Here is a 144,179-nt window from a genome sequence, read left to right as displayed (position 1 = left end):
CTCCTTTGAAGAAACATCTCTCAGATCCTTTGCACATTTTTAAATTGGATTATTTGTCTATTTATTATTGAATTCTGTGAGCTCTTTATATATTTTAGATATACATCCCTTATCATATTTTTGATTTGCAAATATTTTCTCCTGTTCTGTGAATATTTTATTTTCCTGATGATGTTCTTTGAAGCACGAATATTTTTAATTTTGATGAAGTAAAATTATCTATTTTTTATTTTGCTCCTTGTGCTTTTGGTGTGGTATAAGAAGACTTTGCTTAATCCAAGATCATGAAGATTTATTCCTATATTTTCTTCTAAGAGTTTTATGGTTGTAGCTCTTACATTTAGGTCCATGATTCATTTTAAGTTAATTTTTGTGTATAGTATAAGGGTCATATATTTTTTTTTTATCAATGAATTCCCAGTGTCTACAATACTACCTAGAGCATGATAGATACTTCATAAATGCTTCCTGAATGAAAGATTCCATGATGAAAAAAATAGTCGACATAAAGAGATCTTAATAGATGTACTTGAAGGAATGCTGTATCAATATGCCCACTTTCTGAAGTATTCAAATAAAGTAATGGATAAGTAATTAAGTTACTTTAAAATGACATAGAATTTTAAAAAAAAAGGTATCTCTCTCCAGGAGTCTTGGTTGTGGGCTAAGGAGAAAGGAGACTTCACAAACTTCAATGCTGTCAGTGGAGCAGTGAGGAAAGACAAAGCTCCTGCAGGTTATGATGTATAAAACGAGTCCTGATAATTTTCGTGTAAATCAGCAAAAATAATTTTTGGTCTAGCAAGTAGATCTTTCTGACCACTTAACTTCTTTCATATTGCCTTTGTATGGAAAGTAATAATAGGTAATAATAAAACAACTTCACTTATGAAACATTTTCACATATGGCCTATAGGTAAGATTTAGAAATAGCTGATTCATTCATGCAATCACTCAGCTACTATTTTTGACCTGGTGTGATTTGAATCCTAAAAGCATATATGTACTTAAAATTGGATTTGGGTCTTAGTTTGCAATCATGAAACAAAATGACTACTTATACTTTAAGGTTTTCAAGTTAAAACAATTTCTTTTGTGAAAGTAATATATAACATTTGGAAAATACAGAGAAGTATTGAAAAATTAAAAATTACCTTTGGTTCCACCACCCATAAGTTTGCAACTGGAGGAAGTTTCAGGCCTTTTGCTGTGTATTTTTTTTTTCACATATTGCAAATCATAGGACTGGCCTTACATTGTAAATATTTATTTTTGTTTTTTTAAAAAAGATTTTATTCATTTATTCATGAGAGACAGAGAGAAAGAGAGGCAGAGACATAGGCAGAGGGAGAAGCAAGCTCCACGCAGGGAGCCTGATGGGACTTGATCCCAGGACTCTAGGATCATGCTCTGGGCCAAAGGCAGGTGCTAAATTGCTGAGCCACTCAGGCAGCCCGTAAATATTTATTTTCCAGATATTTTATTATGAAAGTCTCCAAGATACAGAAAAGTTGATGGAATTGTATAATGGTTGCCCATTTACCCTCAGGCTCAGTTCAAAGATATTTTATATGTTTTTAAAAATCTTTTTGTCTGAATATATTATTTATGTTTTTATTTTATTTTATTTTATTTTATTTTATTTTTTTTTATTTATTTATGATAGTCACACAGAGAGAGAGAGAGAGAGAGAGGCAGAGACACAGGCAGAAGGAGAAGCAGGCTCCATGCACCGGGAGCCCGACGTGGGACTCGATCCCGGGTCTCCAGGATCGCGCCCTGGGCCAAAGGCAGGCGCCAAACCGCTGCGCCACCCAGGGATCCCTATTTATGTTTTTTTTTTAACCAGGATCCAAATAAGGTTCAAGTATTACATTTGTTTATTACCTCTATTCAGCCTTCTTTAATCTAGAATGTTTCTGAGCCTTCATTTCTTTCATGACACAAGTTTTTGTAATCTTTATTAAAATATACATTATGTATAATTCAATTGATGTATACATTTTGATGAATTTTGACAAATATGTATGCTTATACAACCACTACCAGAATCAAGATATAGAACATTCCATCACCCAAAGATATTCTCTTGTGATAATTCCCAGTCAACTCCCCACCTCAACTCTCCACCCCAGGCAACCACTGATCTTCTTGCTATCTTTTCTACAACTTTCATTTAATGAAATCATCCAGCATGAACTCTTCTACGCCTGACATTTTTTCCCTTCAGCATTATGTTATTGTTATGATACCAAAAATTTGTTCCTCTCACCACCATGTATTATTCCATTGTGTAGATATATCACAGTTTCCACAATTGTGCATTTATTCACCTACTAATGGACATTTGGGTTGTTTCCTGTTTAGGGCTATGAAGAATAGAATTTCTGTGAACAATTGTGTATAACTCTTTATAAGGACACAATTTCATCTTTCCTGGGTAAAGCTTGGCCAAAAAGGGAATTTCTGGAGTTTATGGTATGTGTACATTGAAGAAATTGCCAAATTGCTTTCCCAAGTGGTTGTACGCATTATAGCAGGAATTCCCAGTTGCATTTATGAGAATTCTAGATGCTGTATCCATGCCAACAATTGTTCTCTTCAAGCTTTAAATTGTAACCATTCTAATAGTTGTGTAGTGATATTGCCTTATAATTTTATTTATATTTCCCTGATGTCTAATGCTGTTGAACGTATTTTCAGATATTTATTGTTTATTGGTATACACCTTTCTGGGAAGTTCCTTCAAATATTTTGCCTATTTTTAAGTGGATTGTTTGTCTTTTTGTTATTGATTTGTGTGGGGCCTTTATATATTCTGGATTAGTACCTGCATTAAAAATAATTTCTCCCAGTGTATGGCTTGCTTTTTTCTTAACGATGTTTTTAGAAGAGCAGGTGTCTTAAATTTTTGGTTAGTACCTGCATTAAAAATAATTTCTCCCAGTGTATGGCTTGCTTTTTTCTTAATGATGTTTTTAGAAGAGAAGTTGTCTTAAATTTTAATGACATCCATTTTTGACTTGTTTTCTTTTATTTTTAATGCTTTTTGAACTATTTTAGACATCTTTGTGATGAAGATTTTTCTGCTATGTTTTCTTCTAGAAGTTGTAGAGTTTTTGCATTTACATGTAGGGATATGATCCATTTTGCACACAATCTTTGAGGCATTTTTGCTGTGGTAGAATATATATAATATAAAATATTACATCTTCAACACTTTAAGTGTACAATTCAGTGGCATTAATTATATTTAAAATGTTGTGTAATCAACACCACTATTTCCAAAATCTTTCATCATCCCAAACAGAAACTCTGTAACCATTAAACTGAAACTCCTCATTCCCCTCCCTCACCTCCTGTAATCACCAGTCTTTCTGTTTCTGTCCTTATGACTTTGCCTATTCCAGGTATTTCAAATAAGTAGGATCATGCAATATCTGTCTTTTGTGTGGCTTATTTTACATGGCATAATATTTTCAATGTCAGACAAATTGTAGCAAGTACCAAAACTTCATTCCTTTTTATGGAGTAATATCCCTTGTATGTATGTACCACATTTTGTTGATGTATTCATTTGCTGATAAACACTTGATTTGATTCCACATTTGTACTCTTATGAATAAGTCTGCAATGAACATGGATGTACAAGTATCTGTTTTCAGTGCTTTGGGGTCCAAGTGAGATTGCCAGGTCAGGTGGTAATTCTGCTTGACTTTTTGAGGAACTACCAAACTATTTTCCGTAATGGCTGCATCATTTTCTGTTCCTGCTAGTGATGTACAATAATTACATTTTCTCCAAATTCTCACTCACACTTGTTATTTTCCACTTTTAAAGAATGATTATTATAGTAATGATAGGCATGAAGTAGTATCTCACAGTTTTTATTTGCATTTCCCTAATGACTGAAGATGCTGAGAATCTTTTCATGCACTTATTGGCCATTTGTATATGTTCTCTGGAGAAATGTCTATTCAAATCATTTGCCCATTTTAAAACTGGGTTGTTTATCTTTTTGTTGTTGAGTCGTAATATATGATTTGCAAATTTTTCCTCCCAATCTGTAGAATATTTTTGTTCTCTTGATAAAGTCCTTTAAAAAAGTTTTTAATGAAACCCAATTTATCTATTTTCTTTGATTTCCTCTGTTTTTGCTGTTATATCTAGAATCCAATCCAAAAGCACAAAGAATTGGCTTTATATTTTCCTCTAAGAGTTTTGTGGTTTTAGCCTTTATAGTTTAAGTCATTGATCCATTGTGAGTTAATTCTTTTTTAAAGATTTTATTTTTATTTATTTGACAAGGAGAGAGAGTGCACATGCAAGAATAGCAACAAGGGGAGAGGGAGAAGGAGGCTTCTCACTGAGCAGGGAACCTGATGCAGGGCTCCATCCCAGGATCCTGGGATCATGACCTGAGCTGAAGGCAGATGCTTAACCAACTGAGCCACCCAGGTAGCCCCTGAGTTAATTTTTATATATGGTGTGAGGTAAGGGTCCAGCCTCGTTCTTATTCATGTGAAAATCAAGTTGTTCCAGTGCCATTTGTTGAAAAGACTGCTCTTTCCTCATTGAATGGATTTGGCACCCTGTCAAATATTAATTGACCATAGATGTATGGGTTTACTTCTGGACTTTCCATTCTATTCCATTGGTCTATCAGTGACACATTGTTTTGATTAGTATAGATTTGATGTAAGTTTTGGAATCAAGAAGTCTAAGTCCTCTAACTTTGTTCTTCTTTAAGATTCTTTTGGTTTCTCGGGGACCATTGAAATTCCACATTAATTTGAGGTTTGGCTTTTCTCTTCCTTCTAAAAAGACTATTGAAATTTTGCTAGGGAATGAGTTGAAACTGTAGGTTCCTTTGGGTGTTATTGATATTTTAACAATAGTAAGCCTTCCTACTTATAAATGTTGGAATGTCTCTCATTTATTTAGATTTTCTTTAATTACCTTCAGCAACATTTTGGAGTTTTCAGTACACAAGTCTTTCACCTCTTATTTAAATTTATTCCTAGATATATATTCTTTTAGATACTCCCATAAGTAGAATTGTTTTCTTAATTTCCTTTTTGGATTGTTCATTGTAGGTGTATAGAAACCTAAGTCATTTTTGAGTGTTAATCTTGTACTTTGTAACTGTGCTGAATTCATTATTGCTTCTAGTAGTTTTCCTTGTGATTATTTGGGATTTTCTGTATGTAAGAGCATATTACCTGTGAATAGAGATAGTTTTCTGTCTTCCTTTCCAATTTGGGTGTTTTCTTTTTCTTGTCTAATAGCTCCAACTAGAATTTTCAGCACAATGTTGAATAGCGATGATGAGTGAAGGCATCCTTGTCTTATTTCTGATCTGAGAGGGAAAGCTTTCAGTTTTTCACCATTTGGTATGATGCTTCCTTATGATATTTCACCACAGTGCTCTTTATCATATTAAAGAAGTCTTCTTCTGTCCCTAGATTTCTGAAAGTTTTTATCAGAAAAGAGTACTATTTTTTTTTTCAAAAGTCTTGACTTTGTTAATTGAGATGATCATGTGGTTTCTTACTTTGTTATCAATGCCATATATTACATTGATTGATTTTTCCATTTTTAAGCATGATTGCATTCATAGGATAAATCCAACTTGGTCATAGTGCATAATCCTTTTAATATGCTATTTGAATTCAACTTCCTGGAATTGTGTTGAGGATTTTTGCATCATGTATTCATTCATAAGGGATATTGGTCTGTAATGCTTTCTTCTTGTGATGTCTTTATCTTGTGATGTTTTGATATTATGGTAATGCTGACCTCATAAAATGAATTGGGAAATGATCCTTCCTCTTCTATTATTTGGAAAGTTTGGAAGGATTGCTATTAGTTCTTTTTCAAATACTTGGTGGAATTCACCAGTGAAGCCATCTGGTTCTAGTTTTTTCCTTATTGGAAGGTTCTATTACTGATCAGCTCTCTTTACTTGGTATATGTTTGTTGAGATTTTCTATTTTTTCTTGAGTCAGTTTACATAATTTGGGTGAATAGGTCCCTTTCCTTCTTTTAGGTAGTTAGAATGTATTCATGTATTACATATTTCCTCTTATTATTATCATTTTTTCAAAGTCAACATTCATTTAGAATTAATTCCATTTCTCCTCAGAGTAAAATGAAGTTCTCTACATTTTCATTAAAATAATGTTTTTCCTGTAAGTAGGGTTTACCAGCTCAATTCATTTACATCCAGAATTTTTATAATGACAGGAATCTCTCTCCTTCACTGAATCATCCATTACTCTTTTACATTTTAGAATAATGAGTTTTCAGAAGGAAAATAACAACTAGTAGTTATTTACAGAGCACTGCTACAATTAATTGGCTGCTTGGCACCACTATCTTCTTCAGGACAACACGGGGATACTTGTTCTTAGTACCAGGATCCATTTTATTGTATTGACTGTGGTGATAGCTGTAAATTGAAACATGTCTCACGGTGTCTGCTCTAATTAAAAGCAACATAAAATGCTATCGAATTCCCTGATCCAAAATATTTGACTCATCAAAAGTTTTCTCACATCAGTTAATGGGTTCATTCACTAAACTCTTTAAATTAAATCCTTTATCAGCATTATATGTGAGCAAAGATACAAAATCTTCATCTGTACATCACATAAAAATTCACAGAAATGCAAAGAGAGTGATTTCCTCTAAGTATTACATAATAGAATTTCTGAAAAACTTCAACTTCCACTTAAGCTAAGGGCAGCCTAGAGAGGAGACATTGCCCACCAAATACTAGGTTCTCTTAATGCTCTCCTGTCGATGGCCTAAGTGTCTGTCAACAACCAGTAAGCCGTAAAATAATGCCAATGATACCATTTCCATTCACAGTTCCATTATTTATACAAATCCTTGTTCTGTTTAGGATATTCTAGAACAAGTTATGCAGTAAACTACTTCTCAACTTCAACTGAAAAGTTCTCAGGGTGAGGGTGGGAAGTATGTTGGGGATAGTGGGGATAGCTCAATTTGGTCCATCTCTTTTCTAAAAGTTTTAAAACAAACTGTGTGTCTGTGTGAGCACATATACATACAAAGAAACCAAAATGCATACAGTAAGTTGGATAACATTGTTAAGACTTTGACCAGTGGTACTACAAGAAAACTGTCAATCAGAATATGAATAGATAGCCAGCCACTCCTAAACCCATGCAGATTGGATGAATGTTAACCATGATGTGTGTGTGTGTGTGTGTGTACACATGTACTTGTATGTGTGTCGGATGTGAATGTGCCAACTATATGTGGCTTGCTTGAGTAATATGAGAAAGAAATGAAAGAGCAGAGGCCAAGAGGAGAGGGGAAAGAGATGGAAAAAGGTGAGAGACATAGCATTCACCCAAGTTTGGAGCTGTGCAGGTTGCAGGGTGCTGTGTACCATGCTGATTACAGTGACTTACACACTTTTAAAATATCTTTTAGTTTTTTAAAGCTCTCAGCTTTCCAAGTGCTTTATCTTATTTTATCCTCATAATCAAAAATAACAAATACTCTGACTTTATAGCTTCAGTAGAGAACTAGAAAGATGAAATTTGAAAGTTGTCTTTTAATTCTCAAGTTGGAAATGTTTCTCTTTTACATGTGGCTAGGAGAAAAATGTGTTTCCCAGACTCTGGGTTGAGACTCTTGCCCTTGAATCCTGTGAATCTGGCTTCCCAGACAGGGAATCTAAAGAGACCCTGCCACAGTAAATTTGTCTGGACAGTGGAGACTTTGCTTCTTCTGCCAGCCGTGGCGAGCTCTGTCCTTGGTTATTCCTCCCAGTCTGATTTTCCTGCTCGTCTAGATGTTGGCTCTGTTCCTGACCTTGGCGCCAGCTCAGCTTTTGCCACTCTTCCCGAGGATACAGTCTTAGTGCCTATTTCTAGCTTTATTGTTCCCGTTTCATCCAGCGGTTCAATGAGTCTTGTCTCCTTACATGACTGAAGATGAGCACATGGTTCTCACGTTTAGCATGATCATTCCTTTGTGTGTGTCTTTTGCCAGTTAAGAAAGCAAAGCTTCATGTGACCCATTTTTCTCAGATCTCTTCAGTCTGTGTAAATGCAAGATTGCATATACAGTGAGAGCCACTACTGATATTGCCTGCACTTCAAAGACCTGCCTCCATTCCCATCTTTTTCATGAGGCCTCAGAGAGTTCTCACTTAGGCTTTCACATGATGTCTGCTCATTTTTTCTCTCTTCATCTGAACTTTGCTCAGTCTCCTTTTGGCAATTTGCCTACAGCCAGTATGGTGCATCAACTATTACCAATTTCGTGAGGATGGCCATGTCTGGTCAATGGTGAGGGCACTGCCATGCATGCCAAAGGCGCTGTGCCCTTCCTCCACTTCTACTAAAGCTACCTCTTGATTCTTTCAAAGCTGTTTCAACAGTTGCCAATTCTTAAGGCCCTGATCTCTGCCTTTAGAGTGCTTCTGGATGTATCTCTCTGACGCTGCTGCTAATGTGCCAGGGCACTTGAGGTACTAGAGCTTGGCCATATTCTATAGAGGCCCCATTGAGCCAAATACTTCTGGTATTATAACAAAATCCCTTTCCTCCACTTTCACACTAACCTCTATTAAGCAACTATCTGAACCTTAGACAATGGGAATATATTAGTTCACATGTGACCAGAAAATCTACAATATGGTTTTAGAGTCTTTAGCGACTTGACAATGTTAGAATCAATCTCTCCCCATTCTCTCTCTTCCCCTTTTACCCTCTCCACTACCCCTTCCTTGGTCTTTATTTATCTTTGACCCTTTCAAAACCTTGCATCTCTCTCTCTCAGCCTCATTCCCTTGTAACTATGAAGAGATTGCCTTCAAGGGTGAGTGTGATGAGTTTGATGAGAAACTGCCTCAGAGCAACCCGTATTTTTTTTTATTGGTGTTCAATTTACTAACATACAGAATAACCCCCAGTGCCCGTCACCCATTCACTCCCACCCCCCGCCCTTCTCCCCTTCCACCACCCCTAGTTCGTTTCCCAGAGTTAGCAGTCTTTACGTTCTGTCTCCCTTTCTGATATTTCCCACACATTTCTTCTCCCTTCCCTTATTTTCCCTTTCACTATTATTTATATTCCCCACATGAATGAGAACATATAATGTTTGTCCTTCACCGACTGACTTACTTCACTCAGCATATTTGCAAATGACATATCAGATAAAGGGCTAGTTTCCAAGATCTATAAAGAACTTATTAAACTCCACACCAAAGAAACAAACAATCCAATCATGAAATGGGCAAAAGACATGAACAGAAATTTCACAGAGGAAGACATAGACATGGCCAACATGCATATGAGAAAATGCTCCGCATCACTTGCCATCAGGGAAATACAAATCAAAACCACAATGAGATACCACCTCACACCAGTGAGAATGGGGAAAATTAACAAGGCAGGAAACAACAAATGTTGGAGAGGATGCGGAGAAAAGGGAACCCTCTTACACTGTTGGTGGGAATGTGAACTGGTGCAGCCACTCTGGAAAACTGTGTGGAGGTTCCTCAAACAGTTAAAAATATACCTGCCCTACGACCCAGCAATTGCACTGCTGGGGATTTACCCCAAAGATACAGATGCAAGGAAACGCCGGGATACCTGCACCCCGATGTTTATAGCAGCAATGGCCACGATAGCCAAACTGTGGAAGGAGCCTCGGTGTCCAACGAAAGATGAATGGATAAAGAAGATGTGGTTTATGTATACAATGGAATATTACTCAGCTATTAGAAATGCTGAGTGAAGCAACCCGTATTTATACCATTCCAACTTAGCCATCTCAGAGGAGAGAAAGCACTTCTCTTGCAACCTACATACACAAAATTTTACCAAAAACAAAATTTGCCCCAGTTTGAGTCAGGTTGGATCAATCACTGCAACTGAGAGATAAGACACAGAGACTGAAAGCATCATTAAGTCATTATAAAAGATAATGTGGGGCAATTCTGCACAGAGAGAAAACATTGCTAACAGAAGAAGGGAATAAGGAACACTGGACAGGAAAAAAAAAACAGTAAATGCTTGGTTGAAAAAAAATGTCTTACAAAGTTTTGTTGAGAAAACCTTAATTTTTTAAATTTTTTTTTAAATTTTTTTTATTTATTTATGATAGTCACAGAGAGAGAGAGAGGCAGAGACACAGGCAGAGGGAGAAGCAGGCTCCATGCACCGGGAGCCTGATGTGGGATTCGATCCCCGGTCTCCAGGATCGCGCCCTGGGCCAAAGGCAGGCGCCAAACCGCTGCGCCACCCAGGGATCCCAATTTTTTAAATTTTTTAAAATGTATTCATTTGAAAGAGAGAGAGCTAGAGAATGATGCGGCGGGGAATGTAGAGGGAGAGGGAGAAGAAGAATTACCACCAAGCAGGGAGCCCAATGCGGGCTCAATCCCAGGACCTTGAGATCATGACCTGAGCCAAAGGTAGACACTTAACTGACTGAGCCACCCAGACATCCCAAGAAAAATCTTAATTTTTTTGGCCACACGTCTCTGCCTGGAAGAATTCAGAGATGGATCCATGGAGGTAGGTCAGAGCAATGGCTTATAGGCAGACATACTCCACATTCGCCCATGCCCTATCATGACCAGGGCTCTAATACTAGGCATAGCTGTGTGCCAGCATTCTTTCCCTGGATGAGTTCCTTCTTAGCAGACTCTTCAATCTTCCAAGTCATAAACTCTTGGTGGGCTGGTTTATTGACATAAACCCAATGTCAGAACTATAAGCATGCTCAGTGTGTCTAAGTCCTAAAATGAGTAATCCTTAGGACTCTGGAAGGTATGTAAAGCCTTGTCTTTTTTTTAAGATTTTATTTTATTTATTTATTCATGAGAGACACACACAGAGAGAGGCAGGACACAGGCAGAGGGAGAAGCAGGCTCCATGTAGAGAGCCTGATGTGGGATTCAATCCTGGGACCAGGATCACACCCTGAGCGGAAGGCAAAAGCTCAACCACTGAGCCACCCAGGCGTCCCTGTCCTGTTTTTTCCATAATAATAGGAGAGAATTACAACCTCTCCTTCTACCAATGTCTAGGATTCGCACAGTGATTCATTACTTGGAACTTCTGTAAAGTGTCTTAAGGTCTTTAAAATGATAATGATGCAAATAGAAAATATCTAATTAATACATGTTATATGATTTTTGGCTCAGTTACAGAAATTTATGAATGTTTCCAGTTTTTTTTGTGCAATGCTACATTTTACAGAAAGGACACGGACAGAAATTTTGATTCTCTAAATCAAGGCAGTGATATTTCTGGGCTCATTTCAAATAACCCATACCAAAAGCAAGATCACAGATTAGAGGACATTTACACATTGTTTCTACTATTATACCAAGCCCTAAACATATTTTGCTAGAAGAAAAGATTGTATCTAGATTGTTCCTTTTTTTTTCTAGATCCCACATTATCAAAATTTAAGCAAAAAGAAAAAATGATCCGAACTGACCTATGGAAATACAATTATAGTGTGTTTTTATAGCTCAGTAAAGAGAGTAATAGATGTCGAGGATCCAGCTTTTAAGGCCTGACTTTGGTTTCTTTTGTCTATAAGCACAACTCAGGCATGGCAAGTGTTGATTCTAAAATGTCTATGTCTGGCTTCAGTGTTTCTTTGATGTCTTGGTTGTACAATCCATTGTCTCCTACATCTCATCATAATAGATCTGTGGAAGAGAATCCTGAATTCTTCCCTCTCTAAATATGCCCTCTCCCCCAACCAAGTTTTCTCTGTCGGTTGTTAAGATATCTCTCAGCTTTGACCCCACCCTTCTAGCAACTATTTTATGATGCTTGGGCTGGGACTCCACCAACCCCCTTCCTGCTCTGGGAGCCTCTTTCCTTTAGGCTCTGCCAGTGAGGATGCTAAAGGGAGACTTCCACCTGCAGGGGGCTGGGGAAGGGGACCCTTCCTGCTTCTGGTCTGCCATCTCTTCTTGTCCTGGCTTCCTCTTCTTGTCGCTGTGACCCTGACAGTGCTGTTTCACTGAGCCGCTGTTCGTTCCAACTCCAGCAGTAATTCCAGCCTGAGGTTTTTCCAGATGTCATTATACCTTGATAGAAAGGCCAGCAGCACCATCCACCTGTCTCCTCCTTCTCAAAGGTCTAGCTCTTCACTCTTCAGGGCTCTTACTCTAAGCTGAGAGATGACAGCAAAATGCAGCTCCCCTTTCTATCTTACTGTTGGCTCTATGGGCCAGGCTGCTAAGCATTATCATTCCCACCACTTTTCCCAGCCCTGCGAGAGGTACCTGTTTCCCGTGGGCACAACCCCAGTGATACTTTAGTGCTCATTTTGCCTTTTCAGTTATTTAGTACCTAGGGCTTTTTAAAATACTAAAATGTTAATATTAAGTTACCTCTGTTAAAATAACCGGTACAGGGATCCCTGGGTGGCTCAGTGGTTTAGCACCTGCCTTTGGCCCAGGACATGATCCTGGAGTCCCTGGACCCGGGATCAGGTCCCGCATTGGGCTCCCTGCATGAAGCACGCTTCTCCCTCTGCCTATGTCTCTGCCTCTGTGTGTGTGTGTGTGTGTGTGTGTCTCATGAATAAATACATAAAATCTTTAAAAAAAATAACCGGTACAATTTCTTTCTTCTAAAGGGATCAAGACTGAAATATCTCCTATCTTGCTTAAAGGAATCGCACCCACATGTTGATGGGAACCAAACACTGAAGTCACTAATTTCTCTCTCCCTACATAGCACACAGCAAATCCATTAGCAAATTCTCAACGATCTATCTTCAAAACATATCCTGAATTGGACCACTTCTCCTCACCTCTGTGTCTACCACCTTTATGTAAGATGCTATCATTTTTTGCCTGAATTACTACTAGCCCCAGCCAATTATCTGAATCTGCCCCGGCCTCTGTGTATCAGCCCCTGGATGTTTTACCCCAGCCAGACTGATCTCTTGAAACCTAAAATCAGATGATGTCACTCTTCTGTTCTCAACTCTCTGATTGCCCCTGTCTGTGCTTTATTTTTTTTTTAAAAAAGGTTTTATTTATTTATTCATGAGAGACACACAGAGAGAAGCAGACACAGGCAGAGGGAGAAGGAGGCTCCCTGTGGGGAACCAGATGCGGGACTGGATCCCAGGACCCCGGGATCACGACCTGAGCCAAATGCAGACACTCAACCACTAAGCCACCCAGGTGCCCCGTTTGTGCTTTTAAAAGATCCAGACTCTTTGCCCAGGCCTTTAGGGCCTTTCAGGATCTGTCCTCGATACCCTCTCTGACTTCCTGTCCTACCACATCTCTACCTGCTCACTCTACCACAGCCTCTCGGGCCACTCTTTGAACATGACGAATTCCCCCACCTCAAGACCTGCACTCACTATTCCTTCTTCTCCAAATACTCATCTCCAGAATCTCTGTATGGTTTATTTCTTTGCAAGAGTCGGGACTTGGTGCAATGCCACTTTTTCAGAGGAACCTCCCCCTGGCCAGCCTGTCTAAATAGGAAACCTCCTCCCTATCTTCACCCACAGGACATGAAAGCAGAAATATTTCCTGACTTACTCACTGCTCCCAGCATAGAAATAGCTATCACTGATGTGCCAAGGACAGCCTGAACCACTTTTAAGTGTATTAGCTGAGTTATTTTTCATAGCAACTCAATTAAGTAGTTATGTTACCATTCCTACCTTAAGATAAGAAAGTGGAGGCAGAGAGGTGAATATCTTTCACAAGGTCACACAGCTTGAAATCAGGAGAGCCAGGATTCAAATACAGAAGCTCTGGTCCTAGAGCCCAAGTTGTTGATGTCTACAGCATTCTACTTCCTATTGCATTAGGAATTCAATAGATATTTTTTAAATTATAAATTAATAGCTAAACCTATAGGTTTTAGAGTTGCTAAGTCCTGGGCTGAATCTTGTTTCATTCACTCACTATATAAGTGAGTTCCTGAATTTTAATCCCACTTCTACCATTTACCTAGAGGTGAGCTGTTGGGTCAATTAATTTTCCTCTCTGAGCTACAATTATTTGTAAAATAGAGTAAGAGCAATACTCCTCTGACAAATGAATAAACAAACAACAAACAAAAAGTAGAAACAGACCTGGAACTACAGAGAGCAGACTGGTGGTTGCCAGTGGGGAGGAGGTGGAAGAGTGAACAAAATTGATGATGGGGAGTAGAAGGTACAGGCTTCCAGTTACAGAATGAATAAGTCATAGGAATAAAAGGTACAGCATAGGGAATATAATCAATAGTATTGTTTTTTTCTGTTTTGTTTTTAGAGAGAGAAGAGTGTGTGAGAAGGGAGAGGGGTAGAAGAAAAGGGAGAGAGAATCCTCAAGTAGACTCCCCTTGAGTGTAGAGCCAGATACAGGGCTCCATCTCACAAACCTGAGACCATGACCTGAACTGAAATCAAGAGCTGGACACCATACTGACTGAGCGACCCAAGTGCCCCATCAATATTATTGTAATAATGTTGTATGGTTAGATATGGTAGCCACACCTGTGGGGAGCATGGCATAACATATAGACTCGTCAAAGCACTATGTTGTACATCTGAAACTAATGTAACATTGTGTATCAATTGTACTTCAATTTTTTTAAAAGAATAATATTAGCCTCAGAGGGCCATTGTGCGGACATGTGTTTTGTTTTGTTTTTTAATTTTTTTTCCGGACATGTGTTATTGCAGGGAAAGTGCCTAGTGAAGAGCTTGAGATGGAAGTAAAGACTAGTTATTATTACCTATACATAAATTCCTCAGGAGAATTTTCAGAACTTTAAAGTCCTTTATAAAATAACATCAGTCTAATCTATATACATTTATAATTCTATTCTCTATATAGTTCTTTTGGTTACAAATAACCAAAACTGACTCTCGGTAGTTCAACAGGCAAAAATAGAGGTTACTGGTGTATATCACCAAATTCAGGGAAGAAGTGAAGAACTGAGCCTTGATGGGAAGAGCTACAGCAAGAGATGTTCTAGAGAGCTCTGTTTGTGGACTTTTCTTCTATAGCAGGGCTATTAGTATGACTCAGCTCCAGAGACCACAATCTGTGTGCACCTCTCATAAATTTCCAAGTTTCTAAGAGATAGAACTTGATGGACTCTGTTCAAGTAGAGCCAGAGATCCAAAGTTAACATAAGAAGGCACAAGTGCTGCCAATCCACTCATGGGTGTCAGGGACAACTTCTAATAGGGAGAATTGCTGCAAGCCAAGGAGTCATCCCAGGATTTTTCTCTTGAATTATATGTGTTGGCTACCCACTCCCCCATTTATGTTTACTCACACATATTAAAAGATGGCTTTATCTAGCATAATCTCGTTATCACACATAAAATCTCAAGTTTGCACATTACTTCCCCAACCAAAGACAACTCTAAGTCACATTCAGCTGCCTTGAGATTCAATAATGTCATTGAGATCCTGTGTTCCTAGGCTAGAATGTCAGTTTGACCTAAGTTCCTCTGCTAGTTCACTGTGATTTTGTCTCAGATCACAATAACCCTGGAAACCATGGGTACATTTAAACACTACCACAAAATGGTAAAGAATAGCTACAGGCTTCCAGTTACAGAATGAATAAGTCATGGGAATAAAAGGTATAGTGTAGGGAATATAGTAAATAATAATTTGTTTAATAAAATGGTGGTAGTAATTATTCATTCCTCAGATACTTCACTAGCAAGCAAAAGTATAGTGGCGGAGGCCATTAGTGTTCATTTCTTGAGTTGGGCAAGAGGTCATAGCAGGTGTTGATGATTTCCTCCTCTTCCATTCAGTTCATGTTGCCATTATGCCTTACCCAGAACCAAGAACAATAACCAAGACAAGGTTCACAGTTGCTTTCCCTTGGACTTACTTCCACTGCAAAGCAAGGATATACATGAAATAAGCAATAGAATAAAAATTTGAGGCTCTCCTTTACCTCTACAGTAATCTCACGGAGGCATACCTGAAATTTGGCAATCTAGATTTTGAATGTAGAGAGTCAGCCATGTTACATGATAAACCTAGTTTTATACTCAGAATTATATATCAGCAACCGGAAATGATTTTTAGTTTAATATTAAATGATAAACATGAAATATTAATATGATATAGGTGCACAACACTAGAACTATCTTCCTTTATCTGGTCGGAGGACAAGCCTGGGGGTTTTCCACTAATGTCCATGGCAGGGCTTTCTGTAAATAGTTCTAGCCTTAGGCTGTTTTGACCTTGGTCAACACCTCACTAGTTCACTTTCTTTGAGCATTAGGTTAACCTAAACCTTCAGTTCTGAAAGACCTGAGACTTTGATGATGCAGCCTGAGTGTCAAGTGGTTTTCCATGACCTGCCATGTAAATACAAGAATTTCTTCCAGTTTCAATCACCCTTGCCCAGCATGGTAGTAACATCACCAATACTAACTATAGTGACTAATGATCAAAGGAAGCAGGCAGAGTCTGGAGAGACCAGAGCTCACCCACCCCCATACTATTTTTTTCTAGTTTCCTTCGTCATATTAGTCACTTTTAATGATGTGGTAGCAGTCTTAACTTTCCATTCATCAAAACCTTGAGTATGAGTATTCCTTCTTTAGTACTAATATCCCCAGATCAAGAGAATTCAGTCACATGGGAATTCAGAACAAAAATTTTGAGTGAGTCATTAGGCAAAATGGTGAGAGGCTTCACTTCCATTTCGGTGTTTTGTTCTGAGATCTGTATTCTCTGGCAGTTAATAAGATGGCAGCATGTATTTCCGGCTGGTTAGAGCCCAGAGTGCATCTTGCAAGCAGTGCCAAAACATACTGTGGCACTGTTGGTCAATTTGCATTGGCTCTTGAACAACACAGAGGTGAGGGGTGCCAAACCCTCATGCAGTCAAAAAAACTTCTGACTTCTCAAAACTACTTACTAATAGCTTACTCTCGACCAGAGCCTTACTGATAACAAAGAGCCTATTAACACATATTTTGTATGTCCTATGTATTCTATACCATATTCTTACAATAAAGAGAGTTAGAGAAAATGTTATTAAGAATATCATAAGGAAGATAAAATGCACTTACAGTATTGTACATTATTTGTTGGGAAAAATCCATGCATATGTAAGTGGACCTGTGCAGTTCAAACCCATGTAATTCAGAGGTCAACTGTGTATAGAGTCATATGATCACCACTGTGATCCAAATATAGAACATTTTTATCACCTCTAAAAATTCCTTTATTCCCTTGCTTTCCTCTGTTTTTGAAGGCAAGATAACAGATTCAACATTAATCTTGGCCCTCTCGATGATGGAAGGTTTCCAGCATAATTATTTTTCTTGCCACCAGAAAACTGCCTGGTCCCTGGAGCCATGTCAGGAATTCAGGGCAGGTTATTATTGGCAAAGCAGACAAATTAGAAAAAGCAATGGCTACTGACTTGTTAATGGTAGGTCCTCTTTCTGAGGCCAAGCAGGTCTTCTCTTTTAACTACCATTACCTTTTTATCCAGGAGACCATTGCTCAAGTTTGGGGCTGGCTGGGGAAGTGATGCTGATGGCCATACGATGGGTCACTTAGTTCATCTATGTATCAGTAGCAGTCTCTTCGTGGAAGGCCTTCTGCTGAATATTTAAAAGGAACAGGACAGCCTGGGTGGCTCAGCGGTTTGGAGCTGCCTTCGGCCCAGGGCATGCTCCTGGAGAACCAGGATCGAGTCCCAAGTCGGGCTCCTTGCATGGGGCCTGCTTCTCTCTCTGCCTGTGTCTCTTGCCTCTGTGTGTGTGTGTGTGTGTGTGTGTGTGCGTGTGTCTCATGAATAAATAAATTTAAAAATAAATAAATAAATAAATGGAACACAAGTAAGTGTTAATGAAATAATGAGAAGACATGTTATTGGGCAAATAGTCTTTGGGAAGCCCTTGATATTGGACTATCTTAAAATTTATCATTTAAAGGGAAAGCTGTTATTCTTTTCCACTCCCAAAAACATACTCTTAATATATAAAACATTTTTTGATGTTTTCTTAATAACCTGAGACCTCTATGGTGTGTCTCTGGGATAATAATGTAGAACACTTTGCAAGTATTATTTCCACTTGTAACTATCGTGTGTGTTTCTACTGCTTAAAAATATTTAAGGGTACTTCTGAATCATGAATTCATAATGTATTGGATTTTAAATTGTATATTAAATCATCCATTGTATATAGGAGGCCATATGCATTGTGGGCAAATTCTTAATATTCTTAACTCAGGATTAAGCCAAAAATCATGATTTTCTTTGGCATGATTCTTGTTTTAAAACCACTCAAATGAAATATGAGTAACATAAAAAAAAAGCTATACATCCAATGTATATAATTTGATGAGTTTGATTCATTTAATTTTTTTGTGTCCTTCCTGAATTTATAGTCCTGTGGTTCTTAGAAAAGTTTTTTTTTTCACTTGTGTTCTTATGGCAGTTCCCAACATTGTTTTATTGTTGTGGATTGGAGATTATGAGATTTTTTTCCCCCTCTAATGTACTGGAAGGAGTAGTAGAGTTAGAAAGTTTGTAACCATTAAGATATTGACAGATTTGGGAAAGAATCCTCCATAAATGTTAAAAGTGTTAAAAATAAAATAAAATAAAATAAAATAAAATAAAATAAAATAAAATAAAATTTACCATTTAAGGACAGAGTCAATGTCCCACATGAAGCAGCTGACCTAGGCACCAGCCTGGAACCTGGATAGGCAAAGTAAGAATGGAAATTGGCAGACCTAAAACTATCAGCCACTATGTAAAGCTTTTCCTGGTGCACACTCATTAATCATTCCATGTCTTATCTTGTACGCAGGTAGATAACTTGGCATGGTCATCTTATTATGCAAGTGTATCCCAAATTTGAGTGAGGCCTTTTCTCTTGAGTGTGGGGCACATCTTCCTGACTCTTTACACAGGGAGTAATTTTGAATTGTATCCTTGATGTCCTAGAGGTCCTGAGTTCCATTCTACTCCCCCAGTGACTGTTGTTATTTGAATAGGCAATTAATTTGGTGGGACTTGAAGCCTGAAGCTAAGTCCAGTGTACTCTCAGTTCTGTTCTTTTGTCTCCAGTTGAGGGACTTTAAGCCTGCCCTTTGAATAGGTCTTCAGAGGTCAACCAGAGACTTAAGCAAATTGTATGTATTTCTGCCCTTTCTGCCCCTTGCTTTCCAGAATTGTCTCCTTACATCCAGTAAATAAGATGTCAGCCTAAAAACCATAGGACATGGGAAGCTAACTGCCATTTTTTCCTTCAAGGAGCAGGCTTCCCTCTAGACTATCCCTACTCTCCCTGCTCTTGTGTGCTCCCCAGAGCATTTGGATAGTCATTCTATGTTCTACTTAGTGCTGATAATGTTCATCGCTGGGAGTAAGAGGTGAGTTGGCCATACAGTCAGTGCAACTGACTACTTCGGTTTTAATCTCATCTTGTCACTTATTACTTGTGTGAACTGGGGCAAGTTTTTTAAATGTATTTCGTCTTAGTTTCTTTGTCTATAAAATGGAAAATAATATTATCCATGTTAATACTTTGAGATCCTGAAAGGATAAATGTGTATAATATATCTAGAGTGTTTGGGAATCTTGCTATTATTGTTTTATATCTGGGAGTATTATTTTTGTGCCATTTTGAGATTTCTCCCAACACTTTTAGTCATTTCCTCAATGAATAATTATTGTGATTCATTTGAAATTTCCAGGCAACTTGTCATCTAGGATAGCAGTAGGTGAAATTCACTGATAAATTTTCATAAATGTAGTAAATCCCCAAGTCACAAATCACCATTCTCATTTCAGATGATGTTTCTCCAGTCACTCAAGCACTATATTACATTGTATCTTATTTCCAATGTCCCAAATACTGTGATTAATAACTACTTCATGAACAGTTAGAATTGAATTTATAGTTTTTCGCAAGTTGCTCTCAAACATTTATTACAATTCCCTATCATTAAGTTAAAAAATAATGTTAGAGTTGGCCTTTTTACTCTTTATAGTCCTTTGTTGGAGAAATATTTACTGACTGCCTGTTATTTCCAAGAACAAAAATTAAAAGATGGAATTGTCTACAAAAAGCCTTGTGATATTTTTGTTGGTGTTCAAAGCATTTATTTTATAAATTTATCTTATTTAGATCAGAAAAACAAATGCCTATAATAATGTGTAAATGTGATTGTATAACAGTTCATTAGCATTCCCTACAGCATTTAGCAAAAATCTTTGAGGCCAGAAAAATAAATCATGTATTCCCGAAGGTGTCTATAAAAGAATAACCCTTTGTTTCTGTTAGGATTTGGAGCCAAGAAATAAAGAACCTGACAACAAGGGCTTAAACAATTTAGGCATATTTTTCTCATGCAATGACAACCCAGATGTAGGGTAGTGTGGGACAGGTGCAGCTTCCCAGGCTTGTCAACATAGACCTAGGTTCCTTAGTGAATGGATTCCCCCATTCTGATTTTTATTCTGCTGTTTGTAAGACAGATGCTGCTACACTTCCTGAGGTGGTGTTTGCATTCCAAGAAAAGAAAGGACAGCAAATGAAAGTACAGGGGTTGTGCCAGCTGAATTGATCCCATTTTATCAGAAAAACAAGGGCTCACAGGACAGCCACCCTCCTGGGCAACTCAACTTAGATTTCATTGGCAAGAAGTGGGTCATAATGCAAGGCAGTCTGGCACAGTGAGTACTGGGGCTGCGTACAGGACCACCCTGAACAGAACTGGGATTCTGTTAGTGACAATGAAGAGAAAGACGGATGGATATTGAGAAGGTCAGAACTTTCCAGCCAAGGGCAGGTGAAATTGTGGGAGCATACGAAGGCTTTCTAAGGAAGCCATAGAGATCATTTTCCAGTTTTTCAACCTCCATTTATACAGTCTGTTCTAAAAGTGAGCTGCCTATACAAGCATCTGAAGTTAAGACATCATACCAGTCATCTCTAACCACCACTGCTTTTATTTTTTTAAGATTTTATTTATTTATGAGAGAGAGAGAGAGAGGGAGAGAGAGAGAGAGGCAGAGACACAGGCAGAGGGAGAAGCAGGCTCCATGCAGGGAGCCCGATGTGGGACTCAGTCCCAGGACTCCAGGATCACGCCCTGAGCCCAAGGCAGGCACTAAACTGCTGAGCCACCCAGCCACCCACTACTGCTGAGCCACCCAGCCACCCACTACTGCTTTTAAAACTGAACTCTTCCAGGGCATCTGGGTGGCTCAGTCAGTTGAGCATCCAATTCTTGATTTTGGCTTAGGTCATGATCTTAAGGATCATGAAATCAAGCCCCGAATGGGGCTCCACACTGAGCATGGAGCCTGCTTGGGGATTCTCTCTCTCCCTCTCCCTTTGCCCTCCCCTCCTCCCCTCTTCATACTCTCTCACTCTCTCAAATAAATGAATAAATAAATTAAACTCACCTCTTCCTACTTTGTAAAAGACTAAATAGATTGATCACTTTGCTACTTTTGGCATTCAAACTCAGAAAAGGAATATTTTTTCTAAGTAGTGATACTGTTTAACAAACTATTTCCATCTTCTTATATACGTGTTTTTTAGTATTTACACATAAAACATGAAAGATAGGAATAAAACTATGGTGAACACTGTCTCACACTAGTAATATATAATATTTACCCATGAAACATGAACAAATTGAAAGAAAAGCCCTATCCAGCTCATTAAAAAGACATTGCTCTTTTATTTTATTTTTTTTTTTTTTTGACATTGCTCTTTTAAAAATATTTTATTTGTTTATTTATTTGAGAGAGAGTGCATGCATGAGTGAAGGGAGGGGCAGAGAGAAAGGGAGAGAGAATCTCAGGCCAACTCCATGCTGAGCACAGAGCCAAATGGGGGGCTCCATTTTACAACCCTGAGATCATGACCTGAGCTGAAAACAAGAGTAGGATGCTTAACTGACTGAGCCACCAGGTGCCCTTAAAATTTTTTCTAACAAAAATTTATATTTTCCACTTAGTAATTATCAAAATACATAAATAATTGTTTTATTTTGGTTGTTATTATCCTACTAATATTTATAAATATAATTGAATACAGAAGAAAGTATTTTTAACAGTTGGATCCTGGGGTCAGCAACTTTAAAAAAATACATATATATATTTATGTGTGTTGTAGGATATCAAATTGCTCTGGCATTTAGAATTCAATGGATATATGGTATTTATATTCCATTGGGTATAATGAAAATAATCATCTTATGCTATTATTTTTTTCTCTAAATCCCATATAACACCATATAAATATATCATGACAAGTTTATTATTTATATAAAATATTTTCAAAATATATTTAAAACTCTAACATACTTTACAATTCAAATTTAATTTGAAAAATTTTTATGTCGTTCTGTTTTTTCCCCCACGAGCATTTAACATACACATTTTTACAAATGGACATTGTAAATACGATAGAAGATACATTTAAATTAACAATTTACACCAGCTAGAGTATTATGGGTGGCTGTGATTAGAATAGTCCTTTAGGATTCAACCTGAGTCTTAAATTGAATTAGCTGTATGATGTAAACCTCTGAGGAAGAAATTTCTTCCAAGGGTAGAGGAGTCATGGCCTAAAGGCAAATGGCTGCAAGGAAACGCTAGCACCACCTGCTGATCCCTCATAAAGATGAACGTGGGAGACAGAGCAGCTCCACTAGAGATTTCCAGATTGCTTGGAAATCCTGTATTTTACACATTTAGGCAGGTGAAGACTTTTATTTACATGCTTTATTCTAGCCCATACACAGTAATGTGTCAGACACTGTGTAAATAGTAGGGGAAATGCAGAGATAGGTAAATTTCTATTATGGTAGAAATATCCTTTTTTTTTTTTTAAATAAAGGTCTACATAACCCTTACATTTAATTAATTAATTTATTTTTAAGATTTTATTTATTTATTTGACAGAGAGAGCATGTGCAAGCAAGGGGAGGGGAAGAGGGAGAGGGAGAAGCAGGCTCCCTGCTGAGCAGTGAGCCCTTGAGGGTCCTGGGATCCATGACCTGAGCAGAAGGTAGACATTTAACCAACTGACTGTGCCACCCAGGCACCCCACAGTAGAAATACTTTACTGATTTTTGCCATGATGTGCAAAGATGAGGTGTGTCTAATAATCTTTAAACTATGGCTACCTTATATATTCTGTGTATGAAAAAAGTGATGGCTTGACCAGAGCAAAGAAAAATCCTGCAATACCCAATGGGAGAGACAATAGCTTCCATGAAGTGCTGCTCATGGGGTCAAGTGCAGCAGAACTTTTAGCCATATTGTATCATACTCTGTGCTAAAGACATATTTTAGGAAAGAGAACAAAGCAGCTCTGATAGTTAGTAGCTGGTAGCTGGCCTCGGAGCTGAGCCATAAACTCATAAACAATTTCACAGACCACGAACATCAGATGAGGTCACTATGTCCAAGACTCCTCCATAATCATGCCTGAGGAAAGACGAAAACAAGACACAATGCAAGCCACTAAAATGACCAAACTGCTGTCTTTGGGTTCACAGGAGTGACTGTAGCTTCTTTCTCAATTACAGCTTTAGCCTTGGTCCTCCGCCTTCTGGATAAAAAAAATTCAAGCTACCCAGTGATGGAATCATTCCTGCTTTCTGACAGCAACCAGTCCAGAGCAACTGTCCACTTTCTTAGATTTTCTCCAAAACCACTCAGCATGAACTTAAATCCTTAAAAAAAAAAAAAAAAAAAAAAAAAAAAAAGCCCCTCCTGAGATGTTACCACCCTCTTCCTGGGATGTCGTGTGGTGTCTCAGAGTTCCCCATGGCATGTATCTCTCCTTAGTTATTATTTATTGCCTCCATTATTACCACTGAGGCAAATAATAAACCCAGTTCTGGCTACAGATGTGCACCATGTGGTCTTTGGCTGGGGGGGTGGGGGTGGGGGCGGGAATGAACAATATATAAATTCATTAAATTTTCCCGATGACCCCTTGAGGAGATTACTGCTTTCATCCCCGTTTCACAGATGGTAAAACAGAAAGGTGAAGTATATTGGCCAAAGTGACCCAACCTGAGAATGGCTCAGCTAGAATTTTAATCTTGGTAGTCTGGAGCCTGCGTCTATACCCTTTATTGTTGCTAGGTTGCCCCTCAGTGAGAAGGAAAAGGTGGAATTCATAACATGTCAACTGCAGAATGAACAATCTGCAAAAGGAATTGGAGAAGAAAAAGTCGATGGAATTTTTCTAAGGAGAGAAAGCCAAGAAAAGCTACTGTTTTTTTCTTTTCTTTCTTTTTTTTTTTTTTTGTTGTTGTTTATGTTGTTGTTGTTTAAGAAAGTCAATCTCTGAATGGGCATTGAGGGTTGCTTTTGGAGCTGGTCCTTCCAGGCTAGTTTTAAGACAGGAGTCAGGAAGACTATGACTCCAACTACAGATCCCTACCTCCCTAGACTGGTATGCCAAGAGAAGGAGAAAAAAATAATAATGCCTTGTTTATGTATAATCCACCTAGTAGGGATATACCTGAGACAAGAATGATAATGGAGAGAAATTTCTACATAGCGACTTTTGATGACTGCGTGGTAGAGACCTCCTGCTCTACTTCTATTTGGGGTTTTTAGGACTACTGTGGCACCACATGAGATGCTGGTATGTATCTGTTGGGGAGAGGACATGATTTACATCCTTCTCCTCTCCCCTTCCTCAAACCCCAAATTGATTTTACCAACTCTAGAGATCTCAGTGCAATTTTATGAATACCTGTTCCCCATCTGCTCCCACCAGTTAGAGTAAAGGTAGGCTCCATTTATGTTACAATCTTTTGGGTGGATTGAACATTTTGGCATGCCATTATATCAATAAATTTTAATGGAGTCATCATTGTGGGAAAGTTCTAGAAAGAGGATAGTTGAAAATAAGTTTCTGTTGGAGCACCTAGGTGGCTTACCAGGTTAAGTGTCTGCCTTTGGCTCAGGTCATGATCCCAGGGTCCTGGGATGGAGCCCCGCATCAGGCTCCCTGATCACCAGGGAGTCTGCTTCTCCCTCTCTATTTGCCCCTCCCCCCACTCTGGCTCTCTCAAATATAAAAATAAAATCTTTTTTAAAAATAAGGTTCTGCATAAAGACTGCTAACTCTGGGAAACAAACTAGGGGTGGTAGAAGGGGAGGAGGGCGGGGGGTGGGAGTGAATGGGTGTCGGGCACTGGGTGTTATTCTGTATGTTAGTAAATTGAACACCAATAAAAAAAAAAATCTTAAAAAAAAAAAAAAAAAAAAAAAAAAAACAAATACAAAGCAAAAAAAAAAAATAAATAAAAAAAAAATAAAAATAAGGTTCTGTTTCCAAGATGGCATAGACAAACCTTTCCATATTACTTCCAATAATTACAATGAAAAATTCTGGATATTATATAGAAAAAAGCAGAAGCAGACTTTGAAAGGTGGAGAGAGGCAGACTGGCTAAAAGACTTTGGGGCATGAAGACAACACAGTGATGAGTTCCCTGGGTTTCCTTTGTTTCAAATTTAAGTCTGGGTGCTGAAGAAGCCAACAACATAGAAACATCAACAGGCATAGAGTTTTTTAAAACAGGAGAAGAAAAGAAAAAAGTCCTTTAAAATGCCTGGTCTCTCTGGCCAAAGAGAAAACTCTCAGAAATAACCACTCTACTGCAACGTGCCCCACCATCCTCGACCACACACACCTGTACATAAATCCATGGCTTCATCCCACATATGCCAGCAAAAGCTGAGTGAGGTGTCTAGACTTCCACCCTCCCAAGAATATAACAAATCACTACAAACTCCCATGGAGCTGTGTCAGGGAAGGCAGAGATTTTCGTCCCCACCAAGCAGGAAGAAAGCTGCTCTCCCCACAGAATTAGTAAAAACCATATGAGCAATCTGGACTTCTACTAGTGTACTTACCTGGACCCAACAGAAACAAGGAGCTTCTTTTCTTCACCCTCTCAAGTATCAGTAGAATGGAAGATTGGGAATCTGGACTTCTACTGCAATTTCAAAGGGATGAGGCTACATATACCCCAGCCCCTACCTTTGCCACAGTGGTGTGACAGGAAGCCAGCTAAGCCAGAAGGTATGAATAAGATGCAGTCTTCTAATATCCCAAATGTCTATGTTTCAGCTGAAAAATCACCTGTCATACCAGAAGCCAAAAAGATCTTAAGCTGAGTTAAAGAGATAACCAATAGATACCAATTCCTAGATGACAGAGTTGCTAAAATTATCTGACAGATTTTAAAGCATCCATCATAAGAATATTTCACAAGCCATTTCAGACATGCTTTTATTTAAAGTATTTTATTTATTTATTTGATAAGGAGAGAGAGAGAGAGAGAGCCAGCGCATGAGCAGGGGGAGGAGCAGAGGGAGAGGGCAAAGCAAGCTCTCCACTGAGCAGGGAACCCAATGCAGGACTCGATCCCAGGACCCTGGTATCATGAACTGAGCTGAAGGCAGACACTCAACCCACCAAGGTGCCCCCAGGCATGCTTCAGAAAAAATGAAAAAATAGAAAATTTCAGCAAAGAAACAGGATATGAAGAGCCAAATGGAAACTTTAGAACTAAAAAAATACAATAAATAGAATAAAAACTCAGTGAATGGACTTCACTCAAAAGCCATCGAATGAAGGAAAGATCACCTTTTCAAGAAACAATTGTGCAAGAATTGCATATCTACAGGCAAAAAGGAAAACAAAGAAAAACATTGTCTCATATCTTTTACAAAAATGAATTAAGGACTTAAATGTAAAACCCAAACTATGAAACTTTTAGGGGGAAAAAAAGAAGAATATTTTCAAGACCTAGAGCGGGCAGAGTTCAGGCACAGAACTGACACCAAAAACAAGATCCATAAAAGGAGAAACTGGTACATTTGACCTCATCAAAATTTAAATTTTACTCTGAAAACATTTCTTTTATGACAACAAAAATATTTCATTGCAAGTAATTCTTTGGTTCAGTACAAATAAGAAATATCTGTAAAATGGAATTTTGGAGCAAAGAGTCATTAGAATTTTCTTTCACATCTATGCAAAGATGTGGTGGTCATGGAGTTCTAACCCCTGTATACATGAAGACCTTCCACCCATCAGGGGTCCAGGGTGTTGTGTTTATTTTTGCACTTACAAATCACTTCAAAGTCCTTGTGATAACGTTTGGAAGAGAAAGTCCTTGGGATGACAATTGGTCCCTGATGAGGGAAAACGGGTTGTCAAGAGACATGGTAATTTATTCTCAGGGCCAAGAAGATCAATTCTCAGCCTGCTAGATTCCCCCATTGATGTTTTCCACATTACTAGGCTAATAACTAATAAAATGTAAATAGAAATATAGAGAATGTGATTCACAGTTCTCAGTGTGTAGTTCTGCTATATGAAATCCAAAGATCATATTAAATATTTAATATAATTTCCTTAAAAACTACAAAAAAGGAACCCAATTTAAAGTTCTTGATCAGTCAATTAAAATTAATTTTCTATGTATCATTGTCATAAATGTAAAAGCTTGAATAATAAAACTTCTATCAGGGGATGCCTGGATGGCTCAGAAGTTGAGCACCTGCTTTCAGCCCAGGGCTTGTTCCTGGAGTCCCAGGATCGAGTCCCGCACCAGGCTCCCTGCGAGGAGCCTGGTTCTCCCTCTGCCTATGTCTCTGCCTCCCTCTCTGTGTGTGTCTCTCATGAATAAATAAATCAATATTTTTAAAAAATAAAATAAAGCTTCTATCAGGAAGCATAGAAAAAGATCTTTGCACACCTACTTTAGGCAAGGATTTCTTATAAAATAAGAAGCCCTAGTCATAAAAAACGTTATAAATTGGATTATACAAAATTAAAAAGATATAATTAAGACAATAAAAAGGCAAAACACAAACTCTGAAAATATTCCTAATGCGTATACCTAATAAAACACTTTTATTCAAAACATACTTTTTAAATCGCTCTAAACCAGTAATTAAAGGAACAAAGAGCTCAATTCTTAAAATAGCAGACAAAATCTCTAAAAGACCCTACAGAAAAGAAGCTATATCAATGGCCAATAAATACAAGAAAAAAAGTGCTTAAAAACTATTGGAGGGGAATTTAAATTAAATTATAATGAACTACCATTTGCATACACCAGGATGGCTAAAATAGAAACAGACTGGTAATACTAAATGTTGGCAAAGTTGTGGAACACGTGAACTCTTATACACTGTTGGAGGGGTGTAAATATTATTGCCCAGCCACCCCAGAGAACTGTTTAGCATAGATAAAGTTAAATATACATCTACTCTATGACAGAGAAATTCCATGCTTAGGTGTTTGCCTCAAATAAGTGAAAACATATACCCACAAAACAGCTTTATACAGAACAGCTCCAAACTGGAAATAACCCAGTGTCTGTCAATAAGAAAACAGCTAAAGATATTGTAATATATTCATACTCAGAAATAAAAAATCTCCTACTAATATATGCAACAATATATTTCAAAAATATCATATTGAATGAGAGCAGGCAAATGAAAAGGAGAGGAAGAGGATGTCATAATACTTGATGGATATGACATTCAAGGCAGGTGAGAGTAAGTGATGCTAACATAGTTCTGAAGGTGGGGAAACTTAGCAGAGAGAGGCATAGGAAACATTCCGGGGGGGATCCCTGGGTGGCGCAGCGGTTTAGCGCCTGCCTTTGGCCCAGGGCGTGATCCTGGAGACCGGGGATCGAATCCCATGTCGGGCTCCTGGTGCATGGAGCCTGCTTCTCCCTCTGCCTATGTCTCTGCCTCTCTCTCTCTGTGTGATTATCATAAATAAAAAAATTTAAAAAAATTTTTTTAAAAAATAAAAAAGAGAAACATTCCGGGGTTGATAGACTCATTATCTGGTTTACACAGTGGTTACAAGGTTATACACAAGTGACAGACCTCACCAATCTGCATATCTGTGTGTTTTACTCTATGTAAACTATCCCATGAGTCATAAACTGAGGAAATTAACAAATATGTTGTGAAGAGCAAAGTGCACACAGGTAGTCATGGCCTCTATCTATATGCCAAGCATTGTTGCGTGACTTGAAAGCTAAGGGTTCCTCCAGGAAATCCTCATAGCAGTCCTCGGATTTAAATATGGTTACCAGATTACAAATGGCAAAATGCAAATTTATTATGTTGATACCAGTTAACATTTTTAAAAAATAGGAGTCCTAAGACTCAAAACATTTCTCAACTTATCCAAGGTAGTACAAATGACAAATAGTGACATTGGTATTTAAATCTGAGACTTAAGACATCGAAATGGCCAACAGACACACGAAAAAATGCTCAATATCACTCATCACCAGGGAAAACAAATCAAAACCACAATGAGATACCACCTCACACCAGTCATAATGGCTAAAATTAATAAGTCAGGAAATGTTAGATGTTGGTGAGGGTTTAGAGAAAGGGGAAACCTCTTACACTGTTGGTGGGAATGCAAGCTGCAGCAGCCATTCTGGGAAAGAGTATGGAGGTTCCCCAAAAAGTTGAAAATAGGCTACCCTCTGACCCAGCAATGCACTACTGTGTATTTACCCTAAAGATACAAATGTAGTGATCCAGCGGGGCAGCTGCACCCCAATGTTTAGAGCAGCAAAGTCCACGATAGCCAAACTATGGAAAGAGCTCATCTGTCCATTGACAGATGAATGGATAAAGAAGATATGGTATATATAGACAATGGACTAGTACTCTACCATCAAAAAGAATGAAATCTTGCCATTTGCAATGACATGCATAGAATTAGAGTGTATTATGCTAAGTGAAATAAATCAGAGAAAGACAATTATCATATGATCTCACTCATATGTGGAATTTAAGACACAAAACAGAGGATCATAGGGGAAAAGAGGAAAAAATAAAACAAGATAAAATCAGAGAGGGAGACAAACCATAAGAGACTCTTAATTATAGGAAACAAACTGAGGGTTGCTGGGGGAAGGGGTAACTGGGTGATGAATATTAAGGAGGGCATGCAATGTAATGAACACTGGATGTTACATAAGACTGATGAATCACTGGCCTCTACCTCTGAAACCAATAATACATTATATGTTAATTAATTGAATTTAAATAAAATCTTTAAATGTTAAATTGTATAAAATAAAAAGATTAAATTAAAAAAATAAAGTTTTCTGTTCCTCTAAGGGTGTAACTGAAAAAAAATCAATCAATCTGAGATTTATGTCTATAAAACAGAGTAGTTCTTTCTCTTCCACTCCCATGTCTAGCCATCTCTCAACTTCATTACCACAGTTTGGCCCAGCCAAAATGTTTTCTACACTGCAAATATTTCTACCAGCTCTCAGTTGTCTCTGTCTTCTGTGATATTTTATTTCCTTTTGAATTTGTATTATTAATACTTTGAGAGAGTGGGGGATGGGGGAGGGCAGGGGAAGAGGGAGGAGAATCCTAAAACAGACTCCCGGTTGAGCGCTGAGTCCAACAGGAGCTCCATCTCTTAACTCTGAGATCATGACCTGAGCCAAAATTATGAGTCAGACAGTGAACTGAGTCACCCAGGTGCCCCAAATTTTTATTATTAAAAGATAGTTGGCATACAATGTTGTATTAGTTTCAGGTGTATAGTGTATTGATTCAACAATTCTATACATTACTCAGTGTTTACCACATTAAGTGTAGTCGCCATCTATCACCATAAAACTTATTACAATATTACTGGCTATAAACCCTAATGCTATACACTTCACCTCTGTGACTTATTTTATGACTGAAAGTTCGTACCCTTTTTAATCCCCCTCACCTATTTTGCCCATCCTCCCATCCACCTCCCCTCTGGTGACCAACAGTTTGTTCTCTGTGCTACAATATCATTAACTGTATTCCCTATGTTGTACCCTCCATCCCCATGACTTATTCACTCCATAACTGGAAACCTGTGCGTCCCACTCTTCTTCATCCATTTTGTCCATATCCCCACCCCTTTCCCCCTCTGGCAACTAGTTTGTTCTCTGTATTTATGAGTCCATTTGAGCTTTTGGGGTTTTTGTTTGTTTCTTTGCTTTGTTTTGTTTTTTAAGATTTTATTTATTTATTCATGAGAGACACAGAAAGAGAGAGAGAGGCAGAGACACAGGCAGAGGGAGAAGCAGGCTCCATGCAGGGAGCCTGATGTGGGACTTGATCCCAGGTCTCCAGGATCAGGCCCTGGGCTGAAGGCAGCGCTAAACCGCTGAGCCACCTGGGCTGCCCCTATTTGTTTGGTTTTTTAGATTCCACATATAAGTGAAATTATGTGGTATTTGTCTTTCTCTGTCTGACTTATTTCACTTAGTATAATACCCTCCAGGTCCATCTATGTTGTTGCAAATGGCATTCTGTGTGTGGTGTGTGTGTGTGTGTGTGTGTGTGTGTGTGTGTATCATATCTTCTTTATCCATTCATTCATCGGTGGGCACTTAGATTTTTTTCTGTGATATTTTACAAGATATACTTTGCACCCTCCATTCTTAAAATTCGATAATCAGTTCTCTTATAAGCTCAGCCTCTTGCCCTGGGTTAGGAGCATCATTCCATATGCTGGGTTCTTCTACAGATGAACAGGGCAGGTTCTTTGTTGAAATCCACATTTTTTTAAAAATTTATTTTTAAGTAACCTATACACCCAAGATGGGCTTGAATGTACTACCCTGGGATCAAGAGTTTGCATGCTCTCCTGACTGAGCCAGCCAGGATTCCCCGAAATCTGCATCTTAAACACCAAAAGGATTGCTACTGTTTCATCTCATTCTCTTTGGTGTTTCACCTTTGATGACAAGGCCAGGTTGGATGTTAAAGCTTTTTGGAAGAAGGAAATGTTGCCTTACTGAATATAAAGCAAAGTGAATGCCATAAAGAGGACCCCCTGATGGGAATGGCCAGCTGGACTCCAACTATTCACCCAAGACTCATTCTCTAAGTCATATTGCTGACACTGCATTCAAGCAATGACAGCACCTTTAACATTGCCCCCATCACTATGCTGAAACCATGATGCCAGGAGAGACCTTTTGTTCCTGTATAATTCCACTCACTGACCTGAGTGTCTGTTCTTGTTCCAGAACCACGTCTTTATTACTGTCACTTTCTAATGCTTTCATACCTGATGAGAAAGCTGCTGACGCTTGAGTGGATTATATTCTGCATGACTGCCTGATCTTTCTACCCGTTGTTAATGAAAAAACATGACCCTTTTCAATTCTTTAATTCAATTAATGCCCTCTATTTTCATGCCACAAAATCAGGTCAGTTAATCAGTTGCCAGCTTGCTGTGCTTAAAAGTTCAGGAATACAGAAAATAGACAATATAGTTCAAAGAGATGAATGATCTATTGTTTTATATGGCACCCAGATGGGTATGACAGAGGCAAATGCACAGAAAAAAACATCACATTAGTACAAAATCTGACCAGCACTTTTATAATACTAAGCACAAGGTATGAAGTGAGGGGTGGAGATGGCTAGAGAACTGGAAAAGTGGTTTTTTGAAAGACAGCCACTGCCCTGGCCCTCAAACTTCAGAATATCCTGTGCTGGTCCCCCTTGGGTCATCTTTTATCCCATGTGGAGGAAGTCTGCAGGACCAAGGACACATGCCCACCTGAAACCCATTGTCTTTCCTTCTGTACCAAGATCTGTATACCTAGAACCACAGAATTCCTTGCCCAATGGCCCTGAGTCTACTTCCATGGCTTGGATGGCTTCTTCCCTGGATCCATGTCCAAGGTCAGACCATCCCAGCAGCATGTATTTGTGGGCATGATAGGTAACCTAGGGATGGCTATTGGCAGAGGATTTCGGTGGAGTTAGAAGTTGGGATTAACATGGTCCCTCATGGTATAAGAGACAAGCAAAACTAAAGGGAGAAGAGGATAAGAAACAGGACAGGGACTTGGGCCTGGGTACCAGCTCTCTGCATACAGACATGTTCTGGCCCAAACATCCAAGCATTCTCAGTTGAAATCTGGATTTCTAAAGCAGAAGAATATAACATATTCTGTTTACCTGTTTGATAAGTTGATTTATGACATCTACACATGGTTTATGTGAGCCTTTGGTATCATTCTTGGCTCTGCTATTTAGAGACAAGCCTACAGAAGAGGGCTCTGTATGGAGCATGGCCCCTGCCATCCATAGGCCCCATAGATGCCTATGGACAGTGGGCATCTTTGGAGGCATTTATCTAGGACATAAGTATAGAAAGACGCCCTTCTAACACATGGAGCTTGGTTGTAAGTGAGCAAGCTGAAAGCAGGCTGAACTGAATAGCCCAATTCAAGGGCTATTGAAAGAGTTTAAGGAAAAGATGACACAAGCTTAAAGTAAGATGGTGACAGGGAATAGAGAAGAAGAAACACAGTAAAGCAGTATTTCTGAGCTTGCAGGAGACAGTCTTGGGGAGCTGATGTGTGGTCCTTCACAGAACAGCATTTCAGGCACAGTGGTTCCTGTGTAGAACCATTTGCTCCAACATCCCACCTGGAGTCATCTGCTGTTGCTGCTGTAACAAATTACCACAAATTTAAAGCCTCAAAACAATACAAATGTATTATCCTACAGTTCTGAAGGTTAGAGGTCTGACATGGGTCTCACTAGGCAAAAATCAAGCTGTTGGCAAAACTACATTCCTTTTTGGATGCCATTTAGGAAGATCCATTTATTTGCCTTTTCCAGCTGCTGGAAGTTACCCACATCTGGTGGCCAAAAATCCCTTCCTCCATTGTCAAAGCCAATGATGTGATGGCAGGCTGTGTCAGTTTCATGGCACATCACTTGGATCTCTCTGCCTCCTTCTTCCAGTTTTAAGGACCCTTGTGATTATGTAGGCCCCACCTGGGTAACCTAAGATCCATAGGCCTAATTTAAAGCCAGCTGTTTAGCAAACTTAACTCTCCCTTGTCCTGTAAGATAACAAACTCCAAGATTCTGGGGACTGGGACGTGGACATCCGTGGCTTTGGTTTTCTACCTGCCATATCATCTTAGCGCTTGCTTCTCACCATTGTGGGTCCTGTGGCTGGGATCACTCATCAGGAGCGAATTGGTGAAACTTGCCTAACACAAGACATTTTACCACTTCCTAAAATTGAAAACAAAACACATTTAATTGTGTTTTAGAACTCAGTATGGTATTACCTATGACCCTCAAGTGTTCCAAGTAATCTGGAGCTGTGGAACCCCCAGGCCTCGTCTGCCTATGGCTGGGTAGATGACACTCTTTGTAGGTTTCAAAGGTGCCTCTTTTCTCTAAATCCTTTTTCCTAACAGACCATAGTTACAAGGTCCTTTCTGTGGGCTAGAATCCTGCTACTCCAGAGATAACCTGTTAAAATCTAGTCCTCTGTACTTGGTTAACAGATTATCTTACATGCAGTGCAAAGAATGTGGCCCTTACAGACACTGTCTTTTGACATAAGGGGGACAAGTAAAGAGGAATGTCTACGGTGTGTGGTGGGGTGCTCTGAGGGTTGTGGTGGATGATTCTAGGGTGCACATGGATATATGAACATAGGAAGAGAGGACAAAGAATGGGAAGCCCTACAGGCAAAACTGGGTGACAGAGTTCTGGAACTGGCCTTACTGGGAACCAAAGTCTCCTGCTCCCATGTCATTTTTCCTACAGGCTCTTTTTGCCTATCCCCTAGGCATAGGAATGAGGTGCATTGTTTTCATAGTTTTTCTGCTTTCCCTACTTGGGAATTTAGCTCTGGAACTAAGGTAGAATCCTGTGGAGCTGCGGACTGCATGCTCAGAGAAGCAGACATGCACAATGGGAGTGCCCAAAACACAGCCAGCCTTCACACTGTTCTCAGATGCAGCCCCCCAGCCTGACGGCAGAGCTGGGAGTGCTTCACAGGATCCTATGTAATAGTTCACATGGAAGCTTTTCAGACAGACCAGTAACGGGGTACGATGGAGAGAGAGTCTTGGATTTTTCCAATGCTTTCTGTGCATGAATATTTTCAGAGATTGCTTTGTTTCTGGCTCTGTAATGAGGAGGCTGTAGAACATCTGAGATTTACTGAGGAGTTATTAGTATTTATGATACAGTTTATATCAATTCCCTCTTCCACAACTTTCTCCCAAAACTGAGAAATACAATTTTGAAAAATATATTGAATGTGTTAAGGGGATTGCAAATTGAAACTTGCTAGGAACACAGAGAATAAAGGAAACCTCACATGGCTTCTTTTTATGATGAAAATCACTCACCCAAATTGTGCATGCAAAGTACAATACTTCAGATTACAAGGTAAATAGCTAAATATCAAATTTATTATCTCATATAACAGTGGCGAGAACTATAACAAAAGAAACTTTACTTTTTCATTATATGCTAATTTCACTTAACATTTTAAAATTCCAAATGGATCAGCTGGACTTTTTGGCTAAATAACCTATTTTTGTTGAATAACAGTAATTTCGAGGACTATTCTTTCACCTAATATCTCAATTAGTTTTCCATATTAACCTCCAAAGACACAGCTCACAATGGTTGTGATGTCATAGTTGCCATTGGCCTAGTTACCAGAGTGGAGCTGGGGCTGTGGGAAGGGCATCGCTATGATCAATGCTGCTACAGAAGTGAGGCAAATCTTTGCCTTGATTGCAGAAAGGAACACCAAAGAGCTCAGTGTCTATTTCATGTCCTCCAGATTTTATCTTATTCCTTTCACCCTTTTTTCCCCTTTGCTTTATTTCATTGCTATTACAAATACACACTATTTGACTTTATTCATATAAAGTTCTAGAACAAGTGAAACTAAACTATGTTGAAACTAATCATGTTAGTAGTTGCCTCTGTGTGTGTGTGCTGATGACTGTGAAGGGTGATGGGAAGATCTTATACCTTGTTTCCATGGTGGTTGCATTTGTCAAAGTTATCAAAATGGACACTTACATATGTATTTAGTTGTGCATAAATCTGTCTAAACACTGGGTTAATGTAGTGCTTTCTGATAAACGAAATGTAGTGATGGAGCCTACTAACCACATTCTTCCCTTTTCTCCTCCTCTTACCTTCTTCATCTGAACTGAATAGTCTACCATCTCTTGACAACTTTGGCATACCAAATAGAGGGCAATTTCCAGCAGATACCATAAGTTGCCTAATAAGAATAATGAAGAGGAGTTTGGGATTTGTAGTTGGTCATTGGCTTAAGATTTCTGAAGCAAGAGGAAGGACCCAGGCAATTGTGGCTCTTTGCTGCATTGTCTTGGGTGAGAATCTCACCCTAATGCATGCTCACCCTAATGGTCGGAAGAGTTCGATTCTGTCAAGATTAACTGACTAAGGGACACTCCTTTTGGAGTGTGAGACTATGTATTCCCAGGGCCTATCTCACATGTTCTTAAAGAGAAGACACAACAATCACACCTTAGCAGAAGTCGAACCACAGCCAAGATTCTATGAGTCGCTCATTTTATTTTGCCAGGTGGAAGTACTATTTGGGGTCCCAGGCATTTAACTGAATGGTAATCAGGATCAAAGGCTGTTTCCCTAGTGTGGCAATTATTACCCTTCTAAGTTCCTGGGGAGGACACAGTAATAATCATATATCTTATCCTCGCCAGAACCAACAAAGAGATCTGACCCAATATCAGGTCATGTTTGCCAAGCGTGTCGGCATTGGTGAATGTGGCTTAGATCTGCAGGGAAGTTGACTTCCTAATACTTAGCTGCAGAACTGAATATTAACTTTCCATCCAGTGCTGGCCACCACTGCCCTCCACCACAGAGGCAAGGCTTCTGTAGCCTAGCTTCCCTCAGGATTGACAGAAAGTAGGAGAGTTCTCTAAAGTCAGGTTCTCATCCAAGGGGGAAAGAAGAGGAGGATGAAAATAATGCTCAGTTTTCTCAAAGTCCCAGTGGATAAGCCCCTTCTTTTCCCTGGGTGAGGATAGGAGTGTTATGTTAAGGGAGATATATGTATATTGATTGGGCCTTTGATTTTCTGTAGTTCTGATGCTTTGACACCTGGGCCTTGCTAACACTGGACAGACCAGTCCTCCCAGAGTTAGACAATTCTCACAGGTAGCAAACTAGCCCCCCGCCCCAGCTCACCTTTAAAATCCAACCAACCAACTCCTCGAGCCCATCCCTCCACTTCCTCTATGGGACTCTCATTCTGGACTATGTCTCCCTGCCCTAATCACCCGGGGCCAGGTATCTGACAACTGGGGACAGCCTCTCTGCCTCAGAGCCTTGAAATTATTCAAACTAGCCAATCCTGAGCCTGCTTTTATCCTGCCTCTTCTGTTCCTTCCCAAAGAGACCATATTCAAGGCTCTTGCTCACAGTGTCCCTCTCCCTCTGCTTTGTGACTAACCCTGAGGCTTCCCCCTGGCCCCCATGGTCTGGTGTGCCCCCAACTCTTGGGAACTGTAACAAAGTATCATTTTAATGGCAATGTCTCCCAAACTGCTGGAATGACCTCCCAAACTGCTGGACTGACTTACCTCAATAATAATAAGACCTGTATTTGAAAATAAGTTCTGTCCACATGAAGGTAGGGAGGAAGCACCCCTCAGAGTAACATCACTATGGGCCCCTGATTGTCCATGCTAGGATTCGTTTCACTGCTGGAAGCTGTTCCTGTCTTCCTGCTCCAAATTCTGTTCCAGTTAATAAACCTGGTTCCATCGCCTTGGTGGAAGTGGGAAGCAGAGTCATGGGACGTTTGAGGCTCTGGCATCAGAGTAGACCTGGGTCTCATCCCAGCACACCCTATCACTGTGCACTGGGGTGACTAACTCACCTCCACTCTTCCTGCTCTCTGGGTGATGGGAGTACTTCCTCCATGGGGTTGTTCTGGCACAGAAACGCTCAGTGAGTTTGGTCCTCCCAAAATAAGTTCGTCCCATGTAAGGAAAACAGTATCCGACAGAATTAGTTGGACCCTTCTAGCAACTGCTTCCTTGTTTCTGCTTCTTTCTGTCCCCATCCCCTCATAACTCCTTGGTCACTTTGGCTTCCCTGTGTGTTTGTCTTTCTGGGGACGGTGGCTTTGAGCACCTCACCTCTGGTCTTGGCATCACCCAGCAGCAGTCTGTGCCTGGCTGTTGGACCACAGACTCAGACCTGGCTGCTGCTTGTTTATTTTCAGGACAGACCTTGTATGCCTGCGGGTCTTATTTCTGTTCTTGTCTGCTCAGCAAACTATTAGTCCATTTCTAAGGAAGAGGTGCTGCTGACATCAGAGGCTCTGTGTCGTGAGGGCATGGGGGATTAGTGAGTCTTCAGGGCCTTGTTGGGTCCCCATAGTCAAAGATCCGTGAACATGGTAAGAATTTGTGGCTGTCATTAAGCTCATATATATAGCATTTGTTGTATCTAAGTCATCCACTTAGATTAAACTTTTAAAATAAGGAGTAATTTTGGAGAGAATTGTTTAAGAAGGGATAAAAAGGGGAGTTAGTCATTTCTTGTAATGGATCATGATATTATCATGTGGCTGTGATGTTAATAGGTGCCTAATGCTGTGTAATCCAGTGCATTCTTGTGCCTGGGAGGCTGAAATCTGTACTCGCTTTGTAATTTTAGGCAAATGAGGTAATGGCATTTATTGATCTATTGATCTGTTCCCTCCAAATATGAAGCAATAAGAAGAAAGCGAAAATGGAATATATTGTCCTAGAGAACAAATAAGAGAAAGATGGGCTGTCTTATTTTTCTCACTTAAGTTGAAAATGATGCCATATTTTTCTAATCCAGCTCATATGTGAATCAATATTGCTGACAATGAATCACCAGAAAATCACCCATGGTTCTTAGTGATAATCACACATCACACTTGGGTTTAGGAACTGCAGACTGTACATATTTCCTACATGACATAGAGCAGTAAGGATTTCGGTTTTATACAACTGTTTATTTTCTCTTTATCCCCACTCCTTACCCAGGGACACCCAGGGACCTGGGGGCTGATGTAAGCACAGTGGACATTTCCTGTAGATTTTCTGCTTCACAGCCAGTCCTCCTGAGAAATCTTCCCTGTAAAAGACTTCAGAAATGCTGAATTGTATATACCGTGTTCACTGCATTTTGTTGTTTGATTGATATGGGCAATCATCCACATGAGTGAAGTTTTGTTCTTTTTTTGTGGATTGTTGATTTAAGCTTTTAAAAACAAGATTAAAACTGAATGCGATCACATTGTTTAACAAAGAAGTCAAGTAACCATAGAGAGCATGGCAAGTGGAAAGGTCCGTCTGTATTTGACTTGGCCAGCTCCCACTCCTGTCCAGTTTGAGGTGCTGCAGAGTGTGATTTGAGAACGTAGTGGATGGTCCCCCCACCCACTCCCAAATATCTTCCCCTGGCCTTGCCATACTGAACAGAACTATTTGCTGAGCTAGAAAGGTAGCACACAAAGAGGCGATAATTTATTAACAACATGGCATAAAATGTTTCATCCATGTACCTTTTGCTTCAGTCTGTTTCTCCAGTCTAGAATGACTTCCCCATCTTATTTATCTATCCTTCAAATTTTAATTCAAACCTTTCCAGACACCCCCTCTTCCCACCATGAAGATTAATCCTGTCTGCTTCCTTGAATGATGTCTGATATCTTAGTGAGCATGAACTGTGTCTCTGTTGCCCCTACTGTGCCCATTATGGCACAGTCTTTCAAACACACTACAAGCTCAGCCACGTTCTTGAACTGGATTTATTTTATTTTATTTTATTTTATTTTATTTTATTTTATTTTGTTTTATTTATTTTTTTAATTTATTTTTTATTGGTGTTCAATTTACTAACATACAGAATAACCCCCAGTGCCCATCACCCATTCACTCCCACCCCCCGCCCTTCTCCCCTTCTACCACCCCTAGTTCGTTTCCCAGAGTTAGCAGTCTTTACGTTCTGTCTCCCTTTCTGATATTTCCCACACATTTCTTCCCCCTTCCCTTATATTCCCTTTCACTATTATTTATATTCCCCAAATGAACTGGATTTAATTAAGACAAAGACAAAGACAGCACCCTCTAGGGTGCTGGCTACCAGGACAGAGTACTCCTGCAATGCAGCAATTAGCAAAGTCAACAATAAATTGCCTATAGAGAAATCATTGAGAAATAAAGGTTATATTATGCAGAATAAACTCAGAAGGAAACAAAGATAAAATACAATGTGTTGGGGGCTAGTGCATTGTTTGCTACGTGAAGTGCTCATGTTGGGTTATTTAGAGATGCATTTTCTATACCAGCTGCCACCCAAATGGCTCCCACCTCCTTCAGGTTAGCTTGGCCTCTAAGGAGAAAACAATGACAAAATCTTAATTTCCAGCCTCTCCACTTTCTGCATCCACACAGAAGCTGATCATCTCCTACACTCCCAATTCTCTTTTCCAGGCAACTGTGGAACCAACAAAACAAGATCTTTCTTCAAAGAAATCACAGTGTGATTGGTGATTAGCTTATAGCTTTTTTCTCTGTTGACAACAACCAAAGAGCTAATTAACTGTCCATTACTTCAGAATTTTTAAAAGATTTTCATTCTATTTCTCTCATGGGCAAGAGCAGGGGGAGGGGCAGAGGGAAATACTAACTTCACATGACATAACTGTGCCATTTTGAGTACTGATCATTTATAATGGAGAAAGATAAGCCCACAGTCCCCTCTGCTACTCAGATCTATAACTGTATCCCATTGCAGCCTATAGCTACTTTTCCCTCCTCCATCCTGTGAACTTCCCATTTGCTTCCCTTTCTCATGCTGTAAGTAGAATTAGCTCTGGGAGGATAGGCAGGTGGAAGAGAAAGTAGGAAAAGAAGGAGGACTGTGAGTAGTCCCACCAAAGCCCTCCTTCTCACGAGTAGAAAACATGTCCTGCAGATTGCTTGCCTTCCTACACTTTTTCTTTTTCTATCCATACTCATGACTAATTCTCCACACAAGCTCCCCATTAATTCATGTGTTAAGTCACGGAGCAGACACCAAAGTGCATTTTTGATTGATGGCATTTTGTTGAGTCAGATTGTCACATGCTATAATTACTATGAAGATCTTTGTGTGATTTACAGCTGCCTGTGGAAGAAAAAAATCTCAATAGCATTGTTTTCCCATTCATCATTGCTCTGATGCTGGCAAATCAATTCAAGTACAATCTGCTATCAAAATGAGAAAAAATTTAAAAAATAAGAAAAATCTCTTCGGACATGTAAGTTTCATATTAATCATGTTAGAACTGGACATTTTTCCTTGCTACATAAGGGTTTACTAAGGGCTTTAACTCAAAAGATTTCTAATTTCCTCTAAATTTATTTAGAGTCTACATGTGTGGGATTTTATTCTTCGTTAATGGATACAGAAAGACAAAGTGAAGAAGAAAACAATCTAAGTGATTGTTTTTCCAGTAAAAGCCATCCCCTCAAGTCAGAAGGAAACCTCTTTAAAATTGAGTGGGAATACTTCTGAGGCTTCTGCTTGCAGATGCTTTCTCCCTCACTACTGTCTACTGTAGGAATGTCTTATAGGCAGGCTTCCCCTAGGTGCTGCTGCTGTTGTCACAGACAACTTTACCATGTATTATGTGTTGAATTGTGCCCCCGCCCCAGTTCATATGTTGAAGTCCTAACTGCCAACACCAGAATATGACATTATTGGACTTAGGGTTTTTCTCTTATTTGGAGATCAGTAATCACTTTCAAGTGTGGTCATTAGCGTGGGCTCTCATTCAAGGCTGCTTTGGGGAAATATGGACACAGAGCCTCATGGGAGAAACCCCTTGTGAATGTGAAGATTTACAAGCCAAGAAGAGAAGCCTGGAACAGATCCTATCCTCACAACCCTCAGAAGAAAACAGCCTTGCCAATACCTTGATTTTTGACTTCTGGCCTTCAGATGCAACACAATAAATGTCTATTGTTGAAGCCCCCATTTTGTGGGACTTTGTTATGGCACCTGAGCAACAAATACACTGTGTACTTTAATACCATATCGCTGTGAGTAATTAACAATGACCGAACTGAAGCTCAGATAATGGGATGAACAGATTCACAGAGTAAGTACCATTCCTCCATTCATAATGTTAATGTCAAAAAGAGTCCTTACTGGTCTAACAGCACCTTCTGCAGAAGAAAAGAAATAGCCTCATATTAAGCATATTTATCACCAATGAGATCATTATAATTGTATTAACTAGCATTTCTTCAAGTATGTATGGGTATCAGGCATTGTTCTAAACTCTATGCGTATTACCTAATTTAATCCTTACCATAATCCTATGAGGGAATTATATGATCACCTCCATTTTATAGCTGAGAAAATTGAAGCACAAAAAGGCAGAGAATTTGCCCAATTTCACACAAATATGACAGAGCCAAGTTTGTCCATGTGCTTATAAAGAAGTTAGAGGAGGCAAAGAAATGACACACATTGGGGAGTTGTTGTCTGAGCTGAGCTGAAAGCCTATGTCTTCTGCTTGGATGTCACTTTATTTCCGCATCATCACATCAGATAACCATAATCCTCACAGATACAATCTTCACAATGAAGAAGTTAAATATGTGTCTGATAATTGGTAATAGATTTGGGGTTTGGGGAGTGTGATATTACATATACTTTACACCATATACCAAAGTGAATTCTTAATGACTTAGAGTGTTTAACCTAAAAACTTAAAACCATAAAGGACAAAGGAAAAATGAAGGACATGTATTTGTTCTCAGGATAGGAAGGATTTTATGAGAGTAAAAGCATAGAAAGGGACCATAAGAAAAAAAAAGATTGGTAGATCCAAATATAGCACATCTGCCCATCAATAAACACATAAAACACAAAGAAATAAACACAATGCAAAATCCGTTTGGAATATATATCATGACTGTTGGGGGGGGGGGAATTAAAATAAAATTTCTGGTCCATCCTGAGAAATACTCTCCACACACGTACAAAATAAAGATAACAGTTTTATTACTGAATTCACATCAGAACAGACTGCCACACACATCCCAGAGAATATGCTAATGGGATTATGAAGACAGAAAGAACACCATCTTGTCTATAAGCTAGCAGGAAACCCTTTATTCACAGGTTCTCAGGATTTATGGTCATGGGTTCTCTTTGAAGGAAGACCTTACGACACCATTTGTTAAATATTCACCTGGTAATTGGAGTAGACAGCTGTTCCTTTATCTGAAGGAAAAGGAAACTTCTCCTTGTATTCCTCTGACAAGCAGGTTTAGAGGCCAGTAGCCAGGTTAACTTCCCCAAGTGATGAAGTTAGAGGCACACTCTTCCTTGATGTTTACATTTCAAAAAGAGGGCTCTAAGCCCTTAAGAGAAACATTCCTGAGTGGTGAGGCTGGCAAGAGGTTTATTTAGCCTCTAAAAAGATTTGCATACATAGCAAAAGAACAGGGGGAGGAAGTTGTTTCAGTTTTTGTTTTTTACCTTTACATAAACCAATGATAGCATCCATATATAGAGAGCTCTTAAAATCAACCAGAAAAAGATAAGCATACCAATAGAAAAATAGGCAGATGATTCATGAAAGAATAAATTTATTTTTAAAAAGATTTCTTTATTTATTTATGAGAGACACAGGCAGAGGGAGAAGCAGGCTCCTCGCGGGGACCTGCTGATGTAGGACTCCATTCCAGGATCTTGACCAGAGCCAAAGGCAGATGTTCAACCGCTGAGCCACCCAGGTGTCCCGAAAGAGGAAATTTTTTTTAAAGATTTTATTTATTTATTCATGAGAGACACAGAGAGAGGGAGGCAGAGACACAGGCAGAAGGAGAAGCAGGCTCCATGCAGGGAGCCTGACGTGGGACTGGATCCAGGGTCTCCAGGGGGTCTCCAGGATCGCGCCCTGGACTGAAGGTGGCACTAAACCGCTGAGCCACCAGGGCTGCCCCTGAAAGAAGAAATTTAAATGGCCTTTAAGTATCTGAAGATGGATTCCTGTTATTAATTACCAAAGAAATGCAAATTATAATGAGATTTCATATTTGACAAAAATCTGGCAATTTGACAAAAATTAGGGGAAAATAGATAATACTTGTGACCTAAGTGTAAGGAAATAAGGTGCCTTTATAGTCCTCCTGGAAGGGGCATACATCAGCACAACTGTTCTGGGATACAGTTTAGCGGTGGGTGTCAAATGCCTTACAAATGTCCAGAATCTGTTTTCAGGCTCATCCAATAAAAAAGAAAAAAAAAAGAATTAGAGATGGACATAAAGATTTATATATGAATGTATTGAAAAATAAGAGAAATTTTAATAACAGAATTAGTACACTTTCAGTATAGCACATAATACTGTGTATCTATGAAAATCTAATTTTCATAAAACATTTAATGACAGGAAAACATTCATGATGCAAGGTTGGTTGAAAAGAGCGTGAAGAGGAGAAAAATACTTGAATCTATTAATAAGGGCTATCTCAAAGTAATGGGAGTGATTGTCCTATTATTTTCTTCCTCTTATGTTTTCTTCTGATAAATATGTATTTCTAATTGGAAAATAACCCACATTTTTAGAAAGGATTGTTTATACAGTTACAGTAATACAAAAGGATTGCGCTAGCGAACATCCACTGTTCACTCTGAGCTTCTGTAAAATGCAGGATCAGATAGATGTCTTGGCAACACTTTTATGCCATGACCTCCCCACCGAGCTGGGAAGGACAATGCCAGACTGCGGTGACCTCTCTTCTTTTATATTCTTGGAGTATTGCTGTGCAAACTATCCACCTTGTCCCAATACTACCTAGTGGTAAAATAAAAATCATGGCTGAAGAGAATTTAAAGATGATTTGGCTCAGTCCCAGAATGCCACAGCTGGGAAAAGTGAGCCCGGAGAGATTGATGAAGTCAGCATTCATTCCTCTATTCGGCTTTTTTTAGGATGCTAGGGAACAGTGAGGCACTTAGGTTATTTCAAGGTAGCAATCCATGGGGCAGCTCAAGGGAAGGATGATGGCAAGTAAGAAACACAGTGGACACATGATATACTTAGGTCACTTACAAGGCAATTTGGTGACCAGCTTATCTTGAAGTGTCTTCAATGGCCAACAGCCTCCACTCAGAACTTTACTACTTAATATCCCAGTGACTCAGCCAATCTACCATTTCTAGTCCTTTTTCTCTACTGTTCCTCATGATTTCTACTTATCTTTTCTGTTGCTCTTTGCTTTCCCTTATCTTTCTAGGTATCATTCAGAATCTGTCCACATTATTAATGGTATGTTCTTTATTTTTTATTTTATTTTTTAAAATGTTTTTATTTATTTATTTATTTATTTATTTATTTATTTATTTATTTATTTTTTACAGAAGGTGCAAGAGTGGGGTTGGGGCAGAGAGAAACAGTGAGACCGAATCCGCAATCAGACTCTGCATTGAGCACCGAGCCCACTGTAGGGCTGGATCTCACGACACAGATCATGACCTGACCTGAAACCAAGAGTCAGATGCTAACTGACTGACTCACCCAGGAGGCCCCAGGTTATGTTCTTTCTACAGAACATTCGACTCTTCACCCACTTTAAAAAAGATCTGATTGATTCAGGAAGTTACCAGACCTGGCAAAACCACTTTTTCAGGACAGTCAGGCATTTGGTATACTGAATGTTAACCAACGCACCGGAAATTCCTCAGAAAGGAGCTGAGGCCCACAAGCACTGAAGTTCTCCAAAGAGGGCAATACAAGGTGTAGATCCCTTGTTTGACTTTTCCAATACTAGATCCAACCTTTTTCCAGTGTACATTCCCAGGGGTGCTCCAAACAAGCCATTGTCCCATTCAATCGTATTCCTTTTCTCTCCCATTACGTTGTTTCAGGAATGCAAAGCTGAGAGGGGTGAACACATCTTCTCATTCACCTATAAGAGCAACATATTTGCAAAGTTTGATGACTCAAGTATTACTGGAGTGGTGGTGAATTGGCTTGGCTGGGCTAAGGTACACAGATAATTTGGTTTATATGTTGCCTTGAAGATATTTTTTTTTTCAGATAAGATTAACATTTAAATCAGTAGACTCTTTACCATAGTATGGGTAAAGCCTCAGCCAATCAGTTGGACGACTTCAGAGAGACAGACTGAGGTCCTTCAAAGGATTCTGATGGCAGATTCCTTGGGACTCTAGTTGCAGCAGCTACTCTTCCCTGAGTAGATGCCATCCCTCCTTCCAGGATGTGACCTGCCAGTCCGCATAATCATGTAAGCCAATTCCTATGAGCCAATTCCCTACAATGAGTCTCTCTCTCTCTCTCTAAATATATATATTTATACATATAATTAATGTATAATATATAATATACAAGTATATATTTGCATAATATGCATTTATATATAATTCATATATATACATATAACATGTATATCTGCATTAATTATATATATTCTATGTTTCTGGAGAACCTTCACTACAATTGATAACAAATTAGGTGGGACTCAGTCAAAAATAACTTTTTGACCCCATGATTATGAATCAAAGAATAGCTTTCCCCGAAGTTATCTAACTTGTTATGGTAGTATCAGAACCAGATCTCCTGGGGATCCCTGGGTGGCGCAGCGGTTTAGCGCCTGCCTTTGGCCCAGGGCGCGAACCTGGAGACCCAGGATCGAATCCCACGTCGGGCTCCTGGTGCATGGAGCCTGCTTCTCCCTCTGCCTCTCTCTCTCTCTCTCTCTCTCTCTGTGATATGACTATCATAAATAAATAAAAATTAAAAAAAAAACAGATCTCCTGATCCCCAGCTCAGAGTTCTTTCTCATGCATCATAATCAACTCAATCAGTAATTCCATTTATAGACCAGCTCTGTGCCATCCATTATTGAACTGTGAGCTAAGATTATCATCTGAGCAGGTCACTATCTTTAGGGTCTTAAAAATCTGGAGTAAAAAAAAAATCTGGAGTGACAAGGCAGACACAAGTGAAATAATTAGAGAAGGATAAAATCAAATTCTGGAAGCAAGAGCTATGCTTTCCAACTCAGGATATATTAATCATACGTGGCTATTAAATTCATTAAAATTACATAAAATTAAAAGTTCTGTTCCTTAGTTTCGTTAATCACATTTTAAGTGCTCAATAGTCACATGTGGCTAGGGACGACCATATTGGGCAGCACAGATAAAGAATATTTTCATTACCTCAGGTAGCTCTGTTGGACTGCCTTTGGCTGGAAGCTGGGAATCCAATGTGAATTCAGAGACAAAGGAAACCAAACCATATTAAAAGTGTCTGAGGCAGGGATGTCTGGGTGGCTCACCTGCCTTCAGCTGAAGTCATGATCCCAGGGTCCTGGGATTGAGCCCTGCTTTGAGTTCCCTGCTCATCAGGGAGTCTGCTTCTCCCTCTCCCTTTGCCTACTGTTCCCCCGCTTGTGTGTACTCTCTCTGTCAAGTAAATAAAATGTTTTTAAAAATAAAATAAAATAGAAGTGTCTGAGGCATAAGCCTCCATGCTCCTTAAATTTCTACGGAAGCTCTACATCATTTTCTGAATTTAGTGTAAAACCCTCATCAAGGTAAAAGAATCCCTTAAAAATCTCATCCCCTGCCAAGGAGACTCCACAGCCATACCACCTTCTCCTGGATAGACCACTCTCAGGGCTAAAGTATACTTTCTTCATAAAGGCACAGAGAGATAGTTAAATGTGATGGGTTGAAAATAAATATTTGTCTCCTATCTTTCCCCAACTCCTGCTAAGTTGACAGCAAAGGAGTTTTTAAAACATAAATGACTGAATGAATAAATTAAAGGCATACATAGATAATAGGAAAAGGTTAGTTAGCTGAAACCTCAACCTATAGAGGTAGCATATGGAAGTCAACAGGAAGCAAGCTGGTGGCAGATCTAGAACCTTGGAAAAGTCCAGCACAGGAGCACTAGGTAGGCACAGAGGCATGAGTGCCTGCTGGCTGTGAGAACTGGGAGATATGACTTATGCCTTTGGAAGGAACATTCCCCAGATGCCTATCTCCCATCTGAAGAATAATATCTCCCTCATATCATATAGTTTACGAACAAACCAAGACATTTTTAGAAGAGGTGTGACTGTTCATCATTAATGCAGAAACAACAGCACGGTCCCCTGACAATGTCCTGAACATTGTGTTGGCACCAGAGTCATAAAAGAAATATAAAATGCAGTTCTCCCTCTCAAAGAACTTTCAACCAAGAACAACTAACATGTAATGACACAGCATTCAACCAATTATACCAATCATTTATGAACTCCATCCATTGGGGATGCAAACCCTGTGAATTTTGGAGGCATTCAGAAACAAACACAAAACCCTGGAACTGAAGTACCTGGGAAAGTTTGGGGAAAAAAGTGTGATCAAACTTTGAAGACGGTAAGATTTGGACAAAACAGTCACTTCTATTAATTATTTCTAAGAAATCAGAATTCTTTCTTTTTTTAAAAGATTTTATTTATTTATTTATTTATTTATTTATTCATTCATTCATTCATTCATTCATTCATTCGAGACACACAGAGAGAGGCAGAGACACAGGCAGAGGGAGAAGCAGGCTCCATGCAGGGAGCCTGATATTGGACTCTATCCTGGGACTCTGGGATCACGCTCTGAGCCAAAGGCAGATGCTTAACCGCTGAACCACCCAGGTGTCCCCAAATCAGAATTCTTTAGCAAAGCTCAACAGGTGTTTACTTGCTTGTTCAAGTGGTCAAAATGAGCAGCCTATGTTCTGTGACACTCCACGAGGACTGAATTTTTTAAAGATTAAAAGCCTGCTTCAAATCTGGCACTCCATTTGGAGAATTTTACAAATCAATACAATCTTAACATTTTGTGACGTTTTCTTTATTGCTAATAATTATTTTGCTTTGAATGTAGTCATTTCCTCTTTTCTAAGCAATCCACATAGTTAGCTATGTGGTAGCTCAGCCAGGGCAAGATGAGGAACAGAAATGGAACTATTTGCACTCAAAGGGGCACCAAGAGGTGCGTCAGCACAGAAAACGAAAACAACTTCTAACCGCTTAAGACCAATTACCTTACCTGTGAATTCAATTTCAGGAAAAATACTCTAATACCAAATAATCTTATGTCATGGCAAAATACATCTGAAGATTTTTCTTTATAATTTTTTGTCTGTTTGGGGCTGTTTTTTTATTGTTACTTTTAATTGTAGTAAAAAAATTACTGTATTTACCAATTTAGCATCTTAACCATTTCTAGGTGTCAGTAGTGCTAAGTATATTCACAGTGTAATACAACAGATTGCCGATACCTTTTCATTTTGCAAAACTGAAACTCTATACCCAATAAAACAATAGCTTCCCATTCCTCCCTTCCCCAACTTCTCCAGCAACCCACCACTGTACTTTCAGTTTCTATGAATTTGATTACTCTAGATGCCTCATAGAAATGGAATCATCAAGTATTTGTAGGAGTGTAAGGTGATAATCTCATGGTGGTTTCCATTTGCATCTTTAAAGAGTAATGGTGTTGAGCATCTTTTCATATGTTTATTGGCCATCTGCTTATCAACTTTGGAGAAAGGACTAAGGTCCTTTGTCCATTTTAAAAATTGGGACATTGTTTTTTGTTGTTATTGAATTATAGCTCTTTATATATTGTGGATGTTAATTCCCTTATTAGGTACATGATTTGCAAATATTTTCTCCAATTCCAAGGATTGCCTTTTCACTTTGTTAACTGTATCCTTTAAGGTATAGAAGCTTTTCAATTTGATATACTCACATTTACGTATCTTTGCTTCTTTTGCTTGTGTTTTGGGTGTCAAGTCCCAGAAATTCAGGTCAAATCTAATGTCATGAAAATTTCCCCTATGTTTTCTTTTAGGACTTCTAGATTTTATGTCTTATGGTTAAGTTTCTAATCTAGTTTGAGTTAATTTATATCTGGTGTAAGGATCCAGCTTTATTCTTTTGCCTGTGGATTTCCAATTTTCCCAGCACCATTTGTAGAAGAAACTATCTTTTCCTTATGGAGTGGTCTTGGCACCTTTGTTTAAGTTCATTTGACCCTGAACATGAGAATCTGTTTTTTTTCATGTGCCTAACCTGCTGAAAATTATTTTTTGAGATTGCCTAATGCCTAGGTACTTAGAATTTTTTTTTAATTATTCAAAGTGGTTCAATGGATGCCATTTTCTTTGGCAGTTTTCTTTCTTTTCTTTAAGCTTGTAGAAATATAAAAGATATATCAGGATGATTTACGCCATTTAAAAGTTCATTGAGATAGAAATGTAATTCTCTTTAATCAGACTCAATACAAATTTAAATTTCCATAGATGGCAAATCATGAGTGATCATTTGTCTTACTGAATGAATTACATAAATTCCTTTTATTTTATTTTTTTTTAAAGATTTTATTTATTTATTCATAGAGATGCAGAGAGAGAGAGAGAGAGAGAGAGAGAGAGAGAGAGGCAGAGACACAGGCAGAGGGAGAAGCAGGCTCCATGCAGGGAGCCTGACGTGGGACTCGATCCAGGGTCTCCAGGATCATGCCCTGGGCTGCAGGCGGCGCTAAACCGCTGCACCACCGAGGCTGCCCATAAATTCCTTTTAAATACCAAAGGTATAGCCATGAAGAAAACATTGTTGAAGTTACACTACATTCTAAGGACATTTAATCTTACTTCAATGTAAAGCAGTGACAACATGTCTTTTTTCTTCAAATAGTGAGGGCATATTTGGCTTATGTTTCTGCAAACAAAGAACCTGTCATTTAAAAATGTTTCAAACTAATAAGCATTTGAAACAAAGAAAATGGCAGAACCTCAAATGATCAGTGATCCTACATTGGTTAGGATTATATTTGACTACACAAGATAGTACAAAGTAATTGTGGCTTAAACAAGATGAAGTTTACTTTTCCTTTACATAAAAGAGGTCCAGAAATAGGTATTCTAGAGGAGGGCCTGGGTGGCTTAGTCAGTTAAGCATCCGACTTTGGCTCTGGGGAGTCTGCTTGTGCCTCTCCCTCTGCCCTTCTGCTACTAGTGCTCTCTCTGCCTCTCTCAAAAAAAAAAAAAAAATCTTAAAAAAAAAGAAAAAGAAGTAGATATCCCAGACGTGACATTGTACCTGCACAGGGGTGGGAATGCAGACTTCTTTTGGTGTTTGCTATATACCTTCCAGCAAGCAGCAAAGAAAGGGAAAGACAACCCCTTCCCCCCACTGTTGTTCCTTACATCCTTTTGTCCAGAGTTTAGTCACCTGACCCTGTGTAGTTAAACAGTGGTGCATGTCAGTAGTTAGAAAAGGTTTCAACAAAATGATAAATACTTCATATTTTACTACACAAATGCTGACTAGTCTAGGTAAATTATTAAAATCTCTTCCAAACAGTCTTTTTTGAAGTTGGGTCACTTTTCCCTTCACTGCTAGTACAAGGAATTCTATCCTCTTATACCTGCTGAGTACAGGAACTTCTTTTCCTGCTGATCACAAGGCAATTCTTAGACTAATTCTTAAATTGAACTTGTATACTTAATGGACTTTGAAAAGTTTATTTTATTTGTTTATCTTTTAAAGATTTTATTTATTTATTCATGACAGACACAGAGAGAGAGGCAGAGACGCAGGCAGAGGGAGAAGCAGGCTCCACACAAGGAGCCGGATGCAGGACTCAGTCCCAGGACTGGGTTCATGACCGAAGGCTAACGAAGGCAGACACTCAACTGCTGAGCCACCCAAGCGTCCCAAAAAATTTATTTTAAAATCTATGTAAGGAAATTAAGGAAGAAAGGGAAGACAAACATTAGAGGATAATCAATCATCTCTTTTAAACCCCTTAACTAGCCTGTCTCTTGCTAAAGTTAAAACAAGGACACTAATAATAAAGTCCCTTCTTGTGATGCATCTAATGCACATCCTCAATGATACAACAAAGGATTTTCAAAATGACACAAATCTCAGCATGTTCTCCTACTTAAAACTTGTCAATGACTCCCCAACACTCTCTGGGATAAAGGATTGTGTTATATGACAGCCAAGGCCACCTTCTCTACATCGCCCACCCTTTCTACTGCCCTGACCTCATGTCCACTGTTGATCCTGCCCTGTGCTCACATTCATCCTTAGTCTACTCCTGGCCTTCCATCTGTCCTTTGTCCAGACCTGTCCGTACACCCATCCTTTCCTCCAGTGCCGTAGAACTATCTATTTGCAGTGACTCTGTGGATCAAAAATACTCTGTGGGTTTTTTGGTTTTGGTTTTTTAGATTTTATTACTTTTTGGGGGGGGAGAGGGAGAGAATAAGCAAGTGGCAGCACAATTGCAGAGAGAGGGAGAAGCAGGCTCTTCACTGAGCATGGAGCCTGATGTGGGACTCTATCTCAGGATCATGGGACTATGACCTAGGATCATGAAGTGAGCCACCCAGCTGCCCCAAAACACCATGCTTTTACCCCTGGACCTTGACATATGTTGGCGCCTCTGCCCTATCCATTAGCCAATGAGTAACCACTACCTCATTTTGTTATTGAGCTCACTGGGATGCTTGAGGAAATCACACCTCTTACTTGTATGGGAGGGAAATGGTACCTCCCCCCAAATGCTGACCCAGAAGAACTAAATCTCAAATAGGATTTCCTGGATCTGGCAAAAGATACTGTGGCCTCTTTGCCATTCTGGTAAATTCCCCAGGTCAAGCAGGCATAAGACCAAAGACTGTGCTTTAGAATATTATGAACCATTACCTGAGCAGGGGCAGGATGGAGTGAGGGAGGTGGGAAATGAGGATCATATGAAAGGTGAGGAGTGGCTGAGTGCTTTATAATACTTCACTTGCAATTCCAAAGTCAAAAAATGATCTGAAAACAAAGTTTTTCACAATTCATTTGGCAACAAAATCTAACTCAAAATAGCATGAGGCTACTTTAAACTTCATTCCATTTAATGCAAATATTCATGCATGGTATGGAAGAAATGTTAATGTATTTGATTTCTGGGTTCTGCCTCAGGCCTTGTTGGGATATTATACAATATAAAACCCAAAAAATAGTAAGCTAATTTATAGCCTCAAGGACTTTAGCTAAGGGATTGTGGGACTCTGTTACATTTCTCCACAGTTAATACCATCCTAGCCCCCAGTATCGTGTCTATATTTGAGACAAGTACATGTATGCCTTTCAAAGGAAGCAGAAGGAAGGGAACTGACCCAGAGGGAATATAAAATAAGAAACTTGACAGGAGAATTCATATCCAACCCTATGTGATCTGATGTCAGTGTCCCCCTGGGTATACCTTTGTCCTTCTCCCTCAGAGTGGGTTTACTACCCAGAGCAACTTGTTGAGAGGTGAATCTTATTTCCTGGGTGTTTCAGTCCCTAGGGATCAGTCATCAGCTCCAACTCAATCATCAGCTCCAGCTCATTAAGCCTTTGGCTTACAGCAGAATGTGCTCAGGAATAAGCAGGTCGACATGTGGGTTTGCAACTCCTATAAAGCTTTGCTTGTCTTCTGAGACATGGTCCATATCTTCAAGAAGAAAAAATCCAACAACGCACACTTCTAGATATTTACTTGGCTAGAGACTTAATTCAGGTAATGCATGTTCCATTAATAGTGCTCCATTAGGGGATCCCTGGGTGGCTCAGGGATCCCTGGGTGGCCCAGCGGTTTGGCGCCTGCCTTTGGCCGGGGGCATGATCTGGAGACCCAGGATCGAGTCCCACGTTGGGCTCCCTGCATGGAGCCTGCTTCTCTGCCGGTGTCTGCCTCTGTGTGTGTGTGTGTGTGTGTGTGTGTGTGTGTGTCTCTTATGAATAAATAAATAAAATTAAAAAAATAGTGCTCCATTAAATTCATGGAATAAATTGATTGATAACTGTATCACAGGTAACATTTGTGCATTTAAAAAATCAATATGATTTCTGTACAGGAGCTAAAGGCAAAAAAATAATTTTTTATAGGTTTAACCATGTTCGCAGAAGCGTAGTGTATATTTTCTTGAACCTGGCAACACCTGACCAAGGCAAAGCTGATTAACACATTATTAAGCTATCATAGAAGAACAATTATGAGATTAAATTGGAGTTGTAATTCTATTTCTTCTGGTTTCTATGACTTCCAGATTTAATAATAACTGTTCCAAAGAAAATGAGATATTTCAGATAATAAATAAATGATGATCACAGTCAAAAATTTGCTGATATTTGACAATACTTACTCCAATTTATTAAGAGTGTTACTTAAAAAGCCAGAGAACACTTTCAATTTTGTATAGTACTAGCATAGTGCCTGAAAAATGAGATGTTTGCTCCGAGGTAGCCTTGATCTTTTGGAGAAATGAGTTCGTTCCTTCAATACACTTTGCTGAATCTTTAGTATGTGTCAGGCACAGTGTTAGGCATTGGAAATATAAAGATAAATGAGACAATGGCACCTCCAAGGTGGTGAGGCTGGATGGATTTGAGAATGCTGAAAACAAGACTAGAACAAGAAACGTCTCAAACTGTTTTTGTTTCCTGTCACAGGTAAAGATTGTCTTACTTCTGTTCTCTTAGTATCCAGCAGAATAGAGTTGGGCTCATTAACTGAAATGGAAAACTGCAAAGAAATTAATAAATCCATCATTAAGTGAACTAGAAGGTAAGTCCCTAAGGACAGGGAGCCTTTCTCTTTTTATCCTTTCTAACTCATTACCTCACTTCTGATCTTTACCCTCACCCCAGGGAGCTCTCAAAAAAGTACTGAGTGAGTGAGTGGAATGAGTTTGAGTTGTTCTGTTATTCTTCCTGGAGCTAGGTCACTGAAGCCTGTTTAGCATGACCTTTTGCAGGTTGCTGGGTTCCCATGGTGACTACAACCAATCACTCCCTTCCAGTTATGTATTTTTCTTCTAGTTGCACTATAACTGCTTTGGTGTTCCATTTGTGGGAGAAGAGCTGGGAATATGACAGTTGACAGGTCACCCCTCAAACCCAGTACCGTTTCAAAACCAAAAAATAACATCCTAAATGGAATCTTCATGTCTTTATAATGAGTCTTACACAGTAATTTTCATTGCCAATGCTGCATCTATAGCTGCAAGTATACAGCAATATACTGAAGTCCAAGGGTGCCTGGGTGGCTCAGTCAGTTGAGAGCCCAACTCTGGATTTTGGCTCAGGTCATGATCTCAGGGTTGTGACATCAAGCCCCATGACAGGCTCCATGCTGGGCATGGAGTTGGCTTGGGAATCTCTCTCCCTCCCTCTCCGTCTGTTCCCCACCCTGCTCATGCTCCCTCTCTCAAAAAGGAAAGAAAGAAAGAAAAAGAAAAAAAAGAAAGAAAGAGGGAAACTGAAGTCTAGAAAGTAATACAAAGTATACTATTGACATACGAAGAAAATCTCCCCTATGGCACCTCTGATCATTAGATTGATTTCAAAAACCCAGAAGGAGAGCAACTTGGGATGATAGTATGAGAGGAACAGAATTTGATCATAAAAGAGAGCCAGCACAGTATGCGTTCTGTTTGAATTGCAGCCTGTAGAAAATCTGGATGGGATGATGAACTTTAATATAAGTGCATCCAAATCTGCAAATCTCAGAATGAAAAGCAATTTCCTCTGTAGTCAAATGTGGCCATGTTTAAAGCAGATTGCTCATTTTCCACAGTTAAGAATCAGGAAAAATAATTTCAAGGCAGAATAACAATTTCAAAGTTTAATTTCCTGGTTATAACATCAGGCTAAATGTGCTTTTAATATTACCTTTTTGAGGGGCTCCCAATTTCCCAGCTTCACTATAGAAAGCAATTTCTCACAGATTTCAGAGATAATAATCAAAGAAATGTAAAAGGATGGAAGAAAACAGTAAGGGGAAGGGGGGCAAGGGGACATGGAGGTAAGGTCAGGAGAAGGAATAAAAGAATGAGGGATGAAAACATGTGTAGGTTACATCTCTCAGTTTAATGCTTTCCATGAATAGTGTACTTGGATTATATTTGCTGTTCTGCTCTTTCAACCCAACCAGGAATCAACTTAAGTTATAAGATGTAAATAGCCTGCCAGACCTTCCCGTGGCCCCTCTGCCTTGCCCAGGAGCATAAAGCTACATGGTAAATAGTTCAGTTCCTTGGGGCACAGATTTCCAAATTGTTCCATTACGTGTTAACAGATTCCAGAAATGATCATAAATAATAGCTAAAAACTTATATAACTCCTATTGTGTACAGATGCTTCCCTAAGTGCTTTACCTTGTGTCAGTTAATCTCCAAAACAACCCTAAGAGATAGTTATACCATTATTGCCCCCATAAGAAAAAGAAGGCACAGAGCAAGTAAGCTGAAAAGTTGGTAAGTAGACCTGGAGTCTTGCTCTGGTATCCTGGCTGTGAACCACTATGCTGTGCTGCCCCTCAAGAAGGCTTGTCCCTGGACATCCCCTAGGTTCCAGAATGTAAATATAATGAAGAAACATAAAAGAAATCATTAAGTTCTAAAAATTACAATAGGTAGTGGGAAATGTGGTTTATAATCATTTAAAATTTCCCATAGTGAGTTGCCTTTGTGCAGTTTTTTTGCTCTGACCCCAGGTCTCTCCTTGACTGTGAAGGAAGTGTGGGGGCTGTGCCAGAACATAAATATTTGGGGAGCAAGGCGGTAGAAAACATTCTGAGATCTAATCAAAATTATGTTCTCTGAAGGATCCTATTTTCTTCAGGATCCCCAGAGTATTTATATCTTGACTATTCTAAGTAAATACAGCTAAATATAACTTGTAGTATTCACAGAACATAACAGTTTTCAAAGCAGAGAAACACAATCTTCAGCAATTTGGTGAAGGAGCTCATTGGGATGCTAAACATCTAGAGTTGATAATGAGTAAAGCTTAGGCCTGGGTTTTATTATTCATGACCAAATAACCAGAGTATCAGGGACTTACTACATGTAAAGCACTACTAGAAACTAGAGAGCACAAAGATCAGACCTCAAGGACTTCATATCCAAATATACAGGGAGAGTAAAATATTTTCTCAAATTTTGTACACGTTGTGAACATATATTCCTTTTTTGAAAAATTAAACTCAGACTTTGGTTTTATGTTAATATTTGGCAAGTTGATTGGAATTTAGTAGGGATTGGTGAGTCAGCCACTACTACAACTGAGATTTCTGCATGTCCCTTGGATTCCCACAAATATACAAAACTCATTATAGTAGGTGAACTGATTCCAACCATCCTCTTTGATCTTTCTCTCCAAGGTTCTACAGATTTATTGTTTACATCCTGCAGTGTAGCACTCAACTAGGTGTCATATTGTATAACTTGTTTGTTCATTTTTCTCCCACAAAATAAATGTTACATATCTTGATTTGATTGCAGAGACTATTTATTCTACTTCTGCAATGTTCATAAAAACATGGCTGCTGGGTTTCAGTCTCAGAAGGTGGAAAGGTCCACACATCAAAGAGTATTTTCTTTTTTTTTTTAAGCTTTTATTTACTTATCATGAGAGACACAGAGACAGAGGCAGAGACAGAGGCAGAGGGAGAAGCAGGTTCCCTGCGGGGAGCCTGATGGCAACTCGATCCCAGGACCCCAGGATCATACCCTGAACCAAATGCAGATGCTCAACCACTGAGACACCCAGGTGCTCTCCAAAAAAGTATTTTCAAACTGCTTGAGTCTTTTACCTCTTTTGATTAAATGTGATGAAAGAAACAGTTTCTTAACACTTTCTCTTCTCTTTCCCTGCTCACATCCACAGCCATCCCGCATTGCTGTTGCTTCAGTCTCTTATGTAAAAACAAAAACACCCCAAAAATGCTCATTGCTAACAATTCTCTTACATCTATCAAAAAACTCTCCTTGTCTTCCTTTTTTCCCCTTTCTCTTTGAATTGAAGTATAATACACATCCCATGAAATTCACGCTTTAAAAAAAGAGCACAATTCAGGTACTAAAAAGTACATTCACAGAATTGTACAGCTACCACCATTTCCTCTTTCCAGAATGTTTTCATCACTCCAAAAAGCAATCCTGTACCTATTAGCAGCCACTCCCATTCCCCCTCCTCCAGCCCCTGGCAACCACTAGTCTACTTTCTGCTTCCATGACTTTGCCTGTTCAGGACATTTCATGTAAATGGAACTGTACAGTAGGGAGTCTTTTACATCTCGTTTCTTTCATTCAGCGCATTTTCAACATTGGGCTATAGTGCAGCATACACACTGTCTCATTCCTTTGTATGACAGAATAATATTCCCTCATACAGGTATACCACATCTGTTTACTCATTCACCAACTGATGGGCATTTGGTTTGTTCCTGCATTTTTTAAAATAAATTTATTTTAAAAATAAAATTATTAAATGATGATATCAGTTATCTGTTGCTGCATGGTAAATTGCCCTCAAATTTAAGCATCCTAAAATAACAAATATTCATTATTTCACAGAGTTTCTGAGGTTCAGACATTTGGGAGCAGCTTGGTGATGCGGTTCTGGTTCAGGGTCTCTCATGAGGGTTTAGTCAGGTCTTGGCCAGAGTGATGTCATCTGAGGAGTTCATCATTAATAGCCACTGCCAAGCCCACTCATGCGGTTGGCAAGACTCAGTTCCTTGCTGGCAGTTGGACAGAAACTTCAGTTCCATACCACAGAGGCCTACCACAGTCCACATCTGATCCTTAAAGATGCACACCTGTCCCATATGCCAAATATGTTCACCCCATACCATCATCCCCCAACATAGCAGCCCATTCAAGCAGTAACCTAAAGCCCAAAGTCTTATCTACATTATCTAAATTAGACACAGGTGAGATTCTGGTTATGATCCATTCTGGGCAAACTTCCTCTCCATTTTTTAGATCTGTGAAACTAGAAAGTGTTCTGTTTTCCCCAAAGGTAAGATGGCATAGGCCTGGATACCATGGATAATAGTTATTGACATTCCTGTTAAACTAGGGCGAAGGTAAGGGGAGGAAGGAAAAATGGGATCCTCAGTCCCAAGCAATTTCAAAATCCAGCTGGGAAAACATTAGGTTTCAGTCCTGGCAATAATACTTTGTGGTTCACAGCTCTGCCCTCTGGGCTCAGGTTTTACTCTCTGGGCTTTCAGCCCTGCCCTCTGAGTTTTGTTTTTGTTTTTAAATAAAGGTAGCATGTGTTAGAATCTGGGTAGTTTTACCAGCCTGTTTCCTGTCTGTAGAATTTTAAGAGTCCAATAGCCTTCTTTCATTTCACTTCGTATCCCTTTCGGTCCAAGGCAGCAGTGTTTCTGGTGGTATAAAAATTTCAAAAACCTGTGGGTCTCCCGCATAGGTCACAGAGAGCCACTCCATTAGACAAGAGACTCATCCATCCATCTTTTCTAGATGATACCACTTCTATATTTGGCTTCTGCTGAGAAGGCTGAGGAGATCCTTGAGTCACATACCCAATCCCTTCAAAGAATTCTCTGTGTGACTGATTACTGAGACCTTTTGTTCCTTCCAGGCACTAGCAAAATGTTGTCCTCCGACTCCCTTGGCTTCCATTCCAGAGCATGATTTCCTCCAAGTCTCCAAATTCTAGCATTTTTTGCAATCTGGAACAACTTTGAATTTCCCAAATCATCAGGTGTTAGAAGGTGGAGGAAGAACAGTAAAGTATCCTCCAGACTGAGAAGATGGCAAAACCGTGCAAGCCACTCTGTATCATTTAGAGTGCTTTATTCAGGGTCACTTACTGATGGGGGTGCGCAGGTAAGATCAGGTGAACAGTGATCCAGGCAATAGGCAGCTCTTCTCTGCTCCCATCTGGACCTTCATCCACAGGTTTTATGGAGCGAGGGGCACTGTGGTGAGGTCAAAATGGAGCTACCCATGTTTCAGTCATTTCTACTAGTTATCTAAAGTGGCACCACCTGTATGTCAGGTTAGGGAGGCTCAGAACAAGCCTTTCTGAATTCCATTCAGGGCATACATTAACCTCCAAAAGGCCTGGAACATGAAGCCCCAAGGAAGGTCATTGTGTGTGAACAAGATAGCGGTTCGAAGATGGAGTCAGTGTAGTCAGCACGCCTGTAGTCAGGCACTGATTTAGTTTTGCTTAATAGTTCGTCCCTCTCTTTTCCTGTGAGAAGCAAGCAGAGACCAGGCTGCGCCTTCCATACTTTCCTTGGAAAGTTGCTCCGTTAATATCCAAGCTCATCACTTACAAGTTCTCCTTCCACATAACTTTAGGTCACACTTCAGCTTAGCATTCTACCACTGTCTGGCAAGGTTCCCTCTTCTTCCCATCTCTAAAAATATGTTCTTCATTTATTTCTGCCCTCAGCAGCAGCACCATTAACATCCATATGTCTACCAGCAGTCTATTTATGATGATTTACATACTCTATAAGATATTCTAGGATTTCTCTGTGATGCTCCTTCCTTCTTTCTGCGTGCCCACCAGCAGAGTCATTTACATCCATATTTCTACTAACAATCTATTCAGGGCAGTCTAGGCGTTTTCTGCCACAGTCCTCAATTCTTCCAGGCTCCACCCACTGCCCCATGCCCCAGCCCCTTCCATATTCTTAGGTGTTTTTTTACAGCAGCACTCCAATAATGGTAACATTATATTGCATTTGTTTCCTATTGCTGCTCTAACAAATTATCATAAATATAATAGCTTATTTGCTTATAACAACAGAGTATCTTACAGTTCCCAGCGTCAGAAGTCCAAAATGGGTCTTACAGAGTTAAAATCAAGGTGTCAGCAGAGACACGTGCTTTCTGGAGGTTCAAGGAGGCAATTCATTCAGGTGCCTTCTCTGGAATCCAGAATGTGTTGGCTCATGGCCTCCTCCTCCTCCATCTTCAAAGCCAGCAACGTAGCTTCTCTCTGATCCTGCTTCCATCCTCATATCTCTTTCTCTAACCACAGCCAGGAAACCTTCTCTAATTTTAAGGACCCATGTGATTATATTGAACTCACCTGGATAATCCAGCATACCCTCTCCACCTCAAAGTCCTTCATCACCTCTACAAAGTCCCGTCAGCCATATAAGGTACTATAGTCATAGGTTCCAGGGATTAGGACATAGACATCATTACAGGGGTATTATTCTGCCTATCGTAACATGTTTCATTAAATTTATTGCTAGGCATTTAGTGGCTTTTGATACTACTGGAAATGTTTTTATAATTTCAGTCTTCAAATGTTTCTAGTAAGTAGAAATTCAGTTGATGTTTGCATATTAACCTTGTATATAATGACCTTCCTGAGTTCATTTACTACTTAATGTGAACCATGGGTTCTTTTGTATAATCTGTATACATAATGACATTATCTATGAATAATAATACTTTTAAAGTTCATGTTGTTTACAGTTTAGTATACATTTTTTTTCTCTTAATGCACTAACTAGGAACTTTAGCATGATGTTAAATAGCAGTGATTAATGGTGGATACCCATGTTTCTCAACTCATGGGAAAAGCATTCAATGCTTGCTATTACTTATGTTGTTAGTGATGGGTATTTTTTTTAAAGATTTTATTTATTTATTCATGAGACACACACACACACAGAGAGAGAGAGAGAGAGAGAGGCACAGACACAGGCAGAGGGAGAAGCAGGCTCCGTGCAGGGAGCCCAACATGGGACTCAATCCCAAGTCTCCAGGATCACACCCTGGGCTGAAGGTGGCGCTAAACCGCTGAGCCACCAGGGCTGCCCAGTGATGGGTATTTTTTTTAAAAAAAGATTTTATCTATTTGACAGAGAGAGAGAGAGTGAGAGAGCACAAGCAGGGGAAAAGGCAGAAGGAGAGGGAGAAGCAGGCTCCTCACTGAGCACGGAGCCCCACATAGGGCTCAATCTCAGGACTCTAAGATCATGACCTGAGTCAAAGGCAGACACTTAACCAACAGAGCCACCCAGGTACCCCAGTGATGGGTGTTTTGTGGATAAGCTCCCCTGGAACACCTTTCTGGCTATTTCCTGCTATTCCTAATTGCTCTGAGATTTCATCATAAGATGGTATTGGATTTTATGAAATAGCTTTCTGCATTTATTGAAATGAGCATATGAATTTTTCCTTTATCTTATTAATATGCTCAACACACCGATTGATTTCCTATATTATAAATTCATAGAATAAACCTATCTCAGTCATGAGAAATTATTCTTTTTATGCAATGCTGGATTTGATTTGTTGTCATTTTGCATCTGTGTTCCTGAGGAACACTGGCATAATAATTTTTCTTTATTGTAATATCCTTATCTGGTTTTGTGTCAGAGTTATATTGACCATATAACGGGAGTTGGAAAGTGTTCCTTTGTTCTCAATTCCCACCTAGGGAGGCTGAGAATACCACGTCATTATAATCACAGCCTGGCAGGCTCAGGGCTGGCCTCCAGGCTTGATGAAGCTTAGCCCATATCAGGTTCACTCCATCCACTTGCGATAAAATGCAAAAAGAGAGAGATAAATTGAGGAAAGAACTATTTAACAAAAAAGGAAGAAGGACCAGGAGACTTTTCAAAATTCTTGGCCTCTCCAGATGGCACCAGATGCTATGGCGGCTGCCAAAAGCGTGTCACAGTGAAAAGGTTGAGTGTGTGACTAACAGAACAACTTCTGCTAAACCATGGGAAGGTCAAGAAAGGCCCTTTCAAGGCACAAAAGGCCCTTTCAAGAGATCAAGGGTGTGCCTCACAGATCCTCTCAAAGCAGAGGTCCTCTAGGAAGCTTGCGGGGCTCTCAGCCATCTGAGCAGAAGCTAAAGACAGAGAGGAGCTTATCTTAACAACATCTGTGGGCGTGGATTTTGTCAATTGGAGTAAATCTCCATGAAATCAATGCAAAGTCGAAGGGGAGGAGGGCGGGGGGTGGGAGTGAATGGGTGACGGGCACTGGGTGTTATTCTGTATGTTAGTAAATTGAACACCAATAAAAAAATAAATTAAAAAAATAAAAAAAAATGCAAAGTCTACAAAGTTTTTGACAGAAATTGTTTCAGCAAAAATAGTATCAAAAATTTTGTTTTTTGGTGCAAAAAGGGACAGAGAATATAATGAAAGAAAGGATGTTGGACCCCCAAAAATCCTACTGGTAGGAAATAGGCTGATAATATTATTCAACAATACATAGCAACTTACTACATTTCATGAGTAAGGATGACTCAGAGGGAGGGGCCATGAACCCAGAAGGAAGAGCCAAAAGCCCAGAGGGTGGAGCCATGAGGCCAGGGGGTGGGGCCAAGAGCCTAGCCGGTCAAGCCAAAGTGCTGCAAAGGATCATTCCTGGGCCTGGAGACCTAATCAAGAAAAACTCAACTTTTGCCCTTCTCTATTTCAGAGCTCAATGGTGTAGGGCCTCCATATTACCTTCCATTCTCTTACCACTTGGGCTGAAATGTCTATACCCATTATCCTATGCTGGTCCCACATATGCTTCTTAGCTTTTCAGTGTATTGGGGTCACTTGCCTCTAGTTCCCACAGGCCCACAGATGGATTGCACCAGGGATCTCATCCACCCTGAATTAGATGATTTGAATGAATTTTTGGGGTTTGAGCAAGTGCTTTAGCAGGATAAGACCCTAGGGAATCTTGGGAGACCATGGATGTATTTTGCATGTGGGAGGGACTTGAATCACAGTGTGAGCAGGGATTTGAGAAGGGACATCCAAGAAAGTGGTAATGGTTCTAATTGTTAAGTTTGGGTGCTGAATGTATCAGTTTCCATTCTACTGTTTTGCCTTATACCTTACACATAATATAAACATTTTCTCATGCAAAGTTTAATAAAACAACTTACTTTTAAAATTGGAAAAATTTAAGACTTTCAGCTTAGCAACAGTCTCTAGACAGTGGAGGCTTCCAGGTAGCTACAAAAATACAGTCTTTTCTTTCTCCATAGTAGACTGATAGCTGGGCCTGTGGAAATCTCCATCCCCTGTGCCTCTGGGAGTGCATTTATTACTATGAGTTCTCCAATGACAAAAGAGTAGAAGTGAAGAGTGCCACTTTCAGGTCTGGACCTGAAAACATTGCATATGCACTTTTCTCACTCCCTCCACTTTTTCTTGTGCTGGGATACAGGAAAGAGAGTTTTATTTCAAAGAATTGGGGAGGCTGGCAACTCCAAAATCTATAAGGCAGGTGACAGGCTGGAGACCCTGGAAAGAGTTTATGTAGCACTTTGAGTCTGAAGTCTCTCTGCTGGTAGATTTCCAATTTCTCCAGGGTTCTCCAGGGTTCTCCAGTCTTCTATCTTGTAAGACTTCAGCTGATAGGATGAGGCCCACCATATTATGAAGGTGAAGAATAATCTACTTTACACAGTCTACTGATTTATTTTTTTTAAGATTTATTTGAGAGAGAGAGAGAGAGAGTGAGCACACAAGTGGGAAGGAGGTAGAGGGGGAGAGAATCTTCAAGGAGACTTCAAACTGAGTGTGGAACCCAATGTGGGGCTCAGTTCCACAACCCATGAGACCATGATCTAAGCTAAAACGAGGAATTGGATGTTTAACCATCTAACCAGGCGAAACCCCTCAAGTCTACTGATTTAAATGTTAATATTATCTTAAAAATATATTCACAAAAAATAAAATAAAATAAAATAAATAAAAATATATTCACAGAAGCATTTAGACTACTGCTTAACCAAATAATCTGGGTAAAATGGCCTACTCAAGTAAAATTAAACATTTCTCCAAAGTAATTAAGAGATTCTCCTGTTTTCCTTTATAAGCTTTATGATTATGGTTTTTATATTTAGACATAAGGTTTATCTCAATTCAATGTTTGTGTATGGTGAGAGATCAGTTGAGGTTCATTTTTTAAAAAATGGACATCTAGATATTTCAGTGTCATTTATTAAAGATATTTATCCTTTTCCATTGTATTATTTTGGCTCCTTTGTTATAAAGCTATTGACTATACAAGTCAGTCTTTATCAGTTCTCTGGCAATTCTTTATCAGTTCTTTGAACTAGTTGAAATATCATGTGTTTTGTTTTTAATATTTTATTTATTTATTTGAGAGAGAAAGGGAGTGTGTACATGAGCAGGGGAGAGTAGCAGAGGGAGAGGGAGAAGCAGACTCCCCACTGAGCATGGAGCCTGATGTAGGACCCGAACCTGTGTCCTGGGACCCGAGATCATGACCTGAGCTGAAGGCAGATGCTTCACTGACTGAGCTACCCAGGCACCTTGAAATATTTTTATACTTAATGTGTTCTGTGCCTTTGTGTGTGTGTATGTGTGTGTGTGTGTGCATGTGTATCTTGAAGTATAGCTGACACATAATATTACATTAGTTTCAGGTATACAGAGTAGTGATTCACAACTCTATACTTTATGCCATGTTCACCACAAGTGCGGCTACCATGTCTCACTACTATGACAATATCATTGATTATATTCCCTATGTTATACCTTTCATCCAGTGACTTATTCACTCCATAACTGAAAACCTGTATCTCCTACTCCCTTCACCCATTTTACCTGTCCCCCACTCTCCCTCCCCTCCGGCAACCATCAGTTTGTTGTCTGTATCGATGGGTCTATTTGTGCTTTTTGTTTATTTAGTCATTGGTTTGTTTTTTTAGATTCCATGTATAAGTGAAGTCATATGATATTTGTCTTTGTCTGATTTATTTTGCTTAGCATAATACCCTCTAGATCCATCCATGTTGCCACACGTGGCAAGATCTCATCCTTTTATGGCTAAGTAATATTCCATTCTTTATCCATTTATCTATAAATGGACACTTAGGTTGCTTCCATATCTTGGCTGTGCAGGAGCTTTTTATTTCAGTGTTGTCTGAATTTTTTATTTCTGCTTTTTTAATTTTCCTTCCCTGAGGAATCAAATCTGGAAAAATTTCACTTAGTGCTGATGTCTGAGCGATTACTGCCTGTTTTCTTTTAGAACTTTTATGGTTTCAGATTTCACATTTAGGTCTTTAGTCCATTTTGAGTTTATTTTTGTGTATGCTGTAAATATGCTTTATGGTTCAGATGCTCGTTCTACAAGGAACTGCAGGGAAGGGGGACAGAATCTAGGCTGAAAGTGGAAATTGAACAGATATTAACATGCTTCTTAGCTATGACTATCTTTTTAATGTAAATGTATATAGTATTCAAAAAACATTTAATTGAATTGAAAAGGACAGCAAGAGGACAGTAAGAAAAAATGGACTAAGTTCAATAAAGTGCCTGGTTGAAATCCAATCAGTTTGGTAATGATCTAATGATCATTTCATGCTTATTCACAGTTTATATATTGGATTTCCATAGCAGAACTTTTTAATACAATGCTCACGGGTTGTCTAAACCCAATTCCTAAATGACATTCGTTTCAAAATCTCTGTCCACTTGACAAATTCAGACAGGAATTTATAGATAATAGTGGTATAATTATTATTGCAGAATTAATTAAAATTTTATTTAGGCCAGATGCACTTTAGTGAAGTAGGTTTCAGTTGGTTGGAACAGAATATTTAGGAAAAGCAATAATCTCTCTGTCAGTATAATTGAAGGACACACACACATACACATATATATGTAAGTGTACACGTAATATCCTATACAATTTATATAGAAAGACTTCTTACCCCTCTATAGATAATAACTAACTTACTAAACAAATAAATAAAATGTATAACCTTGCATAAAAGGACTATAAGTTCTTTTAGCCATATTTCTGTTCTTTGTAAATATTTCTAATGCATGTGGGAAAAATGATGTCACTCTTACAATGCATTCTATTTCAATTTCTCATGACAGATGTAATCTCTGCCAATTGGTTGGTTTGAAAGCATGTCTCAGTTGAATGTCTGTATTAGATCAGATTTTGCTTCAGATCTCCCATCCTTATTTCCCTACCTTACCAGTGAACCTCTTCTAGAGAAAATCCCTAATCCATTGTTAATGCCAAAATCTGCTAGAAATCTTGAATGTTAATTATTCAGAGATGAAGGAGAATGGATAAATATAACAAACACTATATAAACTACAGACATGCACTGAGGTGATGATGATTGGCCAAATATTCATATTTTTGTATAAATTATCTCTGTAAACTTTGTAGAGAAATGTAGATGTGAGGATGATTGCCATTATCTATTTAGCAATTAAAAATAATATGCTGAACTTGTTATACTGAACTAAAAGCAAAATGTTTTCCAGGATTCACTGCTTTTAACTTATTTTCCTGGAAAATCTCTTGTAAGTAAAGCCAATACACTCAACAACATGAATTTTAAGTATTTTCAATGGTGCTTTGATTAGAAAATGCCCAGTTTGGTAGAGCTGGCATAAAAAAAAGAGGCAAAAAAAAAAAAAAAAAGAGGCAAATCTCACTCACAGTTTAGAATAAAATTCAATGCAGTTGATTAGTAAAATGGGAAAGTAATTCCTTGCTTCTGATGAAGGGTACCAACTTCCTACACAAAATGTTTTGCAACTGTAATTTCACAAATGAGAAATTTACACTTAAAAACTAAGTATCAAGGTCCCTGGATGCCTCAGTAGGTTAAGTGTGTGCCTTTGGCTCAGGTCATGATCCTGGGGTCCTGGGATGAAGCCCTGCGTCAGGCTCCCTGCTCAGCTGGGAGCCTACTTCTCCTCTGCCCCTCCCCCCTGCTCATGCTGGCTCTCTCTCAAATAAATAAATAAAATCTTTAAAACAAACAAGCAAAACCCCAAATCAAAGTTTCCATGGCAATATTTCCTTAGTCTCCTGGGGCATACACATGTGAAATCACTTTTAATGACATAGTCTAGCTGACCATGGGTCATATTTTTTTTTAAATTTTTATTTATTTATGATAGTCACAGAGAGAGAGAGAGGCAGAGACATAGGCAGAGGGAGAAGCAGGCTCCATGCACCTGGAGCCCGACGTGGGATTCGATCCAGGGTCTCCAGGATCGCGCCCTGGGCCAAAGGCAGGCGCTAAACCGCTGCGCCACCCAGGGATCCCCATATTTTTATATATTTTGAAATGCTATGACCTATTTCCCAAACTGAGTATAATATACACCTGGGGGGGAAAAGATTACTTTATTCTTATTCACTTTTGACTCTAAAAAAAGCAATGAAAGGAGAGGACATAACTTAATGTTTATTTACCACTTAAATCAATGGGTGCTTAATTCATAAAGAGTAATAATGTATTAATTAATTATAGCTGGATTAAGAATTTCTTGGGGAGGGACTTTAGGGGCCTTAGGTCTTTTGTGGCAGGTTCCAGTCTCTTCCCTCTTGGAAATGACTCGAAGAACAAGATTTGGGCCTGAAGGATCAAGAGTGGAAGTGCAGATTTGGTTCGAGTTACCTGTTTCAAGGAAAGAAGAAAAGACTGACCAAGAAGATAAATAGAAGCTTTTGTTTTTTAAGCTCCCACAGAGAAGTGTGTGTGTCAAGCACAGGGTCGATTCTAATTATCTTGTATTTTAGGTAAATATTTTTTTGAGCCATATGAAATTTCTTGTATTTGACCATCATTTTACTGACAAACAGCAATGTCATATGATTCAACTGAATTTTTTAAAAGATTTATTTATTTGGGCAGCCCCAGTGGCTCAGTGGTTTAGAACCTACCTTGGCCCAGGGTGTGATCCTGGAGACCCGTGATCGAGTCCCACATCGGGCTCCCTGCATGGAGCCTGCTTCTCCTTCTGCCTGCATCTCTACCTCTCTCTCTTTCTGTGTGTGTGTCTCTCATGAATAAATAAATATAATCTTTAAAACAAAAAATTTATTTATTTATCTATCTATTTATTTGAGAGAGAGAGAGAGAGAGAGAGAGGGAGACAGAGAGAGGGAGATGAGGGGAAGGGGTTCAAAGGGAGAGAATCTCAAACAGACCTCCCACTGAGTGTGGAGCCTGACACAGGGCTCGATCTCATGAGCCTGAGACCATGACTGGACCCAAAAGCAAGAGTCAGAAGCTCAAGCAACTGAAAGCCATCCAGGTGCCCCTCTACTGAATCTTTTAAAGTATATAAAAAAATACTTACTAGAAAGCCCAAGTAAAAATGTGGGGTCATTACAAGTCTATAATAATTTATAGGCCAAATCCCTAACCTTTATCTGTTTCACTTAAAGGGATGGACACTTTGGACATTTTTTACTTCTTATTCTGACCAAATCTATTTTGATAAGATTGAAAACCACTACAAACACCTCCCATTCCCTAATCTCCAAACACACAAGTGCACATTCAGGGAGGTTTCTGCCATTTTAAAATCTGGATTGAAAAGGCAGTCTTTTAAAACTATGAAAATCTTAAGGCCACAGACTTAGGTCTATCAACTTATTTTTGAGTGCCTACTCTACTGTTGTCTTAAATAAACACCAAACATGCTCCTTGTTTCAGATGCAGCCACCTCTATGAATCATTCTCATTAGTGATTATCTGTCACTTGCATCTGCATTTATGTGGTTTTCAGCAAAGAATAAATATATTTCTCAGCGATTTAAAAGTCCTTGAAAGATGACAAAGTAATAGTGACAGGAAGCTATTATTACCAAGCTCTTAGGTTTCATTTTTAAATAGATCACCAAGTACATCATAATTATTTTGTAGGCATGTTTCAGAGCTGCCTTATAAGTATGCTCTGTGACTTTGCATTCAAAGGACAGACCCCTTAAAAACACTGAAGAAGCATTGAACTTTAAAGATGCCCTTTAAAAAGGAGTTTACAAATTCTTAATTTACTCATCTGGAGAAAGTGGATAGTAATGGCTTGCCTGCTTCCATAGTTACTGTAAGGAAGTTACTCCAATGAATGATTTCTGTGGAAATGATCTACAAAATTTAAAACACCAGTAAAAGTTGGGGGGGGGGAGCAATTTGGAAAAAAAAGTAAAGAGTATTTAAAAGAAAAAACAGTGCTCTGAAATAGGTTAATAGCCATTCTAGAATGAAAACCTCTAGCACGCAACCTACATTCAGGGATCAGTAACAAAGGTGGGGGAAGGCTGGTGTTTGATTTACCGTGACAATATTTCTTAGGTTGAAGGTGACCACGCTCTTGCATCCAGGGAGCAGTGGGGAGGTGAGCAGAAGCAGAAGGCATTGCCCAGTGGCCAGGTTGACTGCAAGCCAGGGTGATACAGTTTTGAGCTTCAGCTGCACCTGCACCTGCACCTGCTCTGGACTATAGTGTGCTTTGAAACCTTGAGACCAGTTAATTCTGCTCCACTGCATTTCTCCATCTTTTTTGGCCACCTTGCAAAATGTAGGCTCTTTTGTATAGTCCATCCTCTTGTGCTCTCATCTGCACTTTGTTCTGCACTTCTCCTCTACCTGTCATTTCCACAGTTCTTTTCTGTGCAAAGTTTCTCATTTACCATTTATGACCTTTACCAAAGCCATGTCACCTACTTCTTTATTCCAATCACAGAATACCTTCTGCCTTCTTAAAGTCTGGTCGTCCGTATATACCCGGCAGCCGTATATACCCGGCAGCCCTTGGTGGATGCCATTCATTCTACCACATGTCGGGGCTGGAGAAGCAGTCAGCATGCTTCTCAAGTTCCTAAATCAATTTCCAATCCATCTCTCTCCTCAGTAAAAGGATCCTCAATTGGGAGTCAGCACTAAAAGCAGTACTTCTTCCTTTGACCACCATCTTTGTTAGCCACCAACTTTTTTTAAAAAAAGATTTTAATTATTTATTAAGGAGAGACAGAGAGAGAGAGAGAGAGAGAGAGAGGCAGAGACATAGGCAGAGGGAGAAGAAGGCTCCGTGCAGGGAGGCTGATGCAGGACTCGATCTCCAGACCCAGGGATCACACCCCGAGCCGAAGGCAAACACTCAACTGCTGAGCCACCCAGGTGTCCCAGCCACTAACTTTCCATGCATTCTTAAAACCCTGGAGATTTCTGCTCTTGGCATGTAGTTTCTTTCTCTACCCTGGTCCTGGCACTGTCTTGCATGTCTTCAATGTCAAAATACATAATCCTCAACTCATAGCTCATCCAGTGACTTTCTTCCCTCCACTTTGGCAATGGCTAAATCCTAGAAATTGTCATCACCCAGAACTCACTCCATACTTCTGAAATAAATCTCTATTGTGTCTACAACTTGCTCTGTTTTTATTCCTTCACTGCCATATTCTAACCATTCCTGGTCTCCCACCTCATGGAGACCACTAGTTGCTTAATACTTTGTTTTCCTTCTGAGTTCTTAGCTTCTAACTCCTTTCCTTCTCTATGCTATTGTGTAGATACCACCACCCATCATTGTAACTCATCTCCTTGTAAGGAAACCCTGTCCTCTTGTTCCCTCACCCTTCCAGACCCCTAGCAAACTCTAGTCTATTTTATGCCAAAAACCTGAAGACTGCTCCAGAAAATCCAAACTGAACAGATTACAGCCATTACAAGCCTACAGTCTCCAGCCTCAATGGTATTCTCAGTATGTCTCAATGTGCTCCTCTGCTCCTTCTATCCATTTGCTCTCCTATTTTTCTTTCCTCAGATCCCATGCACATCATTCTTTTAATCACACTTAGCAGATTATCTCACCCCTACTTCCCAGATAAAATAGAAGTCACATAAACTCATTCCACTTCTCACCTGCTTTCTGTAGAAGACAGCACGTGTTTTGTTGCCTGAAATTCCTTCTTATCCTTCTCATGAAAGTGTCTTGTCAGAGATCTTCAGCTAAGGGGAAGGGACCAAGAGGTGAAATGGTACCTTACAAGGCAACAATCACAATACCAAATGAATGATTTCCCATGGTGCTAGAGGAGTTCAGGTCAGAAATTTCAGTCCCTTCAGGAAGCCTTTTTGTAGGGGATAGGCCTTAAACTGGGGGATTACAGAGACAACAATCATTTCAGGCAGAGAGATGGATCTGCACCAAAAGAGAAGGAGTAGAAATGTACATGATGTTTCTGAAGATAAAGAAATTATCTCTAAGAAGAGCTGGGCCAGGGGAAGAAAGATGCCCCAAAGGGGAAGACAAAGCAAGCCAACAGACCCCCTGAGAAATCCTTCCACACCCTGAGCCCCATTTCTCCCTTCCCTATCCTTGGCTCCCTCCTGGTTCCTCCATTTATTCATCTCACAAATATTTCTTTCACATCTACTCCATGACAGGCACCATAAAAGATTCTACAGCCTCCACATGAGCAAAACAGATGCAATGCCTGCCCCGTGGAATTTTACAATAAGTGGAAAGATTTATAGAGCACTTATTCTGTGTCCCACGCTGTGGGTGAAAGCATTTTACATGCAATGTCTTGCTTATCTTCCCAGCCCTGAGTGGTTGGTACATTTATTAATCTAATTTTTACATTAAAATAAGAAACCAAAGCTTAGATAGGTTCTATTACTCTACAAAGTTTGCATTAGCAGTAAGGGGTAGAAATGATATTTGAATCTAGGTCACCTGACAGAAGTCCAAACTCTTGTTCCTCACACCAGTGTGTTGTGATCTCTGATCACCCTACAATCTATACGTTTGTTGAGGACAACATTTTTAAGGACCCAGAATATTGCCTTATTTCTGAAACAGAGTATATATTTAATACATCTTTTTCCTTTCACTTTTAAAAACATTACCATGGTATAATTTATATATAATAACATCCATACATTTAAGCACACAGGTGATAACTTTTGCAAGCATATACACCCGTCTAATCACCATTCCAGGCAACATTACAAATATTTTCCTCTCCCCAGAAAGTTCCTCTTGCCCCTTTGCAGTCAATATCTCCCCCACTGCAGGCAACCACCAATCTGATCGCTTTCCACCCTAGATTGCTTTCATATTTACAAAACCATATAGTACATATTATTTCATGCCTGACTTCTTCACACAACATACTGTCTTTAGATTCATGCATGTTGTCATTTTATCAGGAGTTCATTCCTTCATTACTGGGGACAACTCCATTGTATAAATTCATATAATTTAGACAAATTGTATTATAAATAAAGCTACTACAAATGTTTGAAAACAAGCCTTTTGGTGACTTTTTCTTTCTTTGTTTTTAAGAGCTCTTCCTCATTTATTTATTTAGTTAGTTTTGTTGAGGTATAATTGACAAATAAAATTGTAAGATTTAAAGTGCACAGAGTGATGATTTGATAAATGTATACATTGTAAAAGTTAATGAAAACATCCCCCATCTGACAGATTTAGTTTTGTTGTTTCTGGTTTTTTTTTGTTGTTGTTGTTGTTGTTGTTGTTGGGAATACCAAGGTCTCCTCTGTTAGCCAATTTCAATTATACAATACAGTGTTTTCAACTATGGACAATGACTGTGTTCATCTTTCTGGAATAGAACTGCTGGGTCACAGGATAATTTGCATGATTTACTTTATGAGAAAGTACTAAAATGTTTCCCAAACTAATTGCAGCATTTCCTACTCCCACCAAAAATGCTATGGGACTCCTAGTTATTCTACATATTTGATAACACTTGATATTGCTAGTCTTTTTCTCTTTTCACTTTGCATTTTGAAGTAATTTTAGGCTTACATAAAAAGTGCAAAATAGTACAAAGAGTCCCTCTATGTTCCTCACTCTACTTACCCTAATGTTACTAGCTTGTATAGCCACATTATTAAAAATAGAGAAGTAAACATTGGTACAATACCATTAGCTAAATTATAGACTCTGTGAGAGGAGCTTGGGAAGATGGTGAAATAGGAAAACCCTGAGCTCAGCCCATCCTACATTTCAACTGGATAACATCCACATCCAAGTCAATAAACCCGAGAGTGATCCAAGGACTGGAAGAACAAATGCTACAACTCAATATAGAGGTGGAGAGAGGCCGGTGCAAATTTGGCTAAAATTGCCACCTTGCTCCCAAGTTCCCCAACAGGCACACTCTCCTCTCCCAAAGCTGTCTTGCCTGGCTCACACTAATGCCAGAGAGCAAGCACAGCCCACAGCAGGTAAAAAGTCTGTGCAGATGGCATCACTGAAAGGAAAAGTGACTCAGACACAACAGCAGGGTATGAGAAACACACACAGGATACTCTCCTGAAGTGCCAGGTTCTGGGAGCAAGGGACATGGCACTGCAGGGCACTTCAGGACTGCTTCTTCATAAAATCACTACTTTAAAGAGAAGACACAGGTGGCTTTCTTAATGCAGACAAACAGACAGAGAGGCAGAAAACATGATGAGACAGAGAAATTTATCCCAAATGAAAGAACAAGCCAAGGTCATAGCCAGAGGTCTACATGAAACAGATAGAAGGAATAAGCCTGATAGAGAATCTAAAAGCAGTGATCATAAAGATATTCACTGGACTTGAGAAAAAAGGTGAGAGATATGAATGAGACCCTTAACACAAAAATAAGGAATAACAGCAGAGATAAAGGGCTCAATAAATGAAATGAGAAGCACATTGATAGAATGAACAATAAACACACTTGATGGAATGAAGGAAGAAGCAAAGGGATGAATTAGTGACCTAGAAGAAAGAGTAATGGAAAGTAATGAAGCTGAACAAAAGACAGAGGGAAAAAATTATGCAAAACAAAAATAGATTTAGGGAACTCAGTGACTCCATCAAACATAATAATATTCATATTATAGGGATCCCGGAAGAAGAAGAAAGAGGGGCAGAAAATTTATTTCAAGAAATAATAACTGAAAACTTCTGTAATCTGGGGAAGGAAATGAAGACCAGGTCCAAGAGGCACAGAAAAACCCCCAAAAGAATCAACAAAAGCAGACCAACACCAAGACACATTGTAATTAAGTTTGCAAAATATTGTGATAAAGAAAAACTTTTAAAGTCAGCGAGATAAAAGATGTCATTAACTTATAAGAAAAAAACATAAGGCTAGCAGGAGATTTTTCAATAAAACTTTATAAGCCAGAAGGGAGTAGCAGGATATATTCAAAATACTAAATGGGAAAAATCTCCAGCCAAGGATACTCTATCCTGCAAGGCTATCGTTCAGAATAGAAAGAGAGATAGTTTCCCAGACAAACAAAAACTAAAAGAGTTCATGACCACTAAACCAGTCCTGCAAGAAATATTGAAAGTGAGTCTTTGAGTGGAAAGGAGAGACCAAAAGTGACAGTATAGAGGTAGGAAACACAAAAGTAGTAAAAATGAATTTTTCTGTAAAAAAAATCAGTAAAGGAGGGGTGCCAAAGTGGCTTAGTCAGTTAAGCATCTGCCTTCAGCTCAGGTCATGATCTTGGGGTCTTGGAATCCAGCCCTGCATAGACTCCCTGTTCAGCAGGAAGTCTACTTCTCCCTCTCCTCCTGCCCCTCCCCCCACTCATTCTCCTCTCTCTCTCTCTCTCAAATGAATAAATAAAATCTTTAAAAGCAAATAACTAAAGATTGAAAGTAAAAGGATAGAGAAACATCTATCATGAACCTGGATGTCAAAAGAAAGCTGGAGTAGCAATACTTATATTGGACAAAATAGACTAAAACAAAGACTGTAGGGTGCCTGGATGGCACAGTTGGTTAAACATCCAGCTCTTGATTCCAGCACAGGTCATGATCTCAGAGTCATGGATTGAGCCCCACATTAGCCTCCACACTTAGCACAGAGTTTGCTTAAAAATTCTCTCTCTCTCTCCCTCTGCCTCTTTCTGCTTCTCTCTCTCAAATAAAGACATATAATAATCTTTATTATAAAGATTATAATAAAAGACAAAAAAGGACACTATGTAATAATAAAGGAGACAATCCAACAGGGAGGTCTAACAATTATTTTTATGCACCCAGCACAGGTACACCCAAATACATTAAACAGTTAATAACATGGGCAGCCCAGGTGGTTCAGCAGTTTAGCACCGCCTCAGTCCAGGGCGTGATCCTGGAGACCTGGGATCGAGGCCCATGTCGGGCTCCCTGCATGGAGCCTGCTTCTCCCTCGGCCTGTGTCTCTGTCTCTGTCTCTCTCTCTCTCTCTCTCTGTGTCTCTCATGGGTAAATAAATAAAATCTTTAAAAAAAACACAGTTAATAACAAACATAAAATCAATAATAATAATACGATAATCATAGGGGACCATAACACCCTATTTACATCAATAAACAGATCACCTAAACAGAAAACAAGGAAGCAATGGCTTTCAATGACACACTGAATCAGATGGATTTAACAAAGATGATCAGAATATTCCATCCTAAAACAGCAGAATGCACATTCTTTTCAAGTGCACATGGAATATCCTCCAGAATAGATTACATATTAGCACAGAAAACAAACCTCCACAAATTCAAGAAGATTGAAGTCATAACATGCATCTTTTCTGACCACAACGCTATACAACTAGAAGTCAGTCATAAGAAAAAAATCTGGAAAGAGCACAAACATCGGTGTTTTAAAAACTTGCTACTAACTAAACAATAAATGGGTCAACCAAGAAATCAAAAAAGAAATAAAAAATTATGTAGAAACAAATGAAAATGAAAACACAGTGCTCCAAAGCCTCTGGGATGCTGCAAAAGCAGTTCTGAAAGGGAAGTTTGTCACATACAGGCTGACCTCAAGAAGCAAGAAAAATCTCAAATTAATGACCTAACTTTATACCTAAAGGAGCTAGAAAAAAGAACAAATTAAACCTAAAACCACAGAAGGAAGGAAACAATAAAGATTAAAGCAGGAATAAATTATATAGAAACTAAAAAAACAATAGTATAGATCAATGAAACCAGGAGCTGGTTCTTTAAAAAGATCAACGTGATTGATTAACCTCTAGCCAGACTTATCAAGAAAAAAAGAGAAAGGACTCAAACAAAATCACAAATGAGAGAAATAATAACACCACAGAAATACAAAAAGTCATAAAAGAATACTATGAAAAAATACATGCCAACAAGTTGGATGACCTAGAAGAGATGGATAAATTCCTAGAAACATTTAAACTACCAAAACGGAAACAGGAAGAAATAGAAAATTTGAACAGACTGATAACCAGCAAAGAATTTGAGTCAGAAATCAAAATATTCCCAACAAACAAAAATTGAGAATCACATGGCTTCAAAGGTGAATTCTACCAAACATTTAAAGAAGCATTAATGCCTAATCTTCTCAAACTATCCCAAAATATAGAAAGGGAAGGAAAACTTGCAAATTAATTCTATAAGGCCAGCCTTACCCTGATACCAAAACCAGATAAAGACACCACTAAAAAAGAGACCTATAGGCCAATATTCCTGCTGAACATAGATACAAAAATTCTTAACAAGATACTAGCAAACCAAATTCAACAACACATTAAAAATATCATTCACCATGATCAAATGGGATTCATTCATGGGTTGCAAATGTGGCTCAGTATTCACATATCAATCAATGTGACAGCATCACCTCAAGACGTGAAAGAATAAGAACCATATGATCATTTCAATAGGTGCATAAAAAGCATTTGACAAAGGACAAAATTCATTCATGATAAAAACCCTCAATGAAATAGCTTTAGAGGGAACACAACTCAATATAATAAAGGTCATCTATGAAAAACCTATAGCTAACATCATGCTTAATGGAGAAAAACTAAGAGCTTTTCCTGTAACATCAGGAACAAGACAAGGATGTCCACTCTCACCACTTTTATTCAACACAGTACTGGAAATCCTAGCCATAGCAGTCAGACAACAACAACAACAACAAAAAGGAATCCAAATCCATAAGGAAGAATTAAAACATTCACTATTTGCAGATGACATGTTATAGGTAGAAAACCCAAAAAACCTCACCCCAAACCTGTTAGAATTGATAAAATAATTCAGTAATGCTGCAGGATACAAAATCAATGTACAGAAATCCATTGTATTTGTATACACCAATAATGAAGAAGCAGAAAGGGAAATTAAGAAAGTAATTCCATTTATAATTGCACCTAAAATAACAAGATATCACTAGCCAAAGAGGTAAAAGAGGTATATTCCGAAAACCTATAAAACACTGATGAAGGCAGCCCGGGTGGCTCAGTGGTTTAGAGCCGCCTTCGGCCCAGGTCGTGATCCTAGAGACCCAGGATTGAGTCCCACATCGGGCTCCCTGCATGGAGCCTGCTTCTCCTTCTGCCTATGCCTCTTTCTCTCTCTCTCTCTCTCTCTCTCTCTCATTAATAAATAAATAAAAATCTTTTTAAAAAAATAAAACACTGGGGATCCCTGGGTGGCGCAGTGGTTTGGCGCCTGCCTTTGGCCCAGGGTGCGATCCTGGAGACCCGGGATCGAGTCCCATATCGGGCTCCCAGTGCATGGAACCTGCTTCTCCCTCTGCCTGTGTCTCTGCCTCTTTCTCTCTCTCTCTGTGACTATCATAAATAAATAAAACTTAAAAAAATTAAAAAAAATAAAACACTGATGAAAGAAATTGAAGATGACACAAAGAAATGGAAGGACACTCCATGCTCATGGATTGGAAGAATAAATACTGTTAAAATGTCTATACTACCCAAAGCAATCTACACATTGAATGCAATCGCTATCAAAATGCCAGCAGCATTGTTCACAGAAAGAGAACAAATAATCCTAAAATTTGTATGGAACTGCTAATAGCCACAGCAACCTTGAAAAAGAAAAACAAAGCTGTTGGTACCACAATTCTGGACTGCAAGTTACATTACAGAGCTGTAGTAATCAAAACTGTATGGTTACTGGCACAAAAATAGACACACAGTCAACAGAACAGAATAGAAAATCCAGAAGTAAACCCACAATTATATGGTCAATTAACCTTCGACAAAGCAGGAACGAATATCCAATGGGAAAAAGACAGTTTCTTCAACAAATGGTGCTTCAACAAATGGTGCTTCAACTGGACTGCAATATGCAGAAGAATGAAATTGGACCACTTTCTTGCACCATGCACAAAAATAAATTCAAAATGGAAGATCTAATGTGAGACCTGAAACCATACAAACTGTAGAAGAGAACATGGGTAACTTTTTTGACATCAGCCTTAGCAGCTTCTTTCTAGACGTCTCCTGAGGCAAGAGAAACAAAAGCAAAAATAAACTATTGGGACTATAGCAAAATAAGAAGCTTCTGCACAGCAAAGGAAACAAGCAACAAAACTAAAAGGCAACCTAAAGAATGGAAGAAGATAATATGACAAACTAATGACAAACTAATGACATAACTAATAAAAGGCTGGCATCCAAAATATATAAAGAACTTATAAAACTCAACACTCAAAAACCAAATAATCCAATTTAAAATTGGGTAGAAAAAAGAAAAAATAAATAAAATTGGGTAGAATCCATGAACTGGTGTGTCTCCAAAGAAGACATCCAGATGGCCAACAGACATGTGAAAAGATGCTCAACATCACTGATCATCCGGGAAATGCAGATCACAACCACAATGAGATATCCCATAATACCTGTCAGAATGTATAAAATCAACAACTCAAGAAGCAACAAGTGTGGTGAAGATGTGCAGCAAAGGAACACTCATGAATTATTGGTGGGAGTGCAAACTGTTGCAGCCACTCTGGAAAATAGTATGAAGGTTCCTCAAAATATTAAAAATAGTATTACCTTATGATCCAGCAACTACACTACTAGGTATTTGCCCAAATAACAGAAGAACACTAGCTGAAAGATTTTATTTATTTTAGAGAGAGGAGAGAGAGAGAGATCATAAGTGGGGAAAGCAGTGGAGGGGGAGGGGAAGGGAAAGGAAGAGAATCTCAAGCAGACTCCACGCTGAGTGTAGAGCACGATGTGGGGCTCAATCTTATGATGCTGAGATCATGACCTGAGCCAGAATCAAGAGTCAGATAGGAACACTAAGGGATGCATGCACCCTTATGCTTATAGCGTCATTATTTACGATGGAAGAAGTCCAAGTGTCCACTGATGAATGGATAAAGAAGAGGTGGTGTATATACACAATGGAATATTAGCCATAAAAAGGATAAGATCTTGCCATTTGTGACATCATGGATGGCCCTAGAACATATTATGCTGACAGAAAAAGACAAATACCATAACATTTTACTTATGTGTGGAGTTTCGAAAACAAAACAAATGAATAAACAAATCCATAAATACAGGGAACAAGCTGAGGGGAGGGCAGAGAGAGAGGGAGGAGGGCGGAGAGAGAGGAGAGACGATGGATAAAATGGGTGAAGGAGAGTGGGAGACACAGGCTTCCAGTAAGGAGTGAATAAGTCACCAGGATGAAAGATACGACAAGGAATATAGTGAATGATATTGTAATAGCATTGTATGTTGATAAATATATATATACACAGACACACACGTATAATATAGAGTTGTTGCATCACTATGTTGCACACTTGAAACTAATGTAACATGGTGTGTAGGGATGCCTGGGTGGCTCAGTGGCTGAGCATCCACCTTTGGCTCAGGTCATGATCCCAGGGTCCTGGGATCCCTGTGGGGAGCCTGCTTCTTCCTCTGCTTCTCTCTGTCTCTCACGAATAAATAAATATATATATTTTTAAAGCATGGTGTGTCAACTATACTTCAGTTTAAAAAAAGGGATAATAGGGCAGCCCGGGTGGTTCAGCGGTTTAGTGCCGCCTTCAGCCCAGGGCCTGATCCTGGAGTCCCAGGATTGAGTCCCACATAGGGCTCCAAGCGTGGAGCCTGCTTCTCCCTCTGCCTGTGTCTCTGACTCTCTTTCTCTCTGACTCTCGTGAATAAATAAATAAAATATTTTTTTTAAAAAAAAGGGATAATAGAATAATAAAGAATAAAAGAGAGGGGCACCTGGGTGGCTCAGTCAGTTGAGCATCTGACTCTGGATCTCAGCTTGGGCCTTGGTCTTGGGGTTGTGGTTCAGGACCTGTGTTGGTTAAAAAAGAAAAAGAATAAAAGAGAAAGATCAGGTAGGAAAAAGAGAAGAAAGAAAAAATATTGAAAAAGAATTAAATAGGATATGTGAATGAAAGAAACAATAAGAAAAAAATCCATGTATACAGCCACACAGGCTGTACACATAATTTTAAAATGAGGTTTTGTGAATGTACACCTTATGTATATGTATGCATAATATATTGTGTATATATAATAGGCTGTATACATATATATAAAATTATGTTGTGTTATACATATGAATTAGAAGTAACAAGAAATAAAAACCTACAAAGTCACCAACTTACAGAAATATAAATATTTTATATCATAACATTTCTGGTAAAGACTTGAATCTGTTACATTTTGCAAGTAGAGGCATTTTTACAGATTTCTGCAATTATAGATACAAGGATGGGATAAAATGACAGAAAAGGGAAAGCCACTGTGTTCAGCAAACTTGTCTTATTCACAGTTGTTTCAGGTAGGAGTTGTTTGACCTCAAGCAAGTTACTTAATTTCCCTAAACCTCAGTTTCGTCAACCTTATGGGGATGACTGCTCCTTCTTACGGACTTGTTGGAGCGCAAACGAAATAAAATAAAAATCATTTAGATTCCACATAAGCTTTCAAGTCTTGGTTTCTGCTCAGGTCGTGATCTCAGGGTGGTGAGATAGAGCCTGCACTGGGCTTCACACTCAGCGAGGAGTCGGCCTGAGGCTTTCCCCTCCTTTCTCTCTGCCCCTATTCTCCATGATCTCTCTTTCTTTCTTGCGCTCTCAAATAAATAAATAAATCTTAAAAAAAAAAGAAATCATTTAGTCCAATGCCTATCTCTATATACATAATAGGTATCATTATCATTACAATTTGTTTATCTTAATCCTGCTATTTTCTTGCTGGGCAGTGAAGCAGGGATAGGGTCTCAGCCAGGAGGCCCTAGATTCCCTTCCGACTTGATAGAATGTACCATATATTAAAGTTTATGAGTTCTGGGTAAGTCTAAAAGAAATTACACTTCTTATTTCCTGGGGATTTATATCTGCGGTGAGCTGAATACATCTGGGTACCATTCAGATCTACATGCCCTGAAAAGTCTCTGTGTTAAAAAGGTTTGCAGAGGCAGGGAAGATAAGATATAAAGGACTTCTCGGCTCCTCAACAGTGAAATAATGACAGAGGAGTGAGGTAGCAAACTTGTCCTTAGTAATAACCAGCACCTCAAACCACTTCTTGGTTTACAAAATACTTTCAAGTTACCTTAGGTAAGCCTTGCAGACCAATACCATCCCCTTCACACGTAAGATTCCCAACCCCAGGAGCTCACATTAACACTGTCTGTTTTCATCTGAGGGAACAGACTCACAGGGTCACACACTTCTTCTTCTTCTTCTTCTTCTTTTTTTTTTTTATTCATGAGAGACATAAGGAGAGATAGAGGCAGAGACACAGGCAGAGGGAGAAGCAGGCTCCATGCAGGGAGCCCAACGCGGGACTGGATCCCTGGTCTCCAGCATCACCTCCCGGGCTGAAGGCGGCGCTAGACCGCTGAGCCACCAGGGCTGCCGGGTCACACAACTTAAGTACGTGTGGAGCTGCTTGGGACCTGGGTCAGCCTTCTCTGCCTGGTCTCACGGGGCCCCATCGAGGTGTCAGCAGGACTGTATCCCTTGCTGGAGGCTCTTGGGAAGAATGTGGGCAGAACCCAGTTCCTGGTTGACTGACATACCCATTTCCTGACTGGCTGTCAGGTGGGAGTTGCTCTCAGCTTCTAGAAGCATCCACAGTTCCTAACTGGTGAATCTCTCCCATGCTTCAAATCCCCCTCACCTCTCCTTTGCCTCGTCAACCTCTCTCTAACAAAGTCTCTGACCTTCCTCTTCTGATTTTCAGGGCTCCAGTGATTCCACTGGGCCCTGCTCAATATTCCAGGTTAATTTCCTTGTTTTAAGGTCACCTGATTAGTAACCTTAATTCCATCTGCCTTTGCAGCAGTACCTAGATTAGTGTTTGATTGAATAGCCTGGGGAACCAAAACTCACAGGGGCTGTCTCTTAGAGTCCCGATGCAGCACTGTAGGTGGCAACAGGTCAGTAAGAGGGTAGCCTCCAAGACAGCAGGTTTGCTTGAAAAGCAAGGACAGGGCAAGCATACAACATACTAGAGCAAAACTCCAAAGTCTTATAAGGACAAGAATGTACCACAGCAGTCCTACTAATTTCACATTCTGTGAAAACAGCCCAGTCACCACACGGAAGAAACACAAAGCCCTTTTATTTGGGGTGTCTTAGTGGATTCGAGTCTCAAGAGAGAGTCAACTATGGGCTATGGTTTCACCAAAGACCAATGAGGCCGACCAGGAGGTGAGCTTTGGCCAAGGGGCTGGTCTGGGCACTGCATAGCTCTGATGATAGCTCTTGATATGATCTATCTGCTGAGCCTTCAACACACACACATGTGCTAGAAACTCTCTTCCTATTACTTTGACATCTGATGATTCCATTTATGTCCTCTCTTCCCAAATAAAATAGATGCTGATGGCACTTTATATTGAAAAGAGTAGACAAAAATTTTGTATTCTATGGAGAACAAAACCACGTTTGATCATTCCAAAAAAAAAAAAAAAAAAGCAGTGGCAGATCCATATACCTTTTATTTCTACTCTGTTTATTTGCCTTCAAGTAAATGCTTATTGTAGGGTCAATCTGTGGCTTGCTAATTCTTGTCTCAAATATTTTCTTTTTTTCTTTTTTAAATATACGTGTTTATCTAACACGTGGTATTTGAAGTCCTAGTTCAAGAATGACTTTTCTCAGGAAGACACTTTCGGTAGCTCAACACAGTTCACAATGTGTCTTTCATCTTCTGAATACGTGGGGCTCTTAGCACACAGCTCAGCTGTGAAAAGTCATTGCGACCATGCCTTACTTTTCCATAGTGCCCAATCATATATTATAGGATAATTATTTTCCTTGATTCTCATTGTAGGTATAGATAGGTGATGAGTTATTATCAGTCCTCTTTGTTCTTTTTTTGTTTGTTTGTTAAGCCCATGAAGAAAAAGAAGCCAAGGGACGATAAATGACTTATTCAAGATGCATAGCTAGTTGGAGGTAGAAGCAGAGTCTCCTAAAACCTAGGCTAACACCCTTCCTGTACATCTTTGTAGCACTTGGGGACAATTTCTCAGCCTGTTCCTCTTGTTTTATCTCTCCCTCCACAGGTCTCTAAGGACTGTGGCTTTTGGCTTATGCTATGTCTTACATCTATTCCTGCCATCTTCCTGGGAAATATTTGACATCTGTGTGGGTGTCCCATCCAGCAACCAATATCTGTATGTTTTTGACTTTCTTTATGCCAATAATCTACCTCTACTAAACTTCAGTCACTCTCTTCCATTGTAAAGCCAAAACTGTCACTCTCTAGAATGTTCCATAGATGAATGTTAATTTGGATAACCCACCATTCTGACTTCCATCTCCCCCAGAATTTGCCAAGATCTAAACTTGTATAGACAACTGCCTAGTGGGACATGTTCCCTTGCATACCTGAGGAGTAACTTGGACTCAACTTGTCCTAAACTGAAATCATGAACTTCTCTTGCAAACCTTATCCTTCTCTCAACTTCAGTTAATGGTGCCACCACCATTTCTTCCCACAAGCCAGAAACCTGATGCCCTTGTTCCACCTACACCCATGTATCCACTCAGTCCAACCCCAAATCCTGGAGACTTCTCAAGTCTTTATGCCCATCTGCTCACATTCATTCATTCATTCATTTTCATTTCCATGAACTTCCACTATGTGCCAGATTCTGTTCTAGATGCTGAGGCTACAGAACAGGCAGTGATCCCTGCCCTTACTGCATTTACCCATGGAGGTAAATTGCCATCATTCATTTTCTGGAACATTCCTTCCCAATCCAGTGGTTCCATGGAATCTACTCCTGCTATACTCTGGACCATTCTTTACATTGCAAAGTGGATATTTTGAAATGCAAATTCTTATGCTGAAAACCCTTCCTTGGAGTCCATGAAAAAGACCTATATTCCTAATCTGCCCTGCAAGGTCCTGTGTAATCTGGGCCCACCACCTTTATAGCCTCTTTTCCCCCTAGTTCCAAACTCTCCCTCAGTCCCACTTCTTTCTTTTAGTTAATCCCAATCATCTTTCAGTTCAGCCTAAATAGCAGGGTTCAGGGAAGCCTTTCTGATTCCCATATTCAGACAGACTTCCCTGTTACTTGCCTCATATTCCCTGCATGTATATCTGCCATATAGTTCCTCTCTCTTCATATTTAGTTAATGTTTGGCTCTCTCATTTGAATATTTCTTTAAGACAAGAAACATTTTGTTCACTATTACATTCTCTGAGCCTAGCACAAGTCTTGTTTTTCAATCTCTATTTGTTAAATGAAGCAATAAATAAGTGAATGAACCATCCAACACTTGCTTTTCTCTCTTTCTTTGTCAACTTCTATGCTATGGATCACAGTCATACCTACTTCCTCTGGGACCATTCTTTTTTTTTATAATAAATTTATATTTATTGGTGTTCAATTTGCCAACATACAGAATAACACCCAGTGCTCATCCCATCAAGTGCCCCCCTCAGTGCCCGTCACCCATTCACCCCCACCCCCTGCCCTCCTACTCTTCCACCACTCCTAGTTCATTTCCCAGAGTTAGGAGTCTTCATGTTCTGTCTCCCTTTCTGATATTTCCCTCACATTTCTTCTCCCTTCCCTTATATTCCCTTTCACTATTATTTATATTCCCCAAATGAATGAGAACATACACTTTTTGTCCTTCTCCGATTGACTTACTTCACTCAGCATAATACCCTCCAGTTCCAACCACATTGAAGCAAATGGTGGGTATTTGTCGTTTCTAATGGCTGAGTAATATTCCATTGTATACATAAACCACATCTTCTTTATCCATTCATCTTTCGATGGACACTGAGGCTCCTTCCACAGTTTGGCTATTGTGGACATTGCTGCTATAAACATCGGGGTGCAGGTGTCCTGGCGTTTCATTGCATCTGTATCTTTGGGGTAAATCCCCAGCAGTGCAATTGCTGGGTCATAGGGCAGGTATATTTTTAACTCTTTGAGGAACCTCCACACAGTTTTCCAGAGTGGCTGCACCGGTTCACATTTCTGGGACCATTCTTTATCAAGTGTCTTCTTTCTTCTCCTGCTTTATACCCCACTTTTCTACTGGCTCCTTCCCGGCAGTACACAATCATGCTCAAGTCTCTGTTGTCTTAAGCACACAACATGTCCACACAACAACCGTCCCCAGCCCCATCCCATATCCCCATTAATCACTCCCTTTCCATCCCTCAGTCTAGCTGGAGCTAATGTTCTGGGCTTATGGTCTTCACTTCTCACCTCACTCTTCTTAACAGCAGCTAGTATCTGCCAGGCCCTCTAGAACTTCACTGGATGGGGTTTCCCACAGCTCCTTGATGGTCACATTTCACCCTTCACCTGTGTATCCCCTTGCAGCCTCCAACCTCTAGAGTATTTTCCTGGTTAATTTCTCTCCTCCTTGGCTTACAGATTACCACTCCCCCCTGGTTTTCTTCCTGCTCTACTCCCCACATCCTTTCTTGATTGTTTCCGATGTCTTTTGGTCAAAGTTTCTCTCGTCTTAAAATAATAGATAACATTCTATATGTTTCTCTAACTCTGTTCTTTCTCGTCCCTTTACATCGTCAAACATTTTGGGGGCACTGTCTTATCTGGCTACTTTTGCTTGCACATTCTCTACTTATTGCTCAATTTACACAATCTCCCTCTGCCTCTCTCTTTTCACTGAAGTCTTGCTCTTCTGTCTTCTCCTTTCTTATTTTTCACACAGGCAGTTTTCTTCTCTTGTACCTGATCCCTTTAGCCCCAGCACCCACTGCTGCCTGAGAAACCCTACCGGGTTCTCAGATAATTGCAATGAATCTGGTTGGTAGACAGACAATCATTGGTTTGACCAGCTTTGGTTCAAGCTCTATGCTTAGTCCAATCAGTCATGTTAGGGGTAGGGTCATGGCCATAGTCCTGCTCCTAGGATCTGTAAGTGTGTTGTGTTGTGTCGTATTTCAAAGGTGATGTGCAGGGCAAATATTCAAAGATGAACTAGTGGGACATGTTTTTTATTCAGTGAATTGAATTGAAGTTCAATTCAATGTATATGGAAAACCCTAGAATCCAATAGAACAAAATTATCCCCCAAATAAATCACTTCCCTGTCTGGGGCCCCTCAAGCAGTTCCTTGTGCTAAGAATAGCTTCCTCGCATTGAAAGCAATGACAAATACTTAGTACATAAGCACAGGGTGGTTGACCATGGTTCTAAAAACATTTCTCACTAAACAAATTTTTCATGCCTGGGAAAAATGTAATCATTGTGATTATTTATTAATCAAACAATCAAAAGTATTTATGGTACATTCATCATATGAAAAAATTGTACCAAGTACTATCAAGGTTACAAAGAACTAAGAGATGCAGGGATTTTTCCTGAGAGTCTACACTGTCATAGGGAGACAAAGCATCTATGGTTGATACTTGAACAATGCTGGGGTTGGGGGCACCAATCTCCCATGCAGCTGCAAATCTGCAAATAACTTCTGACTCTCCCAAAATTTAACCACCAATAGCTGACTACTGACCAGAAGTCTTACTGATAACATAGTCAGTTAACATACATTTTATATGTCCTATGTGTCATACACTGTATTCTTATAATAAAGCTACAGAAAATATTAAGAAAATCATAAGGAAAATATATTTACAGTACTGCATTGTATAGAAAAAAAACATACATAAGTTGACCTAGGAAGTTCAAACCCATGTTGTTCAAGGGTCAACTGCACTCATAAAAATAATGACACTGGAAGGGGTATGTTAGGGACCTGGACACGCAAACAGATAATGTATGTAGATGAATTCAGAGGGAAGAGAGATAGGGTTTTGTGCATTTAGTTTTTTTTTAAAGATTTATTTATTTGAGAGAGAGAAAGAGAGAGGGAGAGGGAGAGGGAGAGGGAGAGAGAGAGAGAGAGAGAGAGAGAGAGAGAATGAGCAGGGGGGAGGAGCAGACAGAGAGGGAAAGAAAATCCCAAGCCAACTCTGCACTGAGCTGATGATGCTCTGCTCCACCTCATGACCTGAGCTGCAACCATGAGTCAGACACTTAAGGAACTACACTACCGGGCACCCCTAGTTTGGTAGTTTAAAAAGGTGGCCTAAATGGTAGCTCTGGATGAGGTCTTGCAATACAGGAAGGTTTAAGTGGAAGTGGCATGTGATACGGGAGGAATTAAACTATACTAGGATGGAGAGGAGGTACTACTAAAGCAAACTCAGAAGTTTACAGACTTCATTTGGAGTCCTGGACCTAAAGTTTGGGGGGGTTTGGTGGGGGAATCTCAGTCTTTTTCTGTCTGAGTAGGTAGGTTCTTGAAAAGGTAAACCACTGACCTCAAGAATAAAGCCACTCTGCTGGAAAGCTTCCCGGAAGACACTTGGTGCCCCAGGTGCAAACACAATAGCTTATGAAGTGCATTGTGCCAAGCCATCAAAGAGCTTGCTGGCCAGGGGCTGTCACTTAGGGGGAGCACTGATGAGAGCCAACATCCAGGCTGGACCACTCCAGGAGGGAAAAAAAAATTGCCCAACACTTCTTTCTCTCTCTTTTCCAGTATTAGGGCCATAATCTCCCACACCATAACCATCTGAAATCATGGAATAACAAAGACTGGGGGAGCCCATTTCAGATTGCTGAGACACATGACCTGGTTTTGGAGAGCGTAATCGCTGAGTTAACTGTGAGGTGACCACAGCTCAGATCAGCAGGAGCTCAGAGGCAGGGGACAGTGGGGGAGGTAAGTGTGCTGCTGGGGGTCCTTTCCAACATGCATGGCAGGGTAGAGCAGTGGATGTCATCAGAATACTCTCTACAGTGGCTCTTCTTTTAACTAAAAAAAATTTTTTTTTTTTAAGTTTCAGCGTCTCCCCCTTCTATTCAATCTCTTGCTTCCATCTTTCTCCCCTTTCCTTCCTTATTTCTGGCACCCATAAATAAAAAGTGAGCAGGGATCGATTATGCTTTAGCACTCACAGGTAACGTGTGATCGGAGGCCTGCTTAAGAGACAGAGCTGAGAGCAGGGAAATTAGGAACATTGTTCAGGCCAGGGTGGACAGTGTGTCACAGGTGTGCGTAGGCAGGAGGACCTGAAGGGGAGTCATCTGCTGCTTGCTACTCCACCACCAGACCCACCCACGGGCTGAACCTGATCTGCGTTTCTCACATGGTGGACACCTCCCACCACAGTAAGTGGACGTGGCAACACCCTTTGTCAAAGACAACAGAGAAGCCAGGGGGCTGGGCACCGCCAGGAGTTAGCGGCTCAAGGCTGGAGCAGGTTGGGATTCCTGGCTAGGAATCCACAATTTTCGGAGGCACCTCAGGGTAATTTTGTGTTTTACTTGTTCCACACCTGTCCTCCCCATACACCTGACCTTGTAGACGCTACAACTGCAAGATCTCAGATTTGTTAAGAACCTTAATAGGCTAAGTGCCCTCCATTGTATCTTTCTAATTTGCGATTGTTTGCCTTCTGCTTGAACCTCATGGCTGGAGCTCATTGTTTCTAGAGGCAGCTCATTCCGTTGGCAGTCCAGTCATAATTAGAACGTTCTCTCTTACAGGAATTTCTAAATCCTATACCTTGTATCTTTCACCCGTTAGTCCTAGCTTTGCCCTTGGAAGACACGCAAAATAAATTTGCCTATTTTTTCTCTGCATGTAGCCATCACATCATCCTAAATTTTCTTTCTTCAAGGCAAATGCCTGGAATACCCCTGCCATTTCTCTAAGCTGAGTTTCCAGACCCATCATCAGCCAGGTATATCTCATGGGGGTATGGGCCATGTCACTGAGATTCCTTGTACTGAGCACCCTCACCCCACAGACTGTCCAACACTCTCCAGAAGTTAAAGATGTCAACTTCAAAGACCCACATTAGGGATACAGTTTGTTGGCTGGTGGGATAGCTTCAGCTCACTCTTAAGGACTGCATTCCTACTGCCAACCCAAATGCCAACATTTTAAAAAATTATGATAAAATATACATAACACAAAATTTACTATCATGGCTATTTTTAAGTTTGCGTTCAGTTGCACCAAAAGCACATTCATATTATTTTGTACAACCACCACCATCCATCTCCAGTATTTTTTATCTTGCAAAATTGAAACTCTGTCCATCCCTATTAGACACTAACTCCCCACTTCCCTTTCTTCTCAGCCCCTGGCAACCACAATTCATTCAAACTTGAGTTTGACTACTCTAAATATCTTATGTAAGTGGAATCATACAGGTTTTACCCTTTGCAATTGGCTTATTTTGCTTAAGACAATATCCTCAAGTTCATAGTATAGCATGCGTCAGAATTGCATTATTTTTTAAGGCTGAAAAATACTCCATTGTATTTTTGTAAGGTGTAAGATTTTTGTAAGATGCAAACTTCCATCATTGTAAGTTTATACTACATTTTGCTTACCCATTCAGCTATTGGTGGACACTTGGGTGCTTCCTCCCCTTGACTATTGTCAATAATGCTGTGAACATGGGTGCACAAATGCCTCTTAGAGTTCCTGCTTTCAACTCTTTGGGGGTATAAAGCCAGAAAAGGAATTACAAACGCTAATATTTTGTCCTTGCTGCTGATTGGCTGGGTTTCCCTAACACTGTGTTTGTGAATTTCACTTTTAGAAAGTGAACGACTTTCCTATAGAGCTACAATCTCTACAAATTGTTCTCATCATCTCAACCTGTTGAGAGAATTAAGCCTAGTCACATAAACTGCGTGTCATTGATGTCTTATTATCATACAGCACAATAGTGATCATTTACATCATTATCTCTCTGTCTGATTAACTTGCAAGGCTCTGTGCCAGTGCAAGATTTGTTTTTCACAAAGCTTGATCACTTGTCTCCAAATTATGTCAATTAACGTGAACACCAATGCAGAAAACAGCCCCACTGCCTCTCACACCCACTGCATCCCCTCCCATCCCACCCTTGCTCCCTTCTTGTGAATCTCCACCCTTTCCTCTGAGTTTTCTTCCATATTCCTTTTTTTTTCCTGAGTTTTCTTCCATATTCCTCCACCCTTTCCTCTGAGTTTTTCTTCCATATTCCCTCCCATCCCACCCTTGCTCCCTTCTTGTGAATCTCCACCCTTTCCTCTGAGTTTTCTTCCATATTCCTTTTTTTTTTTTTTTCTGAGAAATACATGGGATGATCTCTGTCATGCTGAGGCAGGTATAGGGTGGCAGAGATGTCAGTTCCAGTTTGCATGGTCACAAGAGGGAAGTAGCCAGCCCACAGAAGTCCTAGACCTGACATTGCTGAGATTGCTAACTTCCCTGAAGACAGGTGAGCGACATGTCCAGAGCAGTGGGCTGAGAAGAGGAAGGGAGGCAGCCAACCTCTATTCTCAAGATTCAGGTCAACTATGAGAGCCAAAACCACAGAAATACTTGTGTTCTTTAGCCCACCCACCTCCAGGCTCCACTCAACAGATCTCACCTTGCTGGGCAACACCTACGTCTGGTCCCTACCAGACCACTCCTATCATATTTCCAATTTCTACCATAGTCTGATGGTAACATATGATTTAAAAGTATTTGGGAGAAGAAACCATACCTATTCTCCTAAAGCTGTTTGGAAAGATAGAAAGAGATGGAGTACTTCCAAATTCGTTCTATGAGGCCAGCATCACCTTAATTCCAAAACCAGACAAAGACCCCACCAAAAAGGAGAATTACAGACCAATATCCCTGATGAACATGGATGCAAAAATTCTCAACAAGATACTGGCCAATAGGATCCAACAGTACATTAAAAAAATTATTCACCATGACCAAGTAGGATTTATCCCTGGGACACAAGGCTTGTTCAACACCTGTAAAACAATCAATGTGATTCATCATATCAGCAAGAGAAAAACCAAGAACCATATGATCCTCTCATTGGATGCAGAGAAAGCATTTGACAAAATACAGCATCCATTCCTGATCAAAACTCTTCAGAGTGTAGGGATAGAGGGAACATTCCTCGACATCTTAAAAGCCATCTATGAAAAGCCCACAGCAAATATCATTCTCAATGGGGAAGCACTGGGAGCCTTTCCCCTAAGATCAGGAACAAGACAGGGATGTCCACTCTCACCACTGCTGTTCAACATAGTACTGGAAGTCCTAGCCTCAGCAATCAGACAACAAAAAGACATTAAAGGCATTCAAATTGGCAAAGAAGTCAAACTCTCCCTCTTCGCCGATGACATGATACTCTACATAGAAAACCCAAAAGTCTCCACCCCAAGATTGCTAGAACTCATACAGCAATTTGGTAGCGTGTCAGGATACAAAATCAATGCCCAGAAGTCAGTGGCATTTCTATACACTAACAATGAGACTGAAGAAAGAGAAATTAAGGAGTCAATCCCATTTACAATTGCACCCAAAAGCATAAGATACCTAGGAATAAACCTAACCAAAGATGTAAAGGATCTATACCCTCAAAACTATAGAACACTTCTGAAAGAAATTGAGGAAGACACAAAGAGATGGAAAAATATTCCATGCTCATGGATTGGCAGAATTAATATTGTGAAAATGTCAATGTTACCCAGGGCAATATACACGTTTAATGCAATCCCTATCAAAATACCATGGACTTTCTTCAGAGAGTTAGAACAAATTATTTTAAGATTTGTGTGGAATCAGAAAAGACCCCGAATAGCCAGGGGAATTTTAAAAAAGAAAACCATATCTGGGGGCATCTCAATGCCAGATTTCAGGTTGTACTACAAAGCTGTGGTCATCAAGACAGTGTGGTACTGGCACAAAAACAGACACATAGATCAGTGGAACAGAATAGAGAATCCAGAAGTGGACCCTCAACTTTATGGGCAACTAATATTCGATAAAGGAGGAAAGACTATCCATTGGAAGAAAGACAGTCTCTTCAATAAATGGTGCTGGGAAAATTGGACATCCACATGCAGAAGAATGAAACTAGACCACTCTCTTTCACCAGACACAAAGATAAACTCAAAATGGATGAAAGATCTAAATGTGAGACAAGATTCCATCAAAATCCTAGAGAAGAACACAGGCAACACCCTTTTTGAACTCGGCCATAGTAACTTCTTGCAAGATACATCCACGAAGGCAAAAGAAACAAAAGCAAAAATGAACTATTGGGACTTCATCAAGATAAGAAGCTTTTGCACAGCAAAGGATACAGTCAACAAAACTCAAAGACAACCTACAGAATGGGAGAAGGTATTTGCAAATGACATATCAGATAAAGGGCTAGTTTCCAAGATCTATAAAGAACTTATTAAACTCAACACCAAAGAAACAAACAATCCAATCATGAAATGGGCAAAAGACATGAAGAGAAATCTCACAGAGGAAGACATAGACACGGCCAACATGCACATGAGAAAATGCTCTGCATCACTGGCCATCAGGGAAATACAAATCAAAACCACAATGAGATACCACCTCACAGCAGTGAGAATGGGGAAAATTAACAAGGCAGGAAACAACAAATGTTGGAGAGGATGTGGAGAAAAGGGAACCCTCTTACACTATTGGTGGGAATGTGAACTGGTGCAGCCACTCTGGAAAACTGTGTGGAGGTTCTTCAAACAGTTAAAAATAGACCTGCCCTACGACCCAGCAATTGCACTGTTGGGGATTTACCCCAAAGATACAGATGCAATGAAACGCCAGGACACCTGCACCCCGATGTTTATAGCAGCAATGGCCACGATAGCCAAACTGTGGAAGGAGCCTCGGTGTCCATCGAAAGATGAATGGATAAAGAAGATGTGGTTTATGTATACAATGGAATATTACTCAGCTATTAGAAATGACAAATACCCACCATTTGCTTCAACGTGGATGGAACTGGAGGGGATTATGCTGAGTGAAGTAAGCCAGTCGGAGAAGGACAAACATTATATGTTCTCATTCATGTGGGGAATATAAATAATAGTGAAAGGGAATATAAGGGAAGGGGGAAGAAATGTGTGGGAAATATCAGAAAGGGAGACAGAACGTAAAGACTGCTAACTCTGGGAAACGAACTAGGAGTGTTGGAAGGGGAGGAGGGCGGGGGGTGGGAGTGAATGGGTGACAGGCACTGGGGGTTATTCTGTATGTTAGTAAATTGAACACCAATAAAAAATAAAAAAATAAAAAAAAAGTATTTGGGATCCCTGGCCTAGTTGTAATATGGACCTAGGGCAGAGGTCTAAGTCAGAGAAGTGAAATTCGGGAGACAATGACAAATTCATCTGAAGAAACCTTGTAATGATGATTTGTAAAGTTCAGCATAATCTAGATGCATGCTGCTCTGGGTATCTGTCAGTGTACAAACAGCTATCTGAAAACCTGATGGTTGAAAATAGCAACTGTGTTATTATATCTCACGAGTCAGGTCAGGCTCAGCTGGGAGAATCTCAAATATGTAAAATATTTGTATTTTGTATTGTAAAATAGAACTGTATCTGCCTAATCTACTGCATAGGAAAAAAACATTTCTGCAGAAAATTTTAAAATTATAAAAATGTACTAGAAATAAAAGTCACCTATGTACTCCACTATCACTCAAAGACAACTGTTGGGAGCCAGTTTATGTATTTGAGATTCTAGACGTAAGACTGTGTATCTTCAATAAGTAAGATCAAGTATGCTTCAGCAGGCTTCAAATACATCTTTAATAGCTACATGATATCCACGCTGTAGAGATAACATAATTTATCAAACCATTCCCCTACTTGGAGCATTTTGATTGTTCCTGACTCTTATCTTCATAATACGTGCACACATATGTGTCGCCTGTATATAATATACGTGTACTATTTATGAATAGCCTTGTCTATAAATCTTTGCCTGATGATTTTTTCTTAGGACACATCATGGAGTCAGAGTACAGAAACACCTCAAGGTTCTGGAAATGTATTGCCAAATTGCCTTTCCAAAAGGGTGCACTGGTTTTACTCTCACCCACAGTCAAGTGGTGACACTGACGCTGTCACCTTAAAAAGAACACTCGGGAAAGCTCAGTTTCTCCTGTTAACTTTGCTTCCCTCTTCATTTTAAAAAGCGAGAGTTCAGAAATGTGACTTTTCTCAAACTCTCCTTTGCTCTCAGATTCTTGAGTGGGAGGAGGCTTCTATGCCCCAACCCCGAGGTTTTGATATTTTCACCATCATCATTGGCACCAGATGGCTCGAGCCTTGGCCAACAAGGCAGACGAAGGAAAGCATCCTAGCGCTCGCTATTTTGCCATACAGGCTGTGGAGGTTAAGAAGAAATAGGTGGGACCTAGGTGGGCAGCAGGTGTAGCGGGCACCGGGCGGAGGCTTGGACAGGCAGCGCACCGCCCCCCGGGCCGGGCCGTCACACCCCGCCCGCGGCCCGCCGGGCCGGGCTGCAGCTCCCGGGAGGGCAGCGCGTGTCTGCGGCGGCGGGCGGGGGTCCGGGCACCCGCGCGCCGCGCCCACCCCGCGGGCCCCGCGCCCAGCCCCGGCGCTCGGGCCAAGTTTGCCACGCGGTCTCGGCCGACTCCCGGGTTACCTGAGCCGCCGACCACGTCAGCGCCACATCACCGGGGCCGTTTCTATTGCGGGGAAACAGGAAAAGAAGGAAGGAAAACCTCCTCCGGGCGAGCCAATCGCAGGCAGACGGCGCCGCCGGGGAGCGTCGAGGGCGCGCGTGGGGGCGGGGGCGGGGCCGGGGCGGGGCCGAGGGCCGGAGGGGCGGGGCCGGGGCGGGGCCGGGGCGGGGCCGAGGGCCGGCGGGCCGGGGCGGGGCCGGGCCGTGGGCGGGGCCGGGGCGGGGCCGAGGGCCGGCGGGGCGGGGCCGGGGCGGGGCCGAGGGCCGGCGGGGCGGCGGGCCGCGCTCGGGCCGGTCTGCGGCGTGGGCCTGGGCTGTGGCGGCGGCGGCGGCGGCGGCGGCGGGGGAAGATGCTGCAGTCCCTGGCCGGCAGCTCGTGCGTGCGCCTGGTGGAGCGGCACCGCTCGGCCTGGTGCTTCGGCTTCCTGGTGCTCGGCTACCTGCTCTACCTGGTGTTCGGCGCCGTAGTCTTCTCGTCGGTGGAGCTGCCCTACGAGGACCTGCTGCGCCAGGAGCTGCGCAAGCTGAAGCGGCGCTTCCTGGAGGAGCACGAGTGCCTGTCGGAGCAGCAGCTCGAGCAGTTCTTGGGCCGCGTGCTGGAGGCCAGCAACTACGGCGTGTCGGTGCTCAGCAACGCCTCGGGCAACTGGAACTGGGACTTCACCTCCGCGCTCTTCTTCGCCAGCACCGTGCTGTCCACCACAGGTAGAGGCCCGCCGCCGAGGGCCACCCCGGCCGCTCTGCCCCGGCCCCGCCCCCGGCCCCGGCCCCCCCCGCTCCGGCCGCCCGGGCCCCTCGGCCCCCCCAGCCTCCCCAGCCCCCCCAACCCCCCCCCCCTGCGGCGCGCACAGCCCGCGGAGCCGGAAGCCGGCGGGGTGGCCACGGAGCGCGCCTTGGGTGTTGCGGCCGGTAACTCCCGGGAAGTGGTCCCTAAAGGCTCCGGCCTGGGTGGCCGCTCGGGCTCCACGGGCTGCGTCCCCGTTTCGCGGTACCCAGCGCCGACTGTCCGGTCGGCATCTGGGGCATCCCGGCCGCCCCGCGGTTGCTTCGGGTGCGCCCACCTTCCTCCCTGACCCCGTCCCGCAGGGCCGAGGCTGCGCCGAAGGGTCACCTTCCCGAGGGTGCCCTCCCTTTTGGTGATGCATAGATTTCTCGGCTCTTTGCTGTTTTGGGGGCGGTGGTAGGGGCAGCCGAGTGACATCACTGTGCTCTTGGCAGGTGACCTCTGTCCGAGCAGACCGGCGGATCTGGTTTCTTTTCAGAATTGGAGGAAGGCTGAGGGAAGGGAGCATCCGATTGCCTCTGATCTGGCAAAATGGGGGCACCCTGATTCAGCAGTTTTTTCAACTTCAGGTGTGCAAGGCCACCCTTAAACTTCGCAGGGACACTTCACCGCACTACTTAGCCCGCAGGAAGCTCACGAATAGGAGGAGCGTCCTCGGGTGAAAGCGCAGGCCGGCGAGTGCCCCAGGGCGCCCTTCCTTTGCCGGATTAGATGAATGAAGGCTGAATTTCCCCAGCGGCTAAGTGGGGCACTCACACTTGGTTGGAGATAGTTATAAGTTGATACTTGAACCCTGGAAAGTATCTCAAAGAACCTTCAGCGAAGTCCCCTTTTTATCCAGAAGATCAAATCTTTGAACAATCCATCTTGGCTTGAACAAGGTCACACACTTACTAGTTACCAGGGTAGTCCTGGAATTTGGGCCGCTGTGATCCCTGCCAGGAAGACTGTACCCGCCCCACCCCCACCTCCGTAGCAGGTGAATCAACTTTGTGTGACAACAGTTCTTTCTTCACTCCACCCCCTCTGCACCTCCCAGGGTTGTTTGCACTCCCTTTGGGCTAAACCCAGTGGATTGTTTTGGTTATAAGTGGTACTGAGTAATAGTCCACTTTCAGTATAGATCCTGTGAAAACAATGATTTAGAAGTCTGGGGTGCGGTACTAAATTGGAGTAAACAGAATATGAGCTTGCGTTATGATATTGTAGAAACTATGTTAAACTTGGCGCTAAACAAACAGGACTTGCTGGCTTTTCAATTCTGCCGACATCAGTCTTTAAGTTTTATTTTGACAAGTGCTACTTCCATGGTCTTTAGGGAGCTGGGATCCGGGGATCATTTAGAAGTCACCATGCTTTTCCTTTGAAGTACATTTGTCCTAAATTGAGAATCATTCATCCTCTGCGGAACTGAGTGTTTTCACCCAGCTACAGAAGCTCCACAATTGGGTCACAATGTTGAGGAAACCTTGTGAAGAGTAATTATCACTTTAGTGTTTTCATAGTGGTATTTTAAAGGCAACAGGATAAGAATATTGTGAGGAAAAGAATGTGTTTGCTTTTGCTGGGTGGGATTTTCCATGACTGACACTGCTCTGCCGAATCTTGTGATATGCAGCCAATTAAACCTCAAAAATATGAGTTTATATCATGACTAAAGAGTTACTTCCCAGGTTCTCTCTCCTACCTTTTTTTTAAGGTAGGAAAACTGCAGTTCCGGTTAAAAAAGAAAGAAGTGGGATTAGATGTCTTATTATTGGTATTCAGATTACATTTAGTTCCTAAGAAAGTCTGTATTCATGTAAAACAAGAGTTCATTTAGGAAATCGGTACAAGGGGCACTTAAGGATAAACTAGATAAAAAAAAATGTGCCGCTTGGTTTGTACAGTTAGCAAATCAATGAATTCTTGTCATGGATAGAATTGACTTTATCAGTTCAATTAGAGTTCCAGTAAGCTTCAGAATTCTCTAGATCAAAGATGCTCTTCTACTGGTTTTGTGTGGACCCACGATCTAATACATTGGGATGTTCCCTGTGGTATCAACGCACTGGTGTTGTGGCAGGGGGTCAGACAATTTGTCAATGAAGCTAGTCTGCTTCAGTACTAGAAACATAGTTTCTGGGAAAATATCAGACAACTTGAAGTGGAATTGTGGTTCATGCTTCTCTTTCAGGGAGATGTAAGACATGCTGTGGTTTGGTTGAATTCTTCTAGCACTGTGGATGGCAAATCACTGATCTAGTTGTTACCCTGGCTTGTCCAGAGTGGTAACGGTGGGTGTTAAAGAGTTGCTGTTCTTGGTAGAAATCATGGTAATACAGTGAATGTGCTCATGGACGAATCTTCTCATCTCGGAAAGGACAAGTTCCCATTTCTGTGAGGAGCCAGGCAAAGTCTTCATGATCTCTTTGGAAGGAGACTTAGGTCAGTGATTCAGGGATGTTGTCTTCAATCTCTGCTCTGCCAAGGACTCTGAATTATTTCGAACAACCGACCATCTCTTTACTTCTCTTGGATTAAAAAAAAAAAAAAAAGGTACAGGAACACCTACCTGGGGACTGTATGGGAGTGGAAGGGAAGAGTGTAGTACACTTTTACCTTTTCAGAGGGAAGGGCTGTATAAAGATAAAAGGCATTATAGACTGAGGTATTTCCCACATAACTTTTATACTGTGATTTTTTTTCAAAGATTAAGGAATGTCTAGGTGAGACTAAGGAAGTAAGAAATAATTAAAAACAATTTGTCATGTCTGTTTACTGTAAGTTTGCTTCTTTATTCAACCCCCTAACACACTAATGTTTGGTAAAAATACAGTTTCGTGGGCGGTTGACTATAAGGCTGCCATTTCCTTTTGCTGCATTGTAAATGCGGGTCCGAAAAATGGCTTGAGTCCGGTTGCTGTCAGCTGCAAGCCTGTTGCCTTGCATCAGGACACCGCCTGATCCCTTTTTACGCAGAGAGATTTTAAACCTTATTTGAAATGCTCAGAGGGGCACTTGGGTGGCTTCATTGGTTCAGTGTCCAACTGTTGATCTCAGCTCAGGTCTGGATCTCAAGGTCGTGAGTTCAAGCCCCACATTGGACTCTACTCTGGGTGTAGAACCAAATCAGTGAATGAATGAATGAATGAATGCTCAGAAAAGGAACTTGATTTGGTTTGTTTTACAGTGGCCTTTGATCTAGTCAGGCAGGGAGCTGCTACAGCATTGGCTGTTTACAGGAAGACAAGGTGGGAGAAGGCAATGGGGGTGCCAGGTTGAACTTTAGTTTTCAAACTGTAGGAGAAATGGGTTATTGTTAACAACAAATCCATATTGAGCTTTTGCAAGCTAAGAACGGTGGGCAAATGATGGCTTCTGGGCCAAATCTAACTCACCACCTGTTTTTGTGCAGCCCAAGCTAAGAACAGTATTCCTATTTTCAGATGGCTGAAAAGAAATCAAAAGAAAAGTAATATTTGTGGACACATGAGAGTTTCACAAAAACCAAATTTTAGTGTCCATAGAAAGTTTGTGTTGGTGGACACAGCCATTTGATCTTGTGTCACGTATGGCTACTTCCCCACTACCATGGCAAAGTTGAGTATTTGTGATAGAACCCATGCATGTCCACAAAACCTAAACGTTTAATGCTTGGCCTTTTGCAGAAAATAATTTGCCAAACCCTGCTCTAGAATGAGACTTAGAAGGAACTCTAAGTTTCTCTGAGGAGGGCTAAGGGCTGTGCTTCCTTTTGGAAAACTTTCTAGAAGTCCCATCAGCATCTGAGACTATCTGGTGCTGTTTTTTCAGTGGTATGCAGTATTTAAATTAGTTGCTACCACCCCAGCCACTTCCAAAGCAAATGATTGTTTATCAAAGAATGTCACTAGTTTCTGGTCAAATTTGTGACACTGCCTCTTTTTTTTTTTTTTTTAATGCTGACAAAGCCACACCTCACATTAGAATTACCCCATCTCACATGTGTGGTAAATGCTGTATTATACCTGAAACAGAAATGCCAACGAGGAAAGAAATTCCTCCAGAAACAGACAAGCAGACTATCAGCTGGAAGAGATCTGAAATCCCACTGCGTGCTGAAGGTTACACTCTTTATTCACAGGAGAGCCTTTGGTCTTGACTTTGAGCCTTTATGTTTGGTTCTAACAAATTCAATAATCTGGGTTAGAAGCCTCTAGCAAATTGAAGAAGGAAAGGCACAGCTATGGGCAAGCCTAAGTGAAAGGTCATGAAAAGAGAAATAGTTTAAAAATCAGAAAAATAAAGTGGTATTTTTACAGGGAAACTTTTATTGAACTCGCTATGTATACCATCTCAAGTGTCATTATCCTCACTCTAGAGGCTAAAACTAAAATTTTGGTTGAGTGACCTTACCTAGGTCACAAAACTAGAAGTGTGGCCTTGATTTGAATCCAGACATGTCTGGGTTAAGAGCTTAAAATCTGCATAGGGTTGAGGCAGGGGAAGTGGTTATGGGCTGAATGTGGCTCCAGAGTTCATGTGATGAAGTCCTAACCCCTATACTTTTAAATGGGACTATTTATTTGGAGACAGGACCTTTAAAGAAGTGATAAAGTTTTAAATGAGGACACAATGAGAAGGTACCATGTGCAAGTCAAGGAAAGAGGCCTCAGAAGACAGCAGCCCTGCCAACACCTTGATCCTGAACTTCCAGCCTCCAGCTGTTATTCGAGTCACCCAGTCTGTGCTACTTTTTTTATGCAGCCCTAGCGAACTAACACAGAAGTACTGTTTTGTGTGGTTTGTGTGTGTGTGTGTTTTAGTTGCACTGACAGAACAAACAAAAAACAAACATAGGAGCACAAGAAACAGGACTTTTACATGTTGGCCATTGCAACCTACAACTCCATATGCATGAATAAGACGTCATTATTTTAGAGCACAGTAGAGTAATAGATATCCTAAAGAATCAAGAATAATACTTTCAATATGCCTCCATTTAAGAAGATGGAGAAATGTGTAATGGATCCTAGAAACATTTCCACCCAGTAATGGAAAAGGAGTATGTACTTGTGCTCACTGTGCAAACCCATCCCTGTCTATAAAACATCCGTTCTTTAGCATTTTGAAGGGTTTTTTTTTCAGATCTATAAATTTGCTGTTATCTATGCCTATTTTATGACCCTTGGAACATACTGTTGAGATTATAAATGACAATAACGTGAAAGAAATTACGTGTTTGCTTTTATGACTTAACTGTAAATCTTGTCAAGAATATCATTTTCTGTTGTACCAGTAACCTAGTGGAAAGTCTGGTGCCTTTCAGGACAAGTTGTTTTATGGCACCACTCCTTGGACTGCTGTTGGCGGGGAGAGCATCTGCCGTCTGTAGCACAGAAGAGGACTCTAAGCTTAGAGCGTGTGAAATTGCTGGTGCTTGATTGTTTTGACCCATACAGCGATTTCATGTGGTTCAACTTACTATGAGTCCATTTCAGGGACAGAGAGACTGTCTATATCATACCCCCCCTTTGGCATGGAATTGCACTGTGCTAGATTTCATTCTCAAGAGACATCATTTGATCCCAACTGTAGCCAAATCCATGGACTACTGAAGTGTTTAACTTCTCTGCTGACTCTGCCATGATCACCGGATCTGTTACCAGTGGGAGATAAGGGTTGTCTCTATCAAAAAGCAGGCAACTGTGGGGGTGTCCTCTAGACTTCCATGATGCTTCTGTCTCCCACACCCAGTTTGTGCTCTGACTTCTTTATTCATTCATTCTAGGTGGACTCCTTGTCCTCAGAGGTGGTGGCAGTTCTCTGTGGGTACAGGACTATGCCCCTGACCCAAGATCAAAGTGAAGGACAAGATGAAGGGGGATTTAGAGCCAGAGGAGGTACAGCTGAAAGGACTGTGATCCTGTCCCTGGGCATGAATCAGACCAGCAGTCTTGCATTTTGTGGTTGTATCCATGTTTCTATTCCTTAATCTGTAAAACAGAATCAGTTCTTATATCAGAGAGATTAATTGGGCTGTGTTTGACATCAGCAGTGTTTCCTCACTGGCTATCCATTGGGTCCCCTGGCTAAGGTTGACTTGCTTTGTGAAGTGAAAGCCAGCATTCTGAATCCTGCTTAGATTCACATATCGGTACCTGGTGATGAGCTTTAGGCAGAAAGCTCCTCAGTAACTCAGTGACCCAGGTAATGCGAAGTCAACATGAGCATGGTTGGTGGGTGCAGAGCAGAGCCAGCAAAAACATGCAATAAAAACTAGTTCTTATTTCTCTGCTGGTGGTCAGTGGATTGCATGTCAGAAATAAGAAGTGAAGCTTAGACTTGTCAAATTGGTGTGTTTTACACCTGAAAGTCATGTAATGTATTTCAACTAGAAGGAAGGAAGGAAGGAAGGTAGGTTGGTTGAAGCCTATTATGATGTTTGTCCCTTGTTACTGCTGCAGTGGTACAGGGACCCAAGTTAAGCTGTTTACTCAAAGTGACACCTTAGCCCCCTCTCCACTCAGCATTATGGAAGCCTCTTGTTGTTTATTCAGGCTCTGGTCAGAGTCTGCAACACAGTCTGAAGGAGACCTTCCATCCACGGTGCAGGGAGGATGTGAGGAGGGGAGGTTGGAGAGGTGCCCATATCCTGGGGAAAGAGCGCTGCCTTGGCCAGATGACCTGGGTACCTATGGGCCTGGGCCTCTGCTCCTGTCTTCCCACACCCATGTGCCCTTTGTTCCTGCCCTTTCTCCTCTGCCTGCTGGTTCCCAGGACATGTTGTGTACCACTTTCTATTGGAATATTCCATTCTTCTGTTGCAGCACTTACCACCTTGGGCGGAAATGATGTGTTTTCATGTGTGTTTCCCCAAAAACGTGGTCTGGAGAATGAGCACTGTCTCAGCCTCATGTTGCATTCCTGGCGCTCAGTAGGTCCTCCCTGAGTGCAAAGGAAGGCACGTTTCTTCCCATGTCTGAGTCTATCTCCTCCTCTGTAAAAGGAGGAGATTTCTAAAGATGTTACCCATTTTCAAGAGGCCTAAGATATCATTTCATTGTCTTAAGGAAATAGACCCATGTTACTTAAATGAGTTCTGTAGTCATTTACTTACAGACAATTCTGAGCGTCTCACATACACTCAGTATACTGTGGAAGGCCCTAAGTGACCCAAAGAGAGGAGAGAGGCTTGCATTCTCGAGCAAGTATTTATTGAGCACTTAGGCTCACCAGGTACTGTTCCAGGCACTTAGGGATCTTGCCTTCCTGGATGTCTACCTGATAGGAGGAAGGAGATACTGTGAAATAAGATGATTAAGTGGGAGATAACCCAAAATACACATGGGTCTCTGTCTGGTGGTTCCTGGCACAGAGCTCCTAAAACCTTTCTAAGTTCCTGAGTCTTGTTCTACCAGCAACTCTGCCTGTGGTCCGGGATGGTGGCTAGTCACCAGATGAGAAGCCTGGAACTTTGACCCCTACCCTCATCATCCAGAGAGGGGACAGGGGCTGGAAAGGCAGTTAACTGTCTGTTACATCATCATGAGGAAGCCTCCGTAGATATCCCAATAGCACAGGATCCCAATGGCACGGGGTTCAGGGAGCTTCTAGGTTGGTGAACACATCCATACCCCAACTCCACAGGGACAGAAGCTTGTGCTCTGAGGACCCTCCCAGCCTCACCATCTATTACATCCTTTCCTGATGAACAGTGAGCTAGCAGACAGACTGTTTTCCTGAGCTCTGTGAGCTGCTGTAGCAAATTAGTTGATCCTGAGGCAGGGATCTTGGGAACTCGGATTTATGGCTGCGAAGTTAGAAGTACAGCTGATGGCCTGGCCTGGTGTCTGCAGCAGGGGAGTCTTGTGGGATTGAGCCCTTCCCCTGCGGGATCTGACGCCATCTCCAAGTAGGTAGTGTCAGAACGGGGTTGCATTGCAGGACACCAGCTGCTGTTGCAGAAAAGTGCTCGTTTGAGGAGAAAAACCTCTGCATGTTTGGGGACTGGAAGTGTCAGAAGTGTTGTGTTTTGTGTGAGGAGTGAAAGAGACCCAGGAAGAGCACAGGAGGTACACAGAGCTGAGGAAAAGGCACAGCACTTGGGGCAGGATGGATGGCTAAGGAGACCTGCCATCTGCAGCAGGGGGAGCCATGGAAGTGAGAGTGTGTGTCAGTGTGGACTTGGGCATGGGGTGGGGGCTAGGACTGTGGTCTTTGCTAAGCAAGTCACAAAAGGCCTTACTGACAAAATGGCATTGGCGTCCGGCTCCCGAGGAGGTGGGAGTGCATCATCCAGCTATCGGGGAGGGCGGGGGGAGCTGTTCTAGAATCAAGTCCCCACATTGGAGATGCTGCTAGAAGGCCACTGGCTGGTGCTGAGTAAGACAGCACATGATGAGGGCAAGGAGGAGGGAAGGGGGCAGGTGGGGTGGGATGTCTGAGGCCACTGCAAAGCTTTGGGCTTTTCTCTGCATGAAGTAGAGAGCCCTGGGAGAGTTTGAGCAGAAAGGTAGTGTGATCCGGCTGACTGGTCTACCAGGTTCACTCAGGCTGCTGTTGCAGGGCAAGGGTGGAAGCCCACGGCCCAAATTGGGACGTTTTCGAGAACCGGATGAGGCCGTGGGTAGCTTCTAGAGCAGGTGGTGGAAGTAGGTGGTGAGAGGTGGTTAGATTTCTGATACAAATGGATGGTGGACCCAACAGAAGTTGCTGATGGATTGGATATGAGGTGTTGGAAAAACATAATCAAGAATGACTCCAGCTTTTTTGATCTGAGCCCCACCTGGAGGCAGAGAAGGCAGGGGAAGTGTCGGGTTTTGGGTGGAGCGTCTGGAGCTTAGTGATGGGCCTGTCAGACTTGAGGTTCTACTGAGTGTTTGAGGTCCACAGGAGGCTGCACTGCATTCACCCCGTGTGGCATTACCAGGGCCCGTCTTGCCCTGTAACAGCGTGCTGTGATTTCAAGTTACATCCCATGCATCATTATACGACTGCAGAGATGAAGAAAGCTTTTGAGGGGTGATATCTGAACTTGGCCTTGAAAGAGAAATAGTGTGGCCATAGGTAGAGAAGGAAAAGGTGTTCCAGGGGGAGCGTATGAATCCTCTGGGCTAAGTTACCATTTGATAAATACATTTAACAGTAGTATTTTACTTCAACTTCTAGGCTAAGAAAGAGTATCTAAACTGTAATATTGTTTTCTAAATTAATACTATGTGAGTCTGTATAGAAAACTGGGGGGTGAGGAAGAAGGATTTGCTTTTTTTTTTTTAATTTAACAGTAGGGGGGCACCTGGGTGGCTCAGTCGGCTAAACACCTGCCTTCAGCTCAGGTCATGATCTCGGGGTCCTGGGACCGAGCCCCAAGTCGGGCTCCCTGCTTGGCTAAGAGTCTGCTTCTCCCTCTGCCCCTAACCCTGCTCCTGCTCTCTCTCCCTCTGTCTCTCAAATAAAAATAAATAAAATCTTTGAAAAAAATTTGACAACAAGATATTTAGTATTTGACATAAATGGTCAATTTAGAAGTTATGTTGCATGTATAGTCCAAAGAACAATAATAGATAAACATCTTCAGTGCATTTTTTAGAAGCAGCTAACATTAAATAATTTGCCAAGGAATCAACGTGGGTCTTTTCTGTTTTTAGGAAGTAAATAAGAAAAATAAATTCTTTCTCTCCCATGAGGGATCCATCTAACCACTTTAAAAGGTTGATAGATCAGCTTCAAATAAATGCATTTACAGGTTGTAACATATGGTGAAATTATCATGTGACTCTCCAAACCACCGGAGTAATTTTCATTTCTCCTGCTTGTTTTTAAGTTACTGTTTGAAATGGTAATAAGAATTACTATTTGAAATGATCCCATTTGAATAACATGGCTCCCAGCTAATCATTGATGATCTGAGGTGTGCCTTTTTGTTTCCAAATACCGTATTTTTGATGTCTCCCGAGCTTGTGATCAACAGGAGGGAAAGCCGAATGTTTGAAACCAGAACTGAAAGGTTAAAACACTCTTGTAGCTAAAATTCTTTAAATGTTTGAACACTGGTTACCAAGGCATTCAATTATTTAAACACTGTGGTTAGGGGGATTAAGTTAATTCAAGGCTCTGGGGAGGCTGCCCTGCCTCTGCCTCCCTGTCACAGGGCCTCACCTAGTTCTCAGCTGGGCAAGGAGAGACCCATGTCAGGACCTACCTGCCACCCAGGCCCTGGGACATGAGCCCCGCCCACGGGCAGCCTGCACAGATGCACCGCTCGGCAGGAGGGTGCGGATTCGACCCACGCTTTCACACCCCAAACAGCAGGGAGGAGCGCTGCTGTGTGGACAAGCAATCTGTCATCTGCTAGGTTGGGCCCATCATGTGCTTCCCCGCCTCTGCAACCCTGCAATGCATCTTAGGTTTAAAAATTGAACCAACAAAGGTGGAAAGAAAGAGAGCAAAACTAAAATTACCAAAACAACCACGATGACAACAACAACAACAACAAAAACTCTGCTATTGGTAGTTTCTGGACCGGGAGCTAAATCCACATTTATTCTTCGAGCATCTCTGGCTGAACACCTGTTATTTGTGAAGGTAATCAGAAGGAGGCTGAAAAGACACATTTGTACCTGAACCTGCTCATCCAGGTTGCCTCCTTCATGTCACTCCTGGCTTCATCTTGTGTGTTGATGTGTGCTGGTCATCATCTCTTGCCTGGCGAGGCTGTGTCCCCTTACCCAGGGTTAGCGGGGCAGTATATGTATGGGAAGTTGCTTCTGCCCACTGGCTTCCCCTCCTCAGTGTCCCAGCACCCCCACCCCCCACCCATAACTGGGCACAGGGATGGATTTTCCCTCAGGAGCCAGGGAGTGCAGTTGTCAAGTACAACTGCCATGATATCAGACTGAATTAATGATTAGTATTCAAAAGTACAGCCTGATTGAGGGAAAAGTGAGAAAAACCGTGAATTCTTTTTGGGAGGAACGTTTACTTTCCGATATACTGAGCAACCCTACATAGATCACTGAGAAATGTTTGTCAGGGAACTTTAAGAAATTAGGCCTAAGGGGTGAGTGAAGGGTGGTGGACATAAGAGGCTCAATAGCATTGATCTATAGACTTCAGTGGGGGGTTCTGGGTTCTCTTCTGGCAAGTCATTAGCAACAAAAATTCACTGATAAGGTCGCCAGAGCGACCTTGAGTTGTTGCATCTCAATTCGATGAAAGGACTAAGAAAGATTCTCCTCCAGCTCTGAGCTTCTATGGCCCTAGTCTCTGGAAGGTTGACTGAGTGAGTACTTGTCTATCCTGTCCCCAAAGTGTGGGGACATATAAGAAATGCTTAAGCCCTGACCTTGAGAAGTCTGTGGTCCAGCGGGAGAGACTGAAGTATAAAACTGTGGAGAGGGCAGCCCGGGTAGTTCGGTGGTTTAGTGCCTGCCTTTGGTCCAGGGCCTGATCCTGGAGACCCGGGATCAAGTCCCACATCGGGTTCCCGGTGCATGGAGCCTGCTTCTCCTTCTGCCTGTGTCTCTGCCTCTCTCTCTCTCTGTGTGTCTCTCATGAATAAATAAATAAAAAAAAAATCTTTAAAAAAAAATAAAACTGTGGAGAGCTGCCTGCTGAATTGAGTGGGGCCCTGAATCCAGCCGTAGGATTTTGAGGGGGTGACCAGGATGGGCTGACATGTGGAGGTGACTAGAGGTGAACAAACAGCATGGGCGCACAGTTTGGGTGGCGAGAAGGAAGGAGGACAGTTGAGGCAAGGGACATAATGCTCAGCATGGACAGAGTGAGAGTCTAGCCTGACCACAGAGTGTGAGGATCCCAGCCTCACCAGGTCCAGAACTGCTTGGCCAGGGGCAGACAAGAGGCTTAGAGGTGGGGGCTGACGGTGGTGTCAACTGTGGGAAGCAGAGTTTGCACTTAACTCTGTGGGCAGTAGGGAGCCATGGATGTTCCTGAAGGGCACCATGACACATGGTCTGGCTTGTAGCCTGACTAAAAACAGGAAAAGCTGGAGTCTGGCAACATGGCTCTGAGGCTTTGGCTGTCACTCAGACACAAGGTGCCTTGTGCCAAACTCCCAAAAGGGCCACTAGCATGAGAAGACAGAGTTGCAGGGATGAGGTGGGGAGAGCCATGGGAAGACCTCACACGGCGTGCCTAGATGGACATAAGTGGGACCTCCTCAGCCCTGGGGCACCGTGGGATAAGGGAGGTTATCCTGGGTCCTCGAGGATACCAAGAGTTTCCCAGCCTGTACGCCAAACCCCACCCCAAGGCCTTGCTGAGAAGCCAAGTTGGTGCCGTAAACAGGAATGTGAGGTCTTTCCGGATGTGTATGTGGCAGGGAGCAAGCTACAGTTCTGTGCTCCTTCACCTGCTCACACACGCAGTTAGCCAGACCCAGACTTCAAGTGTGCTTCTAGGGGACATGGGGAGCTGGGCCCCCCACCCCAGATTCTCACAGATTCAGCCATAAGATGATGAAGAAGCTCTTGAGACTGTGGCTGTAAATGGTTTTTGTAATTAGGATCTCAGTTACAAATGGGCATTTTTAAATAGTTTGAGAAAGTTCTAAGTAGAATAGCCATTCCCTATATCATGTTATTTTTCTTTTTGTAAAAATTTTATTTATTCATGAGGGACACACACACAGAGAGGCAGACTCCCTGTAGGGATCTCAACGCAGGACTAGATCTCAGGACCCCAGGATCACAACCTGAGCCAAAGGCAGACGCTAAACTGCTGAGCTCAGGCGTCCCTGGGTCAGACATGCCCCCAGTCCCCCAGTGCTCCTCGGTCATGTGCACCCTCAGAGCAATTAAGAGCCCCATAGAAGACTGATATGTAGCCGCTTGCAGCAAGTGCGCTTTGGTATTTCCAAAAGACTTACTTGAAACAGAGCAGATTGACTATTATCCCTATAGTAATGTTACCTTTACTTCCATTCTAACATGCTTTCTTGAAAAGTAAGAGACCTGGCCCTGAGAATCATGTATCCACAGTCTGATTAGTAATCAGTGATTCTAATAAGCATGATGGTTATTGATTATCAGACTGCTTCCCATTGCCACCAAATGGTGGGGTTCTGACAACATTGGGGCATACCCACGAGAGTGAGCCCCTCACCAGATAGCTAGGGTTTGTGTAGCTGTTGTGGGGAGGGGGGGAGGCTGAGAACCAGGGCTCTCGGGCACACAGTTCAATTAGATCTGCCTGATTTTATTTCCTCTTAATGATAGGACTTCAAGCTCCATAGTTATCAGCTTAGAAGCTAAAATAAAATAAGTCTGGCTGTGCCCTACACCTTGAGAAGGTACTTGAGCTCAGCATTGAATTTAATTGATTGATTGTTTGCAGGGTGGTTTTGAAAGCCGTTCTGTACGAGTATGATAAAGTCACCCACCATCATCTGGCTGCTCTGTGTGTTTTAAGAGGTGGCACGTATTGGGGTATATGTGAGACTATTTATTTGTTTTCAGGTGTTTCCAGCCCCTATCATTTCCTTATCTGTGAAATGAGGCTGGGCTAGAATCTGTGTGTTCCTAAAGAAACATCCTTGATGTTCTTATACATTGGGCTTATTCCTGTGCTCGTTCTCATTAGGTGCCTGGAGGGTCCACCTTCTCCCCAGCAGGTTGTCCCCAATTTCCCATTAAATGTAGAGGTAGAGAGAGTTGTGCATTCCAGAAACTTTGGCAACTGAAACTGTCTTCTGGTTTGGCCCCCTTTTCTTTGGCTGGAGGAACGGTGGCTCTGGTCCCTGGTCCTAAAAGCCAACGGTGACTTCCAGCAGCACCAACCAGGCAGTGTCTGCCCAAGACGCCGTGACAGAAAGTAGTCCCCCTCGGACTCTGCGTCTGCGTGTATGCTGTGGGTTTGTTCCAGAAGGAAAACACTGCTTTGTGTTCTGCACAGTGCGAAAATGGTATTTGGCTGAAGAGCTTCTTGTCATGGTGTTGCTTTGTGCTCTGCCCTCTCAGTTCAGGGAGTGTCCTCTTTATTCCCCCAAAGCTGCTGCCCAAGGGAATGATTCCTTCCATGACATGTTCCGTACAGACTCACTTCTACATGGACAGGGTTGCCCTGTTTTCTCTCTTTTTTCTCCCTAAAAATATCTTTAATATGAAGCTAATACATTTGGACATGCAGACAACCATTGCCTTGTGATCTCACAGAGAATGTTTCATTAGTCATTTTGACCAGGTAGGATGGTAAGGCCAGTGAATAGACAAGACCCCTCAAGGATGCATTTTTTTTTTTTTCATAATCTTACCAGTACTAAATTTTTATCCTTTTTTTTTTTTTTTTTTTTTTTTTAGATCAGTGCAGATGCTCTGCTGGCTCTCCTGGCAGTGGGGCTGTTCCCTGCTTGCTGCTGGGGCTTCACAAGAGGTCTGGCCCGTGATTCCAGTAATTGCTACCGCTAGCTGACCGTGTGCTGTGGGCCAACCGCCACACATGCTTCTTTGTCCACTTAATTGGGGTCCTCTGTTGTCCATGTACTGATCTCAAGGTCACAGTCCCTCTTTTCTGATCACCCTAGGTCTATGCCCCTTCCCAGAAGGGTCCCCAGGTGCACTTCCTGGCCCACATCTCTGCCTGATTTGCCTCCAGCTTTTCTTCCTCCTCAGGTTCCCTTGCAATTCAGCTCTCAGAACGTAGTTTGGGGGAGCTTCTCATCTCTAAAACAGCCCTTTCCTCTAAAGACTGGAGCCAGGAGACTGTACTTTCTATTCTCAGAAATGTTAAGAAACCTGGCTTCCCAGGATCTAGCATCCACCTGCCCTGCAGCAGAGTTTCCTTATTGGCTCCTGCAGGGGCAAGGGTAGCCATAGTTAACTTTGGTTTGATTCCATGTGTCATTTCAGTGAAAATTATACTGATTACTAATGAGTAAATTGTTGTATTTTTTAAAATTTATTTATTTATTTGAGAGAGACAGAGAACACAAGGGGGGAGTGGGAGAGGGAGAAGTAGACTCCCTGCTGAGCAGGGAGCCCAACATAGGGCTCAGTCCAAGGATCCTGAGATCATGGCCCTCATTGAAGGGAGACACCTGAGCCACCCAGGCTCCCTAATGAGTGATTGGTATGACAATAGCAGCGCGATCTGCTTGAGAAACAGGGCTGGAGAGGACAATGGACAATATTGGCTCATTTTGTAACCCTTAGAAATCTACCCTATATTAGACGGACTTATCACTTGCATTGTTCTGGCAAGTGTGAAAACAGTGAAAGTATATTAAAAAGAAAATTGACTTCTTAAGAAGAAAACTTCATTAGTGTATGTATTTTAGGACTGTTCCCCAGGGTATTTCCCTATAGGTCAGTACGTTTAAAAAGCCAGATTAACATAATTATACTTGGAAAACATTGCTAGCCCATTTATGTTTGCTTTTCTGAGGAATTCAGGAAATATTCTTGAATCTAAATATTTGTCTTTACCGTGTTCCTTAAACTGCCAGTTTTGTAAGACATATTTGGAGTCCTATTTGGTCTTCCTTAAGAGAAGAATAAAATGTGGTGTCAATTTGTCCAAAATCTTCAATAATACCCTGTAAAATAGTAAATTTACTTAGTGTTTGGAGACCATCTGAAAAGGAGATGAGTTTTGATAGTTTCAGTGTCTAAAATTCCATTTTTTTTTAAAGGGAATTTTTTGTTGGTGAAGTTTGGGGCAATGCTTAGAAAGGAGGGGAATAAAAAGCACATGATTTAATCGTTAGTGGTAGGCGCCAAGGGAAAACCATCGTGGCTTCTAGGAGGGGTTGGTAGGGTGGGGTGTTAGAATACTCATTTGTCCACAGCAAAACAGTAGTTCCATTTATTCACTTACGGAGTATTTTCTGGGTAAAAGAAATTGTGACAACAGATGTTTGGCAGTGACAATGAATAATACAAGGAGGAGACAAGAAGAAATACACACTCCATAAGAATATTTACATTTTGATACCACTTTTAAATTTTTCTCTTTTTTTCCTCATTGGGTCTCTCTCTCTTTTTTTTTTTTTTTACATTTTTAAAAAATTTAAATTCAATTTGCCAACATATAGTATAACACTCAGTGCTCATCTCATCAAGTATCCTCCTCAGTGCCTGTCACCCAGTTACCCCAACCCCCTACCCACCTCCCCTTCTGCAACCCTTTGTTCGTTTCCCAGAGTTAGGAGTCTCTCATGGTTTGTCTCCCTCTCTAATTTTTCCCACTCAGTTCCCCTCCTTTCCCTTATAATCCCTTTCACTATTTTTTATATTCCCCGTATGAGTGAAACCATATGATGATTGTCCTTCTCCAATTGAATTACTTCACTCAGCATAATATCCTCCAGTTTCATCCAAGTCAAAGCAAATGGTGGGTATTTGTCCTTTCTGATGGCTGAGGAATATTCCATTGTATACATAGACCACATCTTCTTTATCCATTCATCTGTCGGACATTGAGGCTCCTTCCTCAGTTTGACTCTTGTGGACATTGCTGCTGTGCACATCAGGGTGCAGGTGTCCCGGCGTTTCACTGCATCTGTATCTTTGGGGTAAATCCCCAGCAGTGCAATTGCTGGGTCATAGGGTAGCTCTATTTTTAACTCTGAGGAACCTCCACACTGTTTTCCAGAGTGGCTGCACCAGTTCACATTCCCACCAACAGTGCAAGAGGGTTCCTCTTTCTCCACATCCTTTGCAACATCTGTTGTTTCCTGTCTTGTTAATTTTCACCATTCTCACTGGTGTGAGGTGGTATTTCATTGTGGTTTTGATTTGTATTTCCCTGATGGCCAGTGATGTGGAGCATTTTCTCTTGTGCTTTTTGGCCATGTGTATGTCTTCTTTGGAGAAATTTCTGTTCATGTCTTCTGCCCATTTCATGATGGGATTTTTTGTTTCTTGAGTGTTGAGTTTGATAAGTTCTTTACAGATCTTGGATACTAGCCCTTTATCTGATATGTCATTTGCAAATATCTTCTCCCACTCTGTAGGTTGTCTTTTAGTTTTGTTGACTGTTTCTTTTGCTGTGCAGAAGCCACTTTTAAATTTTTCAAACTGCCCTCACTAACATTACTTTCTTTGGCTATTGGAATATTCACATATGGATAGCAGAGCAGACCTTAATCAACTCAGTTTTACAGATGTGAAATTGAGGCCAGAGAATTTAGGTGTCTTGTTTAACCAGAAGCAGTTAGGAAGTAGCAGTATGGGGACTCAAGTCCAAATGCTCTGACAATCCTGGGAGGACTTTGAGAGACTCTGACGGATTTTGAGAGTTGATGAGTTTGGTGGCAGGGTATTAAGTAGAAGCAGAGCTCATGGCGTTGTTATATCCACTGCTGCCTGACATATGGTGACCTGCACTCTGAAATGTCTTGAGTTCCCCTTTGGCAAAAGGATCACCAGAAATCTCTACTGGGGCTGATGATCCTGTACTTATACTTCCTTCAAATAATTAATCAAAAGCTGAAGGAAAATCATGATCATCATCTGGGAGTAGACAGATGCGTAATTATGTTTTTTAGTGTGCCAGTGTGTCCCACTCAGGCATCTGAATATGAAGTGGTTATTTCATCCAGATGGGACCCGTTAAATTGGAAGAAACAATTATTTCCTTCCAATGTTAAGTTGATATTATTATTACCCTCATTGCTACTCAAGGCTTCTACCCCTTAGCCCAACTCCAAAAGAAGAAGGTTTAAGTGTAGGTAATCCTCTGGTCTAACCTGTCCGTTGTATAGGCCAATGCTTTAAGATTGAATTATCTTAAAAAAAGAAAGGTAGAATTATCTTGAGGTGGGGGGAGGGATAAATAGGCAAAACAAAGAGAATTTTTAGGACAGGGAAGTTTCTCTGTATGTAATGATGGATGCATGCAATTGTACATTTGCCCAGACCATAGATGGTACAGCACCAAGAGTGAGCCCTAATAGAAACTATAGACTCTGTGTGACAATGATACATCACAGTAGGTCCATCAGTTATAACAGATGGACCAGAGTGGAGGGGGATGTTGATGAAGGGGGAGGCTATGGATGGGGGGGGGGTGTATATGGGAACTCTCTGTACCTTCTGCGCAGTTTTGCTGTGAACCTAAAACTGCTCTAAAAAATAAAATCTTTTTCAAAACTGTAATTCTCATAGTAGCTGACAGGTAAATACCCATTTTTTTTTCTTCTTTTGCAGGAACCATTTTAATATTGTTGATGGCAATTGCTAGCCTTTGAATGGAAAAAAAAATATTTTCCATAGAAATGTTTTACATGTATACCCGCAGAGTTCCCCTGCGTACCCCTGAGAGTATGTTCACCCTAGTATACTCAATAACTAATGACATCTAACCAAAACAAAAGCCACATTTAGTGTTCATTCAAGCCACAAATATCTTTTGAGTTCTCACTGTGAGCTGCCCTCTGCTAAGCTTGAAATATGGGAATAAACAGAGCAAATATACTCCTTGCCCAAAGGGAACCTGGCTTCAAGACCATCACATTTTTGTTGCTTTTCATACTTGTAAATGGTTGAATAAAGTGGAGAGTTTAAGCCAGTAGTACATTGCAGCTATGTATATTTTATTTGAAATTTTGATACTTCTTTCCATGCGATCTATTTAATAATATGTTAATGAGGCACCAAACCCAGTAATTTGGGTTTTTGTTAAAGATTAAACTATGGATTTGATTCTGCCAAGTGGAATTCATTTACTCTCTCATTCACTCATGCATTCTTTAATACTTGCATAAAAAGCCTTTTGGGCACTGATTTTGTGCCAGGCATATTTTTAGGTGCTTAAGGAATGTCAGGGGTACAGTGTAGATCAGACTTCCCGCTGTGGAATATATGTTCTAAAAGGGAAGAATGACAATATTACCAATATAAGTAAATAAAATACATGCTTAGGAAAAATAAAATAAAGAAGGGAAGGGTGAAATAGGTTTGAATTGAGGGGATCATTGATATTTTACATAAGGAGGTTTATGCAGGCTTCTGTGAGTTAGACAGCTTTTGAATAAAGACCTAAAGTCAGTGAGTAAGCCAGCAAAATGGATAGTTGAGGAAAGACCATCCCAGGCAGCGGGGACAGCATATGCAAAGGCCCGGAGTCAGTAGCATGTCTGTCATGGAGCTTGGAGGCCAGTATGACTGGAGCTGGGTAAACAGCAAGGTAGAGTAGCAAACGAAATTCAAGGGATGTGTTGTGGGGTCATATCATGTAAGACCATAACGGCCATAATGAAGACTTTGAGTCTCATTGTGAGGGAGAGACTGAGCACCACTGGAGGATTTGAAGTGGAAGAGTAATACAACCTGACTTGTTTCCTAGGGTCATTGTGCTGCTCTTTGGACAACAGAGTATAGGAGGCTGGACAGATCAGGGAGACCCGTTGGTAGGCCACTAGAGTGGTCATCAGAGAGATTTTCATGGGTTAGACCATAAGAGTAGAGTGGGGGGTGGTAAGAATTGGTCAGATTCTAGACATTCTTCAATGGTGGAGCCAATAGCATTTGCTGAGGGATTAGACATAGGTGAAAGTGATGGAACAAGAAGAGAGAGCATCACCATAGGGTTTTTGGTATGAGCCACAGCAAGACAAAAGTGCCATAGACTGAGAGGAGACAAACCCAGAGAAGCAGGTTGGAGGTGGTGGGGGAGACCCAGGAGCTCAACTGGGGACATGGTAAGATTAGATGCCTGGGGGTGCCCAGCCAAGTGGAGAACTGAGGACATTGTTGGATGTGTGGGTCTAGGCCATGCAACCTCACAGATCAGAAAGAGGAGGGATCAAATAAGAAGCCAGAGAGGTATCGATCGGTGATGTCATGGGAAAGCCAGGTGACTGCCATGGCCTGGAGGCTGATCAACCAATGATGGAGACATTGTTAGTAGGCATGAGTGGTGGTATCAGATGCTACTGGTGGGTCAGTAGGTAAAGGTGGAGATCGCCATGGGATTTAGCAATGGCAAGGTCCTGGATTGGTGGGGGTAAAAGCTCAATCTGAGTTAGACTCAAAAGAAAATGAAAGTGTCCTTAGGTGGGTGAGTAAATAAGCTGTGGTCTAATGAATGGAGTATTATTCATTGCTAAAAAGAAATGTGCTATGAAGCCATGAAAAGACTTGGAGAAATCTTAAATGCATATTGCTAAGTGAAAGAAGGCAAGGTGAAAAAGCAGCGTACTGTATGTTTCCAACTATAACATCCTGGAAAAAGCAAAACTGATGGGGACAGTACAAAGATCTGCAGTCGCCAGGGGTTGGGGCGGGGGTGCTGTGAATGAGCCTCAGAGGAGTTTTAGGGCAGTAAAACTGGTCCTTATGACACTCTGTGGGTGTATAGCATGTCATTATACATTTGTCTAAATCCATAGAATGCACCAGGAATAGACTGTGGACATTCTGGGAGATAATAATGTGTCAGCGTGGGTTCGTCCATTGTCACAAATGTACTCCTCTGGTGGGGAGTGCTCCTGACGGGGGAGGCTGTGCGTGAGTGGGCAAGAAGTGTACGGAAACTCTCTGTACCTTCTGCTCAATTCTGCTGTGAAACTAAAACTGCTCTAAAAAGTAGTCTATTAAAAAAAACAGGGAGAGAGACAGAGGTGATGAACTGGAGGCGGAGGTTGATCCTGGTTTCTAAGAGTCCTGCTGTGCAGAGGAACAGAAAGATGGGTGTTAGCTGGCGGGGAAGTGGTGGATCAGAGAAGGATCAGTGTGTTTCTGTAAGATAGAGTTAACAACGTTTATGGAAAGCTTGCCGACTCGCTGGCCCGTGTCCTGGGGTGAGTGAGTGGGTCCGGGACCTCATGCTGGGGTGGGGGGCAGAGCTGGCTTCCTAAACCCAAGAGAAAGGCAAGGGGGGCGATCATTGTCACGGGTGCAGAGATGGGCCAGTGCATTCTTACGCGAGCTCTATTTTGTTGGCTTCTGTTTTCTCAGTAAGAGCAAAGTGTTAGGAGAAGTGGAAACAAAAGGACTTTGAAAAATTCACCCATCCACTTCACCGATTTCTCTGCCCATCTCTCGATTTTTCACCATAATTCCTCTCAAGCTAGCCTCTAAGCTCTTTCAAATCAAAATTTCCATTTGGCGGTGGGTGTTCATCTTTTCTTAGACACAGAATTACCACGCTTCCAGTAGGATCTTCCTGACTGTGGCGTGTTTCCCAGGGCCTGGCCAGTGATGAGGTTTTCGTCCGTATGAAACCTCTACCACAGGAATTCTGTTTTTTGGTACACCGGAATGGTTAGAATGTAGTGTCCTTTTGGGAGCCTCTGGATTAAAAATAAATTCAGTTCAGATGTTTGAGGTGCAAGAAATTCATTTTACATTTTAAGTGGTTCTATTTATTGGGCTGATTAGACTCAACATTTAAGGCCTCTAAGAGCAGAGATTCTTAGCAGCTATGGGGGAGACGAGAGATATGTAGTGTGAATACTGAGGATTATATTTTATATTTACTGTGCAAATTACAGAAATTAATGCTTGATGGAATGTTCAGGGCTGTGGAGAAACAAAACACATAAAGCGTTATCCGCCCTCCCCTGCTGGACAAGCCAGACTCTCTCCCATGATGGGTTTACTTTTCTTTGTGTTGTTTAGCCGAAGGGAGCATTGATTTTAAAAGTTAGTAAAATACCAGTTTGGCTATCCACCGTGTTAGCTTACATGGTGTCAGTAAAACAAAGCCTTTGGAGTGTCGGATTGAAATGGTTTAAAGTGAGGGAGACCCCACGTGCCTCCACTTCCCCTGCCTGCAGTGTGCCTGCCCTGAACAGGGAGCTCACGACAGCTGTTTCCTGATGTCACACAAAGCTGTGGGTTAGGAAGAGAAGAAAAAGTGATTCTTTTCTCTCTCTGGGGTGTGTGTGTGTATGTGTGTGTTTCATGATCAATTTAAAAAAAAAAAAAAGGAAAGAAAGAAAAGAAGTGACCAGCTCTAGGAATGATGGCTTAGCACGCATAAGAGTGTTTCCCTTTCCTTAGATGGGACCAAAGCACTGCAGAATAAACTGTCTTGTGCAGCAACTTCGTGAAGATTCTGGAGGCTGCCAGCCTTTGAGGAGGGTCTTCTGACGGCCTTTCTGGCTGGGCTGCCCGATGGCACAGGTGCGGGGCTGTGGGGACCCAGCTGGTGCAGCGCGGGAAGTGATGCATATACCAGCTCTGCAGCCATGGGCGCGATGACTAAGTTGAACCAGGCTCAGTCGCGTTTTATGCCAGAAAGTAATATTTTTAGAAGGAGAGGAATTCACGTGACTCCTCCAAGCAACTTGTGCTTCCTACGTTTGGCTCGAAGGGGGGAGTGGGTGTGTCCACAGAAGTGACAGATTAGGTTTTTCCTGCTACCCCAGGGTAATTGGCCATAACAAATGAGACCACTCACTGTTTAGGAGGGTAAACCATAAGCCCGATGACAATTAGTTGCCTCTGATCAAGTCTTCAGAAGTCCTGTCCCCACAGCTTTGCACCTACATGTGTATTTGTGCATGGCTCTTGGCTCCACAATGGGGCTCAGATCCTGATGTACCAAGAGAAGAAATGAATATATAGGATTTGGGTTTTTCATTCATGTGGCCCTGAATCTGGACCAGATCAAAAACAGGGCTAGCACTGGCCTCATATTGTACATATCGGCCTCTTTTTTTCTTATGTAGAACGTTTTTTACCACAAAGTTAACCCCCAATAATACACTGTTTTGTATTTTTTAAGATGCTCTCTTTCTGTTTCCATATCTTTATTTTTCATTAAGATAAGAGGAGCGTGGCTACGCTCCTGTGTCTGTGAAGACAGCATCTAAATCATCTAAAAACCTTTCATGCATTATGGGTTTGTCCTAGAGACCTGAACATCACAAACTATTCCTGTTTTTTGGGCTTAGACCGAGAGGGATTAATCTTCCAACTTTATTGCCTAGTGACATCTCTCCACAGGAGATACCCTCCTTTTCACCACCAAACTTCTGCTCACTTATCTGCCAAGAATCTTTAAAGTTAGAAGAATCTAACGTCTGGCAAAGCATTGAACATTCTCTGTGTGTTTGGGTCAAATACGATCCTCCCCTCAAGCCATCCATTTTTTAAAAAGCAACAGGCTGTCAATCATCCCATGAATTTGACATTGTGGTTTGTTCACGTTTGCTTGGTTTTAGTTTTGGTTTTCATTTTGTACTCCTGAATTTTATCCTGAAAACTCCTTTCTGCAATGCAATCCTGAATGCTGATTCCTTTCTACACAAGTGCCAGATTGGAACTCACCTGATAGAGATCCTTAGTGGGGCTCTTCCTGCCTCATTCTTGCTTTATGCTCTTGCTAACCTCACGTTTTGGGGATAAATGGAAAAGAGAGTTTACAAATTAAGCATTTGTTGAGGGGTACGGCCATTACTTCAGTAATGAAAGTTCCAGTTTGTAGTGGCTTAAATTAATGGGGAGGAGGTGCAGTTTTTCTCTGGTGATAAGGTCTGGCAGTGAGCAGTTGCTGGCGTTGGTCTAGCTGCTCCACCTGCCTGGTCCCTTCCCCCCACATGGCTTGGACCCTCAGGCCAGAGTCACAGGATGGGTACTCCGCTCCAGACATGCTGTCTGGAATAAAGGCAGGAAGCAGCGAAGCTTTCCCCGATCCAGCTCCCATTCATATCTGCTTAGGCAGAGCTGGGTCAGGCAGCCAGCTCTTGGCTTCTAGGGTGGCAGGGACAGGAAATGTGTGGCTCTGCCGGCCTCCGGGTCCTGCATGTCAATTGCTGGGGGAGCCCATGCAGGGACCAATGCCTGAGGGACTTGGGGACAGGTCAGAGAGAGGTGAGGGACAGCAGGTGCAAAATTGTGTAAGTGTTGGGGGCGTCCTGAGAATGTCTCTGGATTCACTCTGATCCAGAATGAGGCTGGACACGTGGGTATGAAGCATTACACCTGAGGGATCTGAATGCCTTTTGTGGTGAGAATTGGCAGTGTGGGGGAGGGGCAGAGTAGGAGAAAAGCAAGCAGAGGTTCTACGTACAGGGGACTGATGATCACGGCCTCATCTAAGACATCACAGAATAAATTAGGGATGTTTTTTTCCAAAATCAGTGGCCCTTGGTGTCCAATCGAATGCTAGGGGTGAGGCCGTGAGAGCTGGGGATTGCTCCAAGGCTGGTGGGTGGACAGTGGAGTTGCTCTCTAACCTGGAGAATGCAGTTGGGGGCGGGGAGAGCCAGTCTGTCTGTATGCTGGCTTAAAGGTAGCTGTGGTCCATGGCTAGGTGGGTGGGAATGGAGGGCTGGGTTTGAGGAGAGAGGTGCAGACTCGGAATATGTATGGATTAGGGACTTTGGAGGGGGGGCAGGGGTACATGTAAGTATTAGTTGAAATTAAATGGCTTGGATGGGAGTTCTGGGTGAGAGAATGGACCACTCTGCACACTCATTGGAATTCGTGTCTTTTTATTTTTTTAAGATTTTTAAAAAATTTATTCATGAGAGACACAGAGGCAGAGACATAGGCAGAGGGAGAAGCAGACTCCCTGTGGGGAGCCCAACGTGGGCCTCGATCACAGGACCCCAGGATCATGACCCGAGCAAACGCTCAACCACTGGCATCCCTGGAATTCGTGTCTATATGAAGTCAGTTTACTTTTCCTTCCATCGGGCACCATTTCCTCTGCTGAGCTCCTATTTTTAGTACCGCACTTTTCCCAGAGTAAGTTCCCTTTAAACACTGTACTTTCCTCCCTTGTTCTGCTTTGCTTTCCTTGTCTTCTCCTCAGACAGTGATGCCATTTGAGGGGTAAATGGAGACGTGGATTTCTTAAATGGGTGTGGGCTGCCCACTGGCCTCAGATCTGGCGGGTGGGCAGGAGTAGCTAAAGTCACCTCACCCCTGCACCCCCTTTGCATGGGTATGAGGTGGCTGAGTCTATATATGGGCACTGCTTCTAGCATCATCTCCAGACAGGGCATTGTTTAAAATCACCTGACACCTCCCCCACCCCCACCACCAATTATGCTCAGTGTAGAATATTTAGAGTGTGCAGGGAAAGTACAAGGCAAAATCACGTGTGATGCCACAGAACTAAAAGAGCATGTTGCATTTTACTTTTCTTTACAATAAAACTGTCACCCATCTCAGGGGGCTCTATTGTGCTCCTCAAGCAGGTACCCTCCTGATTCACAGTCAACAAATATGTAGGACGTGCACCTTACTGGCAAAGCAGCTCTTCCAGGCACTTAGGCATACAGCAGTAAACGAGACGAACAAGACCCTGGTCTCCATCGTGGTTGGGGAGGCAGTCAGCACATACCCGAGTAAGATGATGTTTGGTGCCACAGGAAACTGCAACAGGATAATGGGTTTCAGTGACCGAGGAATGGAGTTACTTTAGAGAGGGTGACCTGGGAGCCTTCTCTTGACTTAGTGATGCTGAGTCTGAGACCAGAATGAAGAGGAGGTACCAGCCCTGGAAGACCAAGGGAACAGCACGTGCAAAGGCTCTAGGGTTAGGACTCGGACTTTATGAAGAATAGACACAAGGCTGGTGTATGCATAGGGTGGTTGGTGTGTGAGGGAAATAGCAGTGGGAAAATTTGGTCACAGAATTAGTCAGGATCCCAGCTGCTTCACTGGCAAACATAAATGGTCTTGTCAAAGCCCTTGCCTGGGTGCAGTTTCAACATTGGTTGAAATTTAGGGCTAAAACGACCCTATAGCAGACAAAGCTGCTTGGTGGAGGGCCAGGTGAGCGTCGTGAGGCCCCTTGGGAGGAGGGTGTCCGTGCCCAGGTGGATGGGAGAGTTTCTGCCCTGCACAGCACCCCCCATCCTCCCTACTTCGCCCCCCCCCCCCAGTGATCCCATTCAGGGCCGATAAACACAAGTGCCCCGATGCCAAATGGGGAGGGCCCCTTTGCCTTTTCGGTGTTGGTTATCGGTTCTCCATTTCGCTCTGGCACCATGCTCTCAAGGAATCCTTGTGCACCGTGGTAGCTTCATAGGATGATGAAAGTCCAGCTCAGCATATGTGTGGGGAGCTGTGTTGTTGCTGATTGCAGTTCCTACAGCCTTTAGAAAATAGCATTTTCTGGATCACTGCATATCGATGGCAGGTTGCTAAGCCCAGGAGGTGCTTCCTGGGCTGCACCCCTCCAGCCTGGCAGGTGGACCTGGGCTCCTTTAGGAATTCTGTCCCACATACAGGAGCAGGTGGCTCATTTGCTTTAAACCCCTGGAAAAGCTGTGAGGAAACCCGAGACTGTCTCCAGTGCTTGTGGGTACAGTACAAGGCCCATGGCTCAGGAGTGTGTGCCGTTAAAGAACAACCTGAGGTTTCAGCTCCTCTAGCTAAGGAGATTATAGGATTGTTATGGGTTTGAATGGCATTAAATTAAGAAATCAGATTTGGCTGTGCCAGACCTAAGTGCCACACCTTCTTTCTATTTCTAGTACTGTCTGTAAGTAAGAATTAGGATTTTAAGGAGTAAAGAAAGTCCTGAACTTCCTCAGAGGTTGTCTAGATGAAAAGTTGCTCTTACATCCACATTTCAAAGCCTCAACTTTTTTTTTTATTATAGGTGATTACGAAATATATACAAAATTAGAGAACTATATAATGAGTACTCCACATACCCACAGGCCAGCTGTCCACACCCAGTTTTGCCATCCTGTATCATCCGTCCCACATACCTCCCCCTCCTTCTTTTTATTTTTTCCTGGTGTATTGGGAAATTTCTGCAAGATGGTGCTGGGGTGACATGGCCCCCAGGTCTCAGCGGCTTACAGTAACAAGGGTCCGTGTCCTTGGTGGGTACAGGCGGCCCTGCCCCCCACATTCCTTACTCTGGGGCCAAGGCAGAAAGGTGAGGCTCTACCTGTGGAAATCTGTGAAGAGAAAATGGGGATTTTGAGTTGCTGCCCGGGCATTTGATAGTAGGACCACCCTGCTTGTACCCAGAGTCTGGACATTTAAGTAAGAACCTGAGCTGAGAACTCCTACCCCATGTTCCCACTTTGCTTTTCCTGGGGCACCTTTTAAAGTAACCACTTAGAGGAACACCTGGGTGGCTCTTGATTTCAACTCAGGTCATGATGTCAGAGTTGTGAGATCAAGCCCCGCATCAGTCTCTATGCTGGGCATGGAGCCTGCTTGAGAGTCTCTCTCCCTCTGCCCCACCCCTCGCTCCCCAAATAAATACATAAACACATAAATAAAAAGATAAAGTAACCAGTTTGAGTCAAGCCCATGAACAAAATGAAAAGTTAGGGACCTCTTCCCCAACCACTTTATAAGTAATAGGTGTTTGCTACCCTGCTCTCTATCACTTGCTCCCTCAAGAGCTAGGATGAAGGACTGTCCTTCCTCTGGCTTAGTCCCCCTGTCTGTTTCTGGGATCTATAAGTAATAAATCTGTGACTTTTCTGTAAATGTATGAAAACTGCTCCTTTCAATCAAAACCACCCTGTGGTTTTTCACTTTCCCAAGTAGGAGCTTGGATGCTGGGGGAGCCACCTGCTGACCCTGAATGGGTGGCTTGTGCCACCTCAGCCAGCAAATCATAATCTGTATATTCTTTTTTTTTTAAAGATTTTATTTATTTATTCATGAGAGACACCCAGAGAGAGGCAGAGACATGGAGAAGCAGGCTCCATGCAGGGAGCCTGATTCGGGACTCGATCCCGGAATCGGGATCACACCCTGAGCCAAAGGCAGATGCTCAACCGCTGAGCCACCCAGGCATCCCTAATCTGTATATTATTTATTTAACACACCAACTACAGGCCTCCAAGCACAAAGACCCCACTCATGGTTGTTTCTGAAGGAGATCCTTACCCCTTGGGGTAAGGGTTGGGCCATTACCCAGAGCAGCAAGATCCCCTAGAAGGAAAGGTCTGTCACTTGTCAGACACTTAGAATGAAGAAAGTGTTGTTTTTTAGCACCTAGAGAATACAATTAGCACTCTTGTTGATGAATCTGTACTGCAGGGACAGGGGGTAGCAGGTGAAGTTCCTAATTAGGAATAGTGGAGCAAAAGTTATCATTTGAAAGTAATTAGACATCTCCGTTCCCAAGTCTGTCTCAGCAAGTACCTAAATAGCTAGACCGGGGAGTCCATTAATTAGCATAAAGAATACTAGGGGTGTTTTTCATGGGTAAGATTGGTGGTGAAGTTATGTAGATTGACTAGAGATGTTGTTCATCTACTCTTACATGAAGTGAGTATAAAATCTTTGTGCACCCAGCCAACAGGGATCCCTCATAATGGTATTTAAGGCGTAGGACTCTGTCCTGTTCTGTGCTCTGCCACTCAAGGAAGGACCTGAGGATTTTGTCACCTGATTTGATCAGAAGGTAGTTGAATCTAGCTTCAAGAATAGTGTTGTTCAAGAAAAGTGACTCTGGCAAACCACTTGTTCAAGGACCTAAGAGAGTTCAAAGTGCCCTGAGTTTACAACTATTTCGTGCCTCTTTTTGTTGTAATGTGGCACACCTGGTAGAGGAGTTTTGTAGAAGGGACCTGAAGTTTCCACTACCTTTGGTCATTGGAATCTACTGGTATCTCCTCATGAAAAGGTGACTGTGGTGAATGGTCACCATATTGGGTCAGTTTACAATGGAGGGAATGAGAACCTGAGGTGGAGTCTTTGGATGTTTCTGGGGGGGGGGGGTTATTACTAGCCTCCCAAATTGCAGAGCAGCCACAAAGTTCCTATGCCAGATTGTTTCCTGAGTGGCGGTGGTAGGTCTTCAGTCATTATCAGGGACTGCTTCAAGCATCAGTGTGGAAGAAGAGGTTTTGAAGGATGTTAGGAGAATTTTTTTTAAAAGAATTTATTTACTTATTTATGAGAGACACAGAGAGAGGCAGAGACATAGACAGAGGGAGAAGCAGGCTCTATGCAGGGAACCTAATATGGGACTCGATCCCAGGACTCTGGGATCACACCCTGAGCCAAAGGCAGACTGATGCTCAACCACTGAGCCACCCAGGTGTCCCTGTTAGGAGAATTCAAATGTGTACAGAGAACAGAGATGAGAGTACAGACAACTTCTAACTAGTGTGCCTAGGAACATTATGGCCCCATCTGAAAAAGCATACATATTGTCGAGATGATTCCATTAGTTATTTATTTTCAGCATCAAAAGAGGAGTTTACCTTCGTTGGACTTTGTACATGCAGGCACCTGTGCTAATTGCTTTATGTGGATAATTTTATGTAATCCTCATAACCCCTCCATGAGGGTAGGATGTATTACTCATATTTGACAAATGAGGAAATGAAGTCATAAAGTTTCTGAGGGCCTCACAGCTAGTAAGAAGCAGAGCCAGGATTCAGTTTTAGAAATCCGATTCCTCAGCCTGTTCCTCTAAGCCCCACTTAGCTTACAAGCGTAGTATTGCAAAGGGCTTTTTTTGTTTGCATCTTCCTCTCCATGTTCTCAGAGTTCAAGAGCCTTAAAGGCTTTACAGTCTGATGGAAAGGAAAGGGAAAATGTTTACTTTATTTCAGGAACCTGGGACGCCTGGGTGGCTCAGTGGTTGAATGTCTGCCTTCAACTCAGGTCTTGATCCCAGGGTCCTGGGATTGAGTCCTGCATCAGGTTCCCTGCATGGAGCCTGCTTCTCCCTTTGCCTATGTGTCTGCCTCTCTCTGTGTGTCCCTCATGAATAAATAAATTCTATTTCAGGAACCTCTCCCTTTAAAGGTGTAGAGATTTTCCCATTCCACCCAGAGCTTCTAGAACCCTTGGGACATCACTGTTTTGAGACTCTATAATGGGAGTAGTGGAAATGTGGTTTGATTCAGCAGGTGTCTAGGTACCCCTCCCTTTACACCATGTGAGAGTTTGGGACCACTTTGGCTTCTTCTAGTCTGGAGTTAAGCTTTGGGCCAGGCAAGATCCATATTGATTATGTGCAGGGGTAGGAAGTAGAAACTTAGCATCAAGTAAATGGTGTATCTTCTCTCTCCTTGTCATGCAGCATCTTTTCTATTACCTTTTGAGTCCATCTTCCACTGGGCAAGGTGCCCAACTGTTCCCAAGGGAAAAGAAATTGAAATCCTGAGTTGTCTGCACAGCATCCATGCTGAGGGAGAAATGCCTACAGCATGAATTTTAAAACCCTGTTCTAAAAGTGCATCACTGGGAAGCCTTTCCAATATAGTAACTTTTAAACCTCATAGTAGTCATGGCTGCAGGATCATTATGTCAAACCCAAAGGCAAACCTGAGGGAAGTGGCAGGTAGAGGAAATATTTGCTTTAGTTAATAGATCAGGAAGCCTCATCTAAAAATTGAGGCCTTAGGAAAAACTAGACCCATTGTTCTGTTCTTTTCTTTAGCCTCACTTTGTTGTCCTGCTGCCAAAATTCCTAAGAAATGGTCAGGAATGAGTGAGGAGAAAATAAAAATGAATAAAAAACACAGGAATATGTGAGTCTTCAGCTGTGCCATTTTCTGCAGTGCTCAGACTTTGAGTCAGTTTTAACTATTTTTTTTAAAGATTTTATTTATTTATTCATGAGACACAGAGAGAGAGGCAGAGACACAGGCAGAGGGAGAAGCAGGCTCCATTCAGGGAGCCCGATGTAGGACTCAATCCCAGGACCCCGGGATCATGACCCGAGCCAGAGGCAGACACTTAACCACTGAGCCACCCAGGTGCCCACTCTTCCTTCAAGTGTTCCAGCAATGGAAGGATGATGGGTCTGTGTGTGACAGGCAGGCAGGTGGGAGCATGGGCATGAGCAGGTATGCTGAGCCGTCTACTAGGGGTGCAGAGGGGATGCCGTGCCGTCAAGGGCATGCATGTCAAGCAGTAGCTGGTAATGGGAATGCCGGGGCACATCCATGGCAGTGCCTTCTCTGCAACAGGTGATCATGCCTGTCAGAGATTATGTGGGTTGCATTCACTGTGAGGATGTATAAGCCCCGACTCCTATTCTCCTGGAATTGGGGTCAGGTAGATTAGAGAGGATTTCACTTAGGTGAGATCAAAAGTGGAAAGAAATCTTCGAAGGAACCCCAAGGCTAAGGCAATAGTGAATCAGAAAACTAGAATTCTCAAATCCAGTGGAGGATGAGGATGGGGAAGAGTGAGTGCTCTGCCCCGGTAGCCTGGCTCTGGCCTGGGGCCACTGGGGAGTTTCTGCAAGCCCAGGCGTGGGGTAGCCAAGCCCTGCGGTCATTGTGCTGGATCTCATCTGTCTCAGAGGATTCCTTTCTTTGGAAATATCCAGGATTTCTCCAGTTATTTCCCATGGAATTGGGTAATTGCCCACAGCTCCCTTTCTATTTTTCCCTTATTTCTCCTCACCACAGCCCTAGGGCCAGATTGAAAATATTGGGAAACACATGGTTCAGATCTGCCTCCTTCACATGCTTGCTGTTAGAACTTTGGTAAACTAATTACATCGTCTCCTTTTCTGTAAAAGAGGGACTGGCATGCTTATCTCAGAGGGTTGGTATGAAGAAGAAAGGAGATGGTGCTTATGCACACCTGGCACACTGCCTGGGGCATTGCACACCAAGCACCTTCCTTTTCTCTCGGGAACACTCTTCCCAGGTCTGCAGGAAAGACCAGAGTTAACAAGTAACAAGTGTGGGGAGAATGTAAAGGTTCTAGGAGTCCAGAGTATAGAAGGGACCACATTCTGTGACTTTTTTTGAAATGCTGTCCGGCACGTCTCCCTGTGCCTGTACCCAGGTCACTGGATTCTTCCTGGTGTGGTTATATGCCTGTCCAGACTGGGCTCCTGCTTTGCTCTCCTGTATCACGTCTTTTTTATTTTGATGCTTTGACCTCTTGCAGCCTTGCTGATGCTGAAGGAACCACCCTTCCCAGGGTTAGCCAGTCCTAGATAATGAAGGGCTTACCTGTGAGCACACCTTTCATATACAACCCAGCCAATCCAGAGCCCACACCCCCAAGCACTGCTTTCTCGGACTCTCAGCCTCTGCCCTGCTGCTGCCCTGGTGACCCCCAAGGCCAGATGCTAGATGACGAGGGACAACTGCTGTGCCCAAAATCCACTGAAATTTTTCAACCCAGTTTGTGTTCCCGGTTTTGCCTGTTCCTTCCTGTGGAAACCACAAGAAATGTGACTGCTCAGAATTCTGGGAAAGCTGTACTAAAAATATGACATAATTTGGTTATAACCTCATATCGGGTAGTGGGTCATGTGCAACCTTTTCCTGCCTCCAGTAACCTAATAAAGACCTTAAATAACAGTGCTCAATAGATGGTACAATGGAAAAAGCTGGAGTTTGGGAAGGTAGAGATGATTAGCTATCTTTTTCCGTAGGGAAAAAATGCCCTTGACCAACTATTCCCTGTGCTGTACTACTGTAACCTATAGTATCTTCCTGTGCGTGTTACCAGATTATCACTGAAAGACATGATTGGCCCTGTTAGTACCTTGACAGAGTTAGGCTTGCACAGGAGGACAAGGCAGATCGGAAAGCCAGGCTGTCACCCTGGTGCTTGCTTGCCTGCTCATCAGGAACGGCAGAAGGGAGAATAGTTTGAAAAAGTTATTCAGCACACTCCCTTCTCTCCTAATTTCAGTTTTATGAAGCAGGGCTTCACAGGTGATCTTGGCTTACAAGAATCACTAGAGGCTAGTGTGAGAGAAGACATTGCAGGGATATATGTCTTTTAAAAAAGACGGAGGGGGAGCCTGGGTAGCAAGTCAATTAAGCATCTGACTCTTGGTTTGGTTCAGCTTGTGATCCTAGGGTGGTGAGATCGAGCCCTGCATCAGGCTCCACACTCAGCCTGGAGTCTGCTTGGGTCTCTCTCTCTCCCTCCCTCCCTCCCTCCCTCTCTCCCTCCCTCTTCTCCTCCTGTTCATGTTGTCTCTTTCTCTTTCTAAAATAAATAAGTAAATCTTTAAAAACAACTTAAAAAGATGGAAAAAGAGTTCTAAAAATATGAAAAAATAAAAAAGAATCATAATCTGAAATCTAGAGCTAAAAAGTGGTTATTCAAAAAATCTTAAAACTAAATAGGAAAACAGTGCTAGGGAAGATGCACCGTGAGCAAGAGGAGGCTTCTTTTTTGGTTGTTTTGAGCTCACCTTCATCCTTTCCAGAACCAGAGTGATGGATGTGTGGCAGGCGCTCCTTGCCAAAGTTAACACTTCTGATTGTTCTTTTACAGTACTGCTGTTTTGGGGTGAAACTCTCATTGCAAAAAGTGCAAGGTGCTCCCATGTATGACATCCAGGCCATTTGCTGGGATCTCCTAGTTTTTAAATGCAGGGTGTTAATATGGGCCATCTGTCAGAATGGCCACTTTCAGTTTTTGCCAATATTTCTATTCAGCCTCTTTAGACTCCCCTTGAGTCTTTGCTCCATTGTAAATAACTTCTATAATAAGCAAAATAAGAGAAGCTGTACGTTCCCCATCCTCTAGTTGATCCGGATGGAGGGGATGAACAGAGTTTATCCCATGTGTGAGTCTTTGAAAAGTATTGCTGTAAAACAAGGAGCTATGAAGACTTGTTGCAGGGTGTCTATAGAAGCTGATCACACACTGAAGCTGTGAAAAAAATTTATTCCAAGCAAATGATAAGATTCAAGTAGCAAAGTCAATGTGACCGGAAGCCTATTCATTGCCAATCAGTGAATTTCTGGCCCTCCCAGATTTGAAGTCACAACCCCAGCATTCTTGCTCTCTGTGGATTGGATAGCACCATGGATGGGAGCCCTGGAGAGCTTCATAGCAGAGGACATGATTTTCCCATCAGGGGCTCATGGCCTAATGGGAAAGAGATAACAAATAAGTGAAAGCTCAGGATTGCAGATTAAGGTCTGTTTTATTTTATTTTATTTTTAAAGATTTTATTTATTTATTCATGAAAGACACACACAAAGAGAGAGAGAGGCAGAGACACAGGCAGAGGGAGAAGCAGGCTCCATGCAGGGAGCCTGACGTGGGCCTTGATCCCGGGTCTCCAGGATCATGCCCTGGGCCGAAGGTGGTGCTAAACCGCTGAGCCACCCAGGCTGCCCAAAAGTCTGTTTTATAGGAGAGGAAACACTGTAATTTATTTCAGTATCTCTACTGGTGTTGATTTCAGAGATTGAGATTCTTTTATAGATGGTTTTTAAGCAGGCATCAAGCTAACTTAATTCAAAGTGTATATGCTGTACTCTATCATACTAAATAATGTAAATAAATGACGATATTTATTATATGTGCAAAGTCACAGTAAGAGGACACAATAAGCAGTAGGCTACCCCTCTCTCAAAAACATCTGATACATGGGAGGAAGTTGCCTGTGGGTGACTTGCTCTAATGATCTGAAGAGGAGCCCACAAAGGTTCCCTGTCTTGGACTTCAAGAGGGCTTAAATACCAGAAAAACAAGAAGGCCCAGATCCACCATGGCATAGCCCCAGACTAGATGTTAGCTAGCACAGCGTCGGGACTGTTGCTGTCAGAGCCAACTGGGAAGCAGTATTTCTTATTTCCGAGGACACTATCCTTAGTACAACCCCCCACCCCTATTATACCTATGCTCTTACAATGTCCCAAAATTGTATGAATAGCCTTAGAAAAATGAATGAACACCAAATATGTAAGAAATGAAAGAACACCAAATATGTAAGGCTTATTACTATTTTGCTACATTCTTCATGTTTTGTAATGGATTTTAATATAAGATTTTAAAATATGAGCTTTTCTTGGTGATTTATCTAGGGGTTCAGTTGACTGAACTTGAGTAAATTATTCACCACTTCATTAAAATTCAATATCACTGAAAGTTTCCATCTGATGCATTAAGGGCTATCTGCAAAAGAATTGCTGTGCACTCTGCATAGAGGGTAGTATTCCCAATAAGGCCTGCACCGAAAGTACGGTCAATACCAAAGGAGTGTAAATTTAACACTTTACATTAGCAGAAATTATTTATGTAACATCAGGAGAAGAAACAGGCTTTCAGTGAATAATCTACACGTTGGTGATTTTAAATCTCTTAGTGGGAACATATTACTGGCATAAAAATGCATTACTGCAGGGGGAGGTTTAGAGTCTTGTAATGATTATTTTCATTGCTCAGAGATAACATTTTAGTCAATGGAAAGTCAGTTTACATTCTAATGGAAAGAGCTGTTGTCATTTGATAGTAGAAGTTAATCCTAAAATATTTTAAAATTAGATGGTTATTTACTTTTTTTCCTACTAGAACTGAAATCGTGTGATTTATTGGAACAGATGGTACAGAAGAGGTGGGCCGCAGGAAATTGGTGTGTTCTACTTTTAGAAAAGATAATTTATAAAAATACTACCAAAAACCATAATAAAGGGATAGACTTACAGGCTTTTGCGGAGTCCATCTGATTCCTCCCATCCTACATCTTCTCTCCAAAATTCCTGCCATGGTGGAAGTCACCCTTGGCACCTCCGCCTGAGCTCTCTCAGACTTTCACACAGGCACAGAACCAAAACTGTGGTCATTTCCCAGTGGCTTTTTTATGGTTGAGTGAAATGTCCTTTCCAGAGATCTCTGGCCACAAGAACATCTCTCCTGAGGCCTCGCTTCTCCTCTGGCTGGGATTGGCCCCGATCTCCTGTGAGGTGGCTGCTTTACTCAGGCTTCACCAGCAACAGTGGACTCTCTCTTGCTTCCTTCTGTGGCGGGAACATCATTCACCATCCCCATCATTCCTGTTCTCCAGATGCTCTGACTTGCCCACTTCCCCCTTAGCCGTGCCCAGAGCCCAACATGGCACACCAAGAGCAGCAGGGGTGTGCGAGGGCCCCATGGATTTAGGCACTTGATGCTCAGAACAACTGTTCGTAACTCTTTTGAGAATCCAAGATTCCGGAATCTTGCACGTGTGGATGTACATGCTGCAAACAATTTCTGTAAATTTCTGGGACTCCCCATACCTCGTTCATGACCCGAGTGCCCCTGGGCTGGCTGATCGCCGCCTGACTGTCGTATTGATGCTGTGCGTGGGGATCACAAGGAAGCTTTCATTGACCACCTGGCCCTGGGCCCTACCCCAGTAACTGCCATCAAGCTGAGAGTCTGGGGGTCTGGAGCAGAAGGATTGTCAGAGTTGTTTATTTTTCAGGAAGATATGTAGGAGAAATCGGGTTTTGAAATCATCATCACATATGTGAGGCTTCTTCAGGATCTAGTTTCACCAAAAAAAAAAAAAAGCATTTTGTTGGCTTTTTCCTGAACTGACTTGTTCAAACGGAGGATGAAGTCAAGTCCTCCTGAAATTTTAAAAACAGTACGTGGACGTGAAGTTTTAAAAACAGTATGTGGAGCCTCTGCCGGCTGGCTTCCCTCTTACCAGCATTTGTTGGATAGTCTGTTGAATGGCTTAATTGGGGAAGGACTCGAACCTCATGGAAAGTCGATAAACATGTTTTGACCATGGCCCTAATGTCTTTTTTTTAATGTGCGGCATCTTAGAGCCTTTGGAAATAATAAGGGGGGAAGAGTTATAGTTTCTCAATATGCCATTTAGCCAGGTAGCCAAGCACAATATTTTTAAAAGAAATGCTCACTCCTGAGACTTGGTATGCCTTAACCTTCATGTTCTTTTGCCATGTCTGTATCTTCCTGGAGTCTCCTTCGCGTGCCCACAGTTCAGCCATCCCTCTTAGAACATGCTATGAGTAGTTTGTTTTGGACTCAAGTGTAGACTGATGTCTGGGTACTAACGAGGATCCCCAGGGTGGGGGGAATGAGGGTGGGGTACATCAGCCTAGGGAAGTAGGTGCCCTCTGATGGGTTTGCCCTGCTGGCCTCAGACAATGGGTGCCAGCCCCTTGGCACCCAGAGCTTCTATTTCAGCCTGACAGTGAATTCAAAACCAGGCCTGGGTGTGGTGGGAAGAGCTAATTAGATTTCATCAAGGGCAATGACATCCTCTGTTGAATTATTGCAGTAAATACTCTTTAAAAATTATTTATTTGAGACAGAGAGAGAGCGTGCGCATGCACAAACCAGTGGGGAGGGGCGGGAGAGGGAGAAGCAGACTCCCCCCTGAGCACGGAGCCCAAAGTGGAGCTCCATCCCAGGACCCTGAGATCACGATCTGAGCTGAAGGCAGATGTTTAACCGGCTGAGCCACCCAGGTACTTGCAGTAAATATTCTGATCGAGCCTTTAAAGTATCAGACCCGAGGTATGACTGCCCTCCTCTTACTCTTCACCTCCTCCATGCAGGTTATGGCCACACCGTGCCCTTGTCAGATGGAGGTAAGGCCTTCTGCATCATCTACTCGGTCATCGGGATTCCATTCACCCTCCTATTCCTGACAGCAGTGGTCCAGCGTGTCACCATCCACGTCACCCGCAGGCCTGTCCTCTACTTCCACGTGCGCTGGGGCTTCTCCAAACAGATGGTGGCCATCGTCCATGCCGTTCTCCTTGGGTTTGTCACTGTGTCCTGCTTCTTCTTCATCCCAGCCGCTGTGTTCTCCATCCTGGAGGATGACTGGAACTTCCTCGAGTCATTTTATTTTTGTTTTATTTCCCTGAGCACCATTGGCCTAGGGGATTACGTTCCTGGAGAAGGCTACAATCAAAAATTCAGAGAGCTCTATAAGATTGGGATCACATGTGAGTATCCAGACCCCACCCCCTTGGCTTGCTTTACTGTTCACACCCCACCTTACCTACCAATGAATAGTCATTCATTAAAGCCCTGATCACCTTTTCACTGATAGATTTTCAAGCTCCTTAATGCAAAAATCTTATTTTTTCAGGCACCTTAAAACTGCTGATCAATTTCTTACTAATAACGAATAACATAACTGATCAATTTCTTACTAATAACATAGGAAGCATTATAAATTACAGTGTAAAAATGTACCACATAGAATATTACTGAATCACTAACTTTTAATTTTTAAAAAGTTGCTGTTTTTATTAAATATTTTAAGTTCCAGAAAACTAGGGCTAGAATTTAGCCTGTTGCTATCGATTATGTTCTTTAATATGCCAGGAAAATCTTAAAAGAGTTGCTGATCTCATTGGTTCATCTGGTTCTTTTTCAAAGAAGTTAGAATATATGTGAACCATTTTCAGAGTTTTGTATGTGAAGTTAGGCATTCAGATTCAGATGGCCAGTGGTTTATAATTTTTAACATGTTTTTAAAATTCAAAAAGATGTGGGGAACTTAGAAATCTGTTTTCAAGAGACTCTTAGTTTTGGTGTGCCCTTTCTTTTGTATCATAATAAGTATACAGTATTCATTTCTGTCATCTCAAGAATTATTCAAAACTCGGCTCATGTCACGTCTCCTCGCAGATCATAGTAGATACTCAGGCAGTCAGATGCGTGTCCTAGCCCTTCTTGTAGTTTTAACCTGATAACATGATTAGTTGAATTGTGTATATGTCAACATTTTCATTAAACCTGGGGCTTACCGAGGTCAGAGACTTCAGTTGTAAACCCCAATGCTTTGAACAGTGCCTCACAACCATACACATTCCATAAATGTTGACCAAAGAGTTACAAGCAAGAGTTCATATTTCCTTCAGTTACCATAATTATTTTTAATGTCCACATAATATTTCAGCAGTGGCTATATTGTAATCGAACAACGCCTCTACTGACTGTTTAGATTGCTTCCAAGCTGGGAGCGTTATAAACAACACTATAGTAAATCTTTGTATATGTTTATACTTTTTCTACTTGGATATCTTTCCAAGAAGTAGGATTGCTGGCCAAAGTGAATATACCTTTCTTGTGACGCACAGAACATACTGACCTGGTGCTTTCCAAATGGCATTACAAGCTTAAATGATCTGAGCATAATGGTTTCAACCTTCATGGGGTAGCGTGGGCCAGTAGAATTAGGGGCATTCTGTTGCAAATTTGGTAGCTCCAATAAACATTATCTTAATTTTTTTTCATCTGTTAGGTAAACTATTACCTCCTCTTTTTAATTTAGTTTTTTTAGAACTTAGAGAAGTTGAATGTTTCTGTGATTGTATTTGCTAGCTCTACTTCCCTCTTGTGTTCACTGTCTTCTCAAATTCTGCCCAACTGTTGAACTCCCTCAATTTTTTCAATAATGCTAAAGCCTTGAAGATGATCTTAGCACTTGTTACATATGAACCAGGTTTTCTTAGGTGGCCATGTACCATACATGCTGAGCGGAGCAAATATTTCAAAGATATATTAAGTTGTGCATAGGATAAAATCCCACAGCTTTTGCCTGAAACCCCATGGGTATTTTTGTCAGCACTCAAGGGCTTGACTAAACACTGGATGAAGGAAAAGAAGGGGAATTGTCAACTAGTCCAACAATGTCATTGCTATTTCTTTTTTTTTTTTTTATGGATTGATTGATTTTAGAGCGAGAGAGTGCACACAGACATGCACACAGCAGGGAGGGGCAGAGGGAGAGGGAGAGGGAGAGGGAGAGAAAGAATCCCAAGTAGACTCCCCACTGAGCACAGAGCTGACATGGAGCTGGATCTCACCACCCTGAGATCATGACCTGAGCTGAAATCAAGAGTTGGTTGCTTGACCAACTGAGGCACCCAGGCACCCCTGTCATCGCTCTTTCTACGGTATACCATGTTAACATCAAAACATAATAGCCAAATTCTACAGATGCTAGAATGGTGTTTCTCTGTATTCTTGAGATAATCAGCCCCCTCGTTCCTATTATGCTACTCCTTCTAGCTGGTTCATTTATTTCCTGAAAATCCTCTGCAAACATCTTACCACTGGGCCATGAAATTGGGATTTTGTTATTTTTAATTTTCATTTTCACTTCCCTGTTCCCTTCCATGATGAATTTTTATTTCCCAGGAACTGATTTTAAATGTGTTGGAACTGCCTTAAAATCACCACTGTCCCATCACCAAATTCAGGGAATAGGCGTGTAACCTGAATCAACAGGTTATCTTTTATTTTGGTGTAAGAAGCTGATAGAGTTAATCAGTGAGTGGTCCACATGCCCCCAAAATGACTGTCCCATCATGGACGCTCAGTGTGCAGTTAGATCCTGGTCAAGGGCGAATCCCTACACAAAGGCCTGATCCATGTTGGCATTGATTCTTAGAGGGGTTTTCATCTAAACTATAATTCCTACTGCTGTCCTTCTTACTCCCTGGTGGAAATACTGACAAAAGTATTGAGTCCTGAATAAGGTGGCAAGCTCTGTGCTGAGCCTTCAATCAAAAACTCTAGGGACGTGTCACTGGGATTTTGGGAGCCATTGATGATGAAGCAGAGGTGAAGAGCCCTCTCCCTGCAGGTCTCCCTTTGGGGCAGGTGAGTGCAGGATGGCATTCTCTTTAATGATGCCATGTCAGCCCCAGCTTATTGTTTTCTCAGAAATTACTCCCTGATTCTGAATAATCAAAGTTTGTAGAAAGTTAAGTCATTCTTCATTTTTCTCTGGGTAATCCCTCTTGGAGCCACGGACCTCAGAACATCCCTAGAAATTCAAAAAGTGGCACACTCTTGTGTCGCTGCTTGAGTCATCCATGACTTGATCCCACTGACATGCTTTTCTCTCACTCAGGTTACCTGCTACTTGGCCTCATTGCCATGTTGGTAGTTCTAGAAACCTTCTGTGAACTCCACGAGCTGAAAAAATTCAGAAAAATGTTCTATGTGAAGAAGGACAAGGATGAAGACCGAGTACACATCATAGAACACGACCAGTTGTCCTTCTCATCCATCGCAGACCAGGCAGGGGGCCCCAAGGAGGATCGGAAGCAGAACGAGCCTTTCGTGAGCCTGCAGTCTTCTGCCCACCCTGATGGCTCGGCGGGCAACTGATGGCTTTGTGGCATTGTCCCCAGAGCACCAGGGTCAGGGCCAGGAGAAAAAGCCTTTGTCTTGTTTATTTGAATGAGCATTGTAGAAGCCAAGATGATCTTTTAACAGATATCTACTGTTTGAAATATTTACAAACACACACACACACACACACACACAACAAAGTCATGAAACAAAGGAAGCTTTTACTCTGGAGGACTGTCTCCTGAGGAAATAGGATATGTACCTATAATTGTACCTATAATTCATATGTGACAAAATTACCTAGACTTTACAAAGAGGTAAAGAATACTTGAAGAAGTGTGCTGCTGTGGATAGAAGCAGATTTTATACTTTTGATTGGGGACTTTGGGATTTAAATCATTTTAGCTGATGGCTAAATAGTAACATTTATATTTAAGAACAAAAAAAAGAGAGAAGCATAGAGATGTGTTTTATAAATAAGTTTATGTGTACCGGTTTGCATGTGCCCATCCCAAATCATTATTTTTGTAGAATCTAACTTAAACCTACTATTTATAATGAATAGGCAACCATTAACTGTGTACATACAAGTATAAATATGTTTATATCTTGTACATATGGTTTAGTCACCAGATCCCAGCATACTTCTTAACCCAAGATTGTAGATGTTTTTTCCTTTTGATTTCTCTTTGTACTAAAGAATCGAGAGTTGCTACAATAAAATAAGAGAAACAATACATTTAGGAGTGAGTTACTATAGTATTCTGCTACAATAAATGTTTCTACCCCTTGTAATAGTATGATATCAAGTGTCTAAAATATTTGTAAGTATTTCTCTGGAAGAGAACAGCTAATGACTAATATGATTTGTAAAAGAAGTTATTTTGTTTTGAAAGTGCGCTGTGATTTGTAGTCACCTGGTACTAAAGCCCAGAACACGAATAGAGAAGCCCCAAATGAACAGATTCTGTTAAATTAATCAGAGAGCTTTTAAATTTACAAGATGAAATCAATAAAAATCATAGCTGGTTGCAATCCTATGCTTTAATATATCAAGACAAGCTTTCCTCCATGTAGGTAATATATATATACTCCTTTATAGGAGCCACTAAGGCAACATTTAACTGGTATACACAGGACACTATTAAGAGCTTTAGAAGAGAAAATGAAAAAGACCCTGTGTGATAGCTGATCCTCAGTGACCTGCTAACCGAGTCTCCTCTCCCCTAGGTAGCTGCCTGGGAGGCGCTGCTTGAGTTGTTGATGGGAATCCATGCCCTGATGAGCTGATGAGCCAACTAAGCAGAGTGTCCTCGCCTTAGGGGGCTTGCTCAGAAACATCTCCATGATGTGCCACCCTGGGCACACACCATTACTAGATCTTTCCTGCTGCCTGCTGACCTTCCATAAGCAGGGCCCTTCCTTATTGTAGGAGATCTCATCTGGCCTCAGAATAACAAAACCATAAGAAGGTTCCATTCTGGAGCCTCCATGCCACTCCAGAGCTCCTGTGATGCCATCAGTAGACACTCCCCTCCCCGCCTTCCAGTGTTCGATTCCTCTAGATCTGGGTGATGCTGCCCTGTAAGCACATTTCTTCTATATCCCGTGCTGTGTCTCCATGGTGGAGGCTGCTCTTAGGCTGGGGGTTGGTGGTTGGTTAAGGAGTGGAATAGAGACTCCTCAGCCAATAGGGCCATGCATCAAGGACACGACTGGGTTTGGAAAATTCACAGATGGTACAGGGGTGTTGCAGGATACAAGCCACAGGAATGGTGGCTTTTACACAGAGACAGTGTCTTTATATTCCTTGCAGGAAAAGAGAACTGACGTGCCACCATTCTTGACTAAGAGGGGAGTGCAAAATACAGAGAAGGAGAAATAGCAGAAAGGGAAAATTCTGAATCATGATGTTATTGAGTCACAGAAATAGTTGATTTTCAAAGCATAATTTTATGATTCTGCAGAGAAGGCACTAACTTAGTGCCCTTCAAATTGCTTTTGTTGTTTTGAATGTGAAGGGGGAGGTGCAAAATTGGGAGCAAGTGTTGCCTCCTGTGCTCTGTTGGATGCATATTGTAAGGCAGAGTATCTTCCTGTGCTTGCTTTTGGTCCTTGGCCAATGAGCAGATGCCCACCTGTGGTCCTGAAGGAGGAGCCTGCTGTCAATCAGAGAACAGACAGTGGACCTGCTGGGGCACAAGGAGCAGCAGGCAGCGAGCAGTGGGCAGCAGGGAGGTGACCTTGGAACTTTCTGGTTGAAGGGGAGCATGGGTGAAGGTGAAGGTGGGAGTGAATACTAGCAAAGAGGATTTGGAGTCAAATATAAGCTCAGTGATCTCTTTGGCAGGAGTGTTCTAGATTGAGTTCTTAAGAATCCCAGGAAATACCCTCAGGATAGAGAAGCAGCAGAAACCCATGTCTTTCAAGGAGAGTACTCCTGTGTATGAATTTCAGGTTACATAAGCAAAACAACAGGACACACTCAGGCCAGCACAATTGTGAAAGTATGAATACTGGATTGAGAAAATGGATTTTCCACATTGGTAAAACTTTGCCAGCCGCCTGTGTGTGGTTTGTGGATCCTAGTGCCCTCTGCCACCTGCTTTGAGAACCATTTGCTAACTGCTAGTAGGTGCACTGAGAGGAGTTGCCAGGGCTGTTGAAAGCCTGACATGAAAGGCAGACTCAGAAGAAAAGAACTGCCTTCTATAGCCCTCCCAGTGGGAGCAAACAGCCCCCAGGACAGCGTTTTTTTTTTTTTTTTTTTAAGTTATTTCAATGTTGTGATTTTCATAACAATGTTAAACTACACTTTAATATACTCTAAGGAAATAGAGTAAGTGGGGATGCATTTCCATACAAAATGATTAAAATTCAGGGTTATTTTAAAGATTTTATTTATTTGACAGAGTACGGATGAGCAAGGGGATGGAGGAGCAAAAGGAGAGGGAGAAGCAGACTCCCCATTGAGCAGGGAACCCAATGCTGGGCTCAATCCTGGGACCCTGGGATCATGACCTGAGCCAAAGGCAGATTTTTAACCTACTGAGCCATCCAGGTCCCCCTAAATGAGTTTAGGTAAATGCTACACCTGATGTGGGGCTTGAACTCACAGCCCTGAGGTCAGTCACATACTCCACTGACTAAGCCAGCCAGGTGCCCCATTAAGAGGCTTGCTTTTTAAATATAACTTCCATTGTCTGAAAAATTCTCTTAGGCTAAATATCTTCTTTTTCAAGATGAGGTAGTAAGTTCATGAGTGTATAGCTTTGCTGTCATTTATCTGACTACCAGAGTCTTCTGTAAGTAAATCAGACATTTATTTTTAGTTGGACAAATTGAGTCTTGAGGGTTTTTTTTCATCTTTGTCCATTAGTATATAAGTTGTGACCATTTTATATATATATGTATAATATATATATACATATATATTATATATATATGCGTATATATGCATGCATGCATATAAGTCAGCAATTCTTTCTAAGCAGTGGCTAGACACCCAGAGCCCATTGGCAGTGAGATATTTAACTTACCAATGAGTCTGTAGGTGCTCAGAAACATTAGCATAATTTACCTGAAACTCCTGCATTACTTTATTCTTGCTCTGTATAAATGTTATTGCTTTAAATTGCTGCATTAGGGATGCCTGGGTGGCTCTGTTGATTAAATATCTGCCTTGGATTCAGGTCATGATCTCCAGGTCCTGGGATCGAGCCCCATGTTGGGCTCCCTGCTCAGTGGGGAGTCTGCTTCTCCCTCTCTATCTGCCCCTGCTCATGTTCTCCTTCTCACTCTCGCTCACACACTCTCTCTCAAATAAATAAAATCTTTAAAAAAAAATAAATTGCTGCATTAATGTGACAGGAGTGCCCTTTTTTGATAGGCTAACTTGTATAATGAAAGCCTTCCTCTGCCCTTGTTACCAACTTGCTACACCACGTGATGGTCGAAGTTTAGGACAATATGACCTTAACATTGGGACTAAGCGTCTTGCCACCCATTTGGCAGTGACCAAGCCAGATTTTAAAGGTCACTGCATCATTTAGGGCACACGAACTAGCGGAATTCTGTGACAAAATAGTAGACTTTTTTTTTTTTTTTTCAATCATGGTCTTATTTTCTCTGGGATGCTCCCCCTGAGTTTTGGGAGCTGAGAAAGAAATCAGGCTGCCTCAGGCACCCTATCTTGGGGCAGAGAGCAGCAGAGCCCAGGGCCATGCCAGGCGCAGACTTCACGTGTCAGTGTTAGTGATGTGCTCCGAGGAAGGGGCAGTGGCTGGAGGACAGGCCTCATACATCAGTCTGCAGAAACCTGGCTGTTGCCATCAAGAATGTATTTCAGATCATTGTGGAGGGGCTTTACGAGAAGAACCAAATGGGGGCGCCTGGATGGTTCAGTCAGTTAAGTGTCTGCCTTGAACTCAGGTCATGTTCCTGGGGTCCTGGGATGGAGCCTTCCCCTGCGTGGCCCTGCTGCTCAGCGAGGAGCCTGCTTCTCTCTCCTGCTCTGCTCCTCCCTACCTACTCCTTCTGCCCCTCCCTCTCCTCTCCTCCCCATTGCTCATTGTCTCTTTCAAATAAATAAAATCTTAAAAAAAAAAGAAAAGGAAAAGAAATCACCCTGCATTTGAAGTTGTTTCTGGCTGATGTGTGAATCTCAAGTCTTCATGGCTTATCTAAGGCAGAAAGAAAAGAGGCATTTTATGCACATTAGGCAGAGTATCAGGTCAAGTGTGAATAGCTTTGTACCCAGGTCATAAAATGGTAAAATCATGGGCGCTTACTTCCCTGCATACATAATGTGTGAGAATCCATGTCGGTGAATCCCACGTGGAGCATCAGACTTGCAGAAAAGAGGTGCATGTGAATCTCATCCCCATGACAGCTGCCTGTGAGCTAAGGAGAAAGAAAGATGCTATACCGGGGAGTAGAGAAAGAATGAAGAGTTTGCAGCGTGAGTTACACACTCTTTACAAAAAAGAAAAAAAAATCAATGTAAGCTACCAAAATCACCTGAAAGCATAGACTTGTTTTAAAAAAATTTATTATAAGCAGTAGCTAAAAATCAGTATAATGACAAAGCTATAAATAACTAAATATAACAGTGAATCATTACCCTTATAGGTTAATAGATGAGCTGAGTGTGGTGAAAAATTCAAGGTAGCTTGACATCATTTGCACACTTAAGTTTTGGACTCTCCCTACCAGTTTTTTGCACCATGCCTCACATCCTCAAACCCCCCCCCAGCCCCCTCCAGATCACCCATGGGGCCCCAGTCCATGTGAAGAGGTAAAGGTGTGTGAAGGGGTCACAGGAGCTCCCCTCTGATCTGGTTCTAAAAGGAACTGGTTCTTGGGGAACAGGTGAACCTAAGGGCTGTCTGCAGGTGTTACAGCTCAAGGATTACAGGAGGGTGTTTCCAGGGGCTGAAGGAGATGATGAATGCAAAGCAAGGAGCCAGCATCTGGTGCTTAGTAGGAAACGCTTTCATGCCTGTTAGCTGCTACCATTAAAACCAATTTTAGGGGCACCTGGGTGGCTCAATCGGTTAAGTGTCTGACTCTTGGTTTCAGCTCAGGTCATGATCTTGGCCCCTTGTGGGGCTCCATGCTTAGGGGAGAGTCTGCATGAGGATTCTTTCCCTCTGCCCCTTCCCCCTCTCACATGCACTCTCTATATCTCTAAAATAAATCTTTAAACAAAAACAATTTTAGGCATTTCCCTGAAGGACAAGTTGATTCCTAGTGCTGTGTAAGTGACATATGGTGCAGGTTCTCAAGGAACTCACCTGTTTTCTATGTGGAGAATAAACAATACACTAATTAGCAACATGAGGTCATGAAATTCCAATACTCTGTGGTGTCTTGCAGATGGAAAATGATCATGAACTCAAAGGAGGAAGAGGTATCTGGCATTGGGGTAGGTGGTGTCAAAAATCCAGAAATAGGGAAAATTGAAACCAGATAAGTAAAATCATGTTTAGTAAGAGCTTATTGTGTATATAATAGCAGTTCACAAACTGGGAACCTTGAAACCCAGAACCAATATGAAGTGCAGAATGGCTAGAAAGTGAAGAGGAGGGAGAGTTTTAGCCTTGACAATGGTCACCAACGGCAGGGATTGGTTAAAAGTGGTTATCTCATACCAATTAAGCAAGTTAAGACTTAAGTTTCTTTTGTGATTATTAGAGGCATTTACAGGAAATAACCTAAGTTTCACCCACATTCTTGAAATAAGCAAGCGTTAGTTTGGTGTATATGGTTTAAGTGTTCAGATGACACCTATGTGGCTCAGTCGGTTAAGCCTTCGTTCAGACTCTTGGTTTCGGCTCAGGTCATGATCTCAGGGTCATGAGATCGAGCCCTGTATGAGGCTCAGCACTGGGCGTGGAGCCTGTTTTGAGCTCTGCCCCTCCTCTGAGCTCTCACATGTGAGTGCCCACATATGTGCATGCATGCTCACTCTCAATAAATGAATGAATAAATAAATGAATGTTCCTGTCTGCTCAGGGAGTTTTCAAGCCTGGCCTCCATTTTGTATTTCACTTTAATAGTAGGAAAGGTTTTGTGGGGCCACTGGATCTTAGAAACACAGGGTAGTGGCATTTAGGAGAGCAGCATAAGCCAAAGTGACGAGCACAGCTGGGTGGCTATAGAATAGGGACTTGTGATACGAATTATAAGGCACCAGTCCTGCTCCTAGGCCCACTTGAGCCGTTCTCTGGTCGTGGGGTGATGGGCAAACTATGGCTGACCTCAGCTCATCTCTCAGGTGGGGAGAATTGTATCTTCTTTGGGTATGTAAGGGTCCCAGCAATTTCTTGAAAAGCTCTTAGCACAGCACCCTGGCATATCATCTGTCATAACAAAATTTAGGTGCCAGAATTACTTTTTTTTTTTCAGAATTACTTTTTTAAAGATTTTATTTATTTGAGAGAGAGAAAGAACACAAGAGCACAAGCTGCGGGGTTGGGGGGTTAGAAGGAGAGTAAGCAGACTCCCCACTGAGCAGGGAGCCCGTTGTGGGGTTCGATCCCAGGACCCTAGGATCATAACCTGAGCTGAGGCAGATGCTTAACCCACTGGCCACCCAGGTGCCCCAAGTGCCAGAATTATTTAATAACCATTCTGAACCTCAAAATGTTTCTACATCCGGCTTGCTTCTTATATAACAGTAATATTGGTAACTAAGTAGATGAAGGAATAGTGAGAAATACAGTAGGAAGAGTGTTTTGAAAACTTAGTCAAAGTACCGGAGTGTTCTGAGAATTGGAACATAGATACCAAAGGCAGAAGAAGGTTAACCCAGGCTAGGAGTGGGAAG

At 41.5% G+C, this 144,179-nt stretch overlaps 1 protein-coding gene and 2 long non-coding RNA genes across 6 annotated transcripts; 2 read left to right on the top strand and 1 right to left on the bottom strand.

Moving 5' to 3' along the window:
- Nucleotides 1-19,097: 19,097 nt before the first annotated feature.
- On the top strand, nucleotides 19,098-23,897 carry LOC140631463 (uncharacterized). Of its 3 annotated transcripts, XR_012029013.1 has the most exons (4): nucleotides 19,098-19,165; nucleotides 19,287-19,405; nucleotides 20,514-20,711; nucleotides 23,585-23,897. It is a non-coding gene; the product is annotated as an uncharacterized lncRNA (long non-coding RNA). The 3 variants fall into 3 exon arrangements; XR_012029011.1 differs by lacking the exon at nucleotides 19,098-19,165 and having other exon boundaries at nucleotides 19,173-19,405; XR_012029012.1 differs by lacking the exon at nucleotides 19,098-19,165 and having other exon boundaries at nucleotides 19,173-19,405; nucleotides 20,510-20,711.
- A 19,643-nt stretch (nucleotides 23,898-43,540) lies between these two features.
- On the bottom strand, nucleotides 43,541-95,508 carry LOC140631791 (uncharacterized). 2 transcript variants are annotated; one of them, XR_012029308.1, is made up of 5 exons: nucleotides 95,372-95,508; nucleotides 80,622-80,697; nucleotides 71,509-71,595; nucleotides 45,645-45,882; nucleotides 43,541-43,913 (listed from the first exon to the last, which is right to left on the bottom strand). It is a non-coding gene; the product is annotated as an uncharacterized lncRNA (long non-coding RNA). The 2 variants fall into 2 exon arrangements; XR_012029309.1 differs by lacking the exon at nucleotides 71,509-71,595 and having other exon boundaries at nucleotides 95,372-95,502.
- Nucleotides 95,509-95,699: 191 nt separating this feature from the next.
- On the top strand, nucleotides 95,700-137,586 carry KCNK1 (potassium two pore domain channel subfamily K member 1). Its single transcript, XM_072823043.1, has 3 exons — nucleotides 95,700-96,115; nucleotides 133,306-133,701; nucleotides 136,626-137,586. Exons 1-3 carry the CDS (start codon nucleotides 95,761-95,763, stop codon nucleotides 136,883-136,885), a joined length of 1,011 nt encoding a protein of 336 aa, XP_072679144.1. The 5' UTR covers nucleotides 95,700-95,760; the 3' UTR covers nucleotides 136,886-137,586.
- The last annotated feature ends 6,593 nt before the right edge of the window (nucleotides 137,587-144,179 follow it).

The sequence above is a fragment of the Canis lupus genome, chromosome 4 (assembly GCF_048164855.1).
Source record: "Canis lupus baileyi chromosome 4, mCanLup2.hap1, whole genome shotgun sequence".
Taxonomy (NCBI): Eukaryota; Metazoa; Chordata; class Mammalia; order Carnivora; family Canidae; genus Canis; species Canis lupus.
The sequence above is the reverse complement of the archived record's forward strand: the minus strand, read 5'-3'. Positions and strand labels throughout refer to the sequence as shown.

Excerpts from the sequence above, each read along its gene's own strand:
- KCNK1 (XM_072823043.1), top strand. The coding sequence starts at position 95,761 with ATGCTGCAGTCCCTGGCCGGCAGCTCGTGCGTGCGCCTGGTGGAGCGG. Across the intron at positions 96,116-133,305 it reads CACCGTGCTGTCCACCACAG|GTTATGGCCACACCGTGCCC; the intron begins GTAGAGGCCCGC and ends TCCTCCATGCAG. Across the intron at positions 133,702-136,625 it reads CTATAAGATTGGGATCACAT|GTTACCTGCTACTTGGCCTC; the intron begins GTGAGTATCCAG and ends TCTCTCACTCAG.